This window comes from Sylvia atricapilla, chromosome 7 (assembly GCF_009819655.1).
Source record: "Sylvia atricapilla isolate bSylAtr1 chromosome 7, bSylAtr1.pri, whole genome shotgun sequence".
Classification (NCBI taxonomy): Eukaryota; Metazoa; Chordata; class Aves; order Passeriformes; family Sylviidae; genus Sylvia; species Sylvia atricapilla.
Genome location: NC_089146.1, coordinates 37,689,544 through 37,816,341, shown reverse-complemented (window position 1 = coordinate 37,816,341; position 126,798 = coordinate 37,689,544). Strand labels below are relative to the sequence as shown.

Genomic DNA, 126,798 nt, shown 5'->3' with positions numbered 1-126,798 from the left:
AGCTCCAGGCTGTGAGGTCCCATCCTTCTTGTCCCTCCCTCCAGCCCACCCTTGGTTGTGCTTTGGGGCTGAAAGTTGTCCTTGGTGTGCAGCAGGAGAAGGATTTGTTTTGTGTCCCTGCTGTGTGCAGAGCTGAGTGACACTGACTGTGAGCTCAGAGCTGAGCCCTGGGCACCACAGAACAGGGAATACAGGGAATATAAAACTGAAGGCAACAGAAGAACCCGACAAAAAATCCTGGAAGCAATTCCTGCAGGACAAATTCCAGCAGCCTTCAGCAGGATGGAACTGGGGAAGGTGTTTAGGGAAGGTTTCAGATAAGGGCTGGAGAGGATGATGGTTTAAAGGTCAGAAATGAGGATTGTCAAGGGGTTGGGGTGGCAGAGCTGTGCCCTGGCTGGGGGCCAGCTCAGTGTCCTTGTGAGGTGACCTCTCGCTGCTGCCAGGGAGCCTGTGGGACATGGGATGGGATTGGGGACACAGCAAGCACCAGCAGACACAGAGTGACCCTGGCTGTGCTCAGCTCTGGGGAATTCCATCCCCTCTGGGGCTCCAGGGCTGCCCACAGCCATTTTTATATAAAATACATTGAGATTTATACAGCAGAGCACCGAGGGGCCAGGACACGTCAGGAAATGCCAACCTAAAGTAGAGCTTGAGCAGAGGGCAAGGTGATGATGAGGGAAATGATGCCTTGAGTTTTCTCTTTCATGTGTTTCAGGTTCTGTGGTGCCCCGGGGTGCAGCTCTGAGCTCACAGTCAGTGTCAGTGACCCCTGGGCACCAGGTCTGACACTTTGATAAGTTTTGGTCCCTTTGCACTTTGGGGTTGAGTTGTCCCATTCCAGCTCCAGGCTGTGAGGTCCCATCCTTCTTGTCCCTCCCTCCAGCCCACCCTTGGTTGTGCTTTGGGGCTGAAAGTTGTCCTTGGTGTGCAGCAGGAGAAGGATTTGTTTTGTGTCCCTGCTGTGTGCAGAGCTGAGTGACACTGACTGTGAGCTCAGAGCTGCTGCGGGGCACCACAGAACATGGAATACACGAAATATCAAACTGAAGGCATCATTTGACTTATCCCACATTATTTTTTTCTTTGTTATTTGCTGGAATTGCAGCAGGATGCACGTTTCCTGTGTTTTCTGGCAGCTCCCTTATCTGAGATGCTCGAGAGCAGCTCTCCAGTGATTTGTGGCCATCACATGCTTGGTGCTGGGCTATTTCTGGATCCTTATCCATGGGCAGCACTTCCCTGCTCGGAGAGCACCAGAGGCAGGCTGGCAGGGACAGTGTCCTGGTTTGGGAACACAGGTGTGTGCCAGGGAAAAGCTGGAGCTTCCCTTGGAGTGGAGAACTTAAACCCCCTCCCTCCAAATTATTATAATTCTGAAAATCAGGGGCTTTCAGGCAGAGAGATGGGAATAGGAATAACAGCTCTTTACTAGGAATAGTAAAAATACAAATGTAGAAGTACAAAAAAAGCAAAGAAACAAAAAAAGAAAATCTTGCCAGAGTCAGAACAGAGCTGACCCCCTGTTGGTCATGGTGCTGGTGTCACTCCATATCAATCCTCCTGCAGTGACAGATGTGGTTCTGCTGGAGCAGAGATGATCCTGGAGAAGCTCCAGTGGTGCTGAGCTGGGGCTGGTCTCCTCTGGGAATCCAGGTAAATCCTCCTGCAGTGACAGATGTGGTTCTGTGGCAGCAGAGATGGTCCTGGAGAAGGTCCAGTGGTGCTGAGCTGGGGCTGGTCTCCTCTGGGAATCCAGAGCAGAGGCTGTGGTGGGTTCTGAACCCCAGGGCTGATCCAGGGGGGAATGCTGGGCTCCTCCCCTGGGTGGAGCCTCTCCCAGTGGGATGATGGGATTGTCTGAGCCCTGCAGTGAGCCTGGCTGGCCCATGGACAGCAGATATCGCTGCAGGGAGGATGGAAGAGGAAAAGAACAAACACCTCCCGAGGCGGTTTCCAGGGACGGGAATAGAAAACATCCCACAGCCCAAGACAGAGGGGCACACAGAGCTGCCCCGGGAGTCAGGATCATCCCAAGGGCCTGGCAGGGCTCCAGCAGCAGATTTGGTATCTCTGGGGCCATTTCTTACATGGGGAATCTGTGTCCTGGTGCACGAATATCCATGGGATGGAAACCCTCATCCCTCAGCTGAGGAACCTCCACCCCAGCCCCGCTCTTCCCGATTCTTCAGGACATTCCAGGGACTCTCCAAGGAAGTTTTATGGGGAATGGAGCCTCTGCCTCCCCTGCCCACAAGCCCAGCTTCCATGGAAGGCTGCTCCAGCTCCCAGCCCCCTTCCCAGGGCAATCCAGACCCCTTCCCAGGGCAATCCAGACCCTTTCCCAGGGCAATCCAGACCCTTTCCCAGGGCAATCCAGACCCTTCCCTGGGCAATCCAGTCCCTTTCCCAGGGCAATCCAGTCCCTTTCCCAGGGTAATCCAGACCCTTTCCCAGGGCAATCCAGTCCCTTCCCTGGGCAATCCAGACCCTTTCCCTGGGCAATCCAGACCCTTCCCGGGGCAATCCAGACCCTTCTCTGGGCAATCCAGACCCTTCCTTGGGGAATCCAGGCCCTTCCCGGGGCAATCCAGAGCTGCTGGGGGTGTCACAGTCACCTCCCCTCTCCAAGGGTCATTCCAGTCCCTTTGTCCCAAAAGCAGGAGCTTCCCCTTGGAAGCTGCTCTGGTCCCAGAGGGCATCTTAAGGTGGAACCTTTGCTGGAAACCGCTTTAATGTGTTTATTTCCAACAGGAAAACAGAAATCTTGGAGAGCAGCGCCCAGCTCATGGCACAATCCCGTCCCAGCTGCCTCATTCCAGGGCACAGCTCCATCTTGCTGGAATTCAGAGCAATCCATGATGGGAAAAATGGCAGGAGCTGGCTCCCCAAAGACACCCAGTGTTAAATTTTATCCTCTTTTTTCTGTAAGAGCTGGGATTAAATGCTCGACATGGTATTTCTTTATTTCGGACTCTGATGTTTATTAATTCCTATCTCCGTTACAGTCTCACAAACCCTGAGTTCTACAGCACTTCAAGCTAAAAACTAAACTAAACAAACTAAAAATGGAGCCCCATCTCTCTCTCTACAAGGCCTTTTAATGACAAACTGTCCAATTATGAAATGACACCTGAATTATTTTTACTTTTAACCCAATAACCAACCACCCCTGGCCCGCAATGGGGACTTTTCTACCCAATTACAAAACACCACCCAGAGCCATGAAGGAGAAGGTGAAAAAGAAGGACTCAGCCTCATCTAAACCCTCATCTTGCTTTATATCTATATCACTGTATTCTAAACCCTTAAACTCTGAGTTTCCCACCCTGTGCTATCCCACACTTCTATCCAAACCCCACACCCACAATCCCAGGGCTGTCACTCCATTTTGGAGCCTTTTCCCCGGCCTCAGGTCACTGCAGTGTTTGCTGGGGGTCAGAAATCTGGAATTCTCCGTGCCCGGGGCTCCAGCAGCCCAGCTGGATGGGGCCCATGGATGGGGCTGTCCCACTCGGAACCAGGATTCACAGCCCTCTCTCTGCCTGGGTGGGGGAGAGAAGCAGAGCCAGCAGCTCAAACCCCCCCAAAAAACCCCAAATGCTGGGATTTGAGTCTATTTTGCAGTGTTGTAGTTGGCCAAATATAGTTTTCCTGCAGTGAGGAGTATGGACGGATTTCATCTGACTGTGCCCAAAATAACCCCTCCAATGTGCTGAACGTGGATTTTCTCGGTGGGAAACTGGAGCAGGGATTTCACTGAGCCCCACTTTGGCTGTGGGGAACTCAAAGCCCATCCCAATCCCACGGGCAGGGCCAGGTCCCACCATCCCAGCTCACCCCAAACCACCCAACCCAGGCTGGAACACACCCAGGACAGGGACACCCACCCCTCTGGGGCCAGGAGCTGCTCCAGAAATCCCTCTGGATCCCAAGTTCCGTGGGAAGGACAAAAGGGGCGGCAGCTCCAGCGCTATTTCTGTGCCACGAGGGTGGCAGATGGTGCTGCTCCTGTGCCTCCCACTCTCCCAAGGTTTAATTACAGCCCAGAAATAGCTGTAACGATGATGAGTGACGGTCAGCTGCTCCTCCAGCACGGTGGGACAACAAGGGAGAGCAAAACCAGCTTTAATTTCCCCCATCCCTTCAGGAAAAACCCCAATGGATGGTGCCACAGGCTTTTCAGGGATGGGGTTCTGCCAGGTTTGTGTTTTACCCCGGTTTTCTCCAGCCACCTGAAGGATTTTGTGGTCATGGAAAGGCTGTTCCCCATCAGGAGTGTTCAATACATGGAAAAATCCCAGATTTTCTGCCTCATCCCTGGAAGTGTTGCCTGGAAGTGTCCAAGGACACGGTTTGGAGCAGCCTGGGATAGTGGGAGGTGTCCCTGCCCATGGAATGGGGTGGGGGTTAAGGTCCCTTCACCCAAACCATCCCAGGGTTCTGGTCTGAGGAGACAATGGGCCTGTGCATCCCTGGGCCTTCCCTGAAAATAATCCCTGTGCAGAAGGAGAAGAGCTGGATGTAAATCCAGCCATGAAACCCCTCCCTGCTCTGCCTTCACTCCATGGAAAACGGGATCTCTCCCTTATTCCCTGCCAATCTCATTCCAATGCATCCAGCAGCACCAGCTGGGCTGTGGGGAGTAAAAGCTGCAGCCTGGAACCTGGTTTTGGAGGGAAATCCGAACTGAGAGCTTCCACATGCTCCCAGCCACAGGGAAATGTGGATTTCCTCGAGGAAAATAAATTCCAAACCTTGGGACAGGGAGAAGCAGGAGGGTGGGAGCAAATCCCAGGCTGGGAGCAGGCAGAGGGAACAGCCTCAAACCTCCCAGGCTTGGACTCCACTCCTCTGCCATGGGAAAGGAAAATTGGTAGATTTAGGGCAAAGAACAGCCATCCCACCATCCCAGAGTGCTCCAGCCTGGCCTTGGGCACTGCCAGGGATCCAGGGACAGCCACAGCTGCTCTGGGAATTCCAGCCCAGGCAGGAATTCCCAATTCCCAATGTCCCAGGCAGCCCTGCCCTCTGGCAGTGGGATCCATTCCCTGTGTCCTGTCCCTCCAGCCCTTGTCCCCAGTCCCTCTGCAGCTCTCCTGGAGCCCCTTCAGGCCCTGCCAGGGGCTCTGAGCTCTGCCTGAAGCCTTCCCTTCTCCAGGGGAACATTCCCAGCTCTGCCTGGAGCCTTCCCTTCTCCAGGGGAACATTCCCAGCTCTGCCTGGAGCCTTCCCTTCTCCAGGGGAACATTCCCAGCTCTCCCAGCCCGGCTCCAGGGAGGTTTTCCTTGGATGCTCCAATGCCCTCAGCAAGGGCACAAAGTTTTTCCACCTGGACATGAAACTTTGCTGTTACTCGGCAGAACAACCTCTCTTTGGTTGGGATTGATTGATTGTTGCTTTTCCTTGGAGAAATCCTATGAGTTGCCTCATTAGCAGGATTGGGAACGCTAATTGGTGTCAGTCTCCAGATTGGAAGGCACAGCCCCAACCTGTCCCTGCTGGCAGCAGCTCCCTCTCTCTGGCAGCATTCCAGGCCCGGGGTGTTTTGGTTCAAGGGAAACAGCCTGGAGCTGATTGTTTCCTGGAAAAACGAGGTTTCTGTTTGCTCTCAGCAGTCTTGGCTGAGCTGGGCTCAGCACCAGCTGATGTTTTAGGTCAGGCCTTGGTTCTGACATCAGCGACACTCCATGCAAACTGTAATAGGATCATCAGGGAGGGTCCTGCTCCTTGACCAGATCCCACTGGCTGCAGGGAATGCAGGGGGAAGGATCATGGATTCTCCCACCCCAGGAAAACGTGTTTGCTGTTGTTGTGGTTTGAAAACAAACCAAGTGAGAGGCTCTAAGTCAGAAAATACAGTTTAATGAGAAGAAAAGGAAATAAAATAAAATAAAATAAATAAAATAGAATAAAAGCAACAATACAAAAAGAAAAAAATAAACCACTGACAGAGTCAGAACACAACCTGATCAGGGTGATGGAAACAGTCCAGGTGAGGTGTCTTCCTGAAGCAGTGATTCCATAGAAAGGTCTGGTAGCTCCAGTCCTCTGGGAACCCAGTGGGTGAGGGCTGCTTCTACTGTCCCAAATCCCAGCTTATATCCAGGTGAGAATGCTTGGCCCCTCCCCCGTGGGCGGAGCATCTCCCAATGGGATGCTGAGTCATCCAGGAGCTCCTTGATGGCCCATTAAAGAGAGATAACCCCCCGAGGGAGTTATCTGTGAGTCATGGCAAGGCATTGATGGGCCATTGACTGAAGATGGTGATAGAATACATCCCAAACTCCACCCCAGGACAGCTGTGATTCCCATGGCCCTGCTGCTCACCAAAGGCCAGCCCTGCTGGTGTTTCACTGATGCTTCCCAATGAGGCTGAAGAGGACACATTAAATTATCAATAACCTCTCCAGACAGGATTTGGGAGAGTTTTGGGAGGGTTCCCCATTCCCCGGCAGTGTCCCAGGCCAGGCTGGACAGGGCTTGGAGCAGCCTGGGACAGTGGGAGGTGTCCCTGCCCAGGGCACTGGATGGGCTTTAAGGTCCTTTCCAACCCAAACCCTCCCGAGGCTTTAGGATTCTGTGGAATGTGTATGGTGAATTTTTCCACTGCTTATTTAAGATTTTGGTGGGACTGACCTCAAAGTCCAGCCGGGGACTGAGAACAACACCTGGGACAATCTCACTTCCATTTTCTGTCGTGCTGCCTCCTAATTTTCCTGGGATTTCAGGAAACATTTTAAGAGGAGGAGAAGGAGTAGGAGCAAACCATCAGCAGGTGGTTTCCTGCCTCTGGAAAAGGGTGGTGAGGCTGGAGAAAGGGGAGTGAAGGAAATCCCGGGGACCTGGTGGATCCATTCCCTTTGGAAAATGTTCTCAGAGATATCCTCAGGCCAGTCTTCCCTGTCCTCTGAAAGTGGGGAATCGTTTCCCTGCTGGGGTGGACTCCATGGCCAGGCTGGAAGGGATCACCTCACACAGCTCCCTGGGCTTTGTAATTCCCATTTTTTGGGAGGAAGGTCACTGGAATAATCCAAGGCCAGCACATTCCTGGCAGGGGATGCTCCACACAGGATGCTCCTCTTCCACAGCCCTTGGAATGAGGGATTCCAGACAAGCCTTGGAGAGGTCCAAGGCTAATGGAGGAGTGAAATATGGGATGTGTCAGGAGTTTAATTAAAGAGAGAACGATTCCAGTCCCTCAGCTCGTTTAAACCACAGCTCAGGAGGGTCTTCTCTTCTCCCAGGTAATTATCCAAGCATTCCCTGCACACATTCCCAAGGAAAAGGGGAGTGTGCTCATCCATCGCCCGGTTAATGCCAGGGCTGCTGATAAACAGGAGCAAGGAGTTATCAGGGTGAAATGGGATTGGGATTTTCCCAGCCCCCTCAGCACCACAGGAGCCTCTCCCAAACCAACCCCAAGAGCTGTTTCAAAGCAGAACCCTTATAAACCAGCAAATAATTAATATTAACACTTAATTAATTGCATCATTCATTCCATTTAAATAATGAAATGACCAGACCATCTCTTCCCGGCGTGGGGAGGAGGAACAAACCCTCCCATGGCACAGTTGAAAATCCAGCTGAGGATTCCCTGGGTCCTGTCTCGTCCTCTCCAGGGGCCAGAGCACCTGGAAGTGCCCAGAGTGCCCCAGGAGGGCACGACCCCTGTGCCAGCAGCTTTAATCACACACACGGTTTGCTTCGTGTCCTCCTCCTCCTCCCATTTGGGTGCAGAAAAAGTCAATTCAAGGGGCAGAGAAAGCCGAATTAAAGGTGCAAATAAAACCCAATTGAAGGGGCAGAGAAAGCCGAATTAAAGGGGCACAAAAAGCCCAATTTAAGGGACAGAGAATGCCCAACTGAAGGGGCACAAAAAAACCCCAATTGAAGGGGCACAAAAAAACCCCAATTGAAGGGGCACAAAAAAACCCCAACTGAAGGGGCACAAAAAGCCCAATTTAAGGGACAAAAAAACCCAATTGAAGGAGCAGAGAAAGCCCAATTAAAGGGGCACAAAAAGCCCAATTTAAGGGACAGAGAAGGCCCAATTTAAGGGGCACAAAAAGCCCCATTATAGGTGCCTTCAAGCATGGCTGGAAGGCTCCTTTCCCTCTCCATGGAGAGCATGGAATGAGATGGGTTTTGATGTCCCTTCCAAGCCAATCCAGCCTGGGACGCGATGGCAAAAAGGGACCCCAAAGGTGGCAGCTGGTCCCTGGGGTGGGAGGGGTGGGAATGCAGCAGCAGGGCTGGAATGAGCTGGGACCCCCCAGGTTCTCCCTCAGCCCCTTCCCACTCATCCAGTGGGACCCTCGATGTCCCAGGCCCCCAAGCTCTGCCATCTCCACCCCAGGCAGGGCTGTTCCAGGGGGCTTCAGCTCCACATCCCAACCCTCCCACAGCCCTGGGACCCCAGAGGGATTCAGCTCCACATCCCAATCCTCCCATGGCCCTAGGACCCCAGAGGGATTCAGCTCCACATCCCAACCCTGCCATGGCCCCAGGACCCCCAGCCCAGGGGGCTTCAGCTCCACATCTCCACCCTGCCATGGCCCTAGGACCCCCACCCCAGGGGGATTCAGCTCCACATTCCACCCCTCCGACAGCCCTGGGACCCCCAGCCCACCCCAGGGGGCTTCAGCTCCAGAACCCACCCTGTGACTCCCTGGATCCCAATCCCGTGGGTTTGGAGGCCCTGGATGTGGCGGCTCCTCCTGCCCCGAGCCCGGCAGCTCCAGAGGAGCAGGGATAAATTTAGAGTGGGAATAATGTACATTATGAATGAAGGAACACGTCACTCCAGCCCGACACGGAAAGGCACTCGCAGCTCTGCTCTGGGCTTCCTGAGGGAACAGGACTTCATTCCCTTTTCCAGCCTTCATCCATATGCAAAGCCCCTCTCCGGAGGTAAAAACCTTTCCTGCTCATCCATAGATAATGAGGGACGGAGTTATAAATACCTGATGGTATTTAGATCTTTCACAAGTTCCGGCTTCAGCTGTTCCCAGGGCTGGAATTTTCTCCTGCCAGCCCCGTGCCAGCCTCTTTCGCCTGGAGAACAGGACTTGGAGACGGGGATGTATTTAATTAATAATTTGTCAGCTCTAAAGGAGTGCTCAAAGGTTGTGGGATTTGTGTGGCCACGCTGAGGGAGGAGAAGGATGATGGCTGAAGAGCTGAGTCACTGCAGAATGTTTTATGGAGCAGAATGAAGTTATGGCCCGGCAGGAAAAAGATGTCAGGAAAACTGCAAATCCTTCCCCTGCCTCAATCCAAAGGTGCCATTCATAAATCAGCTTCCCACCAGAGGGGAGGTGGATGGAAAAGGGCAGGAATGGCTCTTCAGGGTTGTTCCCAGCCCAAACCATTCCGTGATTCCCAGTGATGGATTACAACGGGGAGGATTTGTTCCAGAACATTCTGAGGGCAAAGCTGTGCCCTGGTTGCTCGTGCAGACCTTGAATGCAGGCACCTTGTCCCCAAATGCCACATGACCCAGGAATCCCTGCAGGGGTGGGGACAGGCCCCTGGGCATGGAGAATTCCAGATTTCTGGCCCCCAGCAAACACTGCAGTGACCTGAGCCCATGGAAAAGGCTCCAAAATGGAGTGACAGCCCTGGGATTGTGGGTGTGGGGTTTGGATAGAAGTGTGGGATAGCACAGGGGGGGAAACTTGGAGTGTCTTCTTTCTTTCCTTTTTCCTTCTTTCCTTTTTTTGTTCTTTTCTTCTTCTTTTCTCTCTTTTTCTTCTGTCAGAGTCAGGGTTAAATGCTCAAGAGACAGTGTTTTGTGCTTGGACTCAGATGTTTATTAATTCTTATCCATGTCACAGTGTCACAAGTTGTGAGTTGTAGCTAACAAAGTGAAAAATGGCTCTGCCTCTATCTCTCTACAAGGTTTTTTAAGCACAAACTGTCAAATTAAGGAGTGACACCTGAATTATTTTTACTTTTAACCCAATAACCAACCACCCCTGGCCCACAATGGGGATTTTCCTACCCAATTACAAAACACCACCCAGAGCCATGAAGGAGAAGGTGAAAAAGAAGGACTCAAGCAAAACCCCAAAAGCTCCATCTTGCTTTATATCTATATTACTATATTCTAAACAATTAATCTCCAAGTTTCCCCCCCTGTGCTATCCCACACTTCTATCCAAACCCCACACCCACAATCCCAGGGCTGTCACTCCATTTTGGAGCCTTTTCCACGGCCTCAGGTCACTGCAGTGTTTGCCTGTGAGCACAGAAATCTGGAATTCTCCATGCCCGGGGCTCCAGCAGGTAAGTAGGTGCTGGAGAAGAAACTGGGATGATTTTTTCTGGCTGTACAGGGCTATTATCCCTTAAATTAAAAACAGCCAGTTCCAGCTAATGAGCTCCAGCCCACCCCATGTGCAAGACGAACTCCTGCTAGATGGAGAGCTTGGGTTAATCCAGTAATTATCAAACGAGTGAAATTATTCCTAACGGGCTGTAATTTGCTGGTCAAGCAGATAATTGCCATCGCTGCAGAAAGGAAGGAAAAAAGGAGGGTGGAAATCAGCTGTGGCCCCCAGGTCTGAGGGCAGAGGCTTCTCCTCATTCCTGCTCTACCCTGGTGGGGTCTGGGAGTAACCCTCAGGGCTGAGCTCTGCAGAGCCACAAATTCCCCCTGAGCTGCTTTTCTCCAGGCTGAGCCCCTTCCCAGCTCCCTCAGGAATTCTCCAACCCCTTCCCAGCTCCCTCAGGAATTCTCCAACCCCTTCCCAGCTCCCTCAGGAATTCTCCTGCCCATTCCCAGCTCCTTCAGCTGCTCCAGGTATTTCTAATTTTGGGGGAGGTTGAGGAGGAGGGTCGGGGGGGGAAATCCTTAGATTTGGTAATTCCTAAAGACACATTTCCCTGAAAATTTTGACAACTGGAAGCAGAAGACCATTAAAAAAAGCCCCACTTGTTTGAGAGCAGAGTCACTCAGTGCTCTGGGCAGGAGAGGGGGCACAGGATGGATTTCATGGTCCTGGAGAGGCACAGGATGGATTTGGTGGTCCTGGAGGGGCACAGGATGGATTTGATACCCTGGAGAGGCACAGGATGGATTTGGTGGTCCTAGAGGGGGAACAGGATGGATTTGATACCCTGAAGAGGGCACAGGATGGCTTTAATAATTTCATTTAATATCTTAATAGTTTAATAATTTAATTTAATTTTTCCTAGCCTCTGGGATTCTGGGGTTTGGTGCTGTCAGGGCTGCTGGGTGTGAGCTCAGCCTGCCTCTCCCAGCAGATCCCAGCCCTTTTTGGGTGGACACCTCACCCTTCCCAGCCCTGCAGCTTTGCCTCCTCCTCATCCCGGGCCAAATCTGAAATCCCTGCAGTTCAGGAGCCGCTGGGGTTTTATTTTTCCTTGCACTCCGCGCTCTGACCCGGCTGATTTGGGTTTCATTAAGCAGCTGCTGACTTTCCCCTTATATTAACATTTGCCGCTGCTTATAAATAAGAAATGAGGTTCTAATAATAATCCCTTTCTTTGCTTAATTAAGGCACTTTGATTTAAGGACTGCTGAGTGTTTTTTCTGCCTCCTGGTTTGTTTTTCACACCTCGCCTTAATGATCCCGGCGTGGGAGGGATGGTCGTGAGCAGGGGGAACTTTCCTGGACAAATTTGGGCACCTCCCGGGGTGTGACAGTCACCTGTGACCCAGGGCTCTCAGTAATGACTTCCAGATGTCTCCAGTGAGGTTTTCCAGGGAATCTCCTGGAAAAGAGAGGCAAAGAAAGGAAACCAAGGCAGGTGATGGCTGTAAAAACCAATTCCAAGGGCAGCTCCTTTTCCCTCACCAGCAGCCTGGGAAAGGGCGGAGCAGGAATAAATGGGCCACAAATCCACATTATAAAGTTGGCTTTTCACAAATATTAAAGATATTTCACAAATATTAAAGTGAATGCTGTATGTATAATACTGGAAAAGTTTGCTGTATTAATATGGTTTATTTCTGCTATTAATGAAACTTAGAAATAAGTCGTGTGATGAATATATATATATATATGTATTTCTTGGGGTATAGCATGGTATTAAAATCAAGACTGCTTTTGTAAGTATAACACAGGGAATGGAAAGATAATCAGAAACCATCCGTCTTATTATTATTATAATCTATTATTATATAATAATAACCATTATTATATATAATATCTATAATATACACAAGATATAATCGATTATATACAATAGATAGTATTGTATATAATCTATTATATATAGTTGTATTATATATTTTATATAATATATAAATACTTTATATAAAAATATAATGTAATATAATGTAATATAATATAATACAATATAATATAATATAATATAATATAATTCCTGGATTATTTTATCCAGAAGACAGTGACCAGAGCTGCAGGGGTGGAATTTATTGATCCCCTGGAGAGGCTGGGACATGAGACCACCAAGAGCTGTCCCCAGGAGATTTATCCACCAGGAGTTACACGATGTTAAACTGGTGAAACGGGGCAGGTTGGGGGGCCTGAAACCAAGAGAATATCTAAACTCAAATATTTGACTAATTCGGGGTCTTTTGTGTTGGAGGCCAGGACATCCCCTTGGATGGCCTGGGACCCGAGGAAGGGAATTTGAGCCCTGCACAGGGGGTGTGGAGCTGGGCCAGGGCTCAGAGACCTTGGCACAGAGCCCAGGAAAACATCGGGTTTGATTTTAGTCCATGGGAGAGGTTTCCTACACAAGAGAGAGGAATTACAAACCACCAGGATGTGAAAACAGTAGTTTAGTACAGCAGAAGATGCAAAATTCAGTACTTTTAGAATTTATAGAATAGGGGTAAATGGGCACAAGATGGTGGAATTTGGGTGGTACCTCATGTATTTCTCCTTCCTCGTCCTCCATCTTTTGGGGTGGGGATGGCACAAAGGAGTCAGAGTGGATTGGAGCAAAGTAGAAATGTCACTTTTAGTGTGGGCACTGGGCATTGGCACAAAATAGTAAATAACCCACCCGTAGTTATCTGTATAAATGTTAGGGAACATCCCATCAGAGGCAGTCACCTCGTGTCCCAGCTGCTGTCCAGACCTCGGCTGGGAGCAGAGAAAATTCTGAGATATCGAATAATAAACAACACGAGAAACCTGAAAACAGACCTTGAGGACTCTGCTTTTTTATACCAACGCGACTCGGGGCTTTCAGAGGGCCAAGGACTTTAAACAATCTGAATCTTGGGTGAGGAATAAACTCTCCCCGAGACTTCTGAGTATGTGACAAACTGGTACATTTACAGGAGTGTTTTCTGGGTCAGGGTGTGCTCTCCTGGCTGCATGCGAGACCCTCTGCTTTATTTTGGATTCCTAATTGTCTCATTTTTGTATTAAGCTATTTTTTTTTTAAAAATACCCAAGAAAGTGAACCTCATTTTTCACAACTGGATCCATCCAAGGGAGGGAGAACCAACACCTGAGGCTGAGCAATGTGAGCTGTGAAACCCTGGAGCTTTGCCTGCAGTCTCTAACAGCCCTTCCCACTTTATTTCATGTCAGTCCCTTGAAAAAAAAACCTTGTTTTAAAAATACAGCGGGGCTCAGAAACAGGGAGAACTTTCAGGTGACGTTTTTAAATACATCTCTGCGTAGACAGCCAGGGAAGGAGGACATGAATTAATACCAAATCAATCGGGATAAAACCTGCATGGGAACAGCTGATTCCTGTGGTTGGAGGAGGAATCATGGTGGTGATTCCTGTAGGGAATGTCAGCCCAGCCTTTTGGGGTGTGATCATCTCCCTGCAGGGGCCAGGAGGGGTCTGCTGGGACAGGAAAAGGGGGAAAAGCAGCAGGGACTGAAACTGGATTGAAGGAAGGTTTTTATGACAAGAGTGTCCAGATTTGCTGTGGCTGCCCCTGGATCCCTGGGAGTGTCCAAGGCCAGGCTGGAGCAGGTTGGGATGGTGCGAGGTGCTGGGCTTGGAATGGGATTTAAGCCTGGGATGGTGGGAGGTGCTGGGCTTGGAATGGGATTTAAGGAGCCAGGGTTTATGTGAAGGGTTCTGGGGATCAGAACCTCATCAGAATCTCAGGATGGGAAGAGCTGATCCCATTTCCCAACAATTGTCCTGATGCAAACCTGACATTTTGCCTGACCAAGTCCCTGATTGGGGATTTGTTTGGGATCCTGGCTCCTTTTGGAGAGCTCTGATTGCCCCACATCCCTCCCCAGCCCCGGTGTTGTGGGAAATCTCCCTCCAAAGTGACTCAGCTCTGGAACACAGGAGGTTATGATGGTTTTCTATTTCCAGCTGTCAAAACTTTTAAGGGAAATGTGTTTCTAGGAATTTAGGAAGTACCAAATCTTAAGGGTCTTTTTTTTTTCCACCCCAAAACATATATATATATAAATACCTGGATCAGCTGAGGGAGCTGGGAAGGGGCTGGAGAATTCCTGAGGGAGCTGGGAAGGGGCTCAGCCTGGAGAAAAGGAGGATCCAGAGGGATCTTTTCCCTCTCTGGAATTCCCTGCCAGGAGGGGACAGCCGGGGGGATTTGGGATCAGGGAACAGGGACAGGAGGAGAGGGAACAGCCTCAGGCTGGCCCAGGGGAGCTCAGGGTGGAGATTTGGGACAATTCCTGCCCATCCCAGCAAATTCCCACTTTGTTCCCGGTGGGATTTACGTGTGGAGCCCGGGAATGCTGAGTGCAAACATCCCCCGCCCTTTTCCAGAAGGTTTCCATGGAATCCAGCCGGTCCTGCCAGACCCCGCAGGTTCCCAGCCCTCCCCTCACCTTTCCCTGCCCACCTGCTCCGAGGTGTGAGCTTGGCTAAAATTAGCTCCTTAATTAACCATTCCCTCCTGTGCCAGATGGAGCCGAGCTTCCCGGGGCTGGGAGGGATTTGGGAACCCAGGGATGACACAGAGCACTGCCAGCCCTGCTGTGTGACAGCACAGGGGTGACAGCAGCGCCACCCCCGCGCTCTGAAGGGACATTTTAGGGGGAAGGAATTTGGAATTTTGCGCTCTCCGGCCGGTCTGGGTGATGGAGGAAGGGCTTTCCATCCCTCTGGAATGTGCTCCGGGAATTGCAGGCAGCGCTGCGCGCTCCGGGGCTGGGGAAATGTCCTTTCCTTTGGCAAGGTTGTCTCCATGGGAACCGGCCGGCATCTCTGGCACCGGGAATGGCTCTGCTCCCAGCGCCGGGAATTCTGCTCTGCTCCTTTCCCTGGGAACAGGCGGGGGAGGGACAAGGGCTGGGAATAATCCCCGAGCTCCAGAACTTTCCTCTGGCGTGCCCTGGCCCTTGGCTCGTGAGAGAATTGAAGGAATTTCAGATGGAAAACTGCAGCCACATCCTGGGCAGTCAGGGCTTGGAGGTGTGTGCTGTGGGATTCCCTATGGAATAGCGCGGGAGAGCTGGGAATGTTCCCCTGGAGAAGGGAAGGCTCCAGGCAGAGCTGGGAATGTTCCCCTGGAGAAGGGAAGGCTCCAGGCAGAGCTGGGAATGTTCCCCTGGAGAAGGGAAGGCTCCAGGCAGAGCTGGGAATGTTCCCCTGGAGAAGGGAAGGCTCCAGGCAGAGCTCAGAGCCCCTGGCAGGGCCTGAAGGGGCTCCAGGAGAGCTGCAGAGGGACTGGGGACAAGGGCTGGAGGGACAGGACACAGGGAATGGCTTCTCACCATCCCTGTGCAGGAATTCCTGCACCATCCCAGTGAATTCCTGCAATATCCCTGTGAATTCCTACAATATTCCTGCAGTATTCCTGCCCCATCCCAGCCAATTCCCGCCCCTTTCCCGGGCAGTTCTGTGGTTTTTGTTTCCCAGCTGGGTCCCGCTCTGGTGGCAGATCTCCGCTGGATGCGCAGGGGAAGGGCAGGCGCTCATTAAAGGGCACATCCCGCTGATTGGTGGCAGCTAATTAGCGGGAGCTGTATCCAAGTGGGCGGCCGGCACGAGGCTCTGGCGTTTATTGTCCCTCACGGAGAGGGTTTGATGATATTTTGGGGTGTGGTGGCTGTGCCACGGTGACCGCGACACTGCCTCCTCAGTGCTTTTATCAGCAACAATCCGAATTATGGCCACGGCAGCTCCCGGCTCCCAAACCTTGGCCAAGGAAAAACCCTTTTCCCTGCTGCCCGTGGCTTTTGGGATCTGCTTTAATCGGGGTTCAAACATTCCCCACGCCTGACAGGATTTTGGGTGTCGCCAGGAGCTCTCGAGGCTCTTCATCCAAAAATCCTGGGCCAGTTTGGGCTCAAGTGATTTGTGGGAATTGCAGGAGACAAAGGGCAGTTTGTCTTTGGGTGGGATTTTTATCTCCCCTTCCAGAGGCAATGGCTTGGAGCTGCCCGATGGGAACTGGGACAGGAATTCCTGGCTGAGCTGGAATTCCCAGAGATATTCCCAGGGAAGTGGCCAAGGCTGGGTTGGAGCAGCCCAGGGATAATGGGAGGTGCTGGGGTTGGGACAGGGTGAGATTTAAGGCCCTTTTCAACCCAAACCCGTTGTCTGGGATTCCACGCAAAAGGATTTTTGGCGATATCTTAGGATTTTTGGGGGGATAAATGCATTTTCAGTGCTGGTCACAGCCAGTGCTGCTCTCCTCCCCTGGGCTGTAATTCCAGTGGGTCCTGGGGCAGTCCTTTATTCCAGCTGGATCCCCTATTCCCTTTCTTTGGGTTGTGCTGCTGAACCATCCCCGGGAATTCCTTTGTCCTGGAGCATGCACAAAACTATGGAAACCCTGATTCGGGCTGGGAGACCCAGAGCCTGGACTGGGCATCCTCCTGAGCCCAAAATCCAGCCCCAAATCCTGCCCTGGCTGTGGGCCAGAGGGAAAACCTGGGCTGTGGGGAAGAGCAGCACAGCAAAGCTGGGATTTGGGAGAGGAGCAGGAGGAGGGAAAAGCCGGGACACGGAGCCTCTGTGTGCTGGGAGCCCGGCAGCAAATCCCCTTTTATCAAACTGGAGCCAGGCTCCAATTCCCAGGGGATTTAAGCAGGGAATAACGGAGCCGTGGGCGGGAGGGGACCCAAAGGACCTTGCAGGGCCACTGCCATTGTCCCGCTGCCAGCTCCTTGTCCCTGTTTTTTCCAGGCGCTCCGGGATGCAGCAGCTCCGTCTCTATAGAAACCGGCCCCGGGCTCTGCTGCAGTCGCTTCTCCGGGGTTTTAGTGCAGAAAAAGGATTGATGGCAAGAGGAGAGGAGGAGAAAATGAGGGATAAGGCAGGAGCAGCCGGGATGATCCCAAATGGACAAATTCGGGGTTGTTTTGCCCCGGTGAGGGAGGGGAAAGGAGGAGAGATTGGATTGGGTTGATATTTAGATTGGATTGATGTTTAATATGGGTGGAAGATCGGGAGGGTTTGAATTGCTTTTGACCCGAAAGTGGGTGAAATAACCGGAGCTGGGTGGAAAATAAACACACATTTATTTATTTGGGAGGGTCGGCCCCAGACTGACAAAAACCAAACGTTCCTTTGGTGAAATCCTCATTTTTTTGGATAGATTTATTATTGTTTAAGGTTGATTTTCCCGTCAGCTGTTTGGAGAACCATCCCTGGTGGAACTGCTGATGGAATTCCCGATGGAATTACAGAATTTCCTGCCCCATTCCCAGCAAGGGCTGCCATGAGCCGTGATTCCAGAGGGAATTGGATCTCCTAGGGAATCCCATGACTGTTCTCTCATTTCCTCCTCCTTTGGGAACAGATTCCATACAAATACACATCCCTTTGGTTGGAATTCCAAGGATATTATTCCAAAGGGTGACTTGCCTACACTTTGGGTCGGACTCATCTTTTTTTTTTTAGTGTGTGATTTAGCAAGTGCTGGAGATTCTACTCCGTGCTCGTGCAGCCTCTACTTCCAAAATACCCTGGAAAAAGCCTGGGATGCAGCATTCCAGCTCTGCCAGGAGCAGGGAATGTGTGGGAAGTGTGGTACAGAAACAGAACCACTCCTGAATAGCAGCGGGAAAAGAGGAATAAAACCCAGGAGGTTTGTACTGCTGGAGATGAATAATTAAAAAAAAAAAATAAAATAAAAGCACATTTCCAAAGCACTGTCTCCTGCTGGAAGCAAGATTTCCCATCAGATTTTCAGGATTTGGCAAGAAGGTCTAACCTAAAGCGGGATAAATACTCCAAGTGTTCAGCTAAAGTCCACTCTGGGAAGAAATTCTGACTAAAAATCATTCCTCGTGGTCTGCTCTGTTTGGAACAATGCTCTGGAGTCTTCAGGATGGGGCAGGCCCCATCCAAAATATCCCATGGGAGCAGGAACACTCCAGAATTCCTGGGATAAGGAAGTTTGTCTTCAGCTTTGGAGCTCCCAGCTCCATGAAGATCCCGGTGCTGCTGTTGGAAGGGTTTTAAAAGCACCCAGAGGTGGGCGGAAGGTCAGAGGGAGATCCCCTTTTCCCTCCCAATTCCCAGCCCCTGGAAGTGACTGATCCCAAAAACCCCAGGAGGAAACAGGGATCCAAACAGGGATTTGGGATGTTGAAGGTTCAGGAGAGGAGTGATGAGACCCTGTCTGCTGGGATGTGAATCATGGCAGCATCAGCCGATGAGAATTCCCATTTTATTCCAGCCAAGTTTGTAGCCCAGGATTTGGGATGTTGGGAATGACTTCAGCTCCCAGCAGAATTTCCAGGTGGAAGGGTTTGGCAATATTCCCATTTTCCCATCTCCTGGTTCCAGAGGTCTCCTGGAGGGTGCAGAGCTCCCACTGGGCTCGCCCCTGGATGTGGGAGCCAAACGGAACTGGGAGATTTTGGAGCTATGACAAAAGGGGAATATTTTGGAAAGACATCCTTTTTTAAGTTAAATCCCTCCCCCCCAAATATTATTCCAGTTTTGAAGCCTCCCTTTCTTGGCTGTGTTGGACACCTCTGGATTTTCCAGCTCCCAATTTGGCAATGGGATCATTCTGGCTCCACAGAATTCTGTGGAATTAAAATTATTAAAAATATTTTTATTTTTATTTTACATTGAAAAACATCTTGGATTTCCTTTTCCCCTCTTTTCCTCCCAGCGATTCCTGCCACCAGGATTGGGGAATTATTCTCCGTGCTGGCACAGCCTGGAACTTCCTCCTGAGGTGCTGCCAGGGGGATTTTCCACGGATACATCCCATGGTTTTCCCCAGGTGTTCTGCTGCTGGGACACAGGTGACACCCTCGATGGGAGGTCTCTGTCCTCTTATACAGATAAGTACTATTATTATTATTACATGTCTATTATTATTATTACGTGTCTATGATTACTATTATGTGTCTATTATTACTATTATGTGTCTATTATTATTATTATTACATGTCTATTATTATTACGTGTCTATTATTATTATTATGTGCCTATTATTATTATTACATGTATATTATTTACAGTTCTGTTCCAATACCCATCACCTGCACTCACAGGGTCACCTCCACTCTGACCCCATCCCCTGAACCACTTTGTGCCACTGTCCCCAGGAGATGGAGGTCAGGGGAGGAGAATAATCATCCAGGGCACTGCCCTAAATCCCCCATCTTGTCCCCATTCTCCTCCACTCTAAGAACCCCAAACCCACACAATTTCCCACCCTGTGACACACGACACCGCTGTCTGTCGCACCTCTGTGACTTGTCATTCTTCTCTCAGTGTTGGAAGGTTTTTCCAGGGACTGAGACCAAAGGCTGTGTCCTCCTGGGTTCTGTGACAGGGTCTGCAACCCCCTGGACAGAGCCCAGACCCCCCTGGCCGGGATTCAAACTCTCCTGTGCAGGTCTCAAACCCTCCTGGACACATCTCAAACCTCCTGTGCACATCTCAAACCTCCTGGACACATCTCAAACCTCCTGTGCACATCTCAAACCTCCTGGACACATCTCAAACCCTCCTGTGAGATCTCAAACCCTCTTGTGCACATCTCAAACCCTCCTGTGCAGATCCCAAACCCTCCTGTGCAGATCTCAAACCTCCTGGACAGATCCCAAACCTCCTGTGAGATCTCAGACCCACCTGTGCACATCTCAAACCCTCCTGTGAGATCTCAAACTCTCCTGTGCAGATCTCAAACCCCCCTGGACCCATCTCAAACTCTCCTGTGAGATCTCAAACCTCCTGTGCACATCTCAAACCCTCCTGTGAGATCTCAAACCTCCTGTGCAGATCTCAAACCTCCCGGACACATCTCAAACCCTCCTGGACAGATCCCAGACCTCCTGTGCAGATCTCAAACCTCCTGTGCAGATCTCAAACCTCCTGTGAGATTTCAAACCCTCCTGTGCACATCTCAAACCCTCCTGTGCAGATCTCAAACCCTCCTGGACACATCTCAAACCCTCCTGTGCAGATCTCAAACTCTCCTGTGCAGATCTCAAACTCTCCTGTGCACATCTCAAACCCTCTTGTGCACATCTCAAATCCTCCTGCTCAGGTCCCAGTCCTCTCTGCCGAGGTCTGTGACCTTCCAGGGTGTCCAGAGGAATGTCCTGGACTCCAGCCCATCCCCAGATCCTCCCGTTGCTCCTGGTGGGTGATGCTGAGCTGTGGGATGGAGCGGGAGGATTTCCTTGTCCATTGGTGAGGGCAAGGACAAGGAAAACCCCGGAGGAGATCCCAGAGAGACAATCCCAGGAAGGTTTAGGCTGGAAAAGCTTTCCAAGGCCACGGAGTCCAGCCATCCCCAGCAGTGTCCAATGTCCCCAAGTGTCACATCCACAGGGCTTTAAATCCCTGCAGGGATGGGGATTCCACCTGAGCCCCTTTTCCATGATGGAATTGTCCCAATATCCAATCTAAACCTTTCCTGGGGAAGTTTGAGGCCGTTCCCTCTCCTCCTGTCCCTGTCCCCTGATCCCAAATCCCCCCGGCTGTCCCCTCCTGGCAGGGAATTCCAGAGAGGGAAAAGATCCCTCTGGATCCTCCTTTTCTCCAGGCTGAGCCCCTTCCCAGCTCCCTCAGGAATTCTCCAGCCCCTTCCCAGCTCCCTCAGGAATTCTCCAGCCCCTTCCCAGCTCCCTCAGGAATTCTCCAGCCCCTTCCCAGCTCCCTCAGGAATTCTCCAGCCCATTTTTGGCCCATCCATCCATTTCTAACCCAGGACTGTCCCCTCCTGGATCGGAGCAGCCCCTGGGAATCCAGGTCCCTCCAGGTGTTGATCCAGGCTGGAATTTCAGGATTGGGATCGTTCCAAGGCTGGGCTCTTCCCTCAGCTCAGGACCACAAAAATCCAGGAATGAAAAAATATCCTGGAAAAGGTATTGAGATGAAGGGGAGGGAAAAATTGAATGTGGGAATGAGAGCTTGGAAAATAGGAAAGAAATAAAAAATAAATTAGAATTTTTTAAAAATTAAAATATATAAAATGTAAAATGTAAAAGATAAAGGACAAAATATAAAAAATTTTAAAAATAGATCATGTAGGAAAGATGAACTATAAAGTACAACATGTAGAGCATAAAATAAAAATCTAGAATACAAAATACAAAATGTAAATTATGGAGCGTGAAATACAAAAGGTAAAAGAAAACCGGTAAAATACAGAATAAAAAATAAAATTCGAAATATACAATATTAAACCCAAAATAAAAATAATACAAAACAAAGTATAAGATATGAAAAATAATTTTAAATGAGAGGATTTGTGATGTGATGATGAACAGAAAAAATATAAAACACTTTGGTTTACTTACTTTAAAAATTAATTCATTTAAAAAATTAAATTACTTACAAACTGTGGATTTAGGGGTATTGCTAATTAACATTAATTATGTTATATAATTCCCCCTTGGAGAGGGGAGTAAGGTCCTCTAAATACTATAAAACATAATAATATTTTAAATTATTTATTTGTTATATAGTTATAATTTAATGTAGGTATTGTTTTATACATGCTTATAGTATATATTTTAATATTCTATTTTATATTTATTTATATTTTATATTATTGATTTATATATTTATATGATAGTTTTTTATATAATAGATATTTCTATATATTTATGTATAACCGTAATGATGTATGATTATAATGTGATTTACTTAAATTACATAATAAATCATATACAATACTGAATATAAATAGAATACTTATATTTAGCTATAATATTTATATTTAAATATGATGAATTACACATTTATATTTTTTATTTAGATAAAATATATTTAGATATTTAATCATTTTATCTATATTATTTACATAACTACGTATTAATAGATTTCATTCTATATTTATTAATACCATCTATTCTATATTTCTATTTCTATTTATTTATTGCATATTATACATTTATTATCTATATTACTATAGATATTTTCTACATCTATCTTTTATTACATATTTAATTATATGTTTCATCCTACATTCGCTAACATATTTTATTATATATTTATTGAGCCTATTACAGATGTCTTTATTATCTACTATTGTATATTTTTTTTAATCTATTATTATCTCTATTTTATTCTTTCTATTCCTATTCTTCACCCCCAGCCTCATCCTGACACTGGATTTTACAAAACACAAGAGTTTGGGAACAGGGAGGCTTTAACACACATTTTTATTATTTTTATTTTTATTTTTATCGTTACTATTCTTAACAGTATTAATTTTATATTGTTGTATTAGTATCGTGTTACTATGGTGTTATTATTGCTATATTTATATAGTGATATTATACATTTTATTATTTATCTATTATTAATAGATTATATTTATATTATTCTTGGGTTTATATTTATATTTCCGTTGTTATTTTTATTAATATTTTGATCCCCAAGTGCTGATGCGCCGCACTAAAATTTCCACTCAGACCTCGAATTTGTATTTTGATATTATAGATTCTATTATTTATCATAAACAAATAATATTTATATTGTTGCTTTATTATTATTATTATAATTACTATATTATTATTATTATTTTGCTCTGCTGGTGCCCTGCACTAAAATTTACACTCAGAGCCCAAATTTGTATTGATACTATATTTCTTATTATTTATTTATTATTAACAAATTCGAATTATATATATGTTTATATTGTTATTGTTGTTATATTTACATTCATCATCATTATTAATAATTTTATTAATATTATTATTATTTTGATCCCTAAGTGCTGCTGCCCAGCACTGAAATCTCCACCCTGACCCTAAATTTATACTGTGATATCATATAGACTATTATTTATCATTAACAAATTAAAATTACAGATATCTTTGTATTAATATTCTTCCTGTTATATTTATATTCATCATCATTATTAATAATATTATTTATACTACTATGATTATTTTGTTCACCAAGTGCTGGTGCCCAACACTACAATCTCCACTCTGACCCCAAATTTGCACTGTGATATTATACAGTCTATTATTTATTATTAACAAATTCAAATTATAGATATGTTTACATTAATATTGTTGTTGCTATATTTTGTATTCATCATCATTATTAATAATATTTTTATTAATATTATTAATATTTTGTTCACCAAGTGCTGGTGCCCAGCACTAAAATCTCCACTCTGACCCCAAATTTATACTGTGATATCATATAGCCTATTATTTATCATTAACAAATTATAGTTATATTTATATTGTTGCTATATTGGTTATTATTATTGTTGTTATTATTCCTATTATTATTATTATTCCCACTTTTCCATGGCCAGGGAACAGCCCCTAAAGGACTCCACAAACCTCCAAACGCAGCTCAACCCAAACCAAGATTTCTTATTTTAGAAATTTTATTATTTTTTTGCTGCTTTTCAGAGTGAATAAACTTTGATTTTTCACCAGCCCCCAACGGTGAGAGGAGGAAATGAAGAGTTTATTATTAACTAAAAATAAATGGAATTAATTTAAATTAATTATATTTATTATCTATATATTTTATATTATTATATATTATATATTATATGTTATTTATTATATAATATTATAATTATAGGTAATATATATTAATTATATAATTATATAGAATTATATGTACTATAATTATATATTATATATATAATTCATTTGAATTACTAAATAAATATCTAAATAAATAAATATGATAATAATAAATAATTTTATTAAAGTGACAAAAGCCTCAAAACCGGTTTGGGGCAGTTGAACAAAGCTGGACTTGACTACATTATATATTTAATATAATTCATTTAAATTACTAAATAAATATCTAAATAAATAAATATTATAATAATAGATAATTTTAATAAGTGATAAAAGCCTTAAAACCCGTTTGGGGCAGTTGAACAAAGCCCGACTTGGTTATATTATATATATAATATAATTAATTTAAATTACTAAATAAATATCTAAATAAATAAATATAAATAATAATAAATAATAAGTAATTTTATTAAAGTGACAAAAGCCTTAAATCCATTTTGGGGCAGTTGAACAAAGCCGGACTTGCCTATATTATATATATAATATAATTAATTTAAATCACTAAATAAATATATAAATAGATAAATATGATAGTAATAAATAATAAATAATAAATATAAAATAATAAATAATTTTAATTAAGAGACAAAAGCCTTAAAACTTGTTTGGGGCAGTTGAACAAAGCCGAATTTGGCTCTACCCCAGAACCCAAACAAACTTCCACACTCATCCAGGAGACACTGAACAGCCCCAAAAACCACTTTTATTTCTTTTATTTCTTTTATTTTTCATTGAAATATTTACAATTTTCCAGGAGAATCCAAGCGGGAATTCAGCAGGAGGAGAGAACACAGACCGGCTGTGCAATCGATCAATCAATCAATCAATCAATCAATCAATCGTCGGTAATTACAGTTTCTTTTGACTGAGCAGAGGCAAGGGCCGGGTTCAGATGTTCATTAATGAGTCCAAATTAAGTGAGCACGTCATAAAAATGAAATATGAACAGGAGGAAGTCCCTAAAATAAAGGAATACGGACAAGTGGCTGTGTTTGTAATAATAATTCTCCCAATATTTGCTTTTTTGGGGCACGTTTTCATGTAAAAATCAGAATTTTCCAGGTGCTCCCTATTTTTATGGCATTTATTGGATTAAGTGAGGCTCCTTTTCCAGTTTTTGCCCCACTTCCCTTCCGTGGGGGGTTTTGGAGAGGGTTTTCCAGCTGCAGCTCTTCTCCCTGGAATGTTTTCCACTGGATTTCTGTAGGTACCTTTTCAGGGGACCCCAAACTGCGCCCAGGCTGCTGTGCCAAAATCAGGAAATACAATGGAATAAAATGGGATGGGACAGGAAAAGAGAAAAGAGAAAAAATAGGAAAAAGAGGAGAAAGGAGAAAACAGAATAGAGAAAATAGGAAATAGAGAATAGAAAGGAGAAAATGAATAGAATAGAATAGAATAGAATAGAATAGAATAGAATAGAATAGAATAGAATTAGAAATTAAAATCAGAATAGCATTAACATTAGAATAGAATTAATAAAGACTAGAACAAGAATAGCTAAAGAATAAGAATAAGAAATAGAATATATTAAGAAGAGATTAAGAATAAAAATAGATCAAGAATAAGAATAGGAAATGGAGTAAGAGAATTGGTATAGAGTAAAGCAGGATAGAGAATGAAATCAAATAGAACAGAATTGGAATAAAAAATAGAATAAAGAATATAATAAAGAATAGAATAAAGGATAGAATAGTAATGGGTTAAGAATAATAACAGAATAAAGAAAAATAATTAGAATAGAAAAGAATAAGAATAAGAATAAGAATAAGAATAAGAATAAGAATAAGAATAAGAATAAGAATAAGAATAAGAATAAGAATGAATAAGAATAAGAATAAGTTAAGAAACAAAACAGAACAAGGAAAAACCATAGAATTAGAATAGGATAAGAAAATAACAGGAGTAAGATCAGGATAAACAATGGAAAGAACTCTGGGAATTGTCCCAAGTCCTCGGGAATGCAGTGACAGCCACACACTGAAACTTCCAGGGAATGTGGTGGCTGAGCCAGCTCCAGCAGTGCTGGGCTTCCGAGCCCTTGCTCCATGCCAGCATCCAGAAAATCCCAGTTTTGTCCTCCCAGCCCATCAGCTCTGTCATTAATTACCCAGCCAGGCTGGCATGGCTGTGAGAGGAGCCAGGGGAGGAGCCCTGGAGATCCCTGTGCCCACACCTGGCACCACCTGGATGTGACCTGGGGGTCTGACCCACGGATGGCACCTGGAGCCCTGCCCTGGCTGCTGCTGGGGGGCCTTGGAGCCCTGGGCACAGAGAATTCCAGATTTCTGTGCTCACTGACCCCAGCAAACACTGCAGTGACCTGAGCCCATGGAAAAGGATCCCAAAATTGAGTGGGATTGTGGGTGTGGGGTTTGGATAGAAGTGTGGGATAGCACAGGGGGCAAAACTCAGAGTTTAAGGATTTAGAATACAGTGATATAGATATAAAGCAAGATGGAGGGTTTAGGGCAGAGGCTGAGTCCTTTTTCACCTTCTCCTTCATGGCTCTGGGTGGGGTTTTGTAATTGGGTAGGAAAATCCCCATTGTGGGCCAGGGGTGGTTGGTTATTGGGTTAAAAGTAAAAATAATTCAGGTGTCATTTCATAATTGGACAGTTTATCCTTAAAAGACCTTGTAGAGAGAAAGGGAGCCATTTTCTACTTTCTCAGCTAGAACTCATGGTTTGTGAGACTGTAACATGGATAAGAATTAATAAACATCTGAGTCCGACCACGAAATTCATCTCTTGAGCATTTAACCCCAACTCTGACAGAAAAGAAGATATAAAACTACACCTTCCCTACCCACCCATCCCTCCACCTCCCCCAAACCTCCTCCAGGGAGCCTCTGGGAAGGCCCCAAACACAGACCAGGTCCATGGGCACCTCAACCCTTTGGGTTTTGGGGAGGTGCCCCACCACAGAGCCCACCTGGGCTTGATCCCAAAGCGGGTGGGCAAAGGAAACCCAAACACAACCAGAGAGGAACCAACGCCAGCATTTCAACATTCACCCAACGTTTGACTCCTTCTGAAAGCCCCAGGGAGGCCTCCAGCTCCAACAAGGTCAACCCAAGGCCCGACCACAAACCAAACCAAGGTCCAACCACAAACCAAACCAAGGCTTTCACCACAATAAAGCAGGAGGAACGTGGAGGTCCCACCTTGGGACCACCCACCCCTGCCTGGCCCAGAGGGACTGGGGGAATCAGGGCTTTGCTTTTGGGGTGCAGTTCCTCCAAGAGCAGAGCCTGCTTGGGCACATTCAGCTTTTCTCATGGTTGGCTGTTTCAGCAACAGGAGGAATCAGGCACGTCCTGCTGATTTTCTTCCACATATAAATCGCAAAGATTTTATAAAAATGTTACTAATTGTACCTAAAGTGTGAACTTGAGTCATTTATTTATCACTTTGCCCAGGCTTAAGAACACAAGTTTCTTCTCTAAACAAAGCCTGATGAAATACAATTATTTTTTTTTTCCCCCAGTGGCTTTGACAACTCCCCCCTCCCAAAGAAAACAAAACAAAAAAAAAACACCTGAATGCAAATTAGAAATCAGCAGTGGACTTAAGGCGAGCAGATTTGGTGTGAGGAGTGAACTAAAACACCTCCTTGGAGGAAAAAAAAACCCACAAAAGAACCCACATGCAGCAAACAACTTGGGTGAGCAAATCACAACCTGCAGCAGGAAGGAAAAAAAAACAAAACCCCAAACGCTCTGAACTCAAGTTCCACTTACCCTGCCAACTCCCCGCTCCACATTGTCCCTATTCCCTGGGGAACACGGGGGCAGGAAGGCCCCTCTGCACGGTATTTTTTGGGGGGATACAGAGTATAAACACAGGAGGAGTCATGCCATGGACTAGATGCAGAGTTGGCACACGGTTATTGCATGCGCTGGGATCCTGCGCGCCGAGGACGCGGCTCTGGCTGAGCATCCCATCTCCCGGAGCAGCGGCTCCATCCCGGTTTCCCCCAGCCCAGCCCGGCTCCCTCGAGTCCATTCCCAGCTCCAGGGCAGCCCCCGGCGGCCCCCAGCCCGTGGGATCCCCCCGGCCCGAGCCCGCGTTATGTGAAGCGGTCCGAGTTCATCTTGCGCAGTTTGGGCGGCAGGTTCCCCTCCATCCTCCCGCCGCCCCCCGACAGCTTCTGCAGCTTGGGGGGCAGCTCCGCCACCGACTGGCTCATGGGATCCGACATCATCTTGGTGGTCTTGGAGCCCAGCTTCTCCTCGGAGTTGCCGGGCACCGAGCTGATGCGCTGGAGTTTCATGGGCAGGTCGCCCATGCTGTAGGCCTTCTCCGAGGTGGTGGAGCTCATCCTGAGCAGTTTTTTGGGGAAGTCGTCCCTCCCGGTGATTTTCTGCAGTTTTGAGGGCAGCTTGGTGCCCACCTCGTCGAGCCCATCCAGGCACTCCACGGAGCTGTTCCTCTCCTTGCTGTTGCTGACGGCGGGCGGGATGAGGGGCGAGGACATGAGGAGCATCTCCTCCTGCTCCTTGACGCTGTAGGGCGGCGTGGGCACCTCGAAGGTGGCGTGGAACTGGGAATAATCCACCTTGAAGAAGCCTTCCTCCAAGGAGATCACCGGGAAGAAGCGATGGCCCCAGAGCACCTCGTCCTCCGTGTAGGATGTCCTGGCTTGGCACGTCATCCCTGCAAGGAGAAGGGAGGGGAAAAGCTCCCACCGGTCCCAGGGAATTGGGGATGCGCTGGAAATCCTGGAGCAATCCCACGGGAATGGATTTTACGGGTTTAAATGTATCATCAAAAGGAAAAAAGAAATAAAAATAAAAGCATCGGCCTGCCATTGTTTGGAGGGAACGATGCAGCAGGGGAGGTTTAGGTGGATATACGGGAAAAGTCCTTCATGGAAAGGGTTGTCCAAGGTAGTGCTGGAGGGATCTCCGTCCCTGGAGGGATTTCAAAGCCCTGTGGATGTGACACTGGGGGCGTGGGGCAGTGGCACTGCCCGACGGTTGGACCTGATGGCCTCAAAGGTCTTGCCCTTTTCCATAAGGATTCCGTGATTTTAGGATCCTACAGCTGTCAAATCGTCATTCCCAAGGGGAAAGGAGCCAATGGCAGTGGAAGGGGTGGAACTGAGGAATTCTCAGTCACATATTTGCTGGAAAAACCCTTTTCCTGACCCAGAGGTGGGGCTCCTGAGAGGCGTTTTAAAAGCTTTTATTCCATTTTCAGCTTCATGTGAAGGCTGAGACAATACAGATGTTACAATTCACGCCATCACAATCAGAAGCCAAACTACTTCCTAATTACAATACTAATTATAAGCAATTTTTGGCCTACCAGCTTTTGCCACACAATGCTGCTAACGCCCTAAAGCCAATAACCTAAAAACAGCCCACATGGGTCCTGCTACAATGAACCTTTCATAGTTTTATTTCTCCAAAATATCCGGTCTGTTTGCATCACTTGAGCCTTGTCTCCAGTTCCATTTCTCTCTCAGCGCTGCCTGTCCTATCCCATGGCCTTTCCAAACATGTTTTATCTCAGAGTTTTCACACAGATGCACAAAACCACGTGAGCTTTGTGCCAGGCCCGGAGAATTCCTTACAAATCCAAATTTCCCACACATTTACAGACCCTTTGTGAAGGTGCTGCAGCCAAAGGGACACGGGGGCTCCCTGAGAACCCTGCCACTGCAGCAGCAGGAGCTGCAAGGGCAAGTGGGACCTGTCACATCCTAAAGTATTCCTCAGTTATTCCCTATTTCCCCCATATCCATGAACACACACCAAACCAGCCCCTCACCAGCACATTCCAACCCGTCAGCCAGCAGCAAGTCCTACAAAACACATTTATCCCTCCTCAAAGGCCTCAGCAGCAGTCTGCTCCCACATCCATCGCTGCCAGGCTGGGATCCAGCTCCTAGGGATCACCAGGGAATAAAATCCATGACCAGGAGGCACAACACTGCCCTTCCTCTTCCTCCCACTGTGGAGAAAAGTCCCCTCAAGCACCAGACCTGACCCCTGGGAATCAGAGGGAGATTCAGATGCTCATGGATTGCTGGAGGCTTCCAGAAGAAAATCCTGCCTTTTTTTTTTTTTTTTTTTTTTTTTTAATCATTATTATTATTATTTTTAACCACTCTCTGTAGAAGTCTGTCAATAGAATCACGCTGCCATTTGCTCCTCACGCAGCCAAGTGGAAATGTGACATTTGGATCTCAGGAAGCTCCATCCACCTCTGCAAACACATCCCCTGCCTGCCTCAGCAGGAGCCAGGAGGAAAGGAAAGGAACTTGGGAAGGCACAGGAAAAACAGCAGCGAGGGGGAGTGGGGTGGAATGTGACACACAGCCAGGAAAATTCCAGTTTATCCCACTTCACGCCACTGCTGATGGAATCAGTGCTGGTTTGGCTGCTGATCACAAGACAAAACTCTGTTTCCCACTTTATCTCTTGGGAGGAAAATGTGAATCCGGGGATTTTAGCCCTGGATGCTGCTCCCACTGCCAGGGAGGCCTCACACCCAGAGCATCCCACAGCCTCGCCAGGACACCTTTGGTACTTCCCAAGGAATTCCCACCCAGAGCCCAGGTGCTCCTGTTTAGGAAGTGGAGAGGGAGCAATCCCACTCCTAAAGGGGTTAGGGAAAAGCTGCAGTTCTGAGAGAGATGGCAAACTGAGCGAGCTGCAATTCCAGCTGTGCCCTTCGCCCTGCAGCTGCTCAGCAGCAGATCCCAGAGCTTCCCTCCGTGCCTCTGCCCTGAGTGCAGCTGGGGCCTCGCTAGGGACTGAACGTGGGATTGCACATCTGCATCCAAAGCCACATCTGCATCCACAGCCACATCTGCATCCATAGCCTCATCTGCATCCACATCTGCATCCAAAGCCACATCTGCATCCATATCCCCATCTTCATCCATAGCCTCATCTGCATCCATAGCCACACCTGCATCCATAGCCTCATCTGCATCCATAGCCACATCTGCATCCATAGCCACACCTGCATCCATATCCTCATCTGCATCCACAGCCACATCTGCATCCACAGCCACATCTGAATCCATATCCACATTCCCATCCACATCCAATCCATACCCACATCTGCATCCACATCTGCATCCACAGCCACATCTGCATCCAAAGCCACATCTGAATCCATATCCACATTCCCATCCACATCCAATCCATATCCACATCTGATCCATACCCACATCTGCATTCCCATCAGCTTCTGCATCCACATCCTCATCCCCTTCAGCATCCACAGCTCCAGACCCATTCCCATCCACATTCCCATTCAAATTGGCATTTCAATCTGCATTCCCATCCCCAGCCCCTTCTGTGTGTGCACCCACAGCTCCAGACCCAGATCCATCTGCATTCCCATTCCCACTCAAATTCACCTCCCAACCCCCATCCTCCTCTATCCATCCCCTTCTGCATCCCCGTTCCCACCCCAGGCAATCCCATGGCAATGTCCCAAGGGCTGTTTCCACCTCCTGCCTCTCCCAGCAGCCTTTCCAAGAGGGAATTTTGTACCCGATTTATCCCCATGGAAAAATGGATCAGCGGAATCTCGGGAAAATCAGATTCTGTCTCATTCCCACAGCAGCTCACTGGAGGGAAAAAATATTTGCAGGAATATCGTTTGTCTTTCGAATCCATTTATCTCCTTCCCCGACAAACCCAAGGGCACAAATTATTTAAGAGCCTCTCAGGATGACGAGCAGCAGCCAATATTCCCAACATTCCTGGGAATATCTGTCAGCCACCAGACAGTGCTGAGAGCTGCTGCCATGGCCAGGGCAAGAAATCAATTCCCAGCTTTTCCTCCAGCCCTGCTGCATTTTCCAGCTTTTCCTTCGTGTTCTGTTCTCCCTGCCTCCGCCCCAGCTCCGAGCTCTCGGTGCTGCTCTGCTGCTCCACACCTGTATTCCAGCAACAGCAGGATCCCAGGATGGTTTGGGTGGGCAGGGATTTAAAAATCATCTCATCCCACCCCTGCCACAGCAGGGACACCTCCCTGTGTCCCAGAGTGCTCCAGCCTGGCTTTGGGCACTGCCAGGGATCCAGGGGCAGCCACAGCTGCTCTGGGAATCCCAGCCCAGGCAGGAATTCCCAATTCCCAATGTCCCAGGCAGCCCTGCCCTCTGGCAGTGGGATCCATTCCCTGTGTCCTGTCCCTCCAGCCCTTGTCCCCAGTCCCTCTGCAGCTCTCCTGGAGCCCCTTCAGGCCCTGCCAGGGGCTCTGAGCTCTGCCTGGAGCCTTCCCTTCTCCAGGGGAACATTCCCAGCTCTGCCTGGAGCCTTCCCTTCTCCAGGGGAACATTCCCAGCTCTCCCAGCCCAGCTCCAGAGCAGAGGGGCTCCATCCTACACCAGAACCCCACCACACTTCCTAGAAAGCCCCACACCCCAAATCCATGAGTATTTCCACGTTTTCCCAGAGAAAGGCCGGGATCAGCTGTGTGCTCCCCACCTCTGCCAGCTCTCCTGATAACCACTCCAGGATTATTTCCCATTCATTTTCCTCATGGATATCCTCTCTCCTGGCTCCCAGTTTTCAGTTCCTGCTGTTGGTGTGAAAGAGTTTTTCATTTTTGGAGGGTTTTTTTCCCCCTCAGCAGGACCCACAGCCTCCAACGCCTCCACTCCTCACAGACCTGCTCCCCTCTTCCCAAGTGCTCCCCACGATTCCCATTCATTTGCAGGATCAATTCCCAGCTCTGCCTGCAGTGGAGTTATTTGTTCTGGAATTAAGCAGCCGTTTGTCAAAGGAAAAGGCTCTGGAGCGTTTGGTGACACACAGATCCCACCTGCACAGGTACAGCCCCGCACAGACTCCAGTGGAAATATCCCAAAATAACCACTAAAACCCTTCTCCATCGCTTCAGAAACTGGGAATGCTTTTGCTGCATCCAGGGAATCCAGAGGGGCTGGGGCTGGCCTGTCCCTGGAACCCTCCAAGATCACCTGGATGGGACTTGGAGCAGCCTGGGATGGTGGAAGGTGTCCCAGGCATCCAATTAAGGCTGATCCCTAATTTCCCTTCCCATCCAAGGCCTCCCATGACTCACTGTCAGCCCAGCTCGGAGCTGCATCCCCGGATTAATGAGGGGGCAGATGGAGGCCAGAAAAAAAAAAAAAAAAAGCAAAAAAAAAAAAAGAGCCGTAAATAAATGCTTTGACTAATTCCACCCTCTAATAATCCTCCAATTTACTTCCAAATTTCCAAAGGCTCCAGCTGGAGCCGGCTGCTTTCTGGAGCTCGTGGTAAATTGCCTTGAAAAGGATCCCAGCCCTGTGATTTATCCCGTTTGAGCCCCGAGGTTGGCTGCTGCCCACGAAATCACATTAATTTATTGCATTAATCAGCTTTTTACAGCTCCCCCCTGCCCCTGGGAGAGCCTCAGAAGCAATCCTGGCACCCAAAGGTGCCCTGCCTCTTCTCCCTCTCCAAAGGAATGCCAGAGATTTCACCTTCAGCCCCTGGGACACAACAGGGACACCGAGTGTCCTTCCCAATGGGGAAAAGTTCCTCCTCCTCACTGGGGAAAGAGGGAATGAACTGGGAATTGCAGCCAGCAGCCACCACAAAAAGGGCATCTCTGTGTCCTGGGATTGGCAGCAAGAGGAGCCTCCAGCAGGAATTCCTGGCCAAAATCCACAAATATCCTTCTTTTTGTCATGGTTTGAACTTTTTCCTTAGGAAGAGCTCCTGCCCCTGCAGGTTCAAACCCCTGGAGCTGCTCCTCTCTGGGAATTTTGGGGGTTTGATCTGCCTTAAACCTGCAGCTTATCCCTAAAACCTCCCCAAAACAGCAGTTAAAAATGAACCACGATGAATTTCTGATAATGGAGCTAATTCAGGATTGTCATTTAAGGCCCCTGAAGGGAGGAGCAAAGCCTGATCAGCACTGGAGATAAAAACACACCAGGGAGCTCTTGGAGGGGGGATTTGGTGTGAGGGAGAAGGATTCCCACAGGAACCTCTCCCCTTCCAGAGGAAATGATGGGATCTTGGAATGGCTTTGGGCCAGAGGGGAAATCAAGGCTCAGCCACGGGCAGGGACACTTCCCAGTGCCCCAGGGAGCTCCAGCCTGGCCTGGGACACTTCCAGGGATCCAGCCACAGCTTCACTCCACATCCAGGGATAGCAGCTGGTTCATCCCATCCGTGTCAGGAAATCTGGGGAATCCTGATGTGCACATCTGGAACGGTGACTGATGGCTGAGATCTGCCAGCAGCCAGAAAACGGGGACACAAACGGAGAGGTCACCCCCAAACCAGGAGGGTTTCAGCTCTCAGCCTCTCCCTCTGCCCCTCCAGGGCTGCTGGTTTTCCATGGAAGTCCAGCTGGCAGCCTGGGAAAGGCACAGAGCGTGGGGCTGCAGCTCCAGAACCTCCAATTCCCTGGGAAGAACAGCTCTCAAACAGTCTGGGAATTAACATTTCCCCAGCACCAGCTCAAGGCTGGGCCTTGAATAAAGTGCTGATGGATTGAAGTGCTCCAGAATGTTCTGGCAATCCATGGCCAGGGAGATAGATGGGAATGTTCCCCTGGAGAAGGGAAGGCTCCAGGCAGAGCTCAGAGCCCCTGGCAGGGCCTGAAGGGGCTCCAGGAGAGCTGCAGAGGGACTGGGGACAAGGGCTGGAGGGACAGGACACAGGGAATGGATCCCACTGCCAGAGGGCAGGGCTGCCTGGGACACTGGGAATTGTTCCCTGAGAAGATGCTGAGGCAATTTTCCCATAAAAAACCCCATTTTGGTTAAAGAGGAAAAAAAAAAAAAATAAATTACAGCACGTCCTGACACAGAAAACACAAAACGTGTCCTAAAAGTACCAACCATAAAAACCCCTTTATGAATCCATGAAAATACCACAGAATCCCAGAATTATTTGGGCTGGAAGATGAATAAAGACCATTTAAAGCCCAAGGGCAAGGACACCTTCCCCTCTCCCAGGTGCTCCAAACCCCATCCAGCCTGGCCTTGGGCACTTCCAGGGATCCAGGGCAAATCTGGGCATTTGAACCCCTGGGAATTCTGACACACAGGGATTTAACAGAGGAACTCTGTGTGGAAAAGGGAACCAAGGTGATCTCCAGGATCCCTTCCAGCCCAAACCATTCCACGACCCCACGCTCCCGTCACTCACACACGGTTTGATCCCAAACACTTGATTTCTCCTCCCCCTGAGGAGCAATCCCAGCCTCCTGCCCTTGCTCCTCAATTCAGCCACCTCGTTTATCTCCATTCCATAAATACCTCCTGCCTTATTCCCACCGTTCTCCCGGAGCATTCCTGGCATTTAAACCCAGCCATGACACCAAAGGCATTTTCCTTATCAGCCAGGCCTCTTCCAGGGACACTCTTTAATCCCTGACAGCCCCAGATTTCCCTGGCACCCTCAGCAGCTCGTCAGGACCATCCTGAGCCCAAACCAGGGCAGGTTTCCAAGATCCCGTGGAGTCAACACAAAATGTGTCCCAAAAGTACCAACCATAAACCCCCTTTAAGAATCCATGAAAATACCACAGAATCCCAGAATTATTTGGGCTGGAAGATGATTAAAGACCATTTAAAGCCCAAGAGCAAGGACACCTTCCCCTATCCCAGGCTGATCCATCCTGCAGCACATCCTGCTCCTGCTGCCACGGCCAGGGCTGCTGGCACGTGAGGAACCTCGGGCTTTTTGTATCAAAAAATAAAAAAAAAGAGGGGGAAATGGAAGTTCCAGGCCTGGAGCAGGGTTTTCCAGCCTTTTGGAAGAGCAGAGGCAGGAGCTGTGATCTGCAGCCAACGTTCCCTGCGACACCACACGCAATAATTAATCCTGGCTGAGAGGAGAAATCAGCCCTGCTATTTTTATCCTCTCCTGGTGGGGTTTTTTTTTGGATTTTTTTTTTTTTAAATAATCCTAACCCCGGGCTCTGCTCCGTTCCTCTTCCCTGTGGCTGGAATGCGTCAGGGCCCGTCCTTGGAGCGGGTTTTTTTTCCCAGAGCCATCTGCCACATTCCCAGGTCTGCATCATCCCCCTCCCACCAGCCCAGGATTGACTCAGCAGCACCAGAAGGGCAGGATTTCACTCCCTGCTCCTGCTGGGAAGGGCAGAGGGGGGAAAGGATGGAGGGATGGGAACGGGAGAGGCAATGGATCCCCTCTCCTTGGATATTCCCAGGGATAAAATGGGGTTTGGATAAAAACTGGAATTGCCCATCCACGGCCTGGGAAAACGCAGTGGGAGCTCTCCAGAGCTCCCAACAGCCTCAAGTATTCCCAGATTTTTCCTGACAGCACAGCCCTATGGAAACATTCCTTACGCTGGACAGAGAATCCCAGACTGCTTTGGCCTGGAAGAGAAATTAAGGATCAGCCCATCCCACCCTTGCCATGGGCAGGGACACCTCCCACTGCCCCAGGCTGCTCCAAACCCTGTTCCTGACCCCTGGGACACTTCCAGGGATCCAGGGGCAGCCACAGCTTCTCTGGGAATCCGTGCCAGGAAAAAAACCTGCTCCATGGAAAGGGCTGGCCAGGCCTGGCACTCCCCATCCCTGCAGGAATTCCAAAGCCCTGTGGATGGAGATGGGGCAGTGGTGGCCTGGGCACTCTGGGAATCGTTGGACTCCACGCTCTCAAAGGGATTTTCCCAAAAAAAAAAGGAGCTGGTTGTGCTTTCCGTGGAGTCAGGGCTCCCAAGTGCAGCTGGAAATGAGGGGGTCATTGGCAGCTCCGTGTTGGGAATGGTGGGGAAGGGCCACGGGGAGGAAGGAATGCTCTGTTAAATCCCAGGAGACTGGTGCAGGTCAGAGCAACCCCTGAGAGAAGCCTGGGAGTAGTGAGAGAAGAGAGGGAGAAAAAAAAATATATATTTACAGTAATTTCTGCTCTCCAAAGGAGAACATTTGCATGGTGAGGCTGAGCCCAGCCCTCCCCTCACAGCCACTCCTCCAAACACCCACCCGGCCATATGGCTCTGCACCAGAATAGAGCTTCCCTCTGCAGCCCTGGCAACACCCCCAGAGACTCCTTCCTGCATGGAAAAGCCTTCCCAGGGACAGGGACAATTCCCTGGGGTGGACAGAGGGGCCACACAGGCACAGCATCCCTGGGGATGTCCCCCCATCCCTGTGGGAAATGGATTTCAAACAGAACTGAGAGACAGCAGCCGCTTCGTGAGCTGAAAATCCTCTGTACCAACATCAGGGTGGGTTTCAGAGAGACACCGCCCGCCTCTGAGTGTCCAGAGTCCTGGAATCCCCATCCCTGGGAGTGTCCAAGGTCTGAGTATCCAGAGTCCTGGAATCCCCATCCCTGGGAGTGTCCAAGGTCTGAGTGTCCAGAGTCCTGGAATCCCCATCCCTGGGAGTGTCCAAGGTCTGAGTGTCCAAAGGAGTCCTGGAATCCCCATCCCTGGGAGTGTCCAAGGTCTGAGTGTCCAGAGTCCTGGAATCCCCATCCCTGGGAGTGTCCAGAGTCCTGGAATCCCCATCCCTGGGAGTGTCCAGAGTCCTGGAATCCCCATCCCTGGGAGTGTCCAAGGTCTGAGTGTCCAGAGTCCTGGAATCCCCATCCCTGGGAGTGTCCAGAGTCCTGGAATCCCCATCCCTGGGAGTGTCCAAGGTCTGAGTGTCCAGAATCCTGGAATCCCCATTCCTGGGAGTGTCCAAGGTCTGAGTGTCCAGAGGAGTCCTGGAATCCCCATCCCTGGGAGTGTCCAAGGTCTGAGTGTCCAGAGTCCTGGAATCCCCATCCCTGGGAGTGTCCAAGGTCTGAGTGTCCAGAGGAGTCCTGGAATCCCCATCCCTGGGAGTGTCCAAGGTCTGAGTGTCCAGAGTCCTGGAATCCTCATCCCTGGGAGTGTCCAAGGTCTGAGTGTCCAGAGGAGTCCTGGAATCCCCATCCCTGGGAGTGTCCAAGGTCTGAGTGTCCAGAGGAGTCCTGGAATCCCCATCCCTGGGAGTGTCCAAGGTGTGAGTGTCCAGAGTCCTGGAATCCCCATCCCTGGGAGTGTCCAAGGTGTGAGTGTCCAGAGTCCTGGAATCCCCATCCCTGGGAGTGTCCAAGGTCTGAGTGTCCAGAGTCCTGGAATCCCCATCCCTGGGAGTGTCCAAGGTGTGAGTGTCCAGAGTCCTGGAATCCCCATCCCTGGGAGTGTCCAAGGTTGGAGTGTCCAGAGTCCTGGAATCCCCATCCCTGGGAGTGTCCAAGGTCTGAGTGTCCAGAGTCCTGGAATCCCCATCCCTGGGAGTGTCCAGAGTCCTGGAATCCCCATCCCTGGGAGTGTCCAAGGCTGGAGCAGCCTGGGCCAGGGGAAGGTGTCCCAGCCCATGGCAGGGGATTTTAGGGGACACAGGAGGAGCTTTAGGGTCCCTTCCCAGCCAAAGCAGCCCGGGATTCTGTGATTTTCCAGAAGGCAGCAGGAGCTGTGTCTGGGAATAACCCCTCGGGATTCAGTGCCCTGCTTTGACACAGGGATTGATTTCTTGGGTGTCTTTAAATCATGGAACGTTTGGAGGTCACCCATTGACCCCCAGAACTGCTCCCAACATATTCCTGCTTCTCCAAATCACCCATGGGAGAGGGAAAACAGCTGGAGCTGTGCCAGAGGGGGTGGGATGGAGATCAGGACAAGGTTCTTCCCCAGAGGCTCCCCAGGGAATGGCACATTCCCAAGAGCTCCAGGAGAGTCTGGACAGCGCTCCCAGGGATGCCCAGGGTGGGATTTTGGGGTGTCTGTGCAGGGTCAGGAGCTGGATCCGTGCTCCTGTGGGTCCTTCCCAGCTCAGACATTCCACAAGTCTACACAAACCTCATTCAGCATCCCCTCACGGGATCCCAAATTTAAAATTCCTGGAGGACACAAACTGCACCCCCATATTCCCAGAGCCTGGAAATCCCAGGGGTATCCCAGGGCTGGATCCAGGGCATGAACCCAGCCCCTGGCAGCCCTGAGAAGCCCAAACTGTTCTGGGGGCTCCTTCTGCCCCTCTGTGCCCCAGGCTGGTGCTCCAGCAGCTTTCCCAGCTCCTCACCTGCACACATCTGTCTGGCACCGGGAACATCCCAGTTCCCACTATTCCCAGCATCTCCTGTCCCATATTTCAGATCCATGCACAGCTCTAACACCACGTCCCTTGATCTGAACACAGATTGTGGCAGGCGGCAGGAGCTGACAAACATTCCCTGCCTGCCACCAGGAGCACGCAGCTTCCCAGGGAAGGGAGGAGCGGAGCTGCCAGCCCCGGGGGAACGCCTGCCAGCCTGCCTTTGGGGCTGCAAAAGGCTCCTCAGGAATCCAGCCGCTCCTTGCCGGCCTCGTGGGGACACAAATGTCTGTAAATAGCGTGGAGTGACACACTCCTGGAGTGGAAAAGGGTTGGGAAGGGCGTTAAATCCCATCAGGACATTAAATCCCAGCTCATTCCCCGGGCAGGGACAGCTCCCACTGTCCCAGGTAGCTGCAGCCTGGCCTGGAACATCCCCAGGGATGGGGCAGTTCCCACACAGTGAGCAGAGACCTCACTGGGATCTCCCCACCTTGGAAAACCTGGAAAACCTTTTCCCCTAGGAAAAAAAACCCCAAAAACCTCCCAAACAGCATCTCCAGGCTCTCAGCAATTCCACGCTGGATTTCCCCCCTGGGTGACACATTGCCCTGATCCTCCCCAAAGTGCTCAGCATCTCCCAGCTGCTCCTCCACCTGCAGCATCCCCAAACCCCTGGACAACCATCCGCAATCCCGCGGGTTTCCTGCGGCACGGGAGGCTCAGAGCCCAGGGTGGCACAGGGACAGCGTTTCCTGCTGCAGGGAGGTGATTAACCCACCCTGACCCCACAGCCCCGGGGATGTGATGCCATCCAGCAGGATCAGCCTGCCAGAGCCCTGCTCAAATACCCACAGGCTGCCAGGGGTTTCTAATTTTACATCCCAGCCTTCCCTGCCATCCCACAGGGCTGATTTAGCTCTCCCCAGGCTGCCTTAAAAAAGTCTCCAAGTCTGGAGTCATTTTGCCATTTTAGGGCAAACGATGCTTTTTTTTTTTTTTTCCCCTGAAGGTCTCAGGATTTATGGCATTGGGAATTGTGGCTGGGCTCCTTTGCCTTTTCCCATCCCAAGTGTCAGGGCACTGCTCTGCTTCCAGGGCAACTTGACAGGATCCCAGCGGGGTTTGGGTGGGGAGGGACCTGAAATCCCATCCCATTCCAGCCCTGCCACGGGCAAGGACACCTTCTCCTACCCCAGGCTGCTCCAGCCTGGCACTGGGCACTCCCAGGGATTAACCATCCATGGAATACCCTGTGCCTGGCCCCAAAACCAGGAATTCCTTCCCAATCTCCCATCCAGCCCTGGCCCCTGCCCCCTGTGTCCTGTCACCTCTTGTCCCCAGTCCCTCTCCAGCTCACCTGGAGCCCCTTCCTCATCCCTGGAAGCGTCCAAGGCCAGGATGGATGGGATTTGGAGCACCCTGGGATAGTGGAAAGGGGCAGGAATGGACTGGGATGGGCTCTGAGATCCTTTCTCACCCATCCTGAAATCCTGTGATTTATAGATACAAATACACATTCCTATTTATATTCCTACAGCTTTCTGGGTAGGAGCCACCGCTGCTCCTTTTCCCCATCTTTTTCCAACTCCCACCTCATTCCCAGCCCTTCCACAGCCCCAAAGGGCATTCCAAAGGGAATTCCCTCGGCAGAGCCCCCCCAAGCCCCACTCCAGCCCAATGGAATGGTGGATCCCATTCCCTGAAACCATTAATTGCTTTGTTTGTGTTGTCGGGGCTCTCGCTCAGCACTAATGAGCCATTAACTCCCAATTAGGAGCCTCTCTCGGAGCACGGCTCTAATTCCAGGCAGTTTTCTGATGAATTAATTACCAGGTGAGCTCAGCTGCTGCCTCCAGCAGCGCGGCAGTGACATTCCCTGAATCCTGCTCCTGGGGGAGCGCAGAGCCACCACCCTGGGGTCTCAGGATGGGCTGGGAAATCCCATTCCATGGGCAGGGACACCTCCCACCATCCCAGAGTGCTCCAACCCAGCCTTGGACACTTCCCAGGGATCCCACAGCAAATCTGGGAATTCTGTTCCAGGGTTTCAGCATCCTCACAGGCAGGAATTCCTTCCCGATATCCCACCTACAGCAGAACCTGGGATGCTTTCACAGGCATCGTGGAGCCAGGTTAAAAAAAAAAATAAATGAAATAAAGGGAAAATCCCTTTTTTTCTGGCTGAGGTCCTTGGCACAGAGCAGTCCGTGAATTTTCCCGAGTTTTCCAGCCCTGCCCGGATCTGGCTGCTGAGCAGAACGGGGAGAAGCAGCCAAGGGCAGGGAGATGGTGGGGAATATTAAATCCAAATCCCAGCTCCTCCATCAGGCTGAACACGGAGCCAGCAATGTTCCAGTGGGGGAAATTCCATCCCCAGCTCCGTGGCCCGGGAATCTGAAGTGTGTGAGCACCCTGAGGAGCAGAGCAGGCTCCAGAGGAACCCTGGGGATGAGCTCAGCTCCACGGGAACGAGGATGGGAAGAGGAACTCTGTGGAATAGAAAGGGAAAAAGGCTGGGTCGTTCACTGGGGTGTGAGTTTGGGAGGATGGAGAGCTCTGGGATGTGGTTTTATCTGGGACTGGGATCCTGAGGCTGGAAAACTTCCCAAAGTCACCGAGCCCAAGCTGTGCCCAATGCCCTGAGTCAGGGGGGAGGCTGGGAAGGAATTCCTGGCTGGAATAGAGCCCCCAGAAAAGCTGTGGATGCCCCAGATTGGGAAGGAATTCCTGGCTGGAATAGAGCCCCCAGAAAAGCTGTGGATGCCCCTGGATCTCTGGAAGTGTCCAAGGTTGGACAGGGTTTGGAGCAGCCTGGGATAATGGAAAGTTTTCCTGCCATGGCAGGGGTGGAATGGGATGGGATTTAAGCTCCCTTCCCATCCCATTCCATGTCCTGGGATTCATGGCAGTGGCTTTGGGATGCTGAGAGGTCCCACGGCTGCTCCCACACCTCCTAAACAGGGACTAGAGCTGCCATGGCCACATCAATCCCCTCAAACTTCAGGGAGCAAACCCACATTTAAGGGAAAACGGGATTCAAACTGGGAAAAAAGGAGGTTTAGATTAGATTTTAGGAAAAAACGATGATGTGGGTGAGTCAGGCCCCTCAGGAATCCCCTCCTGCTCCACGGGGACAGCTCCAGGGAGAGCAGACCCGGAGGTGCAGAGATCAGTGGAGCAGGAGCAGCAATTTCCCTGCTGAGGATTGCTCCCATTAGGATATTGATCTGTGGCTGCAGCCGGATCCCCCAGGACACACCTCGGGGACAAACCACCCCGGACAGACAGCGCTGATGGGATGATGGAGCTGGGATGGCTCCCACAGGGAAGAGTCTCTCCAAACCCTTGTCCAGCCTTGGACACGTCCAGGGACAGCCACAGCAAATCTGGGAATCTGTGCCAGCACCTCTCCCAGCCAGGAATTCCTTCCCAATCTCCCATCTAAATGAACCTGCAGCTGAAAGCCATCCCCTCCTGTCCTTGTCACCCCGAGTCCTTCTCCTTTCTCAGAGCCCCGAGCAGAAGGAAACTTTAACAGGCAATAAACGGAACAAATCCCTGTCAGAATTCATGGAAGGGGCAGGGAGAGGCTCAGGGCACGTCCAGGAGCAGCCAAAGCACAGGGTGATCCCAGCCCAGGCTGCATCCACTGGCCACAGCCTCCCTCTGACAAAGGCTGACCCAGCTCTGCTCCAGAGTCAATAAATCTCCAGAGAATTCCACTCCGAGCAGCCTTTTCCTGTCTGGGGGCACAACTGTGTGCTCCTTTGGGGGTTCTTTTTTTATCCTGCCGGTGCTGAACGCAGGGGCAGCCACAGAAAACCTGGGAATCCCAGCCCAGGCAGGAATTCCCAATCCCCAATGTCCCAGGCAGCCCTGCCCTCTGGCAGTGGGATCCATTCCCTGTGTCCTGTCCCTCCAGCCCTTGTCCCCAGTCCCTCTGCAGCTCTCCTGGAGCCCCTTCAGGCCCTGCCAGGGGCTCTGAGCTCTGCCTGGAGCCTTCCCTTCTCCAGGGAACATTCCCAGCTCTGCCTGGAGCCTTCCCTTCTCCAGGGGAACATTCCCAGCTCTGCCTGGAGCCTTCCCTTCTCCAGGGGAACATTCCCAGCTCTGCCTGGAGCCTTCCCTTCTCCAGGGAACATTCCCAGCTCTGCCTGGAGCCTTCCCTTCTCCAGGGAACATTCCCAGCTCTGCCTGGAGCCTTCCCTTCTCCAGGGAACATTCCCAGCTCTGCCTGGAGCCTTCCCTTCTCCAGGGAACATTCCCAGCTCTGCCTGGAGCCTTCCCTTCTCCAGGGGAACATTCCCAGCTCTCCCTGGAGCCTTCCCCCCTTTCCTGCAGGTCCCAAACTCCAGAGGCACCTGCAGCCCCTGGCAGTCCCATCCCTGCCCAGGTTTGGGGTGAAATCCTGGGGTTTAACCCCTGCCCTCCCAGCCCAGGGGCTGAGTTGGCTCTGCTGGCAGCTCTGGGGTTTGTTCATCTCCTGCACGACGTGTCCAGGAGCTCCAGAGAGCCACTGAGGCTGGAAAAGGCCAAGGAAGCCGTAATAAATCTTGCAATTGGAGCAGGGAGCTGTTCCCACCAACCCCAGAGCCTCTCCCAAAGCTGGAATGGCAGCCCCAGCTCCAAACCTTTGGATCCCTGTCACAGGCACTGATGGGCTCCCTTTGGAGTCCCGGATTGCTTTGGACCGAGGCAGGATGAGGATCTTCCAAGGAGATGAGATTTAAGGCCCCTTCCCACCCAAACCACTCCCCAATCCTGTGATCCCATTATTATTGCCCTGACCGCGTATTTTAAATTTAAACCCATCCCAGCTCCTGGTCCCACCGATCCCAGAAACATCCCAGAAGCCCCCAGCAGCCCCAGGCCCTGGGCAGATGATGCCTCCAAGAGCAGCTCAGAGGCCAGTAAAGAAGGGGGCAGCTCTCCAGGAGGGCTCTGGGATCCATTCCCACGGGGATCAGCCCCCTCACCCCAAATCCCACCGAACCAGCCGGGAAGGGACGCACCAGGAGCCCTCCAGGATCCTTCCAGCCTTGCCCCCAATAAATCCCCAACTCCTCCCGACACTTTCCTGCCTCTCCTGCCGTGTCCCAGCGTTCCCCCTCCTGCTGCCAGCCCCTTTTATCATCACTCATCACTTCTCATCAGCTCACAGCCCGTGTAACACACGCACAGAGCTCAGCCTCAGCTCTGCCCCCAGCCCTCGCCTCCAAACCGCCCCCAGGGCTCAGAGCAGCCCCCAGGAAAGGGGTTGAGCCTCCAGCTCCTGAACCCAAACTGGATTTATGGCAGCTGTAAACTGGGAGTGTCCAGCAGGGATAAACCTGGGAAAAACAACAGGAGCTGGCCTGGGATCCTGCCTTGGGGGGAATCCAAGGTGTGGGTGCTCCTTAGGGTGGGCTGGGGTGGAACAGAGGGGCTGGGAGGGAAACTGGAAAACTCCTGAGGGAGCTGGGAAAGGGCTGGAGAAAAGGAGCATCCAGGAGGGAAAAGCTCTGCAGCAGAGCCCTCCCCAAACCTCCCTCACTTTTGTTTCCCTCCTCACATTTTCTCTCACTTTTTGATTTTCCCCTCATGGCAAGGGAGACCCTGAGGGGCTGGAGAGTGGCCAGGGAAGGGAACAGAGCTGGGAAAGGGCTGGAGAATTCCTGAGGGAGCTGGGAAGGGGCTGGAGAATTCCTGAGGGAGCTGGGAAGGGGCTCAGCCTGGAGAAAAGGAGGATCCAGAGGGATCTTTTCCCTCTCTGGAATTCCCTGCCAGGAGGGGACAGCCGGGGGGATTTGGGATCAGGGGACAGGGACAGGAGGAGAGGGAACGGCCTCAAACCTCCCCAGGAAAGGTTTAGATTGGATATTGGGACAATTCCTTCATGGAAAAGGGGCTCAGGTGGAATCCCCATCCCTGCAGGGATTTCAAGCCCAGCTGTGCCCACAGCACATCCCGCTCCCCAGAGAATTCCAGGGGTTCAAACCCCTCAAAAGGCAGAAGGAGCCCAGAGCTCATCCCCAGGGCTTTGTGCCTTTCCCAAGGAAAAGTCCTGTTTGCTCAGGGCTTTGTGCCTTTCCAAAAGGAGCCATGGAGTGTGGCCCTGGGCAGGCCAGTTCAGCTGGGATCAGGGAATTCCAGCATGCCTTAGGCTGGAAAAGCCTCTCAGGACACGGAGTCCAACCATCCCCAGCACTGCCCCATGTCCCCAAGTGCCACATCCACGGGCCTTTGGTGTCCCCCCAGGGCTGGGGACAGTGCCAGCTCTATCCAGGAAGAAATTTCCCCAAATATCCAACCTACAGAAACCTCCCCTGGTGCAGCTGAAGCCATTCCCAAGCCATGAGCAGGGAATCCCTGAGGAGAGCGAGCCCATGAGGAAGCCCAGGGAATATTTTCCTCTCTCCTGTCGTGCGGAGCTGCCAGTAAAGGATAAAAGAGCACAAAAATATCCAGGCCAGGGAGCAGGTATCCATGGAAAAAGCCAGCTGGGCGCTCCTGGCAGCTTTGCACAGCTCCTCTGCCCGAGGCAGGGCTCCTGCTGCAGATCACTGAAACAATAAATGCACCAATCCTGCTGAGGAGGGAGCAGCAGGCTGCTGACAAAACCCTCCCACAGCTCACTGAGGGCAAATATCCAGGGAAAGAGCCCTGGGGAAAAATAAACGGGGGGAATCAGAAATATCCAGGGAAAGCTGCACTGCCACTGGACCCAGGAGGTGAATAAAGAGTGGGAGGAAGTTGCTACAGAGAAGAAAAAAAAATGGCTCAGAATTCCATCCAATAAAGGATCCGAGGAGCCGCTGAAAAGGACAGGAGGGAATGGCTCTGAACAGAAGGATTTGGGTTGGTTTAGGTGGGATATTGGGGAGGAATTCCTGCCTGGGAGGCCCTGAGCAGATTCCCAGATTTGCTGTGGCAGGATCCCTGGCAGTGTCCCAGGCCAGGCTGCATAACCTGGGACAGTGGGATGGAATTTAAGGGCTTTCCTTAATGGAAAGGAAATTTAATTTAATTTAAGGTCATCCCTATCATGGAATGGGATGGGATTTCAGGTCTTTCCATCCCAGGATGCAGTGAATCAGCACCATTGAGCACTGCAGGATTTTATCCATCCACCAATTCCCTCCAGGAGGAGCAGTCCGGCTCTATATTTAACCAGCAGCATCCTCACATCCCAACGCTCCAGGAAAAGATTCCAATCCTTCCACCATTCCCAACCGCCCCCTGCTCCAGCTGCAGCAGCACACAGCTCCCACAGGGAGCTGGATATTCCCTTTTTTCCCCTGTTTTATCCTCCCTGGCAGACCCAGAGCAGAGATCCCCGAGAAAAGATCGCTCCTGCTCGTCCCTCCAACAATAATCCAGGGAAAAAACGGGACTCCAGGAGCCTGGGGCTGTGGAAGCACTGGATCAGCACAGGGAGGCTGCTCAAGCAGAAGGAATTCTGTCTGATAGAGCAGGGAATTTTGGCAGAGCCACGATTTCAGCTTCATCAGCGCTCACTGGGATTATCCCTGGGGAAAGGGAAGCTCCTGCCCAAAATCACCCCCAAAATTCCTCTCCTGGGCTTCCTAAGAGAGCTCAGGGAGGAAAGGAGGGAGCAGGGAAGGTCTGCTGCAGAGAAATGTGGGATTTGGGGGGAATTGCTGCCTCAGGCACGAGGAGGGAACATTATCCAAGATAAAAGTTATGTAAGGGATGGAGCCCAGAATCCCAGAGTGCTCCGGGTTGGGAGAGTTTAAATCCCACCCCAGGGACATCTCCCATTATCCCAGAGCCCAGCCTGGCCTGGGACACTTCCAGGGATTTGTTATTCCCAAACTCTTCTCTCCCACCAGACACTTCCCTGAATTCTCCCAGCACATTCCACCTTTTCCTCAGCTTTAAAAATCCCTTCTTTTTTATTTTTTTTCCCCTTTTCCAGCCCAGCAGCTCCAGGGGGAGCAGAAAGAAGCTGGAGCTGAAAGTCCCAATCCCAGGAAACCCAAACTCTGCCAGGGCCAAACGTGTGTTGTCCACGTGATCAAAAAAATATTGGATTTTCCACTGACAGATTTCCTATAACGGCAGCACTGGGAAAAGATCCGTGGAATGTTTGGCCCTGAGAGTTTTAAGGGAATATTTTATCATGCTCAGGCTGTGCTGGGAAAGTGTTTAAAATAAAATAAATGCAGTTTTGAAGCCACTTTCAATCTGTAAAGTGCTGAAACCTCTTTTCCTGTCGCCCTCCCATCCAACACGTGCAAAAAATCAAATCTCAGAATCTGAATGGAAAGATGGAAAAAAAAAAAATCATAAATAAAATGACCTTGAAAAGTCCCTTCCAACCCAAACCAGCCCAGAATTCTGGGATTTTATCCTCCACCTCTAAAGCTGCTGGATTTGAGGTTTTCTCACTGACCCTGAGAACAGACATCCCCCCCAAAAAAAAAAATCCCGTTTTAAATGGGACTATCCCAGTCCTGGTAATTCCCAGATCTGTCCCATCTCTTTATTCCCTCAAGTTGCAGCATTTCTGAGCTCACCCCCGTGGGTCTGAGAGAACCCTTCCCGGGGTTCCATAATTCCAATTTTGTCATGTTTTTCAAAGCAAAAGCCGAGGCAAAGGGCCTTTGATGCCATCCCTATTTCTTTAATTAAAAAGCCTGGCAGGCTTCTGGAGTTCTTTAATCAGCAAATCGCGGGAAGAGGTTTCCAAAAGGAATTTAATGAGTCTGGGAAAGGGATGCACAAACCGTTCCTGCGGGGTTTTGTCTGCTTCAGGTTCGTTTTTTCAGGAATTTCGGCAGCTTATCAATAAACTGCAGGATCACACCGAATGATGAAGGGTTACATAATCCCAAACACAAATCCCAGCAGGAAAATCCGGGATGAAAGTCAAATCCTCTCCAGGAACAGCACCAGGGAGCTCTGCTGACAACACAGCTTCCAATTCTCCACCCCAACAACGGGAAACGAGGAAAGCAAAAGGGTTGGAAAACAAACCCTTGGAATGTTCTTCCCAATTCCAGCTTATCCTAACACTGGAGGGGTGGAAGAGAAATCCAGAATAACCTGGAATGCTCAGCACTGACCCTTGGAATCAGCTCCAGCTCCAGGTGCTGAAAAGCCACTGGAGAATCTGGGAAAAGCTCCAAAAAATGGGAACAACCCCAGAGCCAGAGTGGGGCTCCTGCAGCTCCCAGGGCTGGGATTGGGGGAGCTCAGAGCATCCTCCAGGCAGGAATTGTGGGTCCTGGAATCCTGGGATCCAAGGGCAGCCAATCCCTGTAATTACTGCAATTAAAGCCGTTGTTTTTTGCGGGATGAGCAGATTCCCGACATCCCCGGGATGGGAGGAGGAAATCCTGGGACACGGAGCAGCGACACCCAAAGGGTCAGAAAACGCTGGAAAAGCTCTTTCCCCCTCTGGATTGATGGAATTCCAGCTGATCCCGCTGTGCAGGGACACCTCCCACTGCCCTTGGACATTCCAGGGATCCAGGGGCAGCCACAGCTTCTCTGGGAATTCCAGCCCAGCCCAGGAATTCCTTCCCAACATCCATCTAAATCTTCTAAATCTAAATCCTGGAATTCCCTGGGGGTTCTGATCCCTCCTGGAATTCCCTGGGGGTTTCTGATCCCTCCTGGAATTTCCTGGGGATTTCTGATCCCTCCTGGAATTTCCGGGGAGTTTCTGATCCCTCCTGGAATTTCCTGGGGATTTCTGATCCCTCCTGGAATTTCCGGGGAGTTTCTGATCCCTCCTGGAATTTCCTGGGAGTTTCTGATCCCTCCTGGAATTCCCTGGGGGTTTCTGATCCCTCCTGGAATTTCCTGGGGGTTCTGATCCCTCCTGGAATTCCCTGGGGATTTCTGATCCCTCCTGGAATTTCCTGGGGGTTCTGATCCCTCCTGGAATTTCCTGGGGATTTCTGATCCCTCCTGGAATTTCCTGAGGATTTCTGATCCCTCCTGGAATTTCCTGGGGATTTCTGATCCCTCCTGGAATTTCCTGGGAGCTTTTGATCCCTCCTGGAATTCCCTGGGAGCTTTTGATCCCTCCTGGAATTCCCTGGGGATTTCAGATCCCTCCTGGAATTTCCTGGGAGTTTCTGATCCCTCCTGGAATTCCCTGGGAGCTTTTGATCCCTCCTGGAATTCCCTGGGGATTTCAGATCCCTCCTGGAATTTCCTGGGGATTTCTGATCCCTCCTGGAATTTCCTGGGGATTTCTGATCCCTCCTGGAATTTCCTGGGGATTTCTGATCCCTCCTGGAATTTCCTGGGGGTTTCTGATCCCTCCTGGAATTTCCTGGGGATTTCTGATCCCTCCTGGAATTTCCTGGGGATTTCTGATCCCTCCTGGAATTTCCTGGGGATTTCTGATCCCTCCTGGAATTTCCTGGGGATTTCTGATCCCTCCTGGAATTCCCTGGGAGCTTTTGATCCCTCCTGGAATTCCGTGGGAGTTTCTGATCCCTCCTGGAATTTCCTGGGGATTTCGGATCCCTCCTGGAATTCCCTGGGGATTTCTGATCCCTCCTGGAATTTCCTGGGGATTTCTGATCCCTCCTGGAATTTCCTGGGGGTTCTGATCCCTCCTGGAATTTCCTGGGGATTTCTGATCCCTCCTGGAATTTCCTGGGGATTTCTGATCCCTCCTGGAATTCCCTGGGAGTTTCTGATCCCTCCTGAAATTTCCTGGGGAGTTCTGATCCCTCCTGAAATTTCCTGGGGGTTTCTGATCCCTCCTGGAATTTTCTGGGAGTTTCTGATCCCTCCTGGAATTTCCTGGGGGCTTTTCCTTTAGGGAATTGTCTCCCCTGAGGGAGTTTCAAAGGGGGATTTCCATCAGCCAGGTAGGATGGATTAGCACAAGGATCCCACTGAACTCATCAGGAATCTCCCAAAAAAAAAAAAAAACCCTCCAGTGCCTCTGCAGCCAAAATTCTGGGGGATTTTTCCTCATTATCCAAACCCCTCAGTGCTGGAGCTGATCCAAGGCAAGGATTAAAGCAGGGAAGGAAGTTCAAGGGAAAAAAAAATTCCTCCCAAGCACCTGCTGGAGGAATATCAAGGAGTTTTTTGTTTTTTTTTTATCAGGATTATCAGAAATATCAGGGAGTTTTTAGGGAAGCATGAGAAGGGCTTTTATGGAAAGATCAGGATTTTTTTTTTTTTAAGGGAAATATCAGGAATTTTTTAGGAGAAATATCAGGGAGTCTTTATCAAAATAACAAGGAGATTTTAGAGGAATATCAAGGAGTTTTAGGGAAATATCAGAAGGTTTTAGGGGAAGATCAGGGAGGTTCCCCAAAACTCCACATCCCAACCCCAAAACTCCACATCCCAACCCCAAAACTCCACATCCCAACCCCAAAACTCCACATCCCAACCCTGGAGGCTCCAAATCCACAAAGACAACTCCAGCCATGGATATTCCGGATTCCTAAATCCCTGATTATCACAAATGTACAGCAGAGAGGGAGAGACACGTCCCTGACTCCTGGAATTCCCTCTTATTTTCTTCTCCCACCCCTGGGAATGACCTGTCCTGCCCACAGCAGGGGCTGGACAAAGGTGCTCCAGCTGAATTCCCTCCAAATTATTCCACAAAGAGCAAAAAACCAAACAAAAAAAACCCCAACAACCTGGGATTTGTAGATTTTTAACCTTTTTACAGCTCCTGTCCAAGCTGAGGTGGATCCTTCCAGGCCTTTATCCCAATTCCAGGGTCACATTCCCAGTGCCACACTCAGCCTCTCCAAACCCCCTGAATTAATCCCATTTTTCCCTCCCCAGGGATGTGATTCCCCAGGAAATGTCTCCTGGTATTCTCAGTGTTTAATGCACGTTTATTCCCAGGGATATAATAATAATTCCCTGGGATTGAGAGGAGACTCTGGAATTTCTGCAGGATTTAAAGGCACAGCTCATCCCTTCCCTCAACCCCAGCCCTGCCCTCTCCTCCTCTTCCCTTTGCTCCCACAGGGAGATTTTTCCACCTTCCCAACCCTTTCTCTCTCTCCTGTTTTATCCAAATCCAGCACATTTTTGCTCTATTTCGCCCAATTTTCAGCTCAGCTCCCAAAAAAATAGGTCACCACATTTGGAACCTTATCCCAATTAGGCTTTAAAGACCCAGAAATACCCTTTTTTTTTGTTTGTTTTTGCTTTTTCTTTCCCATTCCCTGTATTCCCTGTATAATTTCCAGGTCAATATTATTTCCCAAAACAAAGCCGGGGTTTAAAATTCCAGGAGTTATTTACAAAAGAACTTTTCCTGCCTCATTTTGTTTGGAATTGATTTTTTTTGAGGAATAAAACCAAGAAAGCTGCTAGGTCAGGCCTGCAAGTTTTCCATGAGCTTTTCCAGGGCATTTTTATGGAAATATCATGAAATTTTTAGGTAAATATCGGAGAGTTTTTAGGGAAATATCAGAGAGTTTATAGGGAAATATCAGGGAGTTTTTAGGGAAGTATGAGAAGGGCTTTTATGGAAATATCAGGATTTTTTTTAAGGGAAATATCAGGAAAATTTTAGGAGAAATATCAGGGAGTCTTTATCAAAATAACAAGGAGTTTTTAGAGGAATATCAAGGAGTTTTAGGGAAATATCAGAAGGTTTTAGGGGAAGATCAGGGAGGTTCCCCAAAACTCCACATCCTAACTCCAAAACTCCACATCCCAAGCCCAAAACTCCACATCCCAGCACCAAAACTCCTCATTCTCAACCTCCAAAACTCCACATCTCAGCCCCATAACTCCACGTTCCAAACCCCCAAATCCCACATTCCCAGCCCCAAAACGCCACATCCCAACCCCAAAACTCCACATTCCAGCACCAAAACTCCACATCCTAACTCCAAACACCACATCCTAACTCCAAAACTCTACATTCTCAACCTCCAAACTCCACATCCTAACTCCAAAATTCCACATCCCAACCCCAAAACTCCATATCCCAACTCCAAAACTCCACATTTCTAACTCCAAAACTCCACATTCCAGCACTAAAACTCCACATCACAACCTCCAAACTCCACATCCCAACCCCAAAACTCCACATTTCTAACTCCAAAACTCCACATTCCAGCCCCAAATCCCACATTCCCAGCCCCAAAACTCCACATTCCAGCACCAAAACTCCACATCCTAACTCCAAACTCCACATTCCTAACTCCAAAACTCCACATCCCAACCCCAAATCCCACATTCCCAGCCCCAAAACGCCACATTCCTAACTCCCAATCTCCACATCCCAACCCCAAAACTCCACATTATCAACCCCAAAACTCCACATCCTAACTCCAAACTCCACATCCCAACCCCAAAACTCCACATCCCAACTCCAAACTCCACATCCTAACTCCAAACTCCACATCCCAACCTCCAAAACTCCACATTATCAACCCCAAAACTCCACATCCTAACTCCAAACTCCACATCCCAACCCCAAAACTCCACATCCCAACCCCAAATCCCATCCCCCGTGTGGGAAATCCATCTCCACTCCTCTGAGAGCCATCAAAACAATCCATCCAAGCCCCTCTGGGAGCCAACCCCGCTCTGCGTGCCCCGAGCAGCTCAGGATTCCCGGGAGCGGGAGCCCGCCCCACTCACCCGTGGTCTCCACGATGCCCTCGAGGATGACGACGATCTCGAACTGCTCGGTGTGCATGCTGCGCTGGGACAGGTCGTAGAAGGGGCTCTTGGAGTCGATGACGTGGCAGATGGTCAGCGGGGACACCAGGAAGAGCTGGTCAGCCCCCGTGCTGAAGCCCACGTCCAGCTCCAGCTGATCCAGGGGCAGGAATTCTCCCTCCGGCGTCTGTCGGGACTGGAGGATAGGGAGGGAAGGTTGGAGCTCTTCATCCTGCTCTGAGCGCAGCCTGGGATGGCGGAATTCCTGCCCCTGGGATGGCGGAATTCCTGCCCCTGGGATGGCAGAATCCCTGCCCCTGGGATGGCAGAATCCCTGCTCATGGGATGGCGGAATTCCTGCCCCTGGGATGGCACAATCCCTGCCCCTGGGATGGCACAATCCCTGCCCCTGGGATGGCACAATCCCTGCCCCTGGGATGGTGGAATTCCTGCCCCTGGGATGGGATTGAGATCCCTTCCTGCCCAAACCTCCCAGGATTTCACCAGGAATCGGGACAAGGTGGTGCTTGGGGACACAGCCAGTCCAGGGAAATGAGCAGGGAAGGAAATCGTGGAATTCCAGGAAGTCAGAGTTGGAAAAGCCGTCCAAGATCCATTCCCAGCACTGCCCCAGGTCCCCAAGGGCCACATCTCAGGCTCTGAAATCCCTGTGGGAATGTGACCCCATCCCAGGCTCTGACATCCCTGTGGGATTGTAATTCCACCCCAGGCTCTGAAATCCCTCCAGGATTGTAATTCCATCCCAAACTCTGACATCCCTGCAGGAATGTGACCCCATCCCAGCCCTGGGCAGCTGTGCCAATGCCTGACCTCCCTGTCCATTCCCATGGGAAAAAACCAAACCATCTTTCCTCGCCTCCAGCCTAACTGCAGGTGAAATTCCCTGCTGCCTCCCGCCCCGGATCCGTGGAATTCCCAGGGACGCAGCCCAGCCCTGCTGTGTGACAGCTGCAGGAATTCAGGTGTCCCCACATCCAGCTGGCATCTCACACACTCCCAGCTGCTCCCAGGGAATTTGGGTGCAATTTCAGAGCTCAAACCCAGAGAAATCCAAACGGAATTTTAAGAATCCGACCCCAGGCAATTCCAGAGGGAACGGTTGGCAAAGGAATTAACCCTGAGTGACTCCTTTGCTCTGAGGGATGAAGGGGGAAAACTCAGGAATTCTGAGCTCTTTCCAATCCCCAAAAATCCCCAAATTCCCATTACAGCAAAAGAGGCTTTGCACAGATTTCCCACTTTGAGGCTTTGCTCCAGGCCTGAGCTCAGCAGGAAAAATAAAGGAATATTTCATTTTCCCCCCACGGATCGGGATTTCCAATTCCAGCCAGGAAAAGAACCTTCTCCAGAACAAAACCCCTTCCCAAAGGGAATCTGAGGCCCCCTGGGGCTGCCCCTCACCTGCCACAGGTGAGACCCAGCCCAGGGAATTCCCAAATCCCTGCCCCATATCCCAAAGCTGGGAATATCAGCCAGGCCTGGCAGCGCCCTGGGCACAGCGATTCCTCTCCCTGCTGCAATCCCTCTTTTTTCCTTTTGATTTTCCCGTTTATTGGTTTCCTTCCACCCCTTTTTTCATTTTTTTCTCCTTCCCTCTCTTTTTTTGTTTTCCCTTTCTCCTCTCCCTTTTATTTCCTTTTTATTTCTTCCTTTTATTTTCCCTTTTTTTTCCCCATTTTCTTTTAGTTTTCCTCTTATTCTCCCCCCGTGGGTTCCTTTTATTTTCCCTTTCCTTGCTTTTTTCCCCTTTTCCTTTATTTTTCCCTTTCTCCTCTTCCTCCCTCTTTTCTTTTATTCCTTTTTTGTCCTTTTTTACCCTTTTTAATTTTTTCCCCCTTTCATTTTCCCTTTCCTCTTATTTTCCTTTTATCATTATTTTTCCTTTATCATCTTTTTTTTTTAATTTTATTTTACCCTTTTATTTTCCCTTTAATTTTCCTTTACCCCCACTTTTTTTTTTCAATTTACTTTTCCCCTTTATTTTCCCTTTTCTCCTTTTTATTTTGCTCTTCTGTTGTTTTTCCTTTTTTTCCCTTTTCTCCTTCTAATTACCTTTTTTTCCACTTTTTTTATTTTTTTTTTTTTTTCCCCCAGGAGACCTGGCCCAGCACTGCTTTTCTTCCAATCCCAAACCTTTTCCTTTCCCATCTTTCAAATCCAGGGAATTCTTTTGGAGCCACGCTAAGTTTGAAGCTCCAACTTTTAAAATTCCCTGTCTGGCACTTCCAGAGCCAAAAAAAAAAAAAAAAAAATCAATTTTCAAATGCTGGCCTGGAAATGACTCATTTTTGATCTTTTATCACTTGAAATATATGAAATTATTTAAATGTATTTCTATTTATATAGTATGCAAATCTATATGTACACATTATTAAATATTTAAAAATAAACGGTATAAATTATATATTGTTAAATATAAATATTTATTATTGCACGTTATATAAATCGACGGTATTATGTCTTAATGCTATTTTATATATTTGTCTATATAAATAATATTTATAAACAATATTTATAGTGTCATAGTAATTTTAATAATAACCAAATGGAATTATTTTAGAATAATTTTTAATAAACAATATTTATTTTATGATCATTCACAACAATTTTAAGGGTATTAAGAGGTTATTTGGGGAGTTTTTTAGGGATTCTTTCCCTCTTTTAGGCACAGACTCCCTCAAGGTTTAGGGGAGCCCAGTGCTGGTCCTGATGCTGAGATCCCACGGGAAATGGGGATTTGGGAGAACAGGAAAACTGCAGGAGCCTCCCATGGGACACCCCAATCCCTGCCAGGACACCCCAAATCCCTGCCAGGACACCCCAAATCCCTGCCAGGACACCCCAAATACCCCCTGGGACACCCCAATCCCTGCAGGACACCCCAAATCCCTGCAGGACACCCCAAATCCCTGCCAGGACACCCCAAATCCCTGCCAGGACATCCCAAATCCCTGCCAGGACACCCCAAATCCCTGCCAGGACACCCCAAATCCCTGCCAGGACACCCCAAATACCCCCTGGGACACCCCAAATCCCTGCCAGGACACCCCAAATCCCTGCAGGACACCCCAATCCCTGCCAGGACACCCCAAATCCCTGCCAGGACACCCCAAATCCCTGCAGGACACCCCAATCCCTGCAGGACACCCCAAATCCCTGCCAGGACACCCCAATCCCTGAAGGACACCCCAATCCCTGCCAGGACACCCCAAATCCCTGCCAGGACACCCCAATCCCTGCCAGGACACCCCAAATCCCGGCAGGACACCTCAAATCCCTGCAGGACACCCCAAATCCCTGCCAGGACACCCCAAATACCCCCTGGGACACCCCAATCCCTGCCAGGACACCCCAAATCCCGGCAGGACATCCCAAATCCCTGCCAGGACACCCCAATCCCTGCCAGGACACCCCAATCCCTGCCAGGACACCCCAAATTCCTGCAGGACATCCCAAATCCCTGCCAGGACACTCTTTCCATGGAAAGAGCACCCACATTCCCTCCACAGCACCCATCCCAAGGGAAGGGCACCCCAGTTCCCTCCACAGCACCCATCCTGAGGCACCCACATTCCCTACAGGACACTCATCCTAAAGGCACCTCAATCCCAAGGACAGGACACTCCAAATCCCTACAGGACACCTCATTCCCTACAGGACACCCCTCCCAAGGACAGGACACCCCATTCCCTGCCCAGCACCCCTCTGGGGCACCCCAATTCCCGGGGGATCCCTGTGGGATGCTCCACATGCAGCAAAGGCCCCCTGAGCCGGCTCCTTCTTCCCACCCGCTCCATCCCCATTCCCATTCCTCATTCTCTATTCCCAATCCCCATTCCCTATTCCTGTTCCCCATTCCTCATTCCCCAATCCCCATTCCCCATTCGCAACTCCTGTTCCCCATTCCCCATTCCCTATTCCCAATCCCCATTCCCTATTCCTGTTCCCCATTCCTCAATCCCCAATCCCCATTCCCATTCCCCATTCCTCATTCCCTATTCCCCATTCCTCATTCTCTATTCCCCATTCCTCATTCTCTATTCCCATTCCTCATTCTCTATTCCCATTCCCCATTCCCTATTCCTGTTCCCCATTCCTCAATCCTCAATCCCCATTCCCCATTCGCAACTCCTGTTCCCCATTCCCCATTCCCTATTCCCAATCCCCATTCCCTATTCCTGTTCCCCATTCCTCAATCCTCAATCCCCATTCCCCATTCCCCATCCCCATTCCTCAATCCCCAATCCCCATTCTCATTCCCCATTCCCCATCCCCATTCCTCATTCTCTATTCCCATTCCTCATTCCCTATTCCCAATCCCCATTCCTAATAACCATTCCCTATTCCTGTTCCCCATTCCCCTATCCCCATTCTCCATCCCCATTCCTCATTCCCGTTCCCATTCCCCATTCCCACACCGGCTCTCCCCAGCCCTCCAGGGCAGGGATTTTCCGGATTAACCCTGACACTTCCCCTGGAGCTCACACCAATAAAGTTCAGCCTGGCCGGGCTCAGAGTGGCCCGAAAAGCTCCGGATTGTGCCCACAGCTTTCTCCCTCCCGGCTGGAAGAAGGCTTGGAGCTGCAAAGGACTTCCTTCTGAGGGAACTGGAGCATTTTACAGCAATCTATAAATATCCATCCCAACCCTGCGCTGAATGTAGGAATTATCTCCAAGGAGCTCGGGAATGCGGCGCTGATGGCTGAGCCTGAGGCTCCCAGAGATGTTCCCTGCGCCAGGAAAACAGGGCAGGGATGCTGGGACAGCAAAAACCCGTCTGGGATCATCCAGTCCCACCCCCGGGCCTGGGCAGGGCCACCTTCCATGGACCGGGCTGCTCCGAGCCCCAGGGATGTGGGGACAGCCACGGGCAGGAGCGAGGGATGCTCCAGGGACAGGGCACTGGGATGTCCCCAGGGGACAGCGGCAGTGGGGCCACGGCTCTGCCACAGAGCCATGGAATAGCTCAGCCTGGAAAAGCCGTCCAGGAGCATGGAGTGCAACCACCCCCAGCGCTGCCAGGGCACTCCTGGAATTACTGAGGCTGGAAAAGTCCCCCAAGACCATCGAGTGCAACCATCCCCAGCACTGCCAGGGCCTCACAGGATTTCTGAGCCTCCAAGACCACGGAGTCCAACCATCCCAACCATTCCCAGCACTGCCAAAGCCCTCCAAGATCATGGAGTCCAACCATTCCCAACACTGCCAAAGCCCTCCAGGACCACACAAAAGCCCTCCGAGATCACAGAGTCCAACCATCCCAACCATCCCCAGCACCGCCAAGGCCCTCACGAAAATCCTGAGGTTGGAAAAGCCTTTCAAGATCGACTCCAACCATCCCCAGCACTACACCAAGACCCCCCACACCCCCAAACACCACCTCCACACGGGACGGGGGCCTCCAGTGCAGCTTCCCGGGCAGGAATTTCCCCGCCGGAGCACCCACCTTGAGCAGCTTGCAGCGGATCTGCGCCGACACCATGTGGCTGTTGCGGAGGTTCCCCACGCGGAACATGAGCGTGAGCTTCCCGTCGCGCATGGAGATGGCGGCGTGCTCGCTGAACATCAGCGTCTCCGCCCTCTTCTTGGGCTGGGACATCTTGATGAACATGCAGCCGATGAGGAAGGCGTCCACGATGGAGCCCAGGATGGATTGGAAGAGGAAGAGGATGATGCCCTCGGGGCACTTGTCGGTGATGTAGCGGTAGCCGTAGCCGATGGTGGCCTCGGTCTCGATGAAGAAGAGGAAGGCGGAGGGGAAGTTGTAGACGTTGGCCACGCACGGCGTGTAGCTGTCGTCGTGCGCCTTGTTCAGGTCCCCGCGCATGTAGGCGATCACCCACCACATGGAGGCCATGAAGAGCCAGGCCACGGTGTAGGTGAGGATGAAGATGAACAGGTTCCAGCGCCACTTGAGGTCCACCAGCGTGGTGAAGAGGTCGGACAGGTAGCGGCTGGTCTCGCCGCCCAGGTTGCCGTGCTGCACGTTGCAGCGCCCGTTCTTGTCCACGAAGCGCTGCCGCTTCCCCCGCGGGGCGCTGCGCGGCGGCGGGAGGCCCCCGCCGCTGGCCGAGGTGCTCACCACCTGGTACTCATCGCCCAGCTTGCGCCGGAGCGCCGACATGCTCCGGGCGGCCCCAAAAACCCCGCGGACACCGCGCGGCCCCAAAAACCCCGCGGAGCTCCGAAAATCCTGCACAGATCCGCGCAGCCACAAAAACCCCGCGGAGCTCCAAAAATCCTGCACAGCTCCGCGCAGCCACAAAAACCCCGCGGACACCGCACAGCCACAAAAACCCCGCGGAGCTCCAAATAATCCCGCTCAGCTCCGAAAATCCCGCACAGATCCGCGCAGCCACAAAAACCCCGCGGAGCTCCAAAAAATCCCGCACAGCTCCAAAAATCCCGCACAGCTCCAAAAATCCCGCACAGCTCCAAAAATCCTGCACAGATCCGCGCAGCCACAAAAACCCCGCGGAGCTCCAAAAATCCCGCACAGATCCGCGCAGCCCCGCGGACACAGCGCAGCCGGCACAGCCACAAAACCCCCGCTCAGCTCCGCGCAGCCGGCACAGACCGTGCACCCCCCAAAAACCCCGCGCACCCCCCAAAAACCCCGTACAGCCCCAGAAATCCTGCTCAGACCCGCGCAGCCCCGAGCACACCGCGCAGCCACAAAATCCCCGCGGAGCTCCGCGCAGGCGGCACAGCCACAAAAACCCCGCTCAGCTCCTCTCAGCCCCGCACATCCCGCTTATCCCGAGCACACGGCTTATCCCGAGCACACCGCCCGGCCCCGCCGCACCGCGGCCGCGGAGCCTCCGCCCGGCGCCGCCTCCCACGCGGAGCGGCCGGCAGCGGCCCCGGGCACGGCGGCGCCGCCCCGCGCAGCGACACTCCCCGCGCACCGCCCCGGAGCCGCCCCCGGGGCCGCGCTCCGCGCTCCGCGCCCGCCCCTCGGACCCTGCGCCCGGCTGCGCGCTGCCGCCCCGCGCACAGCCCGCCCTGCGCGGCCCGGGGCCGTCCGCGTCCTCGGCATCCTCTCCATCATCATCGTCATCACCCTCCCCGGCATCCTCTCCATCATCATCATCGTCACCCTCCCCGGCATCCTCTCCATCATCATCGTCACCCTCCCCATCATCATCTCCATCATCATCATCGTCACCCTCCCCGGCATCCTCTCCATCATCATCGTCGTCACCCTCCCCATCATCATCTTCCCCATCATCCTCTCCATCATCATCATCGCCCTCCCCATCATCCTTGGCTCATCTTCCTCCCCGCCATCCTCCTCCCCTCCCCATCTTCCTCTCCCCGGGCTCCATCCCTCCTCCTCCTCCTCCTCCACGCTCGGAGGGGCTCCGGCTCCACAGACCCAACCAGGAGAGGGCGAGAGGAGGTCGGGCACCTGCATTCTATTATTCTATTCTATTCTATTCTATTCTATTCTATTCTATTCTATTCTATTCTATTCTATTCTATTCTATTCTGTTCTGTTCTGTTCTGTTCTGTTCTGTCCTATTCCTATTCCTATTCCTATTCCTATTCCTATTCCTATTCCTATCCTCTTTTGTCCCTTTTGTTTTTATCTTCACTGCATTCCATTTGAAGTTTTTAAAACATTTTGTTCCACAGGGCACTGCCAGGACACAGAGGGGACACGGCCCCTTCCACCCGGACAGAAATTCCCTGAGAGAAGCCACAAAGCTCAGCCCTGATCCCGAACTGCGGGGAAGCAGGAAATCAGTCCCAAGATGTGCATAAATCCCCAGGAATGGACGGAACAGTTTGGGAAGGGAGCTGCTGATGCTCCGAAGGTCAGGCTGGACCCGAGGGTATCCTCACCCACTCCTGCTGCTCCAGCAGTGCTGCCAGCAGCTCCAGAAAACACTTGAATTGTCACCTTTTAGCCATGTGACAAAGCCCAGCCACCCCTCATTTCCTAACCATTATCCCTTCACATTCCTCAGAACAGATTCCCAAGGATTTTTCTTGCCACCGCTGTTCTATTCCAGCTCTTTTTTTTTTTTTTTTGTCAGAAAATTAATTAGTTTCTCACTTTTCTGGTTTCTATTCCCAATCTCTCCCTGTTCCCCGCCCCCTTTTCCTGCAGTGGACACAATGCCTGTTAATTTTCCCACCCAATTAAAGGAAATTTTGTATGGAATTCATCCCAAACTCTGGCCACGCTGCCAGAACCCTCCTGGCTCAGGGATGCACCAGCCTCGCCAGTCTCCCCTCTCCTATTTCTCCTTCCTCCACCCCTCCTGTTTTCCCAGAGGCCTCTCCCTGGGCTGGAATTGGGCAAAGATTCCCTCTGATCCATCACAACGTCACGGTGACAATCCAAGGGCAGCCATTCCCTGTAATTACTGCAATTAAAGCCATTGTTTTTGGGGGGATGAGCAGATTCCCAACATCCCTGGGGTGGGAGGAGGAAATCCTGGCAGTGGGAAGGGAGCGATGGACATGGAGCAGTGACACCCAAAGGGTCAGAAAACGCTGGAAAAGCTCTTTCCCCCTCTGGATTGATGGAATTCCAGCTGATCCCGCTGTGCAGGGACACCTCCCACTGCCCTTGGACATTCCAGGGATCCACAGCAAATCTGGGATGGAACCAAACCCCCCCAGCCGTGCTGGGTTTGAGCTCCTCATCCCTGTGAGCCCCACCCTGGGCTGCTCTCCTGGAGCCAGGGGACAGCAGCAGCTTTCTGAGCAGCTCCAGAGGGGAAAATGCTGGGAGAAATCAGCTGGGATTTGTATGGAATTGGGCCAGTCCAAGTCTGCACCACTGCACTGGGCACGTCCTGGAATTCCAGAGGGCTTTGGGGTCTGATTCCAACCTTCCTTCTGCTGTCCCAGGCTGATCCAACCTGGCCTGGGACATTTCCAGGGATCCAGGGGCAGCCACAGCTGCTCTGGGAATCCCAGCCCAGGCAGGAATTCCCAATCCCCAATCCCCCAGGCAGCCCTGCCCTCTGGCAGTGGGATCCATTCCCTGTGTCCTGTCCCTCCAGCCCTTGTCCCCAGTCCCTCTGCAGCTCTCCTGGAGCCCCTTCAGGCCCTGCCAGGGGCTCTGAGCTCTGCCTGGAGCCTTCCCTTCTCCAGGGGAACATTCCCAGCTCTGCCTGGAGCCTTCCCTTCTCCAGGGGAACATTCCCAGCTCTGCCTGGAGCCTTCCCTTCTCCAGGGGAACATTCCCAGCTCTGCCTGGAGCCTTCCCTTCTCCAGGGGAACATTCCCAGCTCTGCCTGGAGCCTTCCCTTCTCCAGGGGAACATTCCCAGCTCTCCCAGCCTGGCTCCAGCCCTGGGAGCAGCTCCATGGTCTCCTCTGGACTCTCCAGGTCCTCCTTGTGCTGATCATTCCCCAAATCCAACCTTCCCGTGCCTGCTCCCATCCCAGCCCATCCCACGCTCTGAGGTTTGCCTTTAGATCCATTTCATCTCACCTGGGCAGGAATTTTCTCCCCCTGGAGCTGCTTCTCCTGCAATTCCATTTCTTACCTGCAATTCCCCCATTTCAGCACCTTGGCTTTAGCTGACATGGGGATGACAACAAATAAAATGATGGAATCATTTATTTATTCCCTGAATTAACAGAGACATTCCTAAACCTGTTTCTTCCAATCCCACCCCCTGGATATGGATTTGAGGGCAGATCCTGATGTTTTCTCTCGGAAAAATCACTTCCAGTTTGGAATGGGAGTTGTAGCAGGCGGTCACAGCATCAGTGTCAGGATTTTCCTGACCCCAAAAATTCATCCCCTCTGGATGAATCCCTAAATCCCTTAAATAAATCCCCCAAAAAAGGGATAAAACAGACTTCCAGGAAAATGAGATAGAGGTTGATTCCCTCTCTGTTATTTTCTATCAATCCTAATTATTAACATTTCTGAGAAATTCCCAAAAAAAAAAAAAAGGGGGGGGGGGGGGGAAATACCTCCGTGCCTGCATTCATCCTTCCCAAAGGGATTATTGGGTGACTCATTCCCAGGCTGCACAGCCCATCATTAACAGGAGCAGTTAATTACCTCTACAGGCTTTAATTACCAGCAGGGGAGGTTGGGCGTCGCCAGGGTTTGGTGTCACCTGCAGCTCCAACCCCCCAAACACCTGCAGGGACAACCTGGAACAGCAAATTACTGAGAAAAGGGATTTTATTGGGGTTTTTTTCCCCCTATTTTCAGCAAGGAAGCAACTCTGGATGTGGGGAATCTCATTAAATGAGTTATTAATTGGTCCTTGTGTGATTTAATTGATTGAAGGGCACTGCAGCAGCGCGGGATGGATTAGAAAATTATGTATTAATACGGAAATTCTATTTATAAAATCCTAATTTTGGAGCTGTTCCCCCTTTGGAGCCAGGAGTGTTCCATAGGGAAGTGACTCTGCCCTCTCCCACTGTGCCCAGGACATTCCCAACCTCCTCCTTCCCAACCCAAATTCCCAAATTCCTGGCCCCAGGACCCACCCAGGCCTGTGGTGCAGCCAAAACCCTCAGGAAGGAGATGAAATAAAGAATCGATTCCTCTTTTCCTGCAGGAAAATTCCCACTTAAATTTGCTCCTGATGTTTTCCTGCTCTTTTTACGAAGCAGAACAAAACCTCCTCCTTTTTGGGGGGACTTTTAAACCACATTTTGTATTTTTTGGGGGATTAGAGGATGAGGAGCAGGAATATTTGGGCAGGAGGCTGGAGATGAGCCCCCAAATCCGAGTTAATCCAGGATATTCCAGCAATCCCTTTCCCAACTGACTCCCTCCTGCTTCCCATTTGGTGCATCCAGCAAATCTCCTCTGCCATTTACACCAAATGCAGAACCCCCGGGATGAATCCAGAGCCAGCAGAGCAGATACACAAAATACCAGCATTTTAATGACCCAGTGCATTTACAGAGATTTTTTTTGGGGGGGAGGGAGGAAATTGTGAGGGAAATCCCGGGAAACATTTCCCCACTCACCCGTGCTGGGATCCCGCTGCCCTGGGATTTCAGTCTCCTGAACCCTCTGGGCACTGAGAATTCCCAAAATCCCAGCCCAGAGGGCCGCAGCTGCATTGGGGTGCCTCCCAAAGGAGTGGCCCCGGCACATCCCAGGAATGTCCCTGTCCCCACATCCCAGCTGGGGACAGCTCCTGAGGGCCAGCAGCGCTTTGGGAACGGCCACACCCACGAAATTCCTGAAACCTGAAAGGATTCCTGATTCCTCTGGAGGGGGAACCCCTGAGGGCAGAGCTGGGCGTGGATCCAGGGATGGAGCTGTGGCCTGCTGGGATGCAGGGATCCATGGATGGGTTGGGATGGAGGGATGGAGACCCTCCAAAGCTCCAGAGGTCTCCATTTGGGTCCTTCCAGGTGTCCCCTGAGGCCCAGGTCCAGCTCCATCCCCACGGAGGGGACAGCTCCATTCCCATGGAGAGGACAGCTCCATCCCCATGGAAGGGACAGCTCCATCCCCATGGAGGGGACAGCTCCATCCCCATGGAAGGGACAGCTCCATCCCCACGGAGGGGACAGCTCCATTCCCATGGAAGGGACAGCTCCATCCCCATGGAGGGGACAGCTCCATTCCCATGGAGGGGACAGCTCCATCCCCATGGAAGTGACAGCTCCATCCCCATGGAGAGGACAGCTCCATCCCCATGGAGGGGACAGCTCCATCCCCATGGAGAGGACAGCTCCATCCCCATGGAGAGGACAGCTCCATCCCCATGGAAGGGACAGCTCCATCCCCATGGAAGGGACAGCTCCATTCCCATGGAGGGGACAGCTCCATTCCCATGGAGGGGACAGCTCCATCCCCATGGAAGTGACAGCTCCATCCCCATGGAGAGGACAGCTCCATCCCCATGGAAGGGACAGCTCCATCCCCACGGAAGGGACAGTTCCATCCCCATGGAGAGGACAGTTCCATCCCCATGGAGGGGACAGTTCCATCCCCATGGAGAGGACAGTTCCATCCCCATGGAGAGGACAGCTCCATCCCCATGGAGAGGACAGCTCCATCCCCATGGATGGGACAGCTCCATCCCCATGGAAGTGACAGTTCCATCCCCATGGAGGGGACAGCTCTATCCCCATGGAAGGAGGGGACAGCTCCTTTCCCATGAGGGGACACCTCTATCCCCATGGAAGGAAGGGACAGCTCCATCCGTGCCACTCCGAGGTCTCACCAGTGTCACTCCTTCCCCTCGGCATTCCCACGTCTCCTGTGGCCTCATCTGTTGGAATTCCTGCTGCGGTGCAGTCTTGGCCTGGTGCTCCCAACACCAGATCCCATTTTCTCCCAGCACAACCCAGGAAGCTTTGGTGCTGTCAAATCCCACTGGCCACGAGACAATACCCACCAGGATCTCCTCCAGCTTCTCCAGGAGAGCCCAGCACATCCCAGCAGCTCGGGCCACACCTTCCAGGATGGCTCCAAATGCCAACAGGACCTTCAGAGCGGGCCACCTCTCCTTGGTGACGTGTGACAGCAGCACCTCCACACCCCAACTCCTCCAACGCCGGACGCCGGCTCCGGAATCTCCGGAGCACTGGATCACCTGGAGGCTCCGAGGGCAGCCCCGGGAGAGGCCTGGGGGCAGCAGGAAGGGCAGGAGGAGCGGGATGTGGGGCGGGGATCAGGCCCCCAGGGTCATGTTGCGCAGCAGCCACTGCTGGGCGCGGCCGCCGCCGCACTCCCGCATGGTGGGCACCAGCCGGTCCTCCTCCGACGGCTCCGCCAGGCACTGGTTACTGTTCAGGTGCCTCAGGGTGAGCTTCTGCAGGGGGACAACAGAGAGTTCCCGCTGAAACCCGGCAATTCCGGATGGGCAATGAGATTTCCTGGCATTCCAGGGTGTGGAGCACCAGGGACATCTCTGAGAGCTCCAGGACATCCCCACCACATCCCACATGGAGCCAAAAAATCCCTCAGTAAAGGGAAAATCGTTCTAAGGGAATTGCTGCAAGGGAGGGGAGAATATAGAGAATTCCTGCTGAAACTCAGCAGTCCAGTGCAATTCCAGATGGGGAATGCCACCTCCTGGTATTCCAAGCCATGGCATGGAGCACAGGGGAACTGCCAGAGCTCCAGGACATCCCCACCACATCCCACATGGAGCCAACAACTCCCTAAGTAAAGGGAAAATCATTCCAAGGGAATTGCTGTTCAGGTGCCGCAGGGTGAGCTTCTGCAGGGGGACAACAGAGAGTTCCCGCTGAAACCCGGCAATTCCGGATGGGCAATGAGATTTCCTGGCATTCCAGGGTGTGGAGCACCAGGGATCTCTCTGAGAGTTCCAGGACATCCCCACCACATCCCACATGGAGCCAACAACTCCCTAAGTAAAGGGAAAATCATTCCAAGGGAATTGCTGTTCAGGTGCCTCAGGGTGAGCTTCTAAAAGGGAAGGAAGAATATAGAGAATTCCCGCTGAAACCCGGCATTCCAATGAATTCCAGCTGAGGAATGAGATTTCCAGGCCATGGCATGGAGTACAGGGGATCTCTCTGAGAGCTCCAGGACATCCCCACCACGTCCCACATGGAGCCAGCAACTCCCTCAGCAAAGGGAAAATCATTCCAAGTGAATCTTATTTATAATTTATAACTTAAAATAAAAAATAATTCCCAAGGCACAGCGGTTGGAGGAGGAGTTTGGTCTCCATGGCCATGGGCACGTGGAATGTTTGTGACCAGAGCAGGAATTGCTGCTGATGGAAACGTTTTTGCTCAGTTATTCCGTGGAATTCCTGTTCCCAGGGCATTCCTCCTTCTAGGGACGGCCCTTCTGATCCCACCACATTTCCGAGGGATGGGGGAATCAGGAGGACACAAACCAAACAGGACACCTCTTCCACTGGGAAAACAACTTCCCAGAGAAATCCCAGGACGTTAAAAGAGGAAATTCTATCCCTAAATAAACACCAGACAGGTTCAGTCCCAACTGAGCCCGGAGTGTTCCCAGCATCATTCCCTGGGATTGTGCCAGGAATTCCCAATTCCCAATGTCCCAGGCAGCCCTGCCCTCTGGCAGTGGGATCCATTCCCTGTGTCCTGTCCCTCCAGCCCTTGTCCCCAGTCCCTCTGCAGCTCTCCTGGAGCCCCTTCAGGCCCTGCCAGGGGCTCTGAGCTCTGCCTGGAGCCTTCCCTTCTCCAGGGGAACATTCCCAACTCTCCCAAAAACCCTGGGACTGGGGAATTTCAGAGTGGAAATCCTGGGACTGGGAATTTCAGGGTGGAAATCCTGGGCCTGGGGAATTTCAGGGTGGAAATCCAGGATTGGGAATTTCAGGGTGGAAATCCTGGCTGCAGACCATCCACTGGAGCAGAACCTGATTTTATGGAAAGGGAACAAAGAGGGAAAATCAGGATGGGCAGGAAAATCCTGGAGTCCTCAGGAGAGGGGAGAAATTAATCCCAAAATTCATCCCAAACAGTCCAGGCTGATGTCAAACCCTGGGATCTCCTTAGGGATAGAGGGGCTGGAATGGTGGGAGCTGCTTCGGGGCTTGGGCTCACCCAGGAGGATAAAAATTGATATAATATTAAAAAAAAAAAAAAGTAAAATAAATAAATATCAAGAAAAAATAAGATTAGACATAATATTAAATAATACATTAAATAATATAATAGAGATTAAGATAAAATATATTATGCACTATATAAAAATAATATATAAAAATAATAGAGAACAAGACTAAATTTAAGAGACCAAAAATATTTGAAATAATATATAGTATAGCATTATATGAAATATGAGATAATATAAAAATAATATAGCAGGGAATAATATAAAATAAAAATTAAGATAAAATAATACAATAATACTGTAAACTAAAGGAAAATCAGGAATCACTTTCACAAGAGTCTGATGCTCTCAGGGGTCATAAACACCATTTATGTTCATTAATTATAATACTTCTATATCACATTAATTGGAAAATATAGCATTATATTTATATATTACATAAGAAACATATATTGGTGTTTATTAGTGCAAATTTAATATGTAATATCGACTATATTTTATATAATTTAATTTTATATATAAGTTAAAAATAAAATTAATACATTTATATCAAAAATTAGATATATATGTATTTTAAAAGGCTTTTTTCTGGTGTTGTATCTAAATTTCTGGAAAATTCCAACAAGGAATTCTCACCCATCTCCTTGTGCTACGCCACTGAATAATTCCACGAAAATTACAGGAAAAAAAATCTATTAAAAAACTGAATTCTATGAAAATTCTGTGGAAAAATCTGTGGACAATCCTAGGAAAAGCTGAACGTTTTAGAGAAAATATTTTGCAATTGGAATTATTTTTCTGTCTTGGAATAGGAACCAAATCTTCAGCTCCTGGAGGCTGGAACAATCACAGTGACAGCAAGAGATCAGGGGAATTTAATTAATGCAAAACTAATTAAAACTTATAATAATTAAGACTAATAATTACTAGTAACTAATAACTATTAAGAACTAAGAACTACTAATACTAAACATCTGTTCTATCCTATAGCTATAAAATCATCTTCTGCCTTGTTTTATAGAAAAATTTGGTATGAAAAATTCTATCAAAACTCTATGAAAATTCCATGAAAAAATTCTATGAAAATTCTAATAAAATTCTATCAAAATTCTATGAAAATTCCACAAAAAATTCTATGAATAGTCTACAAAAATTCTCTGAACATTCTATGAAAATTCCATCAAACACTTTGAATAAAAATTCCATAAAAGATTCTATGAAAAAATTCCATGAAAAAATTCTATGAAAATTCTATGAAAAATGCTATGAAAAATCTATTTAAAATTCTATGAAATAATTCCATGAAAAATGACAGGACAATTCTACAAAAGATCCATCAAAATCCAATGGAAATTTTAGGAAACTTTATGAAAAATTTTACATACAAAAAAATGACATGGAACAACGAAAACCGAACGAAAAAACGTATGAAAAATTGTTGCAAAATTCCATGAGAATCTACAAATTCCATGAAAAACGAAACATTTTCAAAATGGTCAAAAAAACCCATTTAAAATACTGTGGCTTTGGTTTGTGCCTGAGACATTTTGGCTTCTGAAATTCCTTTCCCAGGGAATTTTCTGTAAATTCTGAAATTCCTTTCCCAAGGAATTTTCTGTTTTCTCTGTAAACAAGAGACGTGTTTCTGTAACAGCAAATTTGTTCACGTTTTTTCTTTTGGAGGGATTTCTTTTTGATGCCCCTCTGCTCTGATGTGATTAAATTAACGACTAAAATGTGATTAAAGAAGTTTCTCTCGTCACCAATCGAATTGGTCTGCGTAGAACGGCCTAAAAATGGAGACACATTTCAAAAATAGAATTTTCAGCCCTCCGAAGTCAAAGCCTTTGTGTCGTTGTGGTGTGAAACAGATTCAAAACACAAATAAAAAATAATTCACCCGAACAAATAAAACAAGGCAGAAACGCTGAGCTCCTCCAGCAGAGCCTAAAGCAGGAAAATCTGGGAATTCCTTACCCCAACCAATCCTAGATTTCCTTGGGATGCCCTAGAGGAAATAATCCGTGGGGCTGGAGTAAACCTTCCTAAAGACTTCCAGGCGGGAATAATTCCTGAGGGTCCAGCTCTGCAGGGAGCTCCCGTCACAGGCCTCCACCGTGGGGCCCTGGGAGCCGTCCTCGATCCTGCCCAGCGTCAGGCACGACTGCGTGATGATGTGCAGGAACGTGCGCCTCTGGAAAAGCGGGAATGCTCAGCGGGAAGGGCCCAGGGTGGTGGGAAATGGTGGGGAGAAACTGGGAATTGCTGGTGGAGAACGGGGCTGGGAATGCTCCAAGGACAAGAGTGAACGTCCGCAGGGGAATTCATGGAGTGGGGATTGGATTCTGCATAAAATCTGCTCCTCCCTGTTCTGGAGATCATTCCCGTGATCCACAGGGGGTTGTGGCTCCCAGTCCTGTACCTCCAACCCCTCGGATTGCTGCAATTCCCTACTGGAAAGATCCAGGCAGAGATGGGGTTTTCCCAGCAGAAATATCCCAAAATTTCCTCCCTGTTCTGGAGATCGTTCCCATGATCCACAGGGGGTTGTGGCTCCCAGTCCTGCACCTCCAACCCCTTGGATTGCTGTAATTCCTCATTGGAAAGATCCAGGCAGAGATGGGGTTTTCCCAGCAAAACCCCCAAAACTTCCACCTTGGCTTTTGAGACCATTCCCAAGATGCATCAGGGAGCGTGGCTCCTAATCCCATTCTCCCTACCCCTGGATTGCTGCAATTCCCCGTTGGAAAGATCCAGGCAGAGATGGGGTCTTCCTAGCAGAAATATCCCAAAATTTCCTCCCTATTCTTGAGACCATTCCCATGGAATTCATGGAGTGGGGATTGGATTCTGCATAAAATCTGCTCCTCCCTGTTCTTGAGACCATTCCCAAGATCCATCAGGGAGCGTGGCTCCCAGTCCTGCCCCTCCAAGCCCTTGGATGGCTGTGATTCCCCAGTGGAAAGATTTGGGCACCAGTGGGTTTTTTCCTGTACAAACCACCCTAAATCCCATTTGGGAATTAGCCAATTAAAAACAGAATTCATTAAACATTGATGAGGGTTTTTTATCCCTAACCACAATTCCAACTTTTCCTTTCTGGCAGCAATTCCAGGAGGAGTGAGATGGAGTTTCCACTTCCCTAATTCTTCCCACCCCATCCCTGAGGCAGCCAGGGCTGGAGCAGCTGGAATGCTCTTCCCACATCCCAGCCCCTCACCTGCTCCTTTTCCATGTTTTTGGATTGGGAATGGAAAACGTGGCGTGAGGATAAAGGAGCCACTAAAAATATCAAGGCCAAGTGTCCCAAAACTGTCACTTGGAGTCACGGCAGGGACAGCAGGGCTGGATGACTCCAGATCAGAACTCCCTGTTCCCTCCATCCATGAATCTTTCCAGGGAAAGCAAAGATCCAGAAGTAAAGGATTTGGAATTCTCTCTCTCTGGTGTTTACAGGATGTGAAATACCCAAAGGCAGCAGATTCCTCACGTGGGAATAAACGTGAGTGTGGGAACCTGAGCAGGCTCTTCCTGGTCCATGGATTGATTTGGGATGGTTTGGGATGGAAAGACCTTAAATCCCCTCCCAATCCACCCCAGCCATGGCAGGGACACCTCCCACCATCCCAGAGTGCTCCAAGCTGGCCTTGGGCACTGCCAGGGATCCAGGGGCAGCCACAGCTGCTCTGGGAATCCCAGCCCAGGCAGGAATTCCCACTTCCCAATCCCCCAGGCAGCCCTGCCCTCTGGCAGTGGGATCCATTCCCTGTGTCCTGTCCCTCCAGCCCTTGTCCCCAGTCCCTCTGCAGCTCTCCTGGAGCCCCTTCAGGCCCTGCCAGGGGCTCTGAGCTCTGCCTGGAGCCTTCCCTTCTCCAGGGGAACATTCCCAGCTCTGCCTGGAGCCTTCCCTTCTCCAGGGGAACATTCCCAGCTCTCCCAGGCTGGCTCAGGGAGTGGGAAGCTCTGGAATGTTGGAGCAGCAGCTGTGGAGAAGCACTGGGGAGGGCACTGCTAACAGGAGCTATTCCAGGGATTGGGATTTGGCACAGGGATTGCACCAGACTTACCTCGAAGTTATATTCCCATTTCCCAAAATACTGAGGGAAGGGGAGACAGAAGGAAAATGGAGTCAGTGAGATCCAAGGAACATTTTTTGTGCAGCCCCTCAACTCTCCCTGGATGGAAACTCCACAGCTTTGCACAGACACCAGGACTGGGGACAAATGGCAATTATCCAGGAAAAAATCATGGAATTCTGAGCGGGAAGGGATCCATAGGGTTCACTGATCCAACCCCTGCCCCTGCCAGGATATCCCAACAATCCCCTCCTGTCCCTGAGAGCATTGTCCAAACACTCCTGGAATAAACCCTGAGGGATCTGTCAGGAATAAGTCCTGAGGAATTTGTCAGGAACGAAGCCTGAGGAATTTTTCAGGAATAAACCCTGACATCAGCATCCATCCACAAGGAATTAAACTCCTTCCTATCAGCTGTGACACATTTCCAACCTCATTCTTTTCCCTGGATTCCTTCGTGCGTGTCACGTCCCAGGATTTCATCCCTCTCCACATCCAGAGGTTTCCCTGGATGTCACAACAGGAATCACCAGGCCTGGGAGCCTGGAATTTATTCAATATTCAAATATGACAAATTAAATTAGAAAATTATTTTTTAAAAAATTAATAATAGCAGGAAATCGTAGAACATTCCATGAAAATCCCTCAGAGAAATCCATTCTTAGGATTATTTCATGTCCTGTCGTCTGTTGTCAAGCCAGAATTCCTAAAAATTCCTCAAACCCACCCAAAATCCCTCGATGCAATTCCTGAATAAGCAAGGGAAGGAAAAATCAGTGTAATTCCACTGGAAAATCAAATTAATGAATACAAGGGATTCAGGAAATATCCTGGAATTGTTTCTCTTGGGGATAAAAAATTGGAATATCACAATTGCTTGTTTACTTGGGAAAAAAATCCTGGCTCTTAGGAATGTTTGGAGATGAATAATACACTAATAAATATATAATTAATGGCAATAATGAAATCAAAAGGAAAAGGGGCAGCAGAAATCTGAACACTCCAAAGCAAATGAGTAATAAAAAGATTTTTGTCAATAAACCAAGGGATAGGGAATGCGACGGGATGTTTTCCAGGAGAACAAGCACCAAGTCCTTGGAGATGCCATAAAAACATGGAGTATTCCTGTTTTAGGAGCTCCATCTCATGGCTGAGCTGGGTTTTACACCATTCCCGGGAAATTCTGCTCAGTTTAAGGCAAAACCAGCACATTCCCTTCGTGTATCTTACTGGAAGAATTCCAGGTAAGAGGGGTGGAGGTGTCCAAGGAATTCCTGGATGTGGCTGGGCTGGGGACAAGATGGGAATGAGGCACAGCTTGGAAGTGATGACCTGGGAGGGCTTTTCCAGCCTCAGGGGGGACAGCAGCAGGAATTTCCCCATGGAAAGGGAGCTCAGGGGCTGCCCAGGGAGCTTTGGAGTGCCCATCCCTGGAGGTGTCCCAGGAATTCCTGGAGGTGGCACTTGGGGACAAGGTGGGCATTGGGCACAGCTGGGACTCCATGACCTCAGGGCTCTTTCCCAACCTCATTTCTGGGCTCCTGAAGGCCAGAATCCCAAAGGCTTTTCCCAGAAGGGAATCTCCATCCCAGCCAAGGCCAGCAGCAGAGGTGTCCCTGCCCCAGCCCCTCTGGCAGGGACATTTCCTGTTCCCCACAGCCCCAAACCCCTCACAGCACCAACACAAAAGGAGCCCTGAACGTCCCTGAAATCCCAGTTTTGGACATTGGGGGAAAAATTCTTCCTGAAAAGAAGAATTCCAGGGATTGGAAGTGCCCAGGGAGGTTTGGAGTGCCCATCCCTGGAGGTGTCCCAGGAATTCCTGGAGGTAGCACTCAGGGCTCCGGGCTGGGGACAGGGTGAGGATCTGTCACAGCTTTTCCCTCTGTGCTCTGGGGTTGGAAGCAGGAGATGATCACAAAACCTTCCTGCAAGATTAGTCTGACCCTAAAAAAGTGCACTTTCCTTCGAAAACCCATTTATCCCACCCCTGGAGGTGTCCCAGGAATTCCTGGAGGTGGCACTTGGGGACAAGGTGAGGATTTGGGCACAGCTTGGGCTCCATGACCTTGGAATGCTCTTCCAGCCTCAGGAATTCTGGGATTGTCCCCAGAGCACCCCGCTGACCCCGGGATACCTCGGCGTCGTACTCCCAGAGCTGGTTGCCCCTCAGGTGGTGGCACTTGAGCATGAGGACGGGGCCATTGAGCCGTGACACGTCCAGGCACAGGTCATCCGTGCGGATCTCCTTGTCTGCCGTGTAGGAAAACACCTGGAACACACAGAGGGATGGGAAAAGGGATGGGAATTCCAGCCTGGGAGCGCCCCTGGGCTGGCTCAGGAGCTGGAGCCTTTCATTGGAGAAGTCCATTGGAATTCAGGGGAAGGTTTTCATTGGAGAAATCCATTGGAATTTGGTGGAAAGGAAAGGTTTTCCATTGGAGAAATTCATTGGAATTTGGTGGAAAGGAAAGGTTTTCCATTGGAGAAATCCATTGGAATTTGGTGGAAAGGAAAGGTTTTCCATTGGAGAAATCCATCGGAATTCAGGGGAAGGGAAAGGATTTTTACTGGAGAAATCCATCAGGATTCAGGGAAAGGAAAGGTTCTCCATTGGAAAAATCCACCAGAAATAAAGAAGGGAAAGGTTTCCCTTTTCTCCAATGGAGAAATCCATAGGAATTCAGGAGAAGGGAAAGGTTTTCATTGGAGAAATCCATCAGAATTCGGTGGAAAGGAAAGGTTCTCCAGTGGAAAAATTCATCAGAAATAAAGAAGGGAAAGGTTTTCCAATGGAGAAATCCATTTGGAATTCAGAGGAAGGGAAAGCTTTTTTATTGGAGAAATCCATCGGAATTCAGTAGAAAGGAAAGGTTCTCCAGTGGAGAAATCCATTGGAATTCAGGGGAAGGGAAAGGGTTTTTATTGGAGAAATCCACTGGAATTCAGGGAAAGGAAAGGTTTTCCATGGCAGAAATCCATTGGAATTCAGGGAAGGGAAAGATTTTCCAGCCCTAAGAACAGCGAGACGAGGCCAAGCTGCAGTGAGGACACAGGAAGTGACAGGAGAAGATGGCAGGAGTTGGGATGAAGCTCCAGGATAAATCAGGGATGGGAACACGGAGCATCCCAGCCTTTCCCATCAGGAATGTGGCCAGGAGCAGGTGTCTGGAATACCAGAGATACCAGGGAATTGTCACTGTGCCAGGCCGGCACCAACCCCCGGAAAATTCTACACGTAAATAATGAAAGATTATAATTAATTAAAAGAGAATTAATTGAAAATATGCTTTAAAAGTCCCTTAATCATAATTTACATCCCAAACCCCATCTGGAGCAGCCATCCTAATTTGAATATCCACTGGGATATGCAGATTTTATTCTAATTAAGCCAGAGTCATTGGTCACAAGACCAAGAATTCCATCCACTTTTCTACTCCCTTTCCAGCCCCTCCAAATGAAACACTCCCACACTATTGGAATTCCAATAGTTCCAAGGAATTCAACTTCCATGAATATCCTGGGTATTTATTTTCCCTACACACATTCAGAACAGATGGATGCAGGAGATTCCTGCCCATTTCATTTTTATGGAAATCATTTCAAATTCCTGATCAAATTTCCTGATGCTCGTGTCTGGAATGTTAAATTTAGGATTAAATGATAGCAGGATTCTATCCAATATATTCACTGGGATACTTCCCATGGATATGCACCAACATTCCCCCAAAATTTGGAGCTGAAATTGAAGGGAATGGCCAAATCCTCTTAAAACCCTCTAAGCTCAAAATCGAAAATACTTCGGAATTTTCATGGATTATTTTGATACTACTCTCACACAAAATCTCAAATAGAATTGAAATAGATCATCGAAAATATTCCAATGGAATTCTTGGACAAATCAGCCACTTTTCCCTGTTTTTGTTTACCTGGTTCCCTCCCATGCCGTGGCAGTTGAAAAATCCCACTTTCTCGTTCTCCTTGCGGCCCATGTTGTCCAAGCACTGGTTGGTTTCAACATTCCTGATCTGGAGAAAGGAGAGAGGTGAAATATTCCCTAAAATATTCCTTAAAATATTCCTTAAAATATTCCTTAAAATATTCCTTAAAATATTCCCTGGACCTGCCAGAATTCGTGCAGAAAATTGCAATTTGTCAACAGATCCCATTCCCAAATAATCATGGGTCGGAAGTGGCCCCAAAGGCCAAGGATACCTCTCACTGTTCCATGTCCATGAGGGAATTCAGGAGGATCATCCCAAATCTGTCAAAATCTCCATTCTTTTTCCTCCCTGTTTATCCCATCTAACAAAATATCCACTTGGGAAATGCAGTTTGAGGCCTGGTGCTGCTCACCTTTGATTTACACCATTTTTTTTTCCTTGGATTTGAGCCCAGGAGGAACCATCCAGGGCAAGACATGGATCATTTATGACCTAATGATGCTGCTCCAGCTCGGATGGATCAATTCCTGCCCAAATCTCTTCTGAAAGGCAGGAAAATGTCCAAAAAAAAAAAAAAAAAAAAAAAAAAAAGCATTTCCAATGCCTTAAATCTTCCCCATTTCTCTACTGCTGAGGCTTTAAGGCTGCAATTCCCTTTTCCTGCTCCACTGGAACAGCCAAGCAGGGCTTTAATTCCCAGCTCCTGCCTGAGCTGCTGTTTCCATGGAAACTGAGGCCACCCTGCAAAAGTCAGGTGTTTCAATCACTATTTTCTGCCTTCCTCATCCCATTTTCCAGCCTGACAACGCGGCACAATCCCACTTTATTTGACATTCCCATGACAAGTCCTTTCCTGGCTGGAAACCCCTCATTTCCCGTTATTTTGGCAGGATTAAACCTGGAATCCTCCAGCGCCTTTTATTCCTGCCTACAAGGGAAAATTTCAATGGGAAATCACTTCCCTGGATGTCAAAAAAAAAAAAAAAAAAAAAAAAGAAGCCATTTGTTCCTTGGAGTGTTACTCCAGGATTGTTATTTAATCATCATCAAATCAACTCATCCCAGAGCTTTCACAAAGCAGCTTAGGAACGACTCAAGGTAATATTTTTAACTGTGAATTTGTTGAATTGGAAAGAAATTCCAGCCCCTGGTGGTCCCAGAACCTTGGGATTACCAGGAATGCCCATGATCCTCAGCTCCAGGCTGGAAAACACTCAGTGAACAAACATTTCTTTGGAAAAAAAAAAAAACCAATACAAAAGAAGCTATTTTTAGTCTCTTTCTAAGCAGTAAATGATGATGGAAGGTTCCCCTCAAGGGCTGCATATTCATTGTGTCAAAATATTAACCCCAAACTTCACTCTTCCCATCTCCTGCTCCATTTGGGAGATAAATTTGCCTGGTGAACACTTGGATTAGACACTCGACTGAAAGGGAGATTTTCAAGAACATGGAATATGTTTGGAACAGCAACTTCTCCTTGGAAAGGACTTTAAAAAAAACAGAAATCAAGAGGAATAAGAAATCAAGAGGAATAAGAAACAAGGAGGGAACTCCAGCACCTGAGTCTTGGCTCCAAAGTCACCTCAACCCCTTGGGAATGGATCCACTGGCTCTGGACACCTCCTGCTTTCCTGTACAACTGTTCTTTTGTACCTACTGGTTTCCCTTACTAACTGGTTTCCAGTTCTTACTGGTTTCCTGTATTACTGGTTCCCTTTACTGACTGGTTTCCTGCATTGCTGATTTCCTTTACTTACTGGTTTCCAGTACGACAATTGATTCCTTGCACTTACTGGTTTCTGTACTTACTGGTTCCCTTTATTTACTGGTTCCCTTTATTTACTGGTTCCCTTTATTTACTGGTTCCCTTTATTTACTGGTTTCCATTATTTACTGGTTCCCATTATTTACTGGTTCCCTTTATTTACTGGTTCCCTTTATTTACTGGTTCCCATTATTTACTGGTTTCTTTTATTTACTGGTTCCCTTTATTTACTGGTTCCCTTTATTTACTGGTTTGCAGCACTTCTTGGTGCCCTGGATTTACTGGTTTTCTTTACTTGCTGGTTTCTTGTAGCTACTGGTTACCTGTAAGATTGCTTTCCTTTGTTTACTGGTTTCCAGTCCTTACTGGTTTCCTTTATTTCTTGGTTTTCCTGCCTTCCTTGCCTTCCTGCTTTGTTGTAGGTGCTGGTGTCCTACCCTTACTGCTTTCCAGTTCTTGCTTTACTTACAGGTTATTTGTACTCGAGATTTCCTGCACAGATTGATTTCCTTTAATTCCTGGTTTCCTGCAACTCCTGGTTTCTTTTACTTCCTGGTTTCCTTTACACAGGTTTCCCTTCCTTCACTGGTTTCTCTTCCTTTACTGGTTTCCTTTACTGGTTTCCCTTCTCCACTGGTTTTCCTTCCCTACTGGTTTCCTCTCCCTTCCTCCACTGGTTTATTTGACTGGTTTCCTTCCTCCACTGGTGTCTTTTACTGGTTTCCTTCCTCCACTGGTTTCCTTTCCCTTCTGGTTTCCTTTACTGGTTTCCTCTCCCTGCTGGTTTCCCTTCTCCACTGGTTTCCTTTTCTTCACTGGTGTCCTTTACTGGTTTCCTTTACTGGTTTCCTTCCTCCACTGGTTTCCTTTTCTCCACTAGTTTCCTTTCCCTTCTGGTTTCCTTTCCCTTCTGGTTTCCTTTTCTCCACTGCTTTCCTTCCTTTACTGGTTTCCTTTTCTCCACTGGTTTCCTCTCCCTGCTGGTTTCCCTTCTCCCACTGGTTTCCCTTCTCCCCCTCTTTTCTCTCCCGGTTTCCATTCTCTCCTGGTTTTCCTGCTCTCCTGGACATTCCCATTTCCCCACATTCGGGTTTCCCCACCCCAGTGTCCCGTACCTCTCCCAAGGAGTAGTAGCGCCGTGGGATCTGGGAGTCGGGGTAGACGTTCTCCAGGTACCAGGAGAAGGGTTTGCAGCCCAGGCTCTCCCTCAGGGCTTTCCTCATGGAAACGTCTCCGTAATCCACCTTCACCACCCCTGGAATGGTGAGACAGGGGCCATCAAACATCCCTGCCGGGGGAAAATCCCGGAGCTTCCAATCCCTGTGGATTGTGAGGGATGAGTGGCTGCCCCTCCAAGGGGTCGTTTATTAATTAAGTCGTTAATGGAGCCAAGTGAATGGCTTGGGAAATGATCCTTTTTCTTTCCTTTGTCGATCCAGAGAGGCAGGACCACAGAATTCCTTGATTTCTTCATATTCCAAAATAATAAAGGAAACTCGTCACATTTTTACAAACCACTTTTCCCTGCACTCTCCTGACAGGAATAACTCGGACAAGCTGGGGAGACCCTGGCAAAGATTCCCAGAGAAGCTGTGGCTGCCCCTGGATCCCTGGAAGTGTCCAAGGCCAGCACATGAGCTGGATTTCCTTGGAGCATCCCATGGCTTTTCCCAGTCTTTGTGACCATCTCCAGCCACCACAAAAGGTCCCAAAGGAGCGGACACGGAGCCAGACCTGGCTGGGCATCAGCAGGATCAGGACACAGGTTTTCATGGAATCATTGAGGCTGGAAAAGCATCTCCCAAGGTCATGGAGTCCCAGCTGTGCCCGATGCCCACCTTGTCCCCAAGGGCCACCTCCAGGAATTCCTGGGACACCTCCAGGGATGGGCACTCCAAAGCTCCCTGGGCAGCCCCTGAGCTCCCTTTCCATGGGGAAATTCCTGCTGCTGTCCACACACACGGAGAGATTCCAGTTCCCAACCAGCTCAGAACCACCAGCTCCAATGGAGGGATGGAGGGAAGGAAGGAGGGATGGAGGGAAGGAGAACTGCTGGAAACCAGTGGCTGTGGAGGGAATATTTTGGGCACAGTTTGTGCTCCAGGAGAGGATCCCAATCCCACTTTTCGCCCTCCCACGCAGGCAGGGAAGAGCCTTTTCTGCAGCCAGACAATTGTGAGGATTTGCTGTGACTGAGGAGGAAAATCCCTCCCAGTTTCCATCCCCAGGATCACATGAACCTCACCTGACCCAAGCTGGGACAGGCCCACACACAGCAGCTCCTGGATTCCAGATTCACTCATTTCCTTCCTTTCCTAAGAAAGGGGTTTCCTTTAATCCCATTTGAAGTGTATCCAGGATTTCTGGGATTTCTGAAACCCTCCTGAATTATTTGGCTCATGAGTTGCAGACCCTTCCCAAGGAAAATTCCAATTCCTTGTTAATGCAGGGTTACACTTAACCCAAAAAGGGGGTTTTCCTCACTGCTTTGGGATTTTTTTCCTGGGTTTTTTTGGTTTTTTTTTTTAATCCATCTTGGATTTATTAAAAACTCTGGCTCCTGACTCATCTCAGCACAAATGAAGATCTCCTTGTTATCCACAGAAAAATAGGAGAGGGCACCATTTAAAAATATGCTCAAGATCTCCAAAATTAGAGCTGGGCTCTCCAGCAGAATCCTATTTTCCCAGGGAACCAGATGGCTCCAGACTTTTAATTTGGGAGTTAATTATGAGGTGTGCCCCTTATTATGCTGAGGAGTCTATTTCCCATCGGGAGCAGCCCCTGGCTCCTCTCTCCTGGGATCTCAGGGATGGGATGAGTCAGCTCCCAGAGGAACTGGGGGATGAGGATAACAGTGTCCTCATTACCAACAGCCAAATTCCTTTGTTCTCCCAGAGAATTATCCAGAGATCTCCATTTTCTTCAGTAATAGGGAGAGAAATGGATCAAAGAGCAGATTAAAAATACTTAGGAATATTTTTTTATATTTAGGAATGCCCTACTTAAAAAAAAATAAATCTATTATTTCCTACTTCTTTTCACGGGGAATTTCCATTAAAATGCTCATTTTATTTCCCTTTCTCTTCCATTTCCTTCTTAATGCTGGGGACCCACCTCGTTATTATCTATTAATTAAAATATCTATTTTATTAATTAAAATCTATTAATCTATCTATTAATTAAAAGAGGTTTTAATAAATAACTTGGGAAGAGATCAGGGAATACAAACAGCATCTATTCCCAAACTCTTCCACATGACCAAAATCTGGATTACAAACCCTTGCCACATAATTCCACCCTCTCCCTGCAATCCAATTTTCTCCAAGGGTTCTCTGTTTGAATTTTTTATCAAATCCTGGAAAGTGGAGAGGCCACTTCTAGGACCACTAAATTCCAGCTGATTTGGGCTCCTTCCAGAAGGGTAAAAAAGAGGTTTTTCCTCATGGAAAAACAAGGAATAGCCTCACAATAAATATAAAAAACAGGTCGGTATTTCATCCTGAATTTTCTGTTTTAAAGGAACAGCTTCCCTAAAAATTGACGGGACAAAATCCATAAGGGAGAGATGCACAAATGTATTTTTTACATCATTATTGGGTGCTTAAAATCAGAACAGACTTTTTAAAAAATTTAAATTTCCATTTTGTAAAGGGATTTCCAGGATGGACTGGGAATATTCTATGAGCACATCCCGTGCAGCCACAGGAGAAATGGGATTCCACAAGCAGAATCCCAGAGATTCTCCCCAGCTGGGATTAAGGGCTGGTTCCTGATATCTTAAACCCTTGGAAAAAACAAAGTCCTGGAGCAGCCTGTGGAAAAACCAAAGTCCTGAGACAGCAGGAATTCAGGGATAACACCAGGAAATTATGGAGGAGAAGAAGCAGAACACTCACACGGATATTATTGACTCGCCAGGGAAAACTGAAAGTGACCCTGCCACGGAATTTCATTGGGAAGGAAGTTTGAAGATGGAAAAATGGGAAAATTTATCCCACAATAAAATAACAACGACACTTCCATAGGCCATGGGCACTCCCTGCCACAGGGGGGGAACAAAATTCCAGGTGCTGTGCTCCAGAGAGTTCCTGCTCTCCGTGCTGGGACCTCTGCTCTCCTTCCCACTGATCCCCTGGGGATTTTAGGGATAACCTGGGCTCCTCCTGACCAGAGAGACCCTGAGGGGCTGGAGAGTGGCCAGGGAAGGGAAGGGAGCTGGGAAGGGGCTGGAGAATTCCTGAGGGAGCTGGGAAGGGGCTGGAGAATTGCTGAGGGAGCTGGGAAGGGGCTGGAGAATTCCTGAGGGAGCTGGGAAAGGGCTGGAGAATTCCTGAGGGAGATGGGAAGGGGCTGGAGAATTCCTGAGGGAGCTGGGAAGGGGCTGGAGAATTCCTGAGGGAGCTGGGAAGGGGCTCAGCCTGGAGAAAAGGAGGATCCAGAGGGATCTTTTCCCTCTCTGGAATTCCCTGCCAGGAGGGGACAGCCGGGGGGATTTGGGATCAGGGGACAGGGACAGGAGGAGAGGGAACGGCCTCAAACTTCCCCAGGAAAGGTTTAGATTGGATATTGGGACAATTCCTTCATGGAAAAGGGGCTCAGGTGGAATCCCCATCCCTGCAGGGATTTAAAGCCCTGTGGATGTGACACTTGGGGACACTTTGGGCAGCGCTGCAGACGGCTGAACTCAAAGATCTCAGAGAACTTTTCCAACCCAAACAACTCCACGACACATCCCACTCCCCGTTCCCCGTTTTTTCAGGCAGCACTCCAGAGCAGGAGAGCCTCCCAAGCCCAGCCCTACCCGGGGAGATGATGTAGAAGAAGTCCTTGAACTCGTCCATCCACACCTCGGCCAGCCTGCGGTTGTTCTTGTTGATGACATGGCCCGTGCCCCCCGGGAAGGTGTAAGGAGTGGCCTTGCGGAACACGTGTCCCACGTGGGAGCAGGTGACGATCTCCAGGGAGCCCCCACACTGCCAGATCTGCAATGGGAACGTGGAAAACATGGGGAAAATAACCCCAAATTCATCAGGGGTTGATGTGCAGGGAGCTGTGTCCCTGTTGGTGCTCCCACCCGATTTATGGGGAATTTGAAGGGAAAATTCAGGGAATTTTCAGGAAACATGTCCCACGTGGGAGCAGATGACAATCTCCAGGGAACCCCCACACTGCCAGATCTGCAATGGGAATGTGGAAAACATGGGGAAAGCAGCCCCAAATCCATCAGGGACTGAGATGTTGGGAGCTGTGTCCCTGTTGGTGTCCCCACCCCATTTATGGGGAATTTGAAGGGGAAACTGCAGGGAAACGTGTTCCATGTGGGAGCAGGTGATGACCTCCAGGGAGCCCCCACACTGCCAGATCTGCACCAGGAATATGGAAATCATGGAGAAAATAACCCCAAATCCAGCAGGGGTTGATGTGCAGGGAGCTGTGTTCCCGTTGGTGTCCCCACCCAATTTATTGGGGATTTGAAGGAAAAATTTCAGGGAATTTTTAGAAAAAGTGTCCCACGTAGGAGGAGGTGACAATCTCCAGGGAGCCCCCACACTGCCAGATCTGCAATGGGAACGTGGAAAACGTGAAGGAAAAGAGCCCAAAATCCAGCAGGGGTTGATACTTCAGGAGCTGTGTCCCCATTAGTGTCCCCACTCAATATACTGGGATTTTGTAGGGAAAATTTGGCTCTGGGTGACAACAAACATGAGGATAAAGTGGGTGGGAATTTGGGCCTCAGTTCAGATCCAATCAGGAATGTTTGGGAGGAGTTTAATAGGGAAAAAAAAAAAAAAAAAAAAAAAAAGTACTTTTAAAGGACACTGTGGAATTTACAGCACATTTCACCACACAGGAATTTTATGGATAACAGAGAGGAGCTATGAAAACACAATTTTCACTAGATTTCCCTGCTGTTCCCCCAAAATCCATGGGGCTCAGGTCCAGGGTTGCTCCCATTTCCATGGATTATTTCAGAAGATTTGTGAAGGTAAACTGAGTGGGATTTTTGGCCTCACCAGCTCAATTCCAATCAGGAATATTTGGGAGGAGTTTAATAGGAAAAAAAAAATATTTTGAAAGGACACTGTGGAATTTACAGCACATTCCACTGCCTCACACATTGCACCACACAGCAATTCTACAGAAAGCAACTAGAAAAGGACAATTTTATCTGGATTTTGCTGCTATTCCCCAAAATCCATGGAGCTCGGGCCCAGCCATGCTCCAGGAACAATAAAGGCAATTTTAACTGGATTTTTCCTGCTGCTCCCCAGAGTGGAAGTGATGGGAATGGGTCACTTGGATTTGTGTCCTTGGAGCACAAAGAGAGCCCCACTCTGCTGGGAAAGGTGTCATTCCCTAAGGGATTCATGGAGGGCACGGATTTTCCAGGATTTGCCGTGGATTTTCCATGGATTTTCCATGGATTTTCCATGGATTTTCCATGGATTTTCCATGGATTTTCCAGGGATTTTCCAGGGATTTTCCAGGGATTTTCCAGGGATTTTCCAGGATTCCATCATATTTAAAGGAACAGAGCTGAACTTCTACCCACACACTCACATATAGACATAGAATTTTTTCATATATTTTGATATACAGTTACTTATACATATTATTTAAGTACATAAAATATGTATTCAATATATCTATTACAATATATTTATCCTGTATTTTGTTTTCCCAGATGGAAATTTTCCCTTTCCAGTGCTGGAGCTAAAATCTCTATTCCATATTCCAAAATTCCATAGAAAAAAATTATGGAATTTAGAACTTTGGGGTTAAATAAAAAAAAAAAAAAACATTTTGCTGCTGGATCACTATGGAGTGAGAAAGGTTGGGAATCCTGAGATTATTTTACTTGGAAAAGATTTCCAAAATCATTGAGTCCAATGTTAATCATGTCCAGCACTGATCCATGTCCTCATTCCACAGCTTTTAAATCCTCAGGGATGGGACTCCACCTCTGGCCTGGCCTTTAGTCCCCTCCCAAGGAGCCAAAAGGATCCAAATAATTCATTTCAATTATTTATCTTAATTATTATTTTTAATTAATTTAAATAATTTAATTATTTCTCTTCATTATTTCCATTATTTATTTCCATTATCCACATCAATTATTTATTTTAATTATTTATTTCACCTAATTATTTATGCTAAATATTTCTTTCACTTACTTCAATTATTTTCGTTCCGTTTTTAATCTTAATTATTTATGTTAAATGTTTCTTCCACTTATTTCAGTTCCGTCGTTATTTCAATTATTTATCTCAAATATATTTATTTCAATCGCTAATTTTGAATTTTCAATTTCAATTATTTACTTCAATTTTTTTTTTAATTATTTCCAACTTTTTAATTTCGATTATTTGATTACAATTGTTGGACTTCCAGGCCATTCCTGGTGTTAAATCCCTGAGTTTTTTGGGGGGAGTTTTAAGCAGGAGCTCTGCTGGAATCTTGGAATTAAAGCTCCTTGCCAAGGACCTGAGTTCCCATGGCAACCACGGCACACTGAGTTAATTAGGGCTCCCTCCATTGCCAGAATTCCAGGAGAACCAGGAGGGAATTGCCTCTGTGGGATCAGCAGCAAAATATCCCTGGGATAAAAGCTCAGGGAACTTTGGGAATGAGGGGTGCCAAGGAACTCCAGAGGGAACATGGAAAAATCCCAGATATACACCAGGGATGTGTCCATGGAGCAAGCTGGGAGCATGGAAAAACCCCAAATCATTCCAGGGAATAACCAACCCCAAATAACTCCATGGAATAACCCCAAATCATTCCGTGAAATAACCCCAAATAATTTCAGGGAATAACCCCAAATCATTCCATGGAATAACCAACCCCAAATAATTCCAGGGAATAACCCCAAATCATTCCATGAAATAACCTCAAATCATTCCAGGGAATAACCTCAAATCATTCCAGGGAATAACCTCAAATCATTCCAGGGAACAACCCCAAATAATTCCAGGGAACAGCCTCAATTCATTCCATGGAATAACCCCAAATAATTCCATGGAATAGCCCCGAATAACTCCATGGAATAACCTCAAATAATTCCAGGGCATAACCCCAAATAAAACCATGGAAAAACCCCAAATATACACCAGGGAATAAACCCCAAATATTCACCAGGGATGTCCTCATGGAACAACCTGAAAGCATGGAATAACCCCGAATAATTCCAGGGAATGATTCCAAATAATTCCAGGGAATAACTCCAAAAAGTACCATGGAATAACCCCAAATAATTCCAAGGAATAACCCCAAATAATTCCAAATTATTAACCCCAAATCCCAGAATATTCACCATGGATGTGCTCATGGAGCAATCTGGGAATAACTGGACATGCCAGGAATGGGGACACACAGTTTGAGGGCCCCTCCATCCCAAATCCCAGCATTCCCTTGCTGTTTTCCCATTCCAGCTGACAGGAAATTTTTTTTAATTCTCTGTTCCTGGACACTTTTCCAGCCCAATTTTTTCTCTCCTTGGAGCAATTTACTCCCTGTGCCAGCTGGGATTGGATGTGGGGGAACCTCTTCTTAGGAAAAAGGAATTTTCCAATCTTTTTTTAAAAATCCCAAACAAATCAACCTTCTGGGATCCTCCCTGGGCATGTGACTGCTTTCCAAAAGTTGTCATCCTGCCGAAGAATTGTGAGATTTCAGGGATCTGTTCCCTACAAAGGAATGCATTCATCCTTCATTGTTGTGACTCCAAGGAATTATGGAATGGTTTGGGTTGGAAAGGGCATTAAATCCCATCCCAATGCATACAGGGACACCTCCCATCATCCCAGATTATTCCAGCCTGGCCTTGGGCACTGCCAGGGATCCAGGGGCAGCCACAACAAATCTGGGAATCCCAGCCCAGGCAGGAATTCCCAATCCCCAATGTCCCAGGCAGCCCTGCCCTCTGGCAGTGGGATCCATTCCCTGTGTCCTGTCCCTCCAGCCCTTGTCCCCAGTCCCTCTGCAGCTCTCCTGGAGCCCCTTCAGGCCCTGCCAGGGGCTCTGAGCTCTGCCTGGAGCCTTCCCTTCTCCAGGGGAACATTCCCAGCTCTGCCTGGAGCCTTCCCTTCTCCAGGGGAACATTCCCAGCTCTGCCTGGAGCCTTCCCTTCTCCAGGGGAACATTCCCAGCTCTGCCTGGAGCCTTCCCTTCTCCAGGGGAACATTCCCAGCTCTGCCTGGAGCCTTCCCTTCTCCAGGGGAACATTCCCAGCTCTGCCTGGAGCCTTCCCTTCTCCAGGAAAACATTCCCAGCTCTCCCTGGCTGGTTCTGATAGGATTCTAAGAAAATTATCCCTTCCTGCCCCTCATCCCTTTCCTCTCACAATTCCCACAACAGCCAAAGGAGGAATTCCAGAACAACTCCATTGTCACATCCCTGGGGAAATCCCATTTTCCCTGTTCCTTCTGCCCTTACAGCAGTCCCAGAAATCCCAAATAAATCCCATCCCACCCCGCTCAGAGCTCACATTCCCCTCCCCAGCCATGCCTGGATTATCCTAAGGAATAATCTCGAAGGATTTTTTTTTTCTGATGGACAGATTATTCAATTCCCTTTCCAAAGCCATAGGAATTCCTTTCTGAGCATCAAGTTTTCAGGGAGTTCTCCAAGTGGGAATAAATCACTTGGAGAATTTAACAGAAAACCAAAACTGTCAGTAATTTCCATCAATAAAAATAAAGTTCAGGAATAAATCAGTTTTTCCCTGACTAAAGCAAACCCTTGGAGACGTAAGAGATTCCCGCCAGGAATTATTATTCTTATTTTTCCCTAATTAAAAGACATTCCTAAAAGGAGTCATTAAAGACTCCATCAGCCACGAGATGCAGCCAAAAGAAAAAACATGGATTTTCCCTAAATAATCAAATTATACCCCATGGATGCTCCTCCTGGAAATGCCTCTGAGGGCAAAAAAAGCTGGAAATCCTTTCAATTATTCTTTGGGATAAGGTTGGAGCTGGATGAAGATGACAGAGATGATCCAGGGAAAGCAAAAGCACTGGAAAACATTTTTGAGGATTCAGGAACTCACTGAATTTGGGGAGGTGAAGCTGGGTTTATTTTTTTGGATTTATTTTTGAGGGGATTATTTTTATTATTCTGAACCAATCCCAGTCACCTCCCACTGCAGGATCTGCTCCCGGTGTTCTCCTGGCAGGAAATATTCCCAAATCCCACTGGAGAAGGGCAGCTTTGGAGCTGGAGGAACCTCCCCAATCCCTCAGCTCTCCTGGCTCCTAATTCCCCATGGATTTGTTCCCTCAGCTGGGATTTGAACCTTTTGATGCCCTGGATAAAAGTCACACAAAATATCCCTGGATTTTCACTTGGGTTTCCTTCCAGAGGCTCTAAATCCCAATAAACAGCACTAGGTGATTCCTTGGCCTTCCTACAGCAATATTCCGGTTTATTCTCATCCCTGATCCCATTCATTCACTGGTTTGGGGTGGAAAAGGCACATTTGGAATGCTTTAGCAGTGCCTGGTGCTCCCTGCTCCAGGGATCTCCTGGAAAACATGGAAAACCGAGGAAAAAAAATTCCTGCACAGGGGCCTTGGCACATCCAAGGAGGAATTTTAGGGTTTAAAAGAGCAAAAAATGTGGGAATCTCCCCATTTGAAGCCTCCAGGCTCAGGAGGGGAACTGAAGCCTTGGATTTTCCTGCAAAGGGAACAGTTAAAGTCCAGAGGAATGGCCTGGAAAATTCCCAACTGGTTTTCCTTGGAAAAATCTGTTCCCTAATAAAATTTCAAAGGGGTTCCTGGCAAGGAAAATGCTCCTGGCTGAGTGGCAGAGACAGGATAAAAAAGTGGGAAAGGGCATTCCCAGGATGGGCTGTGGGTACCAGGGGGATCCTGGGGGTTATTCCCATCACTAAATCCAGAAATCGTGGAGGAACATCAGGGGAGTTCAAAGCCATTCCCAACAATCCCTTAGCCAAGCCTGGAGTTCCCACTTTTCCTTTCTATCCCAAGGGCAATGATTTCCCCCTCAGAGGTGTGGCTCACAGCCATCCCAGCAGGAAAAATCAGCATTTTCTGCAGGATATGGCATTTCCCTGGCACACAGGCAGAATTCCAGCCAGAACTTGCAAGTCCGTGATGTCACCATTCCCAAAACGTCTTATAAAAAGTGGGGTTTTTTAAATTTTTTTTTTTTCACATACATTTATATCAAAATTTCCACTGGGCACCTCGTTTCTTCCCTGCAGGAATGACTAAAAAAATACGGAATTTTGGGAGGGATAAAATCCCTCAGTATTCAAACATTCCACGGGGAAAAAAAAAATTCCCAAAACACCCCAACGAGGCTTTCCCCAGATTTTTAAAAATTCCATTTCACCCACGACTTGCAGGCCAGCTTAAAGCAGGAGCTCCCTGAAGAATGACAGGGAAATGGGGGGAATTTCAGGAGGGAAAAGAAAAGGAAGGAAAAGAGGAATTACCCTAAAGGACATTTCAAGATTCTCGCCACCCCAGATATCCATTCCCGCATCGTAAGTTCCTATCTCTTCAAAGTAGGTCCTGTCAATAGAGAACAGGCCACCAGCCATAGTTGGGGTCCTGGGGGGAAAACAAACAGGGGAAAAAAACAAGGGAAAACACAAAATTAAAAAAAAATAAAAAAATAAAAAAAAAGGGAAGAAAGGAAAGAAAAAAGAAAGAAAAAAGAAAGAAAAAAAGAAAGAAAAAAGACCTTTTAAAGGATGCTCTGGAATTTACAGCACATTTTCACTGCCTCACACATTGCCCCACACACAGCAGTTCTATGGAAAACGACTAGGAAAGGAGAATTTTGACTGGATTTTCCCTGTTCTTCTCCCAAATCCGTGGAGCTCAGGCCCAGCCACACTCCCAGGAAAAATAAAGACAATTTAAATTGGATTTTCCCTGTTCTTTCCCCAAATCAGGTGCAGGGTTGCTCCCATTTCCCTGGATTATTTCAGGAGATTTGTTTAGATAAACTGGGTGGGATTTTGGGTCTCCTGAGGGAGCAGCAGCTCCAACTTAATTGGGAATGTCTGGGAGGAGTTCAATGGGAAAAGAAGGAATTTAAAAGGATACTCTGGGATTTACAGCACGTTTCACCACACAGGAATTCTGTGGATGACAAACAGGACCTCCAAAAACATAATTCTGACTGGATTTTTTTCCCTAAAATCCATGGAGCTCAGACCCAGCCACACCCCCAAGAAAAATCAAGACAATTTTAACTGGATTTTCCCTGTTCTTCCCCCAAATCCACAGAGCTCGGGTTGCTCCCATTTCCCTGGATTATTTCAGGAGGAGTTTCATGGCTGGGCTTCAAAGGAGCAGGAAAGTCTCAGCTAACAGGATTAGAAACCCTTCCAGCAGGGATTTGTGTGGGGATGGCCCATTTCCCTGGAAATGGTGCTCCCTGTCCTCCAGCACTCAAAGCCTCCATGACACAGGGATTTATCTGGGAGGGAACAACTCAATCCCAAATCCCAAATGGGGGCTCAAAATCCCAGCAGCTCGAAATCCATGGAATTTGGTGGAGTGACCCTTAGGAGGAGGCTCTGGGAGAGCTGGGAATGTTCCCCTGGAGAAGGGAAGGCTCCAGGCAGAGCTGGGAATGTTCCCCTGGAGAAGGGAAGGCTCCAGGCAGAGCTGGGAATGTTCCCTGGAGAAGGGAAGGCTCCAGGCAGAGCTGGGAATGTTCCCTGGAGAAGGGAAGGCTCCAGGCAGAGCTGGGAATGTTCCCCTGGAGAAGGGAAGGCTCCAGGCAGAGCTCAGAGCCCCTGGCAGGGCCTGAAGGGGCTCCAGGAGAGCTGCAGAGGGACTGGGGACAAGGGCTGGAGGGACAGGACACAGGGAATGGATCCCACTGCCAGAGGGCAGGGCTGCCTGGGACATTGGGGATTGGGAATTCCTGCCTGGGCTGGGATTCCCAGAGCAGCTGTGGCTGCCCCTGGATCCCTGGAATGTCCCAGGCCAGGCTGGAATAATCTGGGATGGTGGGAGGTGTCCCTGGGGGTGAAATGGGATGGGATTTAAGGTCCTTCCCAATCCAAACCTTCTCCTTCCTCCTTCTTCCTCCCCCTGCATGGAGAGACTCTCTGCTTGATCCGAAATGTCCCACTTTTTCCAAGTCTGAGCCTTGAGCAAATGTTGAAGGATGAAACTGAACTGGACACACACAGACCTGGATTCTTCCAAAGGACCCCAATGACCTTTGCTTCCTGAAACCAAACACTTCCCAAAGCCCTCCTTAAATCCCAAGTTCCACACTGGAAAATTCAGGAATTTGTGCCCTAATGCCCAGCCCAGCTCCTGGGATAATGGGAATGCAGCAGGCAGGGCTGTTCCCTGGGATGTGGATTTAATGGGACACAGCCAGACCTGCAGAGCTTTCCTTGGAAAACCACCTCCACCAAAATATCAGGAAGATAAAAGGGCTTAAAATGATTTTTAAACTGGAAAAATATTTTTTTTTTCCTCAGTTGTGCATCTTTTCCCAGTGGAACCACCTGAGAACTCCTCCTGAGAATTGGCACCAGGATCAACATCAATCCCTGCTGTTCATCACTCAGGCAGGGTTTAATTAGCTGCAATCAACTCTGAGCTTCATCGTGGATAATTAAGATATTAATATAATAGCAAGATAAGCAGTAACATAATTATATCCAGAGTTCCAGGAGCATTTGGAAAATGTTCCCAGGCAAGGGGAGGATTTTTGGGATCCCTTGTGGGTCCCTTCCAGCTCAGGAAACTCCATGATCCCAACACATTCCTGATATTTAATCCTGTATTTTTCCTATGTTTTGATCTTGAATTTTTCCTAGGATTTGACCCTGTGTTTTCCCTCTCAATCCCTAATTTACACAAAACATTTCCTGTACTAAAATCTGTATTTTTAGTATTTCTAATCCCAGCCTGGAGTGCCTTCAGCTTCAAAAATGGAGGGAAAAGCATGGAAATATCCATAAAAATGGGCTGGAAATGCCCAGCACAGCCTGAATAATTCCATAATTCTGGGATTCTCTGATTGGAATTCAAAGACTGAAATTCCTGGACTAAAACCTGAGATTTGGGACTTAACCCAGCCTAAAGCACCAACCCCTCACTCTCAGCTCTTTGTGACAATTGTAGCACAGTTTGATCCTCTGCCCCCTTTGCTTCCCAGCTCCCATTTTACCCAGAGAATCCCCCAAAATTCCAGCAAAAAAACTGATTTAAAAAAAAAAAAGGAATTAAACAAACCCTATGTTTTTGCTTGATTAATTTTAAGAGCCAATGCAATGTCTGAGCTGGGATGAATTTTGAGCCCTGCTCCATTTGAGGGTAAGGAAATGAGGGCTGGGGTTGCATCCCTTGGAAAATTCCCTGTGCCTGGTTAGGGACTGGGGAGAGCAGGATGGATGGAGCTCAGCAGGATAATCCATTTTCCCAATTTCCATCCACACCCGAGCTTTAACCAAGAGCTGCTGGCCCAGGGAGGAGATTTTGGATCAAATCCTTTTGGATTTTGGAGGGAAACAATTCCCTCCTCTGACAGCCCAAGGCCTGCTTGCTTTTCCTGGGAATAAACCCCAAATCTGCCCTTCCCTGATTCCAGCCTTTCCAGGAATATCACGGACAGAAATGGGAATTTTGGAAGGAATTTTGGAAGGTTTTTCCTGCCCTTCCATCTTTTCCTTGCTTGGACTGATCCCTCAGCTGCTCCCTCCACCTGCAGGACTGGAATTTTTTCCCACTTCCCAGGATTTAAATCCATTCCATCCACTCGGGGAACCTTTTTTGCTCTCTTTTGGAGTTTTGTAGGAAGCTGAGCAAACATCTCATGGCCCGGAATTTATTCCATTTGTTCCCTTTTCAGCTCCATTTCAGCTTTTGGAAGAGGTTTTGGTTCCACTCTGTGATTCCAGCAATTAAATGGAAGAGGTCAGGATGTGCTCTTGGATCATTTTTCCCTCAGGGTGCTCCGTTATCAATCCCATTTTCCAAGCAATAAACCAGGAATTTAAGTGCAAATCATTGGGGTTCAAGGCTCAAAAATGCTCCGAATTCCTCTGGAATATCTGCCTTAAATCCCCCCCCCCAAAAAAGGGAATAAAAATCTGTTTGCAGCAAATTAACAGAGGGAGTTGAATGGGTAGAAATCCTTGGAATTCCTGAATGTTTGGAAGAGGATGGGATGGGGTTCAGTGCAAATTGCTGGGGTTAAAAGCTCAAAAAAACACTCAGAAATCCTTTGGAATAAACCCTGAAAAACCAGGATTTTTTGCCTTAAATCCCAAAAAAAAAGGGAATAAAAATCTCTTTGCAGCAAATTAACAGAGGGAGCTAAATGGGCAAAAATCTTTGGAATTCCTGAAAGTTGGGAAGAGGATGGGATGGGGTTAAATGCAAATCACTGGACTTCAAAAACCAGAAATCTTTTGGAACACTTGCCTTAAATCTCAAAAAAAATGGGAATAGAAGTCTGTTTGCAGAAAATTAACAGAGGGAGCTGAACAAGCAGAAATCTTTGGAATTCCTGAATGTTTGGAAGAGGATGGGATGGGGTTGAGTACAAATCGGTGGGGTTCAAAGCTCAAAAAAACGCTCAGAAATCCTTTGGAATAAACCCTGAAAAACCAGGATTTTTTGCCTTAAATCCCAAAAAAACAGGAATAAAAATCAGTTTGCAGCAAATTAACAGAGGGAGCTGAACAGGCAGAAATCTTTGGAATTCCTGAATGTTGGGAAGAGGATGGGATGGGGTTAAATGCAAATGACTGGACTTCAACACTCAAAACCACTCAGAAATCTTTTGGAACACTTGCCTTAAATCTCAAAAAAAATGGGAATAGAAGTCTGTTTGCAGAAAATTAACAGAGGGAGCTGAACAAGCAGAAATCTTTGGAATTCCTGAATGTTTGGAAGAGGATGGGATGGGGTTGAGTACAAATCACTGGGGTTCAAAGCTCAAAAACGCTCAGAAATCCTTTGGAATAAACCCTGAAAAACCAGGATTTTTTGCCTTAAATCCCGAAAAAACAGGAATAAAAATCTGTTTGCAGCAAATTAACAGAGGGAGCTGAACAGGCAGAAATCTTTGGAATTCCTGCACATTGGGAAAAGGATGGGATGGGGCTCAGTGCAAATCACTGGTGTTAAAAGCTCAAAAACACTCAGAAATCCTTTGAAATAAATCCCAAAAAAACAGGAATAAAAATCCATTTGCAGCAAATTAACAGAGGGAGCTGAACAGGCAGAAATCTTTGGAATTCCTGAACACTGGAGCTGAAGAGGCAGAAATCTTTGGAACTCCTGCAGTTGGGAAGAGGACGGGATGAGGTTTGCCCATCCTCGCACCAGCCCCGATTTGCGCTTTCCCCGCGATTCCGTCTCTGATCCTGCAGCGGAATTTTGGGAATTGGGGGAGGATTTTTGGGAAAAGAGGGGCACTGACCTGACAGGCAGGGTCCTGTCCCCTTTCCTGCGCTCCATCTCCCTCTGGGGCACGGGATACCAGCGGAAATTCAGCTTCCAGTTGAATCCTCCGTAGGTCATGTCCGAGCCCGCCATGTACTCAAAGGTGTCGTCGCTGATCACGTCGATGATGGGACACACCACGGTTTTCCTGGAGGAAAAAAAATGGGAATTTGGGGGTTATGGTGGTGTTTGGGCACGGTGGGAGGTGTAGGGAAGGAGGGAAAGGGGAAAAGGGGGGAAAAGAGGGGGAAAAGAGGGAATAAAATAAGGGAGAAGGGGAAAAGAGAGAGAGAAGAAGGGGAAATTGGAGGGGAAAAGAGAGAAGGGGGAAAAAGAGAAGGGGAAAAAGTGAAGGAAAAAAAAGGGGGGGAAGAGAAGAGGAAAAAAGAGAGAAGGGGAAAAGAGAGGCAAAAGAGAGGCAAAAGAGAGGCAAAAGAGAGGGAAAAGAGAGGGAAAAGAGAGGGAAACGTGAGGGGAAAACAGAGGGAAATGTGAGGGGAAAAGAGAGGGAAATGAGAGGGGAAAAGAGGGAAAAGAGAGGGGAAAAGAGAGGGGAAAAGAGAGGGGAAGAGAGAGGGGAAGAGAGAGGGGAAGAGAGAGGGGAAGAGAGAGGGGAAGAGAGAGGGGAAGAGAGAGGGGAAGAGAGAGGGGAAGAGAGAGGGGAAGAGAGAGGGGAAAAGGAGAGAAAAAGGAGAGAAAAAGGAGAGAAAAAGGAGAGAAAAAGGAGAGAAAAAGGAGAGAGAAAGAAAAAAAGGAGGAGAAAAAGGAGAGGAACAAATGGAGCGAAAAAGGAGAGAAAAGGAGAGAAAAAAGGAGAGGAAAAAAGGAGAGAAAAAGGAGAGAAAAAGGAAGAAAAAAAGAAAAAAAAAAGAGAGGAAAAAAGAGAGAAAAAAGAGAGAGAGAGAAAGAGAGAGAAAGAGAGAAGGGGGAAAAAGAGAATGGGAAGGCAGGAAGAGGGAGAATGGGAGGAAAAGGGGAAAATAAACTGAGGAGGAAGGGGGAAAGAGGGAGGGAAGAGGGGGAATAAAGAGAAGGAAAAAGGGGGAAAGGAAGGGGAAGGGGGGAAATGGGGGGAAAGGGAGAAGGGGAAAGGGAAAAAAGGAGAGGAAGACAGGAAAGAAGGGAGAAGCAGGAAAACAGAAAAAGGGAAAAGGGAAAAACAGAAAATAAAAAAGGGGCAAATGGGGGAAAAGCTTCAAAACTGAGGGAAAGGAGAAGAGGGAAATGGAAGGGAAAAAAGAGGAGAAAAGCAGGGGGGAAAGGAAAAAAAAGAGAGAAAAGGGGAGAAAAAGAGGGGAAAAAGATGGGGGGAAAGGGTGAAAAAAGGAAAAACAAGAAAAGGACAAAAAAGGGTGCAAATTTCTGTGAGTTCAGGTCAGAGAGAAGTTGTTGTTCCTGGTAAAAAACAAGGAGAAAGCTTCCTTTGGATGGGAGAGATCCACACCTTGGGAAAACTGCTCCCACATTAATTTAGGAACGAGAATTTCACACAAACAGCAGCGAATTAAGAAAAGACTTAAGATTGATCATCTCCATTCCAGCTCAGCCAATCCTTCTCATTCCCAGCAGCCAGGGGAAGGCCTGGAGCAGATCCCTGCCTTTGGGAGCTGGGAATTCCTTACCTGTCCTCCTTGATCCTGGCCAGCAGTGGCTCCAGCCAGCCCAGGGTGCACTCGCAGTGGGCATCCAGGAATGTGATCACCTGGCCCTTGGAAGCTGCAGCCCCCCGGAGCCGGGCCCGGATCAGCCCCGACCTCTGCTCCATCCGCAGGATTTTGATGGGCACCTCCAGCTTTTTCACATAATTCTCCAAGGAGGCCTTCAAGAACTCTGCCAGGTTTTGGGGGGAAACAAGAGGAAAGTGGGGGTTATAGAGGGAGGTTTTATTCCAAGGTAGTCACAGGATTTCCCTGCTTGGAGCGTCTCATGGCGGTGGGAATGAGGTGGGATTTAAGGTCCCTTCCAAACCAAACCGTTCCCTGATCCCAGGAGAATTTTAAATAAAGGAATTTTAAAATGAGCACAGTAAGTTCCCTGGAATAAACCAGCAAAAACACAAAACAAAGACACTTTGGGCAATTTGCTGCTGGTTCAATCCCCCCCAAAAATGGCACTTTTTTTGGATTGGATTTTTTCATCGGAGCTCTTTACATGCTTTTAGGAAAAATGGGAATTCCTTGGCTCAAACCGTCCTCTACCTTCTGGCACAGGGAATCATTAAGCCACTTAATGAGCAGGGAAATCCAGGGAGTAATGAGGGTTCAATTAATGCTCCATGGGGCAGGGCTGAAGGATGGAGTGAGTGGCTGCAGGGTTAAGTTTGCCATCAGTACCCATGGGGCTGCTCCAGGATCCCATCTCATCCCACTGATTCCATTTAAGGAACTAAAGGGGATTCCTTTTCCAGGGAGTCCCAATTCCACGGGCAGAGTTGGCTTTTTAAAGTCTGGGGTTAAAACAGAAATGAAAAGGCAAAAAAAAGAAAAGAAAAGAAAAGTGAAGAATGAAGGAAATGAAGCACAAAGAGGAGCAATGAAGGCAGAGCTGGAATGAGATGGTCTCTTCCCACTCAAACCACTCTGAGATTCCATGGAATTGGCTTAGTGGGGATATTCGGGAAGATCTGAAACATGGAATGAGGAAGGTGGAGAGACAGGAAGGAAAGGATTGACCTTTTCAGGAATATCAAATTAACTGAGCTGGGTCTGATCCAGGGCCTGAAGGGGCTCCAGGAGAGCTGCAGAGGGACTGGGGACAAGGGCTGGAGGGACAGGACACAGGGAATGGATCCCACTGCCAGAGGGCAGGGCTGCCTGGGGGATTGGGGATTGGGAATTCCTGCCTGGGCTGGGATTCCCAGAGCAGCTGGGGCTGCCCCTGGATCCCTGGCAGTGCCCAAAGCCAGGCTGGAGCACTGGGGATGGTGGGAGGTGTCCCTGCCATGCTGAGGGGCTGCATTAGGTGTCCTTTAAAGGTCCCCCCCAAGCCCAACCATCCTGGTAATTCCATGAGTTTTTCCCACTCTCTGAGAGTGTCCCCCCTCTCCCTCTGGAGCCCAGCACTGCCCCACACCGGGATGAGCTGGAGGGGACCCCACTGCCAGCCCTCCCTGAGCTGCAGGATCCCCTCTGGGAGCAGAGGCTGGGAATGTGGGACAGGGGTATGGGATGGGAATGGAGATGTGGGACGGGGATGTGGATGTGGGATAGGGATATGGGGACAGGGCTGTGTGACAGGGCTGTGGGATGGGGATAGGGCTGTATGGCAGGGCTATGGGGCAGGGCTGGGGACAGGGCTGTGGGATGGGGACAGGGCTGTGTGGCAGGGCTGTGGGATGAGGACAGGGCTGTGGGATGGGGACAGGGATGGGGACAGGGCTGTGTGACGGGGGCAGAGCTGTGGGACAGGGCTGTGTGGCAGGGCTGTGGGATGGGGACAGGGATGGGGTCAGGGCTGTGGGATGAGGACAGGGATGGGGACAGGGCTGTGGGGCAGAGCTGTATGACAGGGCTGTGGGATGGGGACAGGGCTGTGGAATGGGGACAGGGCTGTGTGGCAGGACTGTGTGACGGGGACAGGGCTGTGTGACGGGGGCAGAGCTGTGGGACAGGGCTGTGTGGCAGGGCTGTGGGATGAGGACAGGGATGGGGACAGGGCTGTGTGACAGGGCAGCGGGATGGGGACAGAGCTGTGTGACAGGGCTGTGTGACAGGGCTGTGGGATGAGGACAGGGCTGCGGGATGGGGACAGGGCTGTGTGACAGAGCCGTGTGACAAGGCCACATGCCCCAGCCCCACCTCTCTCGCTGGCATCATCCACCAGCACGATCTCGGCCAGCAGGCGCGGCGGGGAGCGCGCCAGGACGCTGTGCAGCGTGCGCAGCAGCGTGCTCCACGCCTCGTTGTGGAACACGATCACCACGCTGGTGTTGGGCAGCTCCTCCGGGTACACCTTGCTCTTGCACCTGCCCAGGAAAAACAGGAAAACACGGGGGGAAAAGGGAGTTCAGCTGGAGGAACAGACCCCAGGAGAGCCGCGTCTTCCCGAGGTGGGAAAAAAAGGTTTGGAAGCAGCCACGGCTCTGCTGCCACACCCAGGGATGGATTGAGGAACCAAGGGGAGATCCAGAGGCTGGGATTCCAACTGCTCTGAGGCTAAGGCAGGCTGGAAAAGCAGCCATGGCACTGCTCCAAGGGGGAGGAGGTTCCACATCCGGGGAGTTCAAATGATGGGGATGGATTAAGGAGAGAACTGGAGATCCAGAGACTGGAATTCCAAAGGCTCTGAGGATGAGGCAGCCAGGAAAAGGCACCTGGAAGCAGCCATGGGATTGCTCCAAGAGGATGGATCCACATCCAGGTGATTCAACACGACAGGAATAAATTAAGGAACAAACTGGAGATCCACAGGCTGGAATTCCAGTGGTTCTGAGGCAGGATGGAAAAGGGGCCGGGAAGCAGCCACAGTGCTGCTCCAAGGGGGAAGTTCCACATCCAGAGAGTTCAGGATGATGGTGGGGATGGATTAAGGAGTGAACTGGAGATCCAGAAGCTGGAATTCCAACTGCTGTGATGTTGGGACAGGCTGGAAAAGCAGCCATGGCACTGCTCCAAGGGGGAGGTTCCACATCCAGGGAGTCCAGGACGATGGGGATGGATTAAGGAGAGAATTGGAGATCCAGAGACTGGAATTCCAAAGGCTCTGAGGATGAGGCAGCCTGGAAAAGGCGCCTGGAAGCAGCCACGGGATTGCTCCAAGAGGATGGATCCACATCCAGGCGATTCAACACGACAGGAATAAATTAAGGAACAAACTGGAGATCCAGAGACTGGAATTCCAACTGCTCTGAGCAGGAGACAGGCTGGAGAAGGGGCTCAGCCCACTGCCCCATCCCTGACATTCCAAGCAAGGACCCAGCTCAGCCCCAGGGATCTGATTTCAGCCCCGGGCTGTTCAATCAGAAATTCCAGGTACAGCCATTCCCGGGTGGATTTGGCTCCAGGGAGTTCTGGGGCACACAGGGAATGGCCTGGGATGAGCTGCCAAGAGCTGATCCAGGACTGATCCACCTGGAATGTTGAAACCCTGCCTGTTTTCCCAAAGTTCCCACTCAAGGATCAAACCCTGCCAGTTTAAACCGAGCACAGTTCCATCATTTGGGATATTTCTGGGGAAACCAGGAATGTGGGGCACCTGCACATCCTTTAAAAAACGGGAAACAGCCATGGATTTTTAAAAATTAATCCAAGCCTTCAAATCCTCATTTCCAGAGGTCTGTGGGAAAAGTGGGATCCCAGATTTCCGGCAGATTCTCTGGGAGAAGGTATCATGGGAAGGAGGTGAGGGCGTTTCCAAGGCAGCCTGGAAATTCATTCTCAGAAAACAAAAATTCCTGCAAAATGACCCTGTGTTTATGTGGGCTTTTATCCCAACTGCTCCAGCATTCCCTGCCATCCCAAGCCCCTTGAAACCAGGAGCAAAGGAAATGAAAAAAAAAAAAAAAATCCCCTTTGGAATCATTTTCCTGAAATAAAATCGGTTTTCTCCTCCCCCCAGGGGATGTCTTGGGGGCCCCTCTGAGGCTGCCAGGGAGGAAAATCTGTTTTCCATGATTTTCACACTAATTAAGGAGCTGACAGCTCCTCTTTTCCAATTATATCTCCCGATGCAAACGGCTGCTCCGAAGGCAGCTGCAGCCCACGTGGAAAACGTGGAAGGGAGAGCGAGGACTGTGCTTCTGGAGGGGAAATTTCCACATGTTCTCGGAATAAAGGAGAATTTCAACAACCCCCGTGCATCCATGTCCATGAGAAACATCCCAGAACTCGTGGATATTCCATGGAGTGACAGGAATTCTGGCACTGCCACCGCTCCCCCACGGAATGGGACAATCCCAGGATGGTTTGGGATGGAAGGGACCTTAAATCCCATCCCAGACACCTCCCACCATCCCAGGCTGCTCCAACCCGGCCTTGGATGCTGCCAGGGATCCAGGGGCAGCCTCAGTTTTCCTGGGAAAGCTGTGCCAGGATCTCCCCACCCTCTGAGGAAGGGAATTTTTATCCACCACGACTTAAGAGCTGGAAAAATCCCAAATCCAAGAGGTCCTGGTTGCAGAACAGAGGGATCAGGTGTGGCTACCCCAAAACAAACCAGTTTTCCCTTCCCTGAGGGCTGAATTTGAGGAGTAACAAATTGTAGTCTCAGCTCAAAATCCAGTGGAGAATTCCTGCCCTGCCACAGGGTTCTGAGGGAAGGATTTTCCCAGTTAAAGGGAGTTTTCCCACACATCAGTTGCCACCCCTGCACTGCTCCTTCCCAAGCCCTTTCCCCTGCCCAGGATCACATCCCAGAGCGTGTTTTTTTTGTTTTTTTTTTTTTTTTTTTGGAGGATCCCCACAAAACTCCAGCAATCCATGTTTAACCCTGGCTGCTATCCCAGAAATCCCAAATTTTCTGTTTCTGTTCATCCCTGGATGTTCCCAAGCACCGCAACATCCCCAGGAGCCAATTCCAGCTGCAGTCTCCAGGAGAAAATCCAATTAGGATGCTCCAGCAATCCATGGAGCAGCACTTGGAGCCTCACTCAGCCAGAAAAGATTGAGGATGGATTTCTTCCCTCGCTGGAGAAAATCCTTGGGAATGAAATGAGGCATTTCTCTGGTGAGTTAAGCTGGGTTTAAGGTTTAATCAATAGCTCCTAATTAGAGCTGGCTCTGATTAAAATCTCCAGCTTGGCCATTTCCAACAGGAGCCTGGAAATCCAGGGACATTCCCTGACAGAAAACTCGGGATGGAAGGGGAAGCAAATGAATCTCTGTGCGTGAGATCCCATTGATCAGCTGGAATTAAACCTTCACTCCCAGGGCAGGGATACAGCTCTGCTGGATACAGCAATGGGATGGGGAATTTGGGATCCTGACGAGAATTCTCATTCCCACTGAATCCCAATGACTCTGGAGCCGGGCTGGGAGAGCTGGGAATGTTCCCCTGGAGAAGGGAAGGCTCCAGGCAGAGCTGGGAATGTTCCCCTGGAGAAGGGAAGGCTCCAGGCAGAGCTGGGAATGTTCCCCTGGAGAAGGGAAGGCTCCAGGCAGAGCTGGGAATGTTCCCCTGGAGAAGGGAAGGCTCCAGGCAGAGCTGGGAATGTTCCCTGGAGAAGGGAAGGCTCCAGGCAGAGCTGGGAATGTTCCAGGAGAGCTGCAGAGGGACTGGGGACAAGGGCTGGAGGGACAGGACACAGGGAATGGATCCCACTGCCAGAGGGCAGGGCTGCCTGGGGGATTGGGAATTCCTGCCTGGGCTGGGATTCCCAGAGCAGCTCTGGCTGCCCCTGGATCCCTGGCAGTGCCCAAGGCCAGGCTGGATCAGCCTGGGACAGTGGGAGGTGTCCCTGGACATGGCAGGGCTGGGATTGAAACTCCCATCCCAATCCCCAGCATTCCCAGGACATGATTTAATCCCCCATCATTCCCAGGACACGATTCAGGCCCCCATCATTCCCAGGATAGGATTGAACCCCCATCATTCCCAGGAAGGGATCTAACCCCCCTCATTCCCAGGAAGGGATCTAACCCCCCTCATTCCCAGGAAGGGATCTATCCCCCCTCATTCCCAGGAAGGGATCTAACCCCCCTCACTCCCAGGAAGGGATCTAACCCCCCTCACTCCCAGGAAGGGATCTATCCCCCAGCATTCCCAGGAAGGGCAGCCCTGACCCGTCCAGGCGCACGTCGGGCAGGCTGCGGTTCAGGGCGATGCGGTCGCTGGCCAGAAGGTTGAACTGGTTGATCTTGAACAGCTCCTTCATCTTCTCCTGCTCCTCCTTGGGGATCAGCACGGCCCTGCCCATCTCCCCCGGGCCCTCCTGGCTCCGGGAAATCACGGCTGCAACGAGCAAAAAGCTGCTTTGAGCACCTGGGATGCGGATTCTGTTTGTCCGCAAGGAATGCTGCAAATCCAACCCCCATTTTCCCTGCTTCACCAGGAGCTTGTATCCCTCTCTGGATCCAAGGACATCCAGGTTTATTCCAAGATGATTGAACCCTCTTGGATTTGTTCCCTCCCATTATCCCAGGCTGCTCCAAGCCCCGTCCAAGCTGGCCTTGGACACTTCCATGGATCCAGGAGCAGCCACAGCTTCTTGGGGCACCCTGACAGAGAAGCTGTAGTGCCCCTGGATCCCTGGAATGCCCCAGACCAGGCTTGGGATAGTGAGAGCTGTCCCTGCCCATGGAATGGGATTTAAGGTCTGTTTTAACCCCAACCATTCCATAAAACACCAAGACAAACTCGGAGAACACCAAAGCAGCGCTGAATCCTGCAGATCCCGGGATGTTCTCTGCTGGGAAAAGCCATTCCGAGACACAGCCTGAGGCCAAACTCCAGAAAACAGGGAATTGACAGTCTCAGAGGGGCTGGGATTGTGAAAATTCCGGATTTCTGACCCCCAGCAAACACTGCAGTGACCTGAGCCCGTGGGAAAGGCTCCAAAATGGAGTGACAGCACTGGGATTGTGGGTGTGGGGTTTGGATAGAAGTGTGGGATAGCACAGGGGGGAAACTCAGAGTTTAAGGGTTTAAAATACAGTGATATAGATATAAAGCAAGATGGAGGGTTTAGGTGAGTCTGAGTCCTTCTTTTTCACCTTCTCCTTCATGGCTCTGGGTGGGGTTTTGTAATTGGGTAGGAAAATCCCCATTGTGGGCCAGGGGTGGTTGGTTATTGGGTTAAAAGTAAAAATAATTCAGGTGTCACTCCTTAATTTGACAGTTTGTGCTTAAAAAACCTTGCAGAGAGATAGAGGCAGAGCCATTTTTCACTTTGTTAGCCACAACTCACAACTTGTGACACTGTGACATGGATAAGAATTAATAAACATCTGAGTCCAAGCACAAAACACTGTCTCTTGAGCATTTAACCCTGACTCTGACAGAAGAAAAGAAAATAAAAACTCCACAGTGCTGAAATTCCAGAAATTTAGATTCTAAGATGTTAGTATATATGGAGATGGAGACTTTAGAGTTTGTTGTTCATTTTTCCACCTTCCCCTTCCCTCTTCTCGCTGCTTTTGGGTGTTTTTCTGTAACTGGCGGGCAAAACCCACACTGCGGGCTCTGAGTGCTTAATCCTTGGGTTTAAAGTCAGAGCAATTTCGGTGTCATTTAAAAAACCTTGTAGAGAGATAGAGGCAGAGCCATTTTTCACTTTGTTAGCCACAACTCACAACTTGTGAGACCGTGACATGGATAAGAATTAATAAACATCTGCGTCCAAGCACAAAACACTGTCTCTTGAGCATTTAACCCTGACTCTGAATGAAGAAAAGAAAATCAAAACTCCACAGTGCTGGAATTCTGAAATTTAGATTCTAAGATTTTAGTATATATGGAGATGGAGACTTTAGAGTTTGTTGTTCATTTTTCCACCTTCCCCTCCCCTCTTCTCGCTGCCTTTGGGTGTTTTTCTGTAACTGGCTGGTAAAACCCACACTGCGGGCTCTGAGTGGTTAATCCTTGGGTTTAAAGTCAAAGGGATTTCGGTGTCATTGTCCCGAGGGACACTGTCCTGGCCCAGAGCTGGGCAGGGAGGAGCAGCCCTCACCTCGCAGCGCTGGCAGCAGCGAGCGCTCCTTGCTGTCCTCACACTTGTTGCACTCGCTGAAGTAGAGCAGCAGGAACACGTCCAGCAGCACCCAGAGCAGGGAGGTGGCCAACACCACCCTGCAGTAGCCAAACCTCCTCATGGCTGGTGGCTGGGCTCCGGGAAGGGCTGGAGCAGCGCGGGATCACAGCCCCGGGACGCGGCAGCCCACTGCAGGCACAGGAGAAACAGCCCCACGTTTTCATGGATCTTCGTCCTTTAGCAAACATCCCCTGAAATACCTGATTGCCCCAAGGAATGAGCTTAGCTTTGAAATCTCTCAATATTTAATGTCTGTCCTGCCAAAGTATTTTGGATTCCACCATGTGGCCACCAAAGATTCCCTGGAAAAGGGAACATCAGTCACTGACCCACGGGTTTGGGCTCCTGCCTGAATTAGGGAAATTGGAAAACAGAGCTAAAGGTGAGGCCTCCATGAGCTCTGCAAAGGCTGGAGCCAGCCAGGGAGAGCTGGGAATGTTCCCCTGGAGAAGGGAAGGCTCCAGGCAGAGCTGGGAATGTTCCCCTGGAGAAGGGAAGGCTCCAGGCAGAGCTGGGAATGTTCCCCTGGAGAAGGGAAGGCTCCAGGCAGAGCTGGGAATGTTCCCTGGAGAAGGGAAGGCTCCAGGCAGAGCTGGGAATGTTCCCCTGGAGAAGGGAAGGCTCCAGGCAGAGCTCAGAGCCCCTGGCAGGGCCTGAAGGGGCTCCAGGAGAGCTGCAGAGGGACTGGGGACAAGGGCTGGAGGGACAGGACACAGGGAATGGATCCCACTGCCAGAGGGCAGGGCTGCCTGGGGGATTGGGGATTGGGAATTCCTGCCTGGGCTGGGATTCCCAGAGCAGCTCTGGCTGCCCCTGGATCCCTGGAATGTCCAAGGCCAGGTTGGAGCACTCTGGGATGGTGGGAGGTGTCCCTGGGTGGACTGGGATGGGATTTAAGGGATGGGATTCCCACCCAAAGCACTCCAGGATTCCAGGATCTCCCCTGGGGCTGCACTCAGTCGTTAGAGGTCTGGAATTAAGGACTCCCACTCACCATCGCCCGCATTCCGTGCCCAGGCTCCATGTCCTGCTCCAGCCATGCTCCCACAGGATCCCCTCACACTGAACCACTGGAGAATCTTCCAAGTGACTGGAAAAGAAAAAGAGGAGAAAATCCCATCACTGTTCTATATTTCTTAAAACATAAAGAAATTTTTTATCATTTAAAAACCCTTTTCGGTTTTACCCACATTTTAACCTCTTTATCCTCCTGCTTCAGCTCCTCATTTCCAAATGGGATCTTTCCATTTTCCATCCCCTTTTTTAATTCGTGCTCATTTGAGCCAAAGGGATGGAAGCGCTGCAGTGATTTAAATAAATTAGATAAATGATTTATTTAATTATTCTCGCAGCATTCCTGCGCTGACTCCTCATTAATAACAATTTCCATCTGCCCTAAATACCAACCAATGGCTCTTCCTGCTGAGGGATTCCCAGGAAGCTGATTTAAAATTCCAGGAATTGCTGTTCCAGGATAACACAATCCATTTCCATAGCAGTCATGGGGAAGGGTTTCATTGTAGGGAAAAAAAATGAGGAAGAAAAAAAAAAATCAAAATTTTGAGCAAAACTGTGGATGCTCCATCCTGGGAAGTGGCCAAGGTTGGAAGGGCTTGGAGCAATCTGGGATAGGTGAAAGATTCCTTTAAGGAGGAGCTTTTAGATCCCTTCCACCCCAAAGCATCCCAGGATTCTGTGATTCCATAAAATCCTCTCCTCCCAACCTCCCAAAGGAAGAACTTAAAAAAAAAAATTAGATTTTAACTGAAATTCGGCCTAACAGTTTGCAGGAAGAAGAGGAAGGGAAAAATCCTGAGGTTTTGAGCTCCCACTTCCTGGAATAAACCCAATTTTACCCCATTATCCTGCAGCAAAGCAGAGGGAAATCCCTGCCCCAAACCCTGCAGGGCTGGGGGCAGGAAAAGCAGGATTTGGGATAGAAACAGCAGGCAAACTGAGGAATCTGCCAGCATTCCCTAGAACTGACCCCACACAATGCTGGGGGGGAATTGTGGAGGCTGCAAATCCAAGTGAAGGAGAATTCAAGATTCCAATCCTTGATTTGCCTTTTCCCTGGATTAAAAACCTCAGTTTTCCGCAGATATAAACCAATTGTTTGGGATTTTTTCCTGTAATCCCCCAGCCCCTGGTTATCCCACAGCCAGAATGACCAATGTGGAATTTTTTGAGGCTCACAGACCCAGAATCCATCACTTCTCCTTGAAATATTCTCCTTTCCCAATATCCCTGCAAGGTAAAATAGACATGGATACAGCCAAAGCCCCAATTCCTGAGCTGCATTTTCCCACCAGTGCTGGGAATTGGATTCTTTAGTGAAACTTGGAGTCATTTCTGACCCTTTTACGGGCTGAAAATGTGGAAATTGGAGCAGCACAGGGCGGGGATAGGGAATGAAAGTGTGCTCAGGAGAGACTCAGCACAATTTTGGGGAATCACAGAACTCCAGAGTGGTTTGGGTGGGAAGGGCCATTAAGGATTATTCCATTCCACCCCCAGGGACACCTCCCACCATCCCAGGCTGCTCCAGCCTGACCTTGGACATTCCAGGGATCCAGGGGCAGCCACAGCTGCTCTGGGAATCCCAGCCCAGGCAGGAATTCCCAATCCCCAATCCCCCAGGCAGCCCTGCCCTCTGGCAGTGGGATCCATTCCCTGTGTCCTGTCCCTCCAGCCCTTGTCCCCAGTCCCTCTGCAGCTCTCCTGGAGCCCCTTCAGGCCCTGCCAGGGGCTCTGAGCTCTGCCTGGAGCCTTCCCTTCTCCAGGGGAACATTCCCAGCTCTGCCTGGAGCCTTCCCTTCTCCAGGGAACATTCCCAGCTCTGCCTGGAGCCTTCCCTTCTCCAGGGGAACATTCCCAGCTCTGCCTGGAGCCTTCCCTTCTCCAGGGGAACATTCCCAGCTCTGCCTGGAGCCTTCCCTTCTCCAGGGGAACATTCCCAGCTCTGCCTGGAGCCTTCCCTTCTCCAGGGGAACATTCCCAGCTCTGCCTGGAGCCTTCCCTTCTCCAGGGGAACATTCCCAGCTCTCCCAGCCTCTCTGGCCTCATTCCAGGAGGTCAGAGCCCTTCATTCCCAAGTGGCCCCTGCGGTAAATCCGGCTCAGCAGAGCCCTGAGCTGCTCTTTAATCCCCTGTCACTCCTGGGGCTCATCACGAGTCCAGTGTCCTAATCCTCCTCAGGACAGGAATAACCTGGGCACGGAGAGTCCCAAAGAAAACCCCAAAGGAAACGCCGGGAATTGTCCAGCTTCTCCCTCAGCTGGAGCCAAGGTGGAATTCCAGAGTGCAGCAACATCCCGGGAATGTGATGAAACCTTCCTAATTAACACCAGAACTGGTCTGACCTCAGTGTGACCTCACCAACCTGCAACACTCCAACTTCTCTTCCCATCTGAATTCCCAGGAATCCCGAACCTGACTGCCCCCAGCCCGGGGCTTGGATAAGGAAGGATAAAAAATCCAAATTATTGATAGGGAAATGCTGTTCCCAACTTAAATATTCCCATTTTTTTATGGAAAGAAACCTCACCCAGGCTGCCCAGTGCCCCCCAGTTTGTGCAGCAGATCCAACTGGGCAGCTCCAGGAGCTTTGGGATTGTTCTCAGGGATTTGTTTTCCCTGCTCCAAGGGATTCCCAGAAATGGATTCAGGAATGGATCCCCCCCAGGAGGATGACAATCAAAGCTTAAAGATTAAGTTTTTCATTTAAATAAATTTCTTTTCAATTAAAATTTCTAATTTTTTAAAAAAATTTTAACCAAAATGATTTGATTTCCAGGGAGTCCAAGCTTTGCATTGTTAATAATGCAGTTTTCCAGGGAATCAAAGCTTGAAAATTAGGTTTTTAATTATAATTCCTTTTTAAATTTAAAATTTAAATTTTTTAAAAAAAATTTAATTCCTTTCTTAAAAAAATTAATTCCTTTTTTAGGTTTAATTCCTTCTAATCAAAAGGATTTGCTCTCCAGGGAATCCAAGCTTTGCATTGTTAATGATGCTGTTTTCCCAGGGAATCAAAGCTTGAAAATTAAGTTTTAATTTTAATTCCTTTCTTAAATTTAAAGTTTGGGGTTTCTTTTTATTTTATTCCTTTTTTTAATTGTTAATTTCTTTTTAAAATTTTAATTCCCTTTAATCAAAATTATTTGCTCTCCAGGGAATCCAAGCTTTGCACTGTTCATGCTGCTGTTTTCCAGGGAATAAAAGCTTAAAGATTAAGCTTTTCATTTTATTTCCTCTTTTAAATTTGATGGGATTTTTTTATTTTAATTCTTTTTTTTTAAAATTTCAATTTTTTTTAATTCGAATTCCTTTTAATCAAAACGATTTGCTCTCCAGGGAATCCAAGCTTTGCATTGTTCATGCTGCTGTTTTCCAGGAAATCAAACTTAAAGATTAAGCTTTTCATTTTATTTCCTCTTTTAAATTTAATAGGGTTTTTTTATTTTAATTCTTTTAAAAATATATTTATTTTTTTTTAAATTCGAATTCCTTTTAATCTAAATTACTTGTTCTCCAGGGAATCCAAGCTTTGCACTGTTCCTGCTGCTGTTTTCCAGGGAATCTCATGTTTGCCATCAGGGCCAATTCCCACCTCACTGAGAGCCCAAATCCCATGGAAAAGCTGGGCCATGGATCCCAAAAGAGCAGAATTCCAGAGCTTCAGGAGGATTTCATCCACATTTAAATCCCTGCTGCCAAATCTAAAACAACAGCTGATGCTCAGGGATGCTCCTGGTCATCAGCACCCAGCCTGCGGCAGCACAACTGGAATTTTTAGGAAATTTTGGGAGAAAACCTCCCCAAAACTCCACAGCAAGATGGGTTTGAGGCTTCCAGGACTCAGCCACACGAGGCTCAGGAAGTTCACCAGGAGAAATTCCCCAGCAGGAATTAAATCGCTCACAAATGTATTTTTTTTTTTTCCACCTAAGAAAGGCAGAATCCTCACGCAGAATTCCCCTGACAAATTAAAGGATTACTTCTCACAGCTCTCCTGGGATTCACCACCAAAAAAAAAAACCCCAAAAAAAAACTTGGGCAGGAAGGTTTGTAACTCCCCTTTTCCAATTTAAAATTGGATTTTGGTCTAAGCAAATCGAAATATAAAATACACCCTCCAAAAATCACCTTTTAATTCCGTGAGCGGCTCATTAATTCACGGATAAGGAAGAGCTTTCAATGGCAGAAGTGTCAAAACTCCAAGATCAACCCAGGAAAGCTCTTTGCACATTTAGCAAAGAATAAAAATAGGGGGAAATAAAAAAAATAAAATAAAATAAAATAAAAAAAAAAAAAAAAAAAAAAAAAAAAGGAATCAGGTCCCTTTAGTCAGAGCCACGCAGAGTGTTTTGTGTTTCAAGAATTCACATTCCTCTGCCTCCCTCCTCTCCTGGTATTTATTAATAGCCCCATTCCTCCCGTGGGAATTGACTCAGGAATTCAAGTGGAAAAGCCTCATTAATCCCTCTCCTCCTGGATCTCGGGAGGAAAAGCTGCTCTGCCTTTGGGGGGGTTTGTCCAGACCACAGCCACACAATTCCACACAATTCCAGGCTCCTCCCCACTCCCACAGCCTGGAAATGGGAAATTTGGGAAGAGTTTACCTGGGTTTATTCCCTGCTTTAAAATCCTGGAGCTGTGCTGGTGCAGAGCCCTGAAAACCTGCGGAGAATTCAAATAAAGGATTTTTTTAAAAACTCCCCGAAATCTTCTTGGAATATGACAGAACCGTGGGATGGGAAGGGATATTAATCCATGGGAAGCTTCAACAATTCCAGAGGCTCCAAGATCTTTCCAACCCAGCCTTGGACACTGCCGGGGATGGAGCAGCCACAGATCCTCTGGAACAACCAGAATTTTGGGAATTAACTCCCAACTCTTGGAAGACAACCCCTTTTTCTATATGGCAGAAGCTCAAAATCCTCCTTCTGCTTCTTTTTCCAGGTTTTTTCTCTCCAAAGCAAATAGATGGGAATGAGGAATTTGCTCTCCAACTTCCCAGATTCCTCGTTCCCAGCCATCTGAGCATCTCCCTTCCCAAACCTCCACCTTTCCCAGGATTTCTGCCCTTGGAAGAGCCTCCTCCAGGCTGCTCAGAATTGTTTATCCCCATTCCAGAGCTGGGAATTCTCCCACATTCCAGGGAAATGAAAAAACACTCGAGTGGATCTCGGCAGATCCACCCCGCAGGAGTTTCCCAGCTCCTCCAGCACAAGGAAATGTTGGAGAAATCCAGAGGGAAATCAGGGAATGGTCACATTCCCAAAGCTGCTGGAGCTCTGGGAATGTCAGGGTGGGATTGTTGGCTCAGTGATCCCTCCCAGCTCGGATATTCCAGGATTTGGGGACGTGAGGAAACCACAGAGAAAGAGCTGGGCTGTGCCCAAGGAGAATTCCCGCACTTGATCCAAAAAATCAGGAAAAGAACCCAAATTTCTGAGCACCAAAACGCCGCCTGACAACCAAGAAATGGATTAAATCCCACTCCAGCATCAAACTCATCCTCACAAAGGGACTGGAACTCCTCTGGCCATTCCCGGTTTAGTTTTATCTCACCTCCTGGGTTTTGTTGGAAGCAGAATTGTCGGGATTGATCAGCTCTCACTCTGTGGGATTTTAAAATAAAACGTTTAAAACCCCAAAATCTTTTTTCCCCCCATGTCCACAGAAGTGCAGCCACGTGGAGCTCAACTCTCCCACATCTCCAGAGGGAAGTTTTCCTTGGATTTACTCGAAAACCCTCTGGAATTTTCTGACATTAAAAAACAAAAACAAAAATACCAAAAAACAAAACAAAACAAAACAAAAACCCAAACCAAACAGGAAAAAAAAAAAAACAAAAAACAAAAAACAAAAAAAAAAAAAAAAAAAAAAAAAAAAAAAAAAAACACAACCAAAAAACCCCCCAAAAAACAAAAAAAAACCACAAATAAAATAAAATAAAATAAAATAAAGGAGAGATTCCAAATTCCTTATTTCCAGGTATTTCTATTTTTCCTTCAATTTCCACAATTTTCCTGTCAGCTCCCAGTGGGGTTCGATTCCTGTAATTTCCACCTTTTTTTTTTAACAAACCCCAAAATTCCAAAATGAAACGTTGAGGAGCAAGTGATTCCATCCCATCCCACACATTCCCACATTTCCCTATGGAATGGGCTTCTGGGGGAGCAGATGGTGGGAAGAGCTCTGGCACCTCCTGTCCCCAAAAAAAAAACCCCAAAAAAACCCCAAAAAAACCCCAGGAGCCGTTTCTGGAGCAGGTGGGAAGAAGGTGGGAACAGACAGAAAACCCCAGAAATGTGTGGGATCGTGTCCCCCTCCTCCTCCCAGCTTCAGCTGGGGAAAAAAAAAAAAAGCAGATTTTTCCACTAAAAAACCCCCAGAATTTTCCATTTAAAAAAGCAGATTTTTTTTCACTAAAAAAAGCAGATTTTCCACTAAAAAAAGCAGATTTTTCCATTAAAAAAGGCAGAATTTTTCACTAAAAAACTAGATTTTTCCATTTTAAAAAAGCAGGTTTTTCCACTAAAAAACCTAGATTTTTCCATTTTTTTAAAAAAAGGCAGATTTTTACAGGAGAAAAATCACTTTTTTTTTCTTTTTTTTTTTTTTTTTTTTTTTTTTTTTTTTTCACAAGGAAAGCAGGTTTTTAGATGAGAAAATCACTTTCTTTTGCACAAGAAAAGCAGATTTTTTTATGCAATAAAAGAAGGGTTTTATGAAAAAAGAAATTGCGGGTTTCACACAAGAAAAGCAGATTTTTTTACCCTCAGAAAAGGAGATTTCTACTCAAGGAAATGAGGTTTTTACACAAGAAAAAACAGATTTTTACAACTGGTGTTTTCCTAAAGCGTGGTCTCACTGATAACACAAAACACCAAGTGCACAGCACAAGAGGAAAAATTTCAAAAATACCAAAAAACACTTAAAAAACCACCTAAATATAACCTAAAAAACCCCTAAAATATATATATATAAAAAATTAAAAAACAGCGAAATATTACCTAAAACCCCCCTAAAAATATATAAAAAAAACCACTTAAAACACCTAAGTATAACCTAAAAACACCCATAAATATATTTTAAAAAAACATTTAAAAACACCTAAATATAACATAAAAAAACTTAAAAATATATAAAAACCCACTTAAAAACACCTAAATATAACTTTTAAAAAAACCCTAAAAATATATTAAAAAAAAATTTTAAAACACCTAAATGTAATCTAAAAAAAACCCTAAAACTATATAAAAACCTACTTAAAAACACCTAAATATAACTTTAAAAAAACCCTAAAAATATATTAAAAAAACATTTAAAAACGCCTCATGTAATCTAAAAAAAACCCCTAAAACTATATAAAAACCTATTTAAAAACACCTAAATATAACTTTTAAAAAACCACTAAAAATATATAAAAAAAACATTTAAAAACACCTAAATGTAATCTAAAAAAAACCCCTAAAAATATATTAAAAAACATTTAAAACCCCTAAATATAACATAAAAAACCCTAAAACTAAAAAATCCACTTAAAAACACCTAAATATAACTTAAAAAACCCCTAAAACTATATTAAAACCTATTTAAAAACACCTAAATATAACCAAAAAAACCCTAAAACTATATAAAAACCCACTTAAAAACACCTAAATATAACTGTTAAAAAACCCCCAAAAATACATAAAAAAAAATTTAAAAACACCTAAATGTAATCTAAAAAAATCCCTAAAAACATATAAAAAAACCCACTTAAAAACACCTAAATATAACTTCTAAAAAAACTCCTAAAAATACATAAAAAAAATTTAAAAACACCTAAATGTAATCTAAAAAAAAACCCCTAAAAATATATAAAAAACATTTAAAAACACCTCAATCTAACCCAAAAAAAAAACCCGTAAAAACATAACAAAAACCCACTTAAGAGCACCGACATATAACCTAAAACCACAAAAAAAATACCTTAAAAATACCTTTAAAACACCTTAAAACCTCAAGTTTTAAGGCCTCATGTCCCCTTCAAAGGCCCAGCAGCCACCAAGAGTTAAAATAATCTTTGCCTCCATCACTCCCAATGTGCCTTAATCTCCTGGAAATCTTTCCTCCTGCTATTCCCAGCCTCCAAATAAATTCCAGTTCTTGTTTTCCAACAAAAAAAACACCCGGTTTTACCAGTTATTTTCTCTTTATTCAGTCAGATTGATCCAATTTCTAATGGAGAAATGGAAAATAAATTTGATTTTCTGTCAGTGTGGGAGCTGCTTTTCCCTGATTCCTGGGAAAGCAGCTGGCATCCCAACTTTAGGATTTTTTTAGGAAAATCCCAGCTTTACCAGCTCTGCCAAATCCTGTTTCCAGCAGTCCTGAGCTGCTTCTAGCTTTATTTCCAGGCGGGAGGAACTTAAATGGAATTTAAATTGAAAAAAAATTCAGCGCTGGGAGAAAAGCACAAGGAAAAAAAAAAAAACAGGAAAAAAACACTGGGAAAAACGAGATGTGGCCAGGCTGAGGAGCTTCCAGGGAAACCTGCAGCTGGAATAATCCCAGATGTGATTCCAGGGAATCCTGACAGCCCAAAGCATCATTCCAGGGAAACCTGCGGCTGGAACAGCCCCAGGATGCAATTTCTGGGAATCCTGACAGACCTAAACCCTATTCCAGGGAATCCTGACAGACTTGAGTGTTATTCCAGGGAATCCTGACAGACCTAAACACTCTTCCAGGGAATCCTGACACACCTATTCCAGGGAATCTTGACAGCCCAGAATTCCAGGAAAACCTACGGCTGAAATCCACAGCGCTATTCCAGGGAATCCTGACAGACCTGAGTGTTATTCCAGTGAATCCTGATAGCCCTAAACTCTATTCCAGGGAATCCGGACAGACCTATTCCAGGGAATCATGACAGCCCAGAATTCCAGGGAAACCTACGGCTGAAATCCACAGCCCAAAACATCATTCCCGGGAATCCTATGGATGAAATCCACAGCGCTCTTCCAGGGAATCCTGCCAGCCCCCAGCACGCTTTTCCCAGGGAAACCTTACGGTTGAAATCCACCACCCAAACCGTTATTCCAGGGAATCCTGAGAGCCCCCAAAGCGTTATTCCAGGAAAACCTAGGGATGGAATGGATCAAACGCCGCTCCGTCCTACCATGAGCAGCCTCCGCGCCGTTTCCCAGGGAGATTTTGGATCCTCCGTGGCCCAGCGGAGCCGGCAGCGATTCCCGGGCAGATCCCGGGCAGATCCCGGGCAGGTCCCGGGCAGATCCCGGGGCAGATCCCGGGCAGACCCCGGCCCGGGGCTGGGTCAGCGCCGGTCACACCTCGGGGGCTGAGCCAGGATTAAGCAAAGCTCCTTGGAAAGGCGGGATCAGGGAGAGCGGGGGGAGCGCAGCCGGGATCCCTTGGGATAACGGAGCCAGGGAATCCTCGGGATAACGGGGCCGGGAGATTCCCCCGGGATAACGGGGCCGGGAGATCCCCCCGGGATAACGGGGCCGGGATAACGGGGCCGGGGAATCCTCGGGATAACGGGGCCGGGGAGATCCCCCGGGATAACGGGGCCGGGATAACGGAGCCAGGGAATCCTCGGGATAACGGGGCCGGGGAGATCCCCCGGGATAACGGGGCCGGGATAACGGGGCCGGGGAATCCTCGGGATAACGGGGCCGGGGAGATCCCCCGGGATAACGGGGCCGGGATAACGGGGCCGGGGAATCCTCGGGATAACGGGGCCGGGAGATCCCCCCGGGATAACGGGCCGGGATAACGGGGCCGGGGAATCCTCGGGATAACGGGGCCGGGAGATCCCCCCGGGATAACGGGGCCGGGATAACGGGGCCGGGATAACGGGGCCGGGAGATCCCCCGGGATAACGGGGACTGGGGAGCCCGGCACGGCCCCGCCGGCCTCACCTGCGGCGGAGCCCCGAGCTCAGAACTGGCCCGGGGGGCTCAGCATGGCCCGGGGGGCTCAGCGCCTCCAGTCCGGGGGTCCGGCAGTGTCCGGGGGTGTCCAGCAGGGTCCAGTCTGGGGGTCCAGCAGGGTCCGGGGGGTTCGGCAGTGCCCTGGAGGGTCCAGCAGGGTCCAGCAGGGTCCGGGGGCTCTCAGCATCACCCGGGGGTCCAGCCCCGTCAGCCCCAAGTCTCAGCGCCTGCAGTCCGGGGGGCTCAGCACGGCTCGGGGGGGCAGTTCCGAACTGTCCGGGGGCGTTTAGCACCGTCAGCCCGGGCCGGTTCAGCAGTGCCCGGGAGGGTTCAGCACCTCCAGCCCGGGGGCTCGGCGGTGTCCGGGGGGCTCAGCATCACTCGGGGACTCAGCAGTGGCCGGGGGGCTCAGCCCCGTCAGGCCTGGGGGGTCTCAGCAGCATCCAGGGGGGCTCGGCAGCATCCAAGGGGGTCTCAGAGTGGCCGGGAGGGTCTCAGCAGCATCCAAAGGGTCTCGGCAGCATCCAGAGGGTCTCGGAGTGGCCGGGAGGATGCCGGCGGTGCCCGGGAGGATCCCGGCGGTGCCCGGAGGAATCTCGGCGGTGCCCGGAGGAATCTCGGCGGTGCCCGGGGAGGATGCCGGCGGTGCCCGGGAGGATGCCGGCGGTGCCCGGGGAAGGTATCAGCAGTGCCCGGGAGGATGCCGGCGGTGCCCGGGAACGATCCCGGCGGTGCCCGGGAGGATGCCGGCGGTGCCCGGGGAGGATCCCGGCGGTGCCCGGGAGGCTCCCGCAGCCCCCAGAGTGGTGCCAGCCTCCCGCGGGGGCTCAGCGCGGAGCCGCCGCCCTCCTCCTCCTCATCCTCACGGCCGGCGGCGGGCGCGGGGAGCGGCGGGAGCGGCGCCTGGGCCGCAATGGCCGCAATGGCCGCGGGGATGCGCCAGGGACGGGGACAGCGACGGGGACAGCGACAGGGACAGGGACAGGGACAGGGACAGGGACAGGGACAGGGACAGGGGACAGGGACAGGGACAGGGGACGGGAACCGAGGGCCCGGGGGCGGCTCCGGCCTCACGGAGCGCTCGGGAGGGGCGGAGGCGGCGCGGCACGGGAGGGGCATGGGGATGTGGGATGTGGGATGGGGATGTGGGATGTGGGATGGGGGATGGGGGATGTGGGATGGGGGATGGGGATGTGGGATGTGGGATGTGGGATGTGGGATGGGGATGTGGGATGGGGGATGGGGATGGGGGATGGGGGATGGGGTATGGGGATGTGGGATGGGGGATGGGGATGTGGGATGGGGGATGGGGGATGGGGGATGGGGATGTGGGATGTGGATGTGGGATGGGGGATGGGGGATGGGGATGGGGATGTGGGATGGGGATGTGGGATGGGGATGTGGGATGTGGGATGTGGGATGTGGGATGTGGGATGGGGGATGTGGGATGGGGATGTGGGATGGGGATGTGGGATGGGGGATGGGGGATGGGGGGATGGGGGATGTGGGATGGGGGATGTGGGATGGGGGATGTGGGATGGGGATGTGGGATGGGGATGTGGGATGTGGGATGGGGATGGGGGATGTGGGATGCGGGATGGGGGATGGGGGATGGGGATGTGGGATGGGGATGGGGGATGGGGGATGGGGGATGTGGGATGGGGGATGTGGGATGGGGGATGTGGGATGGGGATGTGGGATGGGGATGTGGGATGTGGGATGGGGATGGGGGATGTGGGATGCGGGATGGGGGATGGGGGATGGGGATGCGGGATGTGGGATGGGGATGTGGGATGTGGGATGTGGGATGGGGATGTGGGATGGGGATGTGGGATGGGGATGTGGGATGTGGGATGTGGGATGGGGATGTGGGATGGGGATGTGGGATGTGGGATGGGGATGTGGGATGGGGGATGGGGGATGGGGGATGGGGATGTGGGATGTGGGATGGGGGATGTGGGATGGGGATGGGGGATGTGGGATGTGGGATGTGGGATGGGGGATGTGGGATGGGGATGTGGGATGTGGGATGTGGGATGTGGGATGGGGATGTGGGATGGGGATGTGGGATGGGGGATGGGGGATGTGGGATGTGGGATGGGGGATGTGGGATGGGGATGTGGGATGTGGGATGTGGGATGGGGATGGGGATGTGGGATGGGGATGTGGGATGGGGATGTGGGATGTGGGATGTGGGATGGGGATGTGGGATGGGATGTGGGATGGGGATGTGGGATGGGGATGTGGGATGGGGGATGGGGGATGTGGGATGGGGGATGTGGGATGGGGATGTGGGATGGGATGGGGATGTGGGATGTGGGATGGGGGATGGGGATGTGGGATGTGGGATGTGGGATGGGGATGTGGGATGGGGATGTGGGATGGGGATGGGGGATGTGGGATGCGGGATGGGGGATGGGGGATGGGGATGTGGGATGGGGGATGTGGGATGTGGGATGTGGGATGGGGATGTGGGATGGGGATGTGGGATGGGGATGTGGGATGGGGATGTGGGATGTGGGATGTGGGATGGGGATGTGGGATGGGGATGTGGGATGTGGGATGGGGATGTGGGATGGGGGATGGGGATGGGGATGTGGGATGTGGGATGGGGATGTGGGATGGGGATGTGGGATGTGGGATGGGGATGTGGGATGGGGGATGGGGGATGGGGATGTGGGATGGGGATGGGGATGTGGGATGGGGATGTGGGATGTGGGATGGGGATGTGGGATGTGGGATGTGGGATGGGGATGGGGATGTGGGATGGGGATGTGGGATGGGGATGTGGGATGGGGATGTGGGATGGGGATGTGGGATGGGGGATGGGGGATGTGGGATGGGGATGTGGGATGTGGGATGGGGATGGGGATGTGGGATGGGGGATGGGGGATGTGGGATGTGGGATGGGGATGTGGGATGGGGGATGGGGGATGTGGATGGGGGATGGAGGATGGGGATGGGGGATGGGGGATGTGGGATGGGGGATGGGGGATGGGGATGGGGGATGTGGGATGGGATGGGGATGTGGGATGGGGGATGCGGGATGTGGGATGTGGGATGTGGGATGGAGATGTGGGATGGGGGATGTGGGATGGGGAGCTGAGGGGAGATGGGGACGGCTGGAGAGGCCAAGGGGAGCTCAGGGAATGCCGAGGGGAGCCGAAATTCGCTCCCTGGGGAAGAAAAATCCGAAGGTAAAAGCGGCTCATCGCTGAGTGCAGGAGGAGCAAGGAGAAGACTGCCCAGACAGGATTCCATCAGGGATTCCTGGATAAATCCCAGAACCCTGGAATGGTTTGGGTTGGAAAGGGCATTAAATCCCACCCCAATCCACCCAGGGACATCTCCCACCATCCCAGAGTGCTCCAAGCCCCAGTGTCCATCCTGGCCTTGGACATTCCAGGGATCCACAGCAAATCTGGGATGGAACCAAACCCCCCCAGCCGTGCTGGGTTTGAGCTCCTCATCCCTGTGAGCCCCACCCTGGGCTGCTCTCCTGGAGCCAGGGGACAGCAGCAGCTTTCTGAGCAGCTCCAGAGGGGAAAATGCTGGGAGAGATCAGCTGGGATTTGTATGGAATTGGGCCAGTCCAAGTCTGCACCACTGCACTGGGCACGTCCTGGAATTCCAGAGGGCTTTGGGGTCTGATTCCAACCTTCCTTCTGCTGTCCCAGGCTGCTCCAGCCTGGCCTTGGGCATTCCAGGGATCCAGGGGCAGCCACAGCTGCTCTGGGAATCCCAGCCCAGGCAGGAATTCCCAATTCCCAATGTCCCAGGCAGCCCTGCCCTCTGGCAGTGGGATCCATTCCCTGTGTCCTGTCCCTCCAGCCCTTGTCCCCAGTCCCTCTGCAGCTCTCCTGGAGCCCCTTCAGGCCCTGCCAGGGGCTCTGAGCTCTGCCTGGAGCCTTCCCTTCTCCAGGGGAACATTCCCAGCTCTGCCTGGAGCCTTCCCTTCTCCAGGGGAACATTCCCAGCCCGGCTCCAGGGAGGTTTTCCTTGGATCCCAGGATCCCTGCACTCCTCTCCCGTCTCTCTCTGGAGTCTCCAGATTCCCCACTTTTGGTTGTTGGGTTTAGCAATAAATGGATTTATTTTTAACGGACACCAAACGCACAAACGGAAACGCTTCGACACCAGAAACCTCCCGGCACTTTGGATATTGGCCCTAAAAAAGTGATAAAAATTATTTTTCTCCTTAAAAATATTGAGTTAAGACATGTCCCCCGAAAAAATAAGCAAGGAAAACATTTTTCCTTTTAAAGATTGTCATGAAAACGTTTTCTTCCTCATAAAATAAGCAATAAAAGCGTTTTTCATAAAAAATTAGTAAAAATGAGTTTTCCCTTTATAAAATCAGCACTAGAAGCATTTTTTCCTCTATAGAATGAACAATTAAGCATTTTTTCCATAAAAAATAAGGAACAAAAGGATTTTTCCCTTTATAAAATCAGCAATAAAATCCTCTTTTTTTTCTTTATAAAATAAGGAATAAAACCAATTTTTCCTCCATAAAATAAAAGGAAGAAATGCTTTTTTTTCCTTCATAAAATACGCCATAAAGGGATTTTTCCCTTTATAAAATAAGCAATAAAAAGCATTTTTTCCTGTATAAAACGAGCAATAAAAGCATTTTTCACTAATTAAAATATCTCATAAATTATTTAGCCTGCCTCTTTCTCTTCCCAACACACCCTGAAAAATTCCTCAAGGTTTTTTTTTCCCCCTTTCATCCCCAATTCCATCCCTTTGGTGGTGTTTTACTCATGGAAAAATCCTGGAATGGGCTGAGCTTTGAGGGCCCTTCCAAAGTATTCCAAGATTTTTGGGATGGAAGGACCAGGAAATCATTTCTTTGGCTTGAAGCAAAAAAGATCTTTAAATTTCCAGGACGGAAAAAGAAAAGTTTTAGTTGGGGAAAGAAATTCTCACCTAAAAAAAAAAAATCCTTGGATGAGTGGAGATGGGGAATGGATCCAAGTTTTGCTGGGATTAAAAACTTCTGGCAAAAAAAAAAAAAATATATATATATATATTCCCCCCAAAATTCCCTTTTAATTGCGTGCAAGAAAATTCCATTTGGAAACAGCCGGGAGAAGAACAATAAACTCCGAAATTAGCTGGAAAATGCTAATTAAAAATGCTAATTTTTAAGCCTCTAATTCCAGATTCCCACGTGTCAGGCTCCAGCTAAATTCCAGGATTTAGGATTCGTTTGTTTTTCGGCTCTGGGTGAATCCACAACAAAAGAAACCAGGAAAAAAAATCGGGAGAGGGAAGGAAATGTCCAAACCCTGGAAAGGTTCCGCCCCTTTCCCACATATTCCCTTGGAGGAATTTTTTTTTTTCCCTCCTCTCTCTCAAAGAGAACTTCCCATCCCAGCTGGAGATTGGAAAAAAATTCCAACGATGAAAATACAGAAAATATATTTTTAAAATAATAAATAAATAAAGTTTTAAAAAGGAAAAAACCAAAAATACGGGGAGGAGAAAAAAAAAGATGGGGGGAAAAATGATGGGGAAAAAAAAAGATGGGGGAAAAAAAAGATGGGGGAAAAAAAAGATGGGGGAAAAAAAAGATGGGGGAAAAATAAAGATGGGGAAAAAATAAAGACGGGGGAAATAAAAAGACGGGGGAAATAAAAAGATGATGGGGGAAAATAAAGATGGGGGAAAATAAAGATGGGGGAAAATAAAGATGGGGAAAAAAGATGGGGGAAAAAAGATGGGGGAAAAAAAGATGGGGGAAAAAATAAAGATGGGGAAAAAATAAAGATGGGGAAAAAATAAAGATGGGGAAAAAATAAAGATGGGGAAAAAATAAAGATGGGGAAAAAATAAAGATGGGGAAAAAATAAAGATGGGGAAAAAAAGATGGGGGAAAAAAAGGATGGGAAAAAAAAAGGATGGGAAAAAAAAAGGATGGGAAAAAAAAAGGATGGGAAAAAGAAAAGGATGGGAAAAAGAAAAGGATGGGAAAAAGAAAAGGATGGGAAAAAGAAAAGGATGGGAAAAAGAAAAGGATGGGAAAAAGAAAAGGATGGGAAAAAGAAAAGGATGGGAAAAAGAAAAGGATGGGAAAAAGAAAAGGATGGGAAAAAGAAAAGGATGGGAGAAAGAAAAGGATGGGAAAAAAAAAAAGATGGGGGAAAAAAAGGATGGGGAAAAAAAGGATGGGAAAAAAAAGGATGGGGGAAAAAAGGATGGGAAAAAAAAGGATGGGGAAAAAAAAGGAGGGGAAAACAAAGATGGGGAAAAAAAAGGTGGGAAAAATAAAGATGGGGAAAAAGCAAAGATGGGGGAAAATAAAGATGGGGGAAAAATAAAGATGGGGGAAAAATAAAGATGGGGGAAAAATAAAGATGGGGGAAAAATAAAGATGGGGGGAAAATAAAGATGGGGGGAAAATAAAGATGGGGGGAAAATAAAGATGGGGGGAAAAGATTGGGAAAAAAAAAGATGGGAAAAAAAAAGATGGAAAAAATAAAGATGGGGAAAAAATAAAGATGGGGAAAAAATAAAGGTGGAGGGAAAAAAAAAGATAGGGAAAAATGGGGAAAAATATGGGGAAAAAATGGGGGGAAAAAAGATGAAAATAAAGACAAGGAAAATATTCTTTGCACATTTTAACTTTCATTTAAATGCTCAAAAATCTGTGGAAAACAGGTGGGGAAGAGCCGGGTTTGCCCCCGAGGAGGTTCCTGCATTCCCTGATTTCACCATTATCCCCTTTTCCCGAGTTTCCAAGGAATGGGGGAAACTCTGGGAACAAAGGCAGGAGATTGGGAAAAACGCCCAGCATGGAGCAGTGCTCCAGAGGATTTCTGCAATTCCCTGCTCAAAGGGCTGAAAATCCAACTTTTGTTCCCCCCAAAAAAAACCAAACCAGGAGGTTTTTGCTGGATTTGGGAAGCACCAGCAGCTCCTTGGGCTGATCCCAGTTCCCTCCTGGAAAAGATCCTGGAGCAGGCCCTGGAAAGAGCCTTTCCCATCCCAAATCATTCAAAATTCATGAATCCCACCTTTTCCTTTCCCACCTCACTTCCAGGAGGAGGAATTCCAGCATCCAGGAATTCCTGGGCCAGGCAGCAAAGGCGGGCCTGACTCAGAGCTCTGTTTTATCTGAGCCCCCAGCCTCGTTTTCCCATTTTCCTGTTTTCCCAAAGCTCTTCCCAAGCGAGGACACCTGGATCTGATACCCAGGGGGTGGGAAGGGCTGATCCCTGCACCTGGAGTTGGGATTTCCTTCCTAAATCCCAAAGAAAGAGACCACTCCATCCTCTTTAAATAGTCAAATAAAGCCACTTGCTGGTTCCTTATCCGTGGCAAATGTGGATGAGCACCATTCCCTAGGAAAACTCCTCCAATCCCTAGGAAAACTCTTCTATTCCCAGGAAAATTCCTCCATTCCCAGGAAAACTCCTCCATTCCCAGGAAAACTCTTCTATTCCCAGGAAAACTCTGTTCCCAGGAAAAGGATGGGATGGCACTGGCAGATCCATTTTAATTGTTGTTTCATGGGAATTTTAATCATTCCTTTAAAAAAAATTCTGTCACTGCTGCTCCAGGAATGTGACCAGTTTCCTACATTATCCCATAATCCCAAACTTTTGGGAAACTTTAAAAAAAACCCACATTGATTGGATGTCTGATAATAACGGGAATTTGTTGGTGTCAAACTGCTGACGGTAGCTTCAAACCAAGGATCCTTCCTGGAATTGCAAAGGGCACAGAGATTCCCTGGGAATTCCATTCCAGCCAGGAATTCCTTCCCAATATCCCACCCCAATCTCCTCTTTCCCAGTGGGATCCATTCCCTGTGTCCTGTCCCTCCAGCCCTTGTCCCCAGTCCCTCTGCAGCTCTCCTGGAGCCCCTTCAGGCCCTGCCAGGGGCTCTGAGCTCTGCCTGGAGCCTTCCCTTCTCCAGGGGAACATTCCCAGCTCTGCCTGGAGCCTTCCCTTCTCCAGGGGAACATTCCCAGCTCTGCCTGGAGCCTTCCCTTCTCCAGGGGAACATTCCCAGCTCTCCCAGCCCGGCTCCAGCCCTTGGAATATCTCCACGGCCTCAGGAGTCACTCAGCAGCTCCACACCCCACCCATCCATGGGATTGTTTCCCACCCTTTCATTCCGGCTCATCCCGCTTCTCTAACTGGAGCAGAACCAAGCAGGGAATTTTTATGTCCCCAAAAAGAGGATCCTGGAGTGGGATGTTGGCCCTGCTGGTGGTGTGGATTCCCAGCTGGATCCCGGGATGGAAGGGATCCTGGCACAATCCTTTCCCAAATTATATTTTCCCAATTTTTGCCTGCATTGCCCTGCTCAGAGCAGAAAAAATTCCAATCACAACCGAAGTGAAAATGTAGCGGGGGGGAAATAAGGAGAAATCAAAGCTGCCAGGGTTCCAAATTTTCCCTGGGGACATTCCCAGGTTTTTATCAGACACTGTGATTCCCGGGATGATTCCCACAGGGAGGGGTGGAGGCTGCAGGAGCTCCCTGCCAGCCGGGGACAGTGGCAGCTATCCCTGCCCGTGGAAAGGGTGGAATGGGATTAAAAATCCCCCCCGAGTCCCAAGGCATTCCATGCGCTGTGATTCCAGCCATGGAATTCCCGGGAATCTGAAGCTCAAAGAAGAGAGTGGAGCTCTGCAATGACAGCGAGTCAGACAGTGCTCCTGGGATTTCAGGAATGGGATTTGTGCCCTTGGAAAAGGGGAAGGGGCTGCCCAGAGCTGTGCCCGTCCCGGTGCTGGATCCCGGTGTCCCGGTACCCCAATATCACTGTATCCCAGTGTCACAGTATCCTGGTGTCCCAGTGTCCCGATATCCCAGTGTCACTGTATCCCGGTGTCACTGTATCCCAGTATCCCAGTGTCCCAGTGCTTTACCCCGCTATCCCAGTGTCCCAGTGTCACTGTATCCTGGTGTCACTGTATCCCAGTATCCCGGTGTCCCGGTGTCCCGGTGTCCCAGTGTCACTGTATCCTGGTGTCACTGTATCCCAGTATCCCGGTGTCCCGGTGTCCCGGTGTCCCAGTGTCACTGTATCCTGGTGTCACTGTATCCCAGTATCCCGGTGTCCCGGTGTCCCAGTGTCACTGTATCCTGGTGTCACTGTATCCCAGTATCCCGGTGTCCCGGTGTCCCGGTGTCCCAGTGTCACTGTATCCTGGTGTCACTGTATCCCAGTATCCTGGTATCCCGGTGTCCCGGTGTCCCGGTGTCACTGTATCCCAGTATCCCGGTGTCCCGGTGTCACTGTATCCCAGTGTCCCGGTGTCCCGGTGTCACTGTATCCCAGTACCCTGGTATCCCGGTGTCGCGGTGTCACTGTATCCCAGTATCCTGGTATCCCGGTGTCCCGGTGTCCCGGTGTCCCAGTATCCCAGTATCCCGGTGTCACTGTATCCCAGTATCCTGGTATCCCGGTATCCCGGTATCCCGGAGCTGTATCCCGGTGTCCCGGTGTCACCGTATCCCAGTATCCCGGTATCCCGGAGCTGTATCCTGCTATCCCGAGTGTCACTAGGTGTCACTGCTCTCCCGGCAATCCCGGCCCCGCTCCGCATCCCGGGATACGGGGCCGAGTGGGACACCGGGAGTCAGGCAACAGGGCCGGGATGTGCGGGACAGGGATTGGGGAACGGGACCGGGATGTGTGGGAAAAGGATTGGGGAACGGGATCGGGATGTGTGGGAAAAGGATTGGGGAATGGGATCGGGATGTGTGGAATAGGAATGGGAGATGGGACAGGGATGTGGGAGACATAGGAGGAGGGCAGGGGACCAGGATGTGTGGAATAGGGATGGGGGAATGGGATCGGGATGTGTGGGACAGGGATTGGGGAATGGGATCGGGATGTGTGGGACAGGGATTGGGAAATGGGACAGGGATGTGTGGGACAGGGATGTTTGGGATAGGAATGGGGGAATGGGATCGGCATGTGCAGGACAGGGACTGGGGAATGGGATCGGCATGTGCAGGACAGGGACTGGGGAATGGGATCGGGATGTGTGGGACAGGGATTGGGGAATGGGATCGGGATGTACGGGACATGGATTGGGGGAATGGGATCGGGATGTACGGGACAGGGATTGGGGAATGAGACAGGGATGGGGGAATGGGATAGGGATGTAGGGGACACGGGAGGAGGGCAGGGGACCAGGATGTGTGGGATAGGAATGGGGGAATGGGATCGAGATGTGTGGGACGGGGATTGGGGAATGGGATCGGGATGTGTGGGACAGGGAGGAGGGAACAGGAGCCTTCCTGCTTCCAGTTGTTCCTCTCATAATTTAGGAACTGGACTTTTCCTGTCCTAATTGAGGGCTGGGATTGTCCCTGCCATAACTGAGGGCTGGGATTGTCCCTGCCATAACTGAGAGATGGGATTGTCCCTGTCCTAACTGAGAGATGGGATTGTCCCTGCCATGACTGAGGACTGGGATTGTCCCTGTCCTGACTGAGGGATGGGATTGTCCCTGCCATGACTGAGGGGTGGGATTGTCCCTGTCCTAACTGAGGGCTGGGATTGTCCCTGCCATAACTGAGGGCTGGGATTGTCCCTGTCCTAACTGAGGGCTGGGATTGTCCCTGCCATGACTGAGGGCTGGGATTGTCCCTGCCATAACTGAGATATGGGATTGTCCCTGCCGTAACTGAGGGCTGGGATTGTCCCTGCCATGACTGAGGGGTGGGATTGTCCCTGTCCTGACTGAGGGCTGGGATTGTCCCTGTCCTAACTGAGAGATGGGATTGTCCCTGTCCTGACTGAGGGGTGCGATTGTCCCTGCCATGACTGAGAGATGGGATTGTCCCTGTCCTAACTGAGGGCTTGGATTTCTCCTGCCATGACTGAGGGCTGGGAAGCATTTTCCCCCGGAGTTGCCAAGAGCTGGGCGGTGAAGAGCTCAAGGGCAGCCTTTGGCCCACGTGCCTGCTGAGAAGGGACAGAGCCACGCTCCAAATGGGAATCATGAGCAGTGCCAAGAGCTCTTCCAGCTTTTCCTCTGGCTGCAGGAACTGCCAGCACTCCTTTGGCTCACTAGAATCAATCCCATCTTTTCCTTCCAGCGGGAAAACAAAATGTTCCCAGGGGATGAGGGAGCGAGGCAGGGGCCTGGCTGGTGAGGGGCTCCCGGCAGTGAGGGGATTGTCACCCCTAAAGGTGACCCAGGGGGGCAGGGGACAGGACGTGGGCACAGGTGACACCCGGGATCCAGTTCATCACTGAATCATGGAATGGCTTCGTTGGAAAAGCACCCCGAGGTCATCGAGTCCAAAATTCCCCCAGCACTGAGTCCCAAATGCCACCCCAAGTGCCACCCCAAGTGCCACCCCAAGCCACCACACCAGGAGGAAGCAGCTGGAAAGGGTTTGGAAAACATCCTTTCTGCGGGGCTGGGCCTCTCCACAGGGTCATTCCCATGAGGAGCACCCCAGGAAATGCCCAGGCGTCCCTGTGGGCAGGGACTGTCCCAGGGGACCCCACACGGATCCCTGAGGATGTTTGGGGTGATCCCACACGGCTCCCTGGGGCTGTTTGGGGTGATCCCACACGGCTCCCTGGGGCTGTTTGGGGTGATCCCACACGGATCCCTGGGGCTGTTTGGGGTGATCCCACACGGCTCCCTGGGGCTGTTTGGGGTGATCCCACACGGATCCCTGGGGCTGTTTGGGGTGATCCCACACGGATCCCTGGGGCTCTTTGGGGTGATCCCACACGGATCCCTGGGGCTGTTTGGGGTGATCCCACACGGATCCCTGGGGCTGTTTGGGGTGATCCCACAGGGATCCCTGGGGATGTTTGGGGTGATCCCACACGGATCCCTGGGGCTGTTTGGGGTGATCCCACACGGATCCCTGGGGATGTTTGGGGTGATCCCACACGGATCCCTGGGGCTGTTTGGGGTGATCCCACACGGATCCCTGGGGCTGTTTGGGATGATCCCACACGGATCCCTGGGGCTCTTTGGGGTGATCCCACACGGATCCCTGGGGCTCTTTGGGGTGATCCCACACGGATCCCTGGGGCTGTTTGGGGTGATCCCACACGGATCCCTGGGGCTCTTTGGGGTGATCCCACACGGATCCCTGGGGCTCTTTGGGGTGATCCCACAGTGGGTTACTCCTGCTCTTCCCGCAGTGCCCAGGGCTGGCCCTGCACCCCCTCACCACAGAAACCTCCTCCAAAAAACGCGTTTTCCCAAAGAAACTGCACTCCCTGGGAATGCACAGCCCAGAGCTCGCTCCTGCTGAAACCCACGTGGGAAATCCCAATCAACACCCGTGCCCTAAACGCCCCTCACATCCCCTCCTTGCCCCATCCCAGCTCTCCAGACCCCCAATCCTGTTCTCCTGATCCCCAAATCCTCCCCTCGCCACACCCAGAGCCTCTCCCAGCCCCTCTGTGTCCCCAACCCCTTCCCCACGCCCCCTCCCTCCTCCCCAAACCCGCTCCTCTTCCCGATCCTTTTCCATGCCGGAGCCTCTTCCCTCCACCCAACGCCACCCCAAAAACGCCGCTCTCCCCCTTTCCTGGTCCCGATTCCCGATTCCCGAAGATCCCTCTCAAAGCCGCTCCCTTCCCACCCGACCCCTTCCCACCCGACCCCTCCTCTGTCCCCCCAAAACCGCTCCCTTCTTCCCCTTCCCCTCCCTGACCCTTTCCCATCCCTCCAGCCTCCCTCCCCTCCCTTTCCTCCGGCACCCCAAACCCTTTCCCCTCCCAAACCCTTCTCCTTCTCCCTCTCCATCCAAACTTTCCCTCCATCCCCCAAA

At 49.4% G+C, this 126,798-nt stretch overlaps 2 protein-coding genes and 1 long non-coding RNA gene across 4 annotated transcripts; all 3 read right to left on the bottom strand.

The window, feature by feature from the left end:
* Positions 1-28,010: 28,010 nt before the first annotated feature.
* Positions 28,011-58,737, bottom strand: KCNJ3 (potassium inwardly rectifying channel subfamily J member 3). Its single transcript, XM_066323220.1, has 3 exons — positions 58,060-58,737; positions 52,572-52,788; positions 28,011-28,597 (listed from the first exon to the last, which is right to left on the bottom strand). The coding sequence occupies exons 1-3, from the start codon at positions 58,735-58,737 to the stop codon at positions 28,011-28,013; spliced, it is 1,482 nt and encodes a 493-aa protein (XP_066179317.1).
* A 6,479-nt stretch (positions 58,738-65,216) lies between these two features.
* GALNT13 (polypeptide N-acetylgalactosaminyltransferase 13) lies at positions 65,217-103,127 on the bottom strand. 2 transcript variants are annotated; one of them, XM_066323218.1, is made up of 11 exons: positions 102,986-103,127; positions 101,100-101,268; positions 97,179-97,345; positions 95,004-95,211; positions 93,359-93,529; positions 88,386-88,503; positions 81,723-81,903; positions 78,034-78,173; positions 75,136-75,234; positions 73,344-73,478; positions 65,217-65,379 (listed from the first exon to the last, which is right to left on the bottom strand). In XM_066323218.1, the coding sequence occupies exons 1-11, from the start codon at positions 103,125-103,127 to the stop codon at positions 65,239-65,241; spliced, it is 1,671 nt and encodes a 556-aa protein (XP_066179315.1). In that variant the 3' UTR covers positions 65,217-65,238. The 2 variants fall into 2 exon arrangements, with proteins under 2 accessions (XP_066179315.1, XP_066179316.1); XM_066323219.1 differs by lacking the exon at positions 65,217-65,379 and adding an exon at positions 69,139-69,324.
* Positions 77,519-77,913, bottom strand: LOC136363754 (uncharacterized). The gene is made up of 3 exons (XR_010744043.1): positions 77,848-77,913; positions 77,683-77,733; positions 77,519-77,586 (listed from the first exon to the last, which is right to left on the bottom strand). It is a non-coding gene; the product is annotated as an uncharacterized lncRNA (long non-coding RNA).
* Positions 103,128-126,798: the final 23,671 nt, after the last annotated feature.

Excerpts from the sequence above, each read along its gene's own strand:
- KCNJ3 (XM_066323220.1), bottom strand. The coding sequence starts at position 58,737 with ATGTCGGCGCTCCGGCGCAAGCTGGGCGATGAGTACCAGGTGGTGAGC. Across the intron at positions 52,789-58,059 it reads TCCGCTGCAAGCTGCTCAAG|TCCCGACAGACGCCGGAGGG; the intron begins GTGGGTGCTCCG and ends CCTATCCTCCAG. Across the intron at positions 28,598-52,571 it reads GGGCATCGTGGAGACCACGG|GGATGACGTGCCAAGCCAGG; the intron begins GTGAGTGGGGCG and ends TTCTCCTTGCAG.
- GALNT13 (XM_066323219.1), bottom strand. The coding sequence starts at position 103,127 with ATGAGGAGGTTTGGCTACTGCAGGGTGGTGTTGGCCACCTCCCTGCTC. Across the intron at positions 101,269-102,985 it reads GCTGCTGCCAGCGCTGCGAG|CCGTGATTTCCCGGAGCCAG; the intron begins GTGAGGGCTGCT and ends TGCTCGTTGCAG. Across the intron at positions 75,235-78,033 it reads GCTACTACTCCTTGGGAGAG|ATCAGGAATGTTGAAACCAA; the intron begins GTACGGGACACT and ends TCCTTTCTCCAG.